This window comes from Budorcas taxicolor, chromosome 1 (assembly GCF_023091745.1).
Source record: "Budorcas taxicolor isolate Tak-1 chromosome 1, Takin1.1, whole genome shotgun sequence".
Taxonomy (NCBI): Eukaryota; Metazoa; Chordata; class Mammalia; order Artiodactyla; family Bovidae; genus Budorcas; species Budorcas taxicolor.
Genome location: NC_068910.1, coordinates 206,776,140 through 206,905,713, shown reverse-complemented (window position 1 = coordinate 206,905,713; position 129,574 = coordinate 206,776,140). Strand labels below are relative to the sequence as shown.

The following is a 129,574-nucleotide window of genomic DNA, read 5'->3' as shown; positions in this document are numbered from 1 at the left end:
TGAAGGCAGGAGGAGAAGGGGACAACAGAGGACGAGATGATTGGATCGCCTCACTGACTTGATGGACATGAGTTTGAGCAAGCTCTGGGAGATGATGAAGGACAGGGAAGCCTGGTGTGCCACAGTCCATGGGGTCGCAAAGAGTTGGAAATGACTGAACGACTGAACAAGAGCAAAGACATGGTTCCCCAAATTTCTTTTCTTTCTAAAACATAAGACCAGCAAAATATGGGTCCTGTCCAGGGCTCATTAGATGCTTCATTTGCAAGTGACAGAATCTCAACTCGAATATAAGCAAAGGTGTTGCTTTAATCATAAATAAAACTTCCGGGGGCTGTTATGGCATTAGAGGCACCCGTGGATCCAGGGTCTCCACCCACGTCTGTCTGTCTGTCTCTGCCAATCCCCTTCTCCAGTGGCCTTTTCCCATGTGGCTGGTGTTGTGGTTGCCTGGCAGCCAAGAGCTCATATCCTACCAGTCCTGTCACCCACGTAGAACGAGATCTTGGTGGGAAATGAGCTGGAGAGAGAACCCCATGGGGCCACCCTGGGTCCATCATGAGTCATTTCAGCAGGAGCCGGGTGCTTTGACTGCGGTACCCTGGTCGCTTCACAACATCTATGAGTCACAGGCTTAATATGCTCATTATATGTTCTTAAATAAAATTTTACTTTAGATCTGTTTTAGATTTACAGAGAGATGACAGGCGTAGTACACAGAGTTCTTATGGACCCAGCACTGATTTCCCCTGTGATCAACATCCTACATTAGTGGGTTCAGTTCAGCTCAGTTCAGTTGTTCAGTCGCATCTGACTCTTTGTGACCCCTTGAATTGCAGCACACCAGGCCTCCCTGTTCATCACCAACTCCCAGAGTTCACTCAAACTCACGTCCATCGAGTCGGTGATGCCATCCAGCCATCTCATCCTCTGTCGTCCCCTTCTCCTCCTGCCCCCAATCCCTCCCAGCATCAGTCTTTTCCAATGAGTCAACTCTTTGCATGAGGTGGCCAAAGTACTGGAGTTTCAGCTTTAGCATTAGTCCTTCCAAAGAACACCCAGGACTGATCTCCCTTAGGATGGACTGGTTGGATCTCCTTGCAGTCCACGGGACGGGTTACACTTGTCACAATTAACGAACAGATATGAGCACATTCTTCTTTTTAAAAAAATTTTTATTGAAGTGTAGTTCATTTACAATGTTGCGTTTAATGTCCCCTATGCAGCAAAGTGACTCAATTATCCATATATATACATTCTTTCTCATATTCTTTTCCATTATGATTTATCACAGGATTTTGAATACACTTCCCTGGGCTATACAGTAGGATCTGGTTGCTTATCCACCCTATGTATAATAGTTTGCTTCTGCTAACCCTAAACTCACAATCCTTTCCTCCCCTCTACCCTTGGCAACTACACGTCTATTCCCTCACTATGTCTGTGGCTCTGCATTTCATAGATCTGTCCCTTTGTGTCGTATTGTGTTGTATCCCGTATCACGTATAAGTGATATCATATGGTATTTGTCTTTTCCTTTCTGACTTACTTTGCTTAGTATGACAATCTCTAGACCTACCTGTGTTGCTGCAAATGGCGTTACTTCATTCTTTTTTATGGCTGAGTACTATTCCATTGTACAAATGTACCACGTCTTCGTTATTTGTTCCTCTGCCAATGGAGAGGAACGGAATCTAAGTTGCTTCCATGTCTTGGCTATTGTAAATAGCGCTGCAATGAACATAGGGGTGTATATATCTTTTCAAATTGCAGTTTTGTCTGGGTATATGCTCAGGAGTGGGATTGCTGGGTCATATGGTAGTTCTGGGGCTACCCAGGTGGTGCTAGTGGTAAAGAACTTGCCTGCCAATACAGGAGAAATAAGACATGAGGTATGATCCCTGGGTTGAGAGGATCCCCTGGAGGAGGCCAGGGCAACCCACTCCAGTATGCTTGCCTGGAGAATCCCATGGACAGAGGAGCCAGGTGGGCTACAGTCCATAGGGTTGCAAAGAGTCAGACACTACTGAAGTGACTTAGCACAGCACAAGGCAGTTCTAGCTTTAGTTTTTTGAGGAACCTCCAGACGGTTTTCCATAGTGACTGTGCCGATTGACACCCCCACCAGTAGGTATTGATACATATTCTCACCAAAAGATCATACTTTATTCCGATTTTCATGTTTTCTTTTTTCCCCTTTGAAGATCCCAACCAGGAAACCGCATAACGCCAGTCATCCTGTCTCCTGGGGATCCTTTTGCTGTGAGAGCTTCTCAGACTTTCCCGGGTTTTGATGCCCTTGAGAGTTTCGGGGAGGACTGGTCAGCTATTTTGCAGGATATCCCCCGCTTGGGGTCTGTGTGATGTGTTTCTCATAATTGGACTGGGCGTGCATTCCGGGAGGGAGACCACAGAGGTGAAAGGCCGTGTGCATCACCTCCTACCCGGCATCCACGCATCCACTTAGTGCGTCACTGCGGGTATTGACTGTGACCCTGGTGGAGGTGGGTCTGTGGGGTGCCTCCGCTGAGTGTATGCGTATGGATATGTATGCGTGTGTGATCAGTCATGTCTGACTCTTTGTGACCCCATGGATTGTAGCCTGCTGGGCTCCTCTGTCCATGGGGATTCTCCAAGCAAAAATACTGGAGTGGGCTGCCGTTTCCTCCTCCAGGGGATCTTGCTGACTCAGGGATCAAGCCTATGTCTCTTGTGCCTCCTGCATTGGCAGGCAGATTCTTTACCGCTGCGCTACCTGGGAAGTTACTCTGTTTCCTCCTCCCCGCACTGTCGTCTTCTGGAGGATGTGGCCGTGCACAGCCCGTCCCTGAGGAGAGGGGAGGTGGGCTCCTTCCTCCGGGCAGAGGATCCGCATAAATCCTTCTGAGTTCTGCTGCAGGGAAATCTTCTTATCCTGGGTATGTGTTCATTCAGCCATTTATTTCTACCTGTACGGACTCATGGATATTTATTTTAGTCTTTGGGTTATAGTCCAATACTCCCCCCTCTTTTTTTTTTTGCTCTAAGTGTTCCCACTTTCACCATTGAGAGCTCCTTCAGTGAGCTCCTGTGTGCCTTCCATGTTCCTCCGTGTGCTTTTCTTTCTTTCTTTTAAGCGCTTCTTTACTTTCTGAAGCCAGAAGGTGCTCCAGCTCACCTCGTGTATTTCTCACTCTGTTCCTAATCAGCCGTCTCTCCTAGGGGCCCTGGTTCCTTTTACAGGAGAATGGTATTAAGAACCTGTATCTGGTACTGAGTGTGCTCATTGCTAGTGGGGGCGTGGCTTCTAGGCCCTCCTTGAAGCTGACCAAGTGAGGAAGTACACGTGATATACTGGCTCCTATATGTTGTTGTTCAGTCACTAAGCTGAGTCCGACTCTTTGCGACACCATGGACTGCAGCACACCAGGCTGCTCTGTCCCCCACTATTTCCCAGAGTTTGCTTAGATTCACGTCCATTGAGTCGGTGATGAACCATGTATGTACAGATATCTGTAAATATTTCATACAGTCTTGGTATCCTTGTGAAGGCTCATGTGTCCATGTTTATATCTCCAGCTCTGGTCCTTTCCGCTTGGACCCTTCCTGCCTCTTGCTTGTCTGTTACCTTTTACTCCCCCAGTGAGAAACCCACCACCCACCACCCACTGCTTGCTCCACTCCAGAATCCATGTGTACCCTGTTTGGAGGGTCGATCAGGGTTGGGGGGCGGCTCTCAGAGCCTAGCTATCTGGATGCAGAGGTGAGGAAGGGCCAGAGGGGGCTTCCAGCTGGGCAGTTTGGCTGGGCCACCAGTAGACTCTGTGAGCCACCCATTCCAGGACTGCGGCTGCCGAGCAATCCAGGCTCCCCAACCTGGAGGCTGAGGCCCAGCAATGTTGGAGGAGTTTATTGTCTGCTGTGGATTCACAGACGATGGAGCTGCTTCTCTGCAGAGAGCTTGATAAGAGACCTGGACAGATGCTCATTTCTTCCTCCTGCCCAAGCAGAATGCGGTGGCTGCCGAAAAAGCGAAGTGATAAGAAGAAAGTTTTGATGAGACGTTGCGTGCGGAGGCAGGAGGCATGCACAGCTTGGCAAACCATCCAAGGCTGGAGAGAGTAAATAAAGATGCAGGAAGGGACCTGTATCAGACCAGCCGGAGACCATCTTAAACCAGGGAGGATGTATAAGGAATAAAGAGTCTCAGAAAAAAAGGCCTACCGTATAGCATGTGGAACTATAGTCAATGCTTTGTGAAACCCTGTAAGGGGAAAGATTCTGAGAAAGAATAGATTTATATGTACCTATAAGTGAATCACTGTGCTGCAAACTTGAAACTAACGTGACGTTGTGAACCAACCATGCTTCAAAACATAAAAATAAATTTAAAAAAGACTGTCCACGTGCTAGAAGAGGAAGGAGTTAATTCCAGACTAAGCACTGAATCTCTTGATGAGAAGCCTGAGGTTGAAACAGTGACTGAAAAATGTTGAAAGGTAGCCCTTGTCTTGATCTTCATCCAAAGCGACTTCCCCTTTGACAAGTCCCCCAGCCAGACCCTGGTAGCGTGGGCAGGGCCCCCAGGACCCTAGCTAATAAGACCAGTGGCTTCTTACGTGTTCAGCCTGGAATCTGCCCCTGGTACAGGGCTCCTGGTAGCCAGGGTTGAAGCCCTCTTGTCACTTTGCCCTTCCTGGAGGGAATCTGAGTTTGGGGCAGGCTACCTGCTGGCTTTGGTCATCCCACACTACAGCCACGAGCCCCTGCGTCTGTGTTTTGTGGATCAGCAGAGCTGGCTTGACTATTTTGCTCAAGAATAGCTCAACATTCAGGTCTTCCTGGTGGTCCAGTGGTTAAGACTCTGCACTTCCACTGTAGGGGCCATGGGTTTGATCCCTGGTCAGGGAACTAAGATCCTGCCAGCTATGCAGCATGGCCAAAAAAAAAAAAAAAAAAAAAGGGAGAACGAGATGTTGGGTATATGGGAATTTCTGTATTAACTTGAAGTAATTCTGTGGATTTAAGACTGTTCTAAAATTAAAATTTATTAAAACAAAATTTTTACAGTAGTTCAACACTGGTAGTAGACACAAGAAGTTCCCTATAACCCGGCCCCCATGGGTTTTGTATGGACACTTGTGGGTTTCCAAGAAAATGAAGAAGATTCCATCTTCTGTGTCCCCCTACCCCAGCCCAGATGTAGCCAGGACCTTGCATCACTTCAGTTTCACGTGTTCCTCTCTCCATCTCTGAGACGTTGCCTCTCCTCAGAATTTGCCAGCGAGGTCACAGAGCTCAGAGCTTGCTGGCTGCGGGAAGCAGGTGTGGGCTGCCAGAGGCAGCTTTCCTCGGGTGTGTGTATGTCTGCCTGGGTGTGTGCGCGTATGCTCTGTAAAATCCTATTCCAGCCATTAAGCACCAGTGCGAAGTCCACACAAATCCCTCTCAGGTGTGTGCTGGTTAACCTAACCCTCCCACAAGACACAAACAGCCTCCAAGGCCAGTTCCATGAAACCCTTTTCATAGCAGCCAATGAAAATACACTATCTTTCAATTTTCTAGAAATAATCATTTTTCTAATGCTGCAGTCCGGATGGATTCCCTGAAGAGATGCTGTTCTCAGGCAGGTGGCTTTGATGTAATTGTGTTCGTGGTATAAAAAAAAAAACAACAAAAAAAAAACCCGACTCCAGACCAGGAGCTTCTCAAATGCTGTAATCCTCCTTGTCAGTAGGCTTTCCTTTCCATACTGGCCTTCCACCCACTCTCTAGCTTTAAAAAGAGAACAGAAAATGGTGTACAAAATGGCAGAAAAATGGAAAAGGTAGACCTCTTTGGGCTCCTCAGCTGAGCCACGGTGTCTGCTGGGGCTTCTTGCATTTGCCTTGTGGAGGAGTTAGTCAGGTTGAGGGTTTATCATGGTGTGGAATAAATATGCAGTTATCTGAGTTCATGTAAACCCCTCCCATGACTAATCTGATGTTCTGTGACAGAGCTTTAATGAATCATTGCTACATGTGTTTAGCTGCCTCACAGAGAAAGGAAAAGCACTGTCTTTGAGTAAACAAATCCAGGGTTCTCCGCATTCCATTCTTTGCTGTAAATGGGTAGCAAATAAGAAATATGGCTGCAGTCAGTCAGGGTTCCCTGCCCACCCTGATGGTTGTGAAAATGTCCCCCCTGGGAGCCTCCATCTGTGTGACCGCTCCTCTGCGTTAGCGAGGAGGTGAGCTATGGCGGCCTTCTAGCAAGCAGCGCTCCCTCCAGCCGTGGCATTTACATCTCAGAGTCGCTGTGTGTGTTTCCACACATAATCTCGGGGAAAAGAAACCCGGGGGCGGGGGTGGGAATTTAAGATGAGGTGACTGTCCTAAGTCACAGGCACTGGATGGAGAGAGATTGGTGCTGAAAGGGATAGGAGAACATGTCTTAAATGGATGAATGGGCAGATGGATGCTCGGACGTATGTGTGAATCACAGCTGTTTGGATGAATGCATGAAGGGGATGGATGGGTGCATGGATGGATGGGTGCATGGATGGATGGTGGGATATAGGTACGAATGGGTGTGTGAATGATGCATGCATGCACAGATGCTTAGATGAATGTGTACATGGATGGATAGATGGATGACTGAATGGGTGCGTGAGAGCTTATATATATATATGCATATATATAAATACTATATACATAAGCATATATACAGATGGATGCATGCATGGATGCGTGCATGAATGAATGCTTAGACGAATGTGTATGTGCATGGATGGTAGATAATGGATGAGTGGATGCTTAGATGTATGTATATATGGTGAATGGCTGATGGGATGGATGACTGGAAGCTTAGATGTATGTACATATGGACGGGTGGATACATGCATGTTTAGATGCATGTATTTATGGATGGATGGATGGATTGATGCCTGTCTATATGCATGGATGCTTAGATGTATGTATATATGGTGGATGACTGATTGGATGGACACATGGAAGCTTAGAAGTATGTATGGATGAATTAACAAAAGAAAGATGTTTGATTTGGGCTGAGCAAATGTCATTCACTCTCAAGTCTAGCAGGCAGGTAGACACACATTCATTGAGCACTTGTTTTGTGACAGACGCTGCTCCGGATGTTGAAAGTGAAAGTAAAGTGAAGACGCTCAGTCGTGTCCGACCCTTAGCGACCCCATGGACAGCAGCCCATCAGGCTCCTACGTCCATGGGATTCTCCAGGCAAGAGTACTGGAGTGGGTTGCCATTTCCTTCTCCAGTGCATGAAAGTGAAAAGTGAAAGTGAAGTCACTCAGTCATGTCTGACTCTTAGCGACCCCATGGACTGCAGCCTACCAGGCTCCTCCGTCCGTGGGATTTTCCAGGCAAGAGTACTGGAGTGGGGTGCCATTGACAAAACTGGAACGGCTTCAATGCAGAAACCAAGGGGTTTCCAATGCCCATGGATAAAGATTTGGGTGTTTGGGAGCACACAGTTCCTGCCTGCAAGTGGCTTACCTTCTAGGGAGTAGCGTCCACTGGGCTCTTAGAGACTTAGCAAGGCTTCGGAGAAAGTGGCTCTGACCTGGGCCCGAATGAGGAGGGGCCAGCCCTGAGCAGGTGGGGCCGGCCTTCCAGCACCGGGACCAGCCTGATGACTGTGAAGGGCATTACACGGGCCTGCGGGGCTGCAGCAGGCTGCAGCCATGTGCTTTGGGGCCCACCCCTGCAGGGCCCCTCAGTCCTTCTCTTCGCCTGTCCTGGGGCTGACCCACATGGACACACCACCAGGCCCCTGTCTTCTGGCTTCTGGTTGGGTTTGGCCAACGGGGAGCCCTGGCAGAAGCTTGGGGGAGAGGGAGACAGCCTCTGGCCACTGTCTCCCTTCATTGGAGGTAACCTCTCTTCTCACGGCGGCCTGCTGTTTGTGGGTTTCTTTCAGTTTCCTGGTAAGGGGTCACCCCCCAACCCCACGGTCCGATGGGAACTGCTCCACCATGATGACCTACAGACCTCCATCTCTGAGGCTTCCCTGTGCCCTGCCTACACCTTTACAAACAGCCCCCCAACCCTGACCAATAAGGTAGTTAGCACAAGGAGGGACCCAGGAAGCAGATCTTCAGAGGCTGGGGTTGGGTTGGTCATAGATTCAAGGTAACCCCCTGGAGGGGGAAGCAGGACACAGGTAAACATGGGCGTGGTGGCGCCTCGATGATCCCCATAATTACAGGGCAGCGGTGGGTGGGCAGGCAGGCAAGGCACTGCAGGTGGTTATGGTTTCCTAGTGGTGACTGAAGACAGTTTAATCTCTAGGCTTCCTCTCACTTACACAGAAAACAAGGGACATTGAGATTACTGGTCAAGCAGTGAAGACCCAGAGGGACAGCTGTGAAGGAGCCTCGTGGCTCCTGAAGTCTTAGGACCAGGACTTGGCGTCTGGCTTTGAGGCCAGCAAGTGAGTGTTCTTGAGCGTGGCCGGGTCTCTGAAGCCGAGCCTGCGTCCTCAGCCGGGGCCAGTTCACCCCCAGGGACAGTGGACACAGTCCAGGGATAGTCGGGTTTGTCACAGCAAGAAGGGTATTGCTGGATTCTGGAGGGTGAAGACCAGGGAAGCAGTGCCGGACAGCTCCCCAGCAAAGAATGATCTGGCCCCTGGAGGTAAAGAGAGGGCTTCTGAGACAAGGCCTGGGGCTAAGTGAGCAGAGCATTCTGAACTTCCAGGTTCCCTGAGCCTCCTCCACCTGCAGAGAGGTCTCCGGCCCTGATTTTTTCCCAGACGCAGGGTGTAGAGGGGGATGAACGTGCTGAACAACAGGCTGAACACACACTGAAATAATGAGCCAAACCCCACAGCGCACGCAGGAGAAAGCAGTGGAGACCAGGCAGAGGTTGGGGCATGCCCAGGTAATTCACCTGTTGAGCAGGTGCAGGTGTCCAAAGGATCCCAGTGCATGACAGTGGATTTTCACAAACGTGATCAGTGGTCCAGAGGTTGTATCCTTACTGGTGGGGGTCAGTGTAAGCCCCGGCAACAGTTACGTGGCCATTGCCTGGAGAAAGCCTCTTCTCCATCCTGAACAGGAAGGAGCAGCATAAGCTGTCTACTCGTACAAGTGGAGGGTCTGCACGTTTAACCACGTGGTCTTCCTTCCACTAAAGCCAGCCTGGCTCTCCCACTGCTGAGTGCAGTCCTGGACCAATGCTACGTCACCCGTTGTCCCCCAGTGGGACAGGCTGACTTCCTGATGGCTGGTGAATAACACTAGTCCTGTCGCTCTCGGCGCAGAAGAATTTATGCTTTTGAACTGTGATGTTGGAGCAGACTCTTGAGAGTCCCTTGGATGGCAAAGGGGATCAAACCAGTCAATCCTAAAGGAAATCAACCCTGAATATTCATTGCAAGGACTGATGCTGAAGTTGAAGCTCCAATAGTTTGGCCACCTGATGCGAAGAGCTGACTGAATGGAAAAGACCCTGATGCTGGGAAAGATTGAAGGTGGGAGGAGAAGGGGCGACAGAGGATGAGATGGTTGGATGGCATCATCAGCTCAATGGACATGAGTTTGAGTATGCTCGGGGAGTTGGTGATGGACAGGGAAGCCCGGTATGCGGCAGTCTATTGGGTCTCAAAGAGTCAGACATGACTGAGTGACTGAACAGACTGACTGTCCTTCTCAGAGGCACAGCTTGCTGTCCTCGTGTGGACAACAGGTTTCCCTTCCTGCCCTCGGTTTGTGGCCAGCACCATCCTCTTGGACTTGCAGGATCTTCATCATCACAGTCTTCACACTGCATCATCCCCAAAAGCAAGGACATTTCATAACAAGAAGTGCCACCGCTCCTGAAAGAGGTCACCAGGACCACGTGGCCCCAACCATGAAACTGAAGATTTGCAGTGGAATCCCATGGCAGATGGAAGTTCTCATAGAACAACCAGGCCGGAGCAGCCTGGAGGGCACCAGAAACCCTCCTGAGTGGGGAACAGGGACCCTTCAGGCCTGTCTGCTCCGTCTGCATCTCCCCTACCCCCAGCACGCCTGTGAGCAATTAATGGTGAAGAGAAGGGTCTCGCTATTTGCTGCCAGCTGGGAGTCCCAGTAGGTGGGCTGTCTTCACAGTATGGCCCGGGAGACACTGATGAAGGGACCCTGCGGGGGTGTGGGGTAGGGGGGCAGGACTCTGCGAGGTGCAGCTGGTCCTCATCCACTTCCTGAGAGTGCAGCTGACTGAGGAGCTGATCTTAGGTGATTCGCGGTGGGAGGCAAGTTCAGTTCAGTTCAGTCCTTCAGTCGTGTCCGACTTCTTGCGACCCCATGAATCGCAGCACGCCAGGCCTCCCTGTCCATCACCATCTCCCGGAGTTCACTCAGACTCACATCCACCGAGTCCGTGATGCCATCCAGCCATCTCATCCTCAGTCGACCCCTTCTCCTCCTGCACCCAAACCCTCCCAGCATCAGAGTCTTTTCCAATGAGTCAACTCTTCGCATGAGGTGGCCAAAGTACTGGAGTTTCAGCGCTAGCATCATTCCTTCCAAAGAAATCCCAGGGCTGATCTCCTTCAGAATGGACTGGTTGGATCTCCTTGCAGTCCAAGGGACTCTCAAGAGTCTTCTCCAACACCACAGTTCAAAAGCATCAATTCTTTGGCGCTCAGCCTTCTTCACAGTCCAGCTCTCACATCCATACATGACCACAGGAAAAACCATAGCCTTCACTAGATGGACCTTAGTCGGCAAAGTAATGTCTCTGATTTTGAATATGCTATCTAGGTTGGTCATAACTTTTCTTCCAAGGAGTAAGCGTCTTTTAATTTCATGGCTGCAATCACCATCTGCAGTGATTTTGGAGCCCCCAAAAATAAAGTCTGACACTGTCTCCACTGTCTCCCCATCTATTTCCCATGAAGTGATGGGACCAGATGCCATGATCTTTGTTTTCTGAATGTTGAGCTTTAAGCCAACTTTTTCGCTTTCCTCTTTCACTTTCATCAAGAGGCTTTTTAGCTCCTCTTCGCTTTCTGCCATAAGAGTGGTGTCATCTGCATATCTGAGGTTATTGATATTTCTCCCGGCAATCTTGATTCCAGCTTGTGCTTCCTCCAGCCCAGCATTTCTCATGATGTACTCTGCATAGAAGTTAAATAAGCAGGGTGACAATATACAGCCTTGATGTACTCCTTTTCCTATTTGGAACCAGTCTGTTGTTCCATGTCCAGTTCTAACTGTTGCTTCCTGACCTGCATACAGATTTCTCAAGAGGCAGGTCAGGTGGTCTGGTATTCCCATCTCTTTCAGAATTTTCCACAGTTTATTGTGATCCACACAGTCAAAGGCTTTGGGTTAGCCTTTCGGCCAGAGACATGGAAGGAGCACGGATGGAGACCTGGTGGCCAGGTGGGTCGTAGGGAGGCATTAGTGGATCTCGTGGCTGGGCACATGGGAACATGTTTGTGGCCCCTGTCCATACCCACTGGGGCTGTGGGGGTGTCTGCATATTTCAAGGCACCTAGGGCAGCCCATCTTACTCATACCAGCCTGTTAATTCCATTAGCCCAGTGTCTGCTCGCTGGAGCCATATAGAAGAAGCAACATTTCTAAAAATCAAAATTAAATTTTAAAAAACGCACCATCAACAAAATATCAAAATTTAAAATGAAAACCAGTACAGAACCAAATCTAATTGAGTCTAGGGAAAAGTGAGGCCTTGGTTTGCCAAGTGTCCTGGGTTATTGTAACAAATGACCACAAACTGCGGGGCGGGGGGGGGGGGGGGGTGCGGGGGAGGAGGGGACAGTGCTTAGAACAAGAGAAAGCGTTTGTCTCCTGGTCTGAAGGGCAGAAAACTGAAGTCAAGGTGTACGCAGGGCTGGTCCTTCTGCAGGCTCTCTCAGCAGGGGGTCTGTCTGTGTCTCTTCCAGCTTTCAGCCAGCGGCTGGCAGTTCTTGGCATCCTCAGCTCAGTGTTCAGAATCACTCGGGTCTCTGTCTCCGTGTTCACATCATCTTCCCTTGAGTGTCTCCTCCTGCCCTGGTGTTTTATAAGGACACTTATCATTGGATTCAGGGCTCACCCTAGTCCTAGTCCCCATACTAAGCTCCTTATGTTACATCTCCAGAGGCGCTTAGTCCAAACAGGGTCACATTTGTGGATTCCAGATGGACATGCCTTTTGGGTGAGTGGCGGCACCATGCAACACGCTTCACCTGGAGGCAGACTTATCAATAGTATTTTCAAAATCTACTTGTTTGCTAATCTTATCTTTTTAGGTGTATTATTCTTTTATGCCTGTTTTTTAAAAAAATATTTATTTATTTTATTGGAGTGTAATTGCCTTACAACATCGTGTTAGTTTCTGCTATACAACAATGTGCATACACACACTATGTGTATGCTATGTGCATACACACACTCTCTCCCTCTTGGACCTCATCCCCATGCCATCCCGCCGCTCTGGGTCATCACAGAGCAGCGGGCTGAGCCCCTCCACTCTACAGCGGCTTCCTGCCAGCTTGCTGTCTTGCACACGGAAGTATATGTATGTCAGTGCCACACTCTCAGTTCATCACACCCTCTCCTTCCGGCTCGGTGTCCACAAGTCTCCTCGCTACCTCTGCGTCTCCACTCCTGCCCTGCAAATAGGTACATCAATACCATTTTTCTATATTCCATATAGATGTGTTGTTCAATTGCCAAGTCGTGTCCAACTCTTTTCAACCCCACGGAGTGCAGCATGCCAGGCTTTCCTGTCCATCACCATCTCCCAGAGCTTGCTCAAATTCACATGCATCGAATCAGTGATGCCATCCAACCATCTCATCCTCTGTTGCCCCCTTCTCTTCTTGCCCTCAATCTTTCCCAGCATCACAGTCTTTTCCAATGAGTTGGCTCTTTGCATGAGGTGGCCAAAGTATTGGAGCTTCAGCTTCAGCATCAGTCCTTCCAGTGACTATTCAGGACTGATTTCCTTTAGGAGTGACTGGTTGGATCTCCTTGCAGTCCAAGGGACTCTCAAGAATCTTCTCCAGCACCACAATTCAAAAGCATCAGTTCTGGTGCTCAGCCTTCTTTATAGTCCAACTCTCACATATGTACATGAGTACTGGAAAAACCATAGCTTTGACTACATATATGTTAACATACAATATCTGTATGTCTCTTTCTGACAACTTCACTCTGTATGACAGATTCTAGGTCCATCCGCATCTCTACAAATGACGCTGTTTCGTTCTTCTTTATGGCTGAGAAATATTCCATTGTATAAGTGTACCACATCTTCATCTGTGGATGGACATTTAGGTGGCTTCCATGTCTTGGCTGTTGTAAATAGTGCTGCAGTGAACACTGGGGTGCATGTATCTTTTGTATTATGGTTTTCTCAGATGTTATTGTCATTAAGACAGTTTTTCTAGAGAAGTTTAACGTTCATAGCAAAATTGAGGGACAAGAGATTTCACACATCCCCCACTCCTACACAAGCACAGCCCCCTCCCTTCATTAACGACACCCCCTGCCTGAGTGGTCCACGTGTCACACTTAAGTCTGTAATTTACCCCACAGCTCATTTTTGGTGTGGCCCATTCTCTGGTTCAGACTATTCTTTTTTCTACTTGAGATTTTCCATGTTTGACAACTTTTCTTACCCAAGTAATTATCTTCAATAATTCTAAATGAACTAAATTGAAGTAAAAAATTATGAGTAATTCTGTTTTGCTATGCTATAAATAAAATAGTGTTGTGAGTTTTAATACATCGACTTTTGACTTTTTGTCTTTGCAACTATTTTAATGCTTTAGCAAAAAAGAAAAAAAGACCATATGATACTACATAAAACATGTGAATTGGGGTGCATGTTTTTCCTTTTGTCTCAGGCTCCACTTTGGTTGGTGCAACACTGCTCAGCTATCAAAATGCAGGTGGGGCAGCAGAAAGTCAGGCTGGCCCCCTACCTCCGATGGATGCCCTGAGGGGGCAAAGGGAGATGGTGTTGGAGGACAAAGGGGAGGAAAAATGCCCACTCTACTGAGAAGGCATCTTAAGATGAAAAATGAGGCAGGCAGCTCCATCTAATCAGTGGATCAGTTTATTATTAGGTAATTTACTGGCAGGGTGAAGGACTCTTGAGAATCCCTGGGACACAAAGGAGATCAAATTACAGTCAATCCCTAAAGGAAATCAACTCAGGATATTCATTGGAAGGACTGATGCTGAAGCTGAAGCTCCAGTACTTTGGCCACCTGATGCAAAGAGCTGGCTCATTGGAAAAGCCCCTGATGCTGGGAAAGACTGAAGGCAAAAGGAGAAGGGGGTGGCAGAGGATCAGATGGTTGGATGGCATCACCGACTCAAGGGACATGAATTTGAACAAACCTGGGGAGACAGTTTGCTCAACTAGGACAGGGAAGCCTGGCGTGCTGCAGTCCATGGGGCCCCGAAGAGTCGGACACCACTTAGTGACGGAACAAAAGCAACTGGCAGGGTGGGATCAGGCAGACGATGAGCAGAAACATTCTGCTGTATTCTGCCCCCGAGGGGTCTGTGACAATTTTACAGTTAACTCAAGGTGTGGGATACATGCTTGGAAATAGGGTGTGCTTTCCTAAGTTACGATGCTTGGTCACTAGTCTCATGGAGCCAGGAAGACACCAGCAAAGGTCTTTATCAAACCATATATGTTCACTTCAGAGTCTTTTTTTTAAACCTATTTTTATTTGTTAATTTGTTTGGCTGTGCTGGGTCTTCATTGTGGCATGTGAGATCTAGTTCCCTGATGCAAGGACTAAACCCTTGCAGTTTGGAGCACTGAGTCTTAGCCACTGAATCACCAGAAAAGTCCCAACCCCAGAGCCTTTGATGGCAGAGAGGTATTTATCGCACAGTGCAGTCCTGAGTAGGGTGGGCAGAAGGATAGGAGGGTCTGAATGGACCCAAGATGGTGTCAGTTATGCCAACAGCCGGATGGGTAGACTGGCATGGAACACATCTGTCCGTGACCCCAGAGCTGCACTTAGATGAGAGCTTCCACCCCTGCTGCCTTTGTGCAGGCACCTCACCGTGCTGGCAGCTACACTGCAGTGGGGGCAGCTGATAGACTCCCAGCTCAAACATGGAGATGGAGTCAGGCCCTTAACACAGCCCAGGGCTTCCAGGGCTGTAGGAACAGGGGCAGTCACCTGACGGATGCCCTGTGGGGTCGGGCAGATCCCACACTGAACACACGGTGAGGCCCAGCTGTGCTCCCAGACAGATGAGGGCCAGGGCTCCTTGGGCACAGGTCATAGAGCATCACACAGATGAGGGAGCTCCACACGGTCCTCGGTGGGGAAGGAGCATGGGGAATTCTACACAAAGACATGCCAGGGTGATGACATCTGAACAGTTTTCAACTCTGAGCTGCCTCTCTGCTGGACTTGTGAAGGCTGGGTGAGCCTCTGTTCTGACTTTAGAAACTGGGCCCCAGGTGTCAGCATGAAAAGATGCTGGAACATGCAATTGTGCAGGTGGGGCTGGGGACCCCACCTCTGAGGCTCCCTGACTCTGGAGAAGGCTAGATTTCTGGTGGACTTATGTCCCCTGCAAGCTCACCCCTTCCCTGGGAGAGTGGGATTCAAGGGCAGGTTCAGTTCTGCGAGCTGAATGGAACAGGAAGGTGGCCTCAGCTGGCCCAGCCATGCTCTGTGCTTGGCCATCCTGAGGACTGGAGATAAAGTGTGTGATTCACGGGGCCCCAGGAAGAAGCACGTGGTGGGCTGGAGTGGGGTGGGGGCTTAGTGTGGAGTGAGCAATGGTGGGGGCAGGGTGTCAGGGGCAGAGGAACAGAGGGCAGCCAGATACTGTTGAGTGCAAGCTGGGCAGCTCCACGTGGAGCTGAGGCAGGAAGGGGTGGATGAGGAGGCAGCAGAGAGATGGACAGAGTTGACTTCCTGAGTTCCCAGTCTCTAAGGTTAAGAGTCCCTTGCAAAGCCCCGCTCCAGGCCAGAAGGAACTTCACAAAGCTCTGTGGTTAGAGCAGACTCGCAACTTACAACTGTTGTAGATGGCTGGCTTCTGTCTGCGTTCTTCCCTCTTGTGTTAAATGTGAGAGTTTTGGCACTCTCAAGGTTGGCTTTGGTACAGAAAACACAACTCAGAAACTGGCTTTGGTTTTAAAAAATAATCTTCATATTATAATAGTTGAGAACCTGAATAGCTAGTTCTTCCTTGTATAAGAGGTCTTACTTATAAGTTTGGTAACTGGAAGCAGTTCCTTTTAATAGACTTTGATCAATAGAAGGAAATGTCAAACCCTTTGGGATATTTTAAACTGGGTGTAAATTTAGCAAAATTAATTTTCTTGGTAAGGGCTTCAGTTTTTCAGTTAACAAACCAAACTTTGCCATTGATCTCATCACCAAAGAAATTAACTTGCTAAACATGGTTCAATTTTGATAATAAATTTAGTCAAATTTCTATTTAATCTCCCAAGTCCCAATAAATTACTCCTGTATTAATTGAAAGAAAAAACCAGGCAGGACTTTTATTGCAATGGACCAAATTATGAATAGATAAAACTTCAACTGTCCATTAATCCCTTAATTTGAAAACATTTAGGTTATGAGTTTGATTTTCTTAAAATTTTTGTGTGCTGCGCTTAGTTGCTCAGTTGTGCCTGACTCTTTGCAATTCCATGGACTGCACTCCACCAGGCTCGTTTTTCCACGGGGATTCTCCAGGCAAGAATAGTGGAGCGGGTTGCCATTCCCTCCTCCAGGGGATCTTCCCAACCCAGGATCAAACCGAGGTCTCCTGCATTGCAGGCAGATTCTTTACCAACTGAGCTACCAGGGAAGCCCTAAAATTTTGGTATGTAATTTCAAATATTTCTGATGTTGAAAAGTCGTAAAATGTTGGCTGATAAAGGTCACCATGGAAACAGTGGTTTGTCCCCCAAACACCCGGGAGAGTAGAGTCTTATCCTGTTGCACTTATGTGCCACTGTCTACACTGGCCAGGACTCCAAGTGAATTCATTTTGATAGCACATTTGGACATGTAGAACCCTACTTAGTCTATAGAGGGGGTGGTTCTGTAACAGAAATTCTTCTTTTAAATCTTGTCTTCACGCCCCAAAGATTGAAACTGTGTATGACCCAAGTTTTCTGTCCATTTACAGAATGGTCAATTTCACCATGGCTGTTGGACCCCCTCCAGGTTTCAGAGGGACTTGCCTCTGTTTGGTGCTCAGGATATTATAATTTTGAAAATTTCCAAATATGCACAAAGTAGAGAGAACAATGAACCTCCTGTCTCCATCTTTAATTCCTATTCATTTAAGCCATGAAATTAAAAGGAAGGAAAGCTATGACAAACCTACACGGTGTATTAAAAAGCAGACACATCATTTTGCTAACAAAGGTCTGTCTAGTCAAAGCTATGATTTTTATAGTAGTCATGTACAGATGTGAGAGTTGGACCATAAAAAAGACTGAGTGCCAAAGAATTGTTTCTTTTGAGCTGTGGTGCTGGAGAAGACTCTCTTGGACTTCTAGGAGATCAAACCAATCAATCCTAAAAGAAATCAACCTTGAATATTCATTGGAAGGAGTGATGCTGAAGCTAAAGCTCCAATACTTTGACCACCTGATGTGAAGAACTGACTCATTGGAAAAGACCCTGATGTTGGGAAAGATTGAGGGCAGGAGGAGAAGGGAGTGGCAGAGAATGATAGCAACACTCACTCAATGGATATGAATCTGAGCAAACACTGAGAGGTCGTGGGCTCCCTTGATGACTCAGATGGTAAAGGACCCGCCTGCAATTTGGGAGACCCGGTTTGATCCCTGGGTTGGGAAGATCCCCTGGAGGAGAGCATGGCAACCCACTCCAGTTTTCTTGCCTGGAGAATACCCTTGGGCAGGGGAGCCTGGTGGGCTACAGGCCATGGGGTCACAAAGAGTCAGATGCACCTGGGTGTCTAAGCACACACACCGAGTGATAGTGGAGGACAGAGGAGCTTGGTGTGCTGCAGCTCATCTGGTTGCAGAGTCAGACATGACTTATCGACTGAACAACAACAAAGCTATTTAAACATTTTTCCTCTATTTCCACTGACCTTTACCATTATAGAATCCTGCAGTTTTTCACAATCTTTCTTTTTTCTCTCTTAAAGAGATTATGAGTCAATTCTGGTTTTCCCTCCTGTTTTTTTCCTTTCCTATTTGATTACAATTCCAACAATGAGAGGAGGAAATGCTCACAGAAAATACTTTCAAAATCCTAAAGAAGATAATAAAGGAGATGAAATGGTATACAAATAGTGGACACATGGAAAACAAATAGTGAGATGGTTGTCACAAGGCCAGATAAATTAGAATTTATTGAATTAGTTGAAAAAAAAAATGTCTAAAAACTTAGGAAAAAAGATACCTCCTATGAGCATGATGAAAATGTAAAGAGAGTTTCTGTTTCCTGCTCCCAGGCAGCCTGCCCCTCAGCTTCAGGTAGGTCCTTCCTCTTTGCAAACTGGGGAGGGCGGGAAGGGGAGCATCCGTTCCCCTCAGATGCCAGCCTGGACCAGACTCAGCTGGGGGATGCCCGAGTAAGGCAGACACAGCGTGGCTCCACGTACCAGTGGGGCAGATGTGGGGCGTGGAGCCCTTTGCTTGGAGTCTTAGGAAGAGAAGAGCATCAGTGCGGAAAATGTGTCTACACGCCTATTCTTCCTGCTGACACCTGTCTGATCACGTGGCACTGAAGATGAGCCAGGAGAGCTGGAAAGAGCCGGGCTCATATCTGTGATCAGCTTCAGGGGAAAGCTAGAGGGGGCTAAGTGAGGACTCCTCGCTGACCCTCCCCCCGAGGCCATGGCAGTGGATGTCCTCCAACCCACTCATGGGGGCCTGATAGGGACCCTTTTTCCCATGTCTCCTTTTTGGAAGAAGTCTTGGGTTTCATAGATTCTCAGCAACACCTGCTTCTAGACCTCGGCTTTCAAGGCTCACATTTTATTGCAGGGACCTTTTAAATAAGGTGAGAAAGTTGACTGTCAGTCTTTCAGGAAGACAAGAGGTAGGCCTGCCGCCTACATAAAGATAAAGTCACTCACTTTTGATCAAACCCTGTAGACACTGAGAGCTGAAGAATTGATGCTTTGAACTGTGGTGCTGGAGAAGACTCTTGAGAGTCCCTTGGATTGCAAGGAGATCAAACCAGTCAATCCTAAAGGAAATCAACATTGTAAGGACTGATGCTGAAGCTGAAGCCCCAATACTTTGGCCACATGGTTTGAAGAGCCAAAACTCATTAGAAAAGATCCTGATGCTGGGAAAGATTGAAGGCAGGAATAGAACAGGATGACAGAGGATGAGATGGTTGCATGGCATCACTGACTCAGTGGACATGAGTTTGAGCAGGCTCCAGGAGATAGTGGCGAATAGAGGAGCCTGGCGTGCTGCTGTCCATGGGTTCACAAAGAGCTGGGCGTGACTGAGTGGCTGAACAACAACTGCAGAGGCTGAAAAGTTCTCTTTCGGAAGACCGTCCTCTGCTGCTGGTTGCCCTGCATCTCTTCCACGTGAACCGTCAGACCCCAGGTTCTGAGCAGAGTCTCGTCAGCCTCCGTTGCTACTGGATGCTGGTCTCTAAACAGCGTCTTCTCAGGGCGTGCGGGACAGGCTTGGGGCATGGTCACACTGCCCGGAATCCGGGTGGGGTGGCCGGACATGTCAGGGTTCTCTGGAGAACCAGGTGCCTGAACATTTATTCTAAGGAGCTGGCTTCTATGGTGAGGGAGGCTGAGAAGTCCCAGGATCTGCTGTTTTGCAAACCAGAGGCCCAGGATGGCTGGCAGGCACTCCTGTCTGAACTCTAAGGTTTGAGAACTGGAGAAGCCGATGGTGCAAACCCCAGCCCAGGGGCAGGAGGAGACCAAGGCCCCAGCTCCGCAGTCAGGCTGAGTCCCCACCTCTCATTCTATTCTATAGGCTCAGCTTCAATCCACAGAGGTCAAGGGGGACTTCACCGTGTCCTGGGGAGAGAGGGTGGGAGGAGGAGCTCCTGGCTGACTTGCCCAGAGATTAGCCCGGTTTTAGCCCCACTCGGCCATCTGGCGGCACCGCGGTGGGGGGTACAACCTCCTTGGTCTATAGGGCAGATCTAGCTGTGTTCGTGTGGACGAGGGGAGTGTGAGTGGGTTGGGGAGGCTCCCGGAGTGTGTTGTGTGAAGCAGGAGCTTGAGGAGGCACGTCTGGAAGATGAAGGCATTATGGAGTCCCCTCCGCTGCTTGTAAGATGGGAAAGCTTCGACCATGAAGGGAAGAGGTCGGGCTGTCAGCACCCCAATAACTGTCCGAGAGCACAAAGCAGGGCCAGAGGGGACAGAAGCTGTGTCTGGTGTCAGGACGGTGGCAGCCCACCCGCGGGATGGCGGCAACAGCACTGTCCACCCTCTTCCTTCCAGGCCAAGTGCTCTGATGGTGTCAACATGTTAGTCACTCAGTCGCGTCCAACTCTTTGTGACCCCGTGGACTGTAGCCCACCAGGCTCCTCTGTCCGTGGGATTCTCCAGGCAAGAATACTAGAGTGGGTTGCCATTTCCTTTCTCCAGGGAATCTTCCCCACCCAGGGATCAAACCCGTGTCTCCTGCATTGCAGGCGGATTCTTTATCCTCTGAGCCACCAGGGAAGCCCCAAGTTCTGTCTGGGGAGGCTGACGGGGAAGGGAGGTATGGGTGGTCTTGGGTGGTTGGGAGCACTGGGTGTCTGTGCTGGGGACCTGTCCATAGGCCACGTGGTTGGGTTCTCCCTTCTCTCTGGGTCAGTCTGTGATCACCACCACGATGGACACGAAGGCTGATCATCATACATGAACAGCATCAGCCAATGAAAGGACAGAAACAAATAGTTCGGGGCTCGGGGAAGCCTTTTCTGGGGACATAAGAGAATATCGCAGTCTTAGCACCAAAAGTGGCCCTACCGGCAGCCTCCGCAACCTTCCAGGTTGAAGACACAGCAGAGCTCAGCTCCCAGCTCCTTTCCTCTTGAAGGCCCCACAGCATATGTGTTTAGAAGGTGGAAACATCACAGCGCTTTCTTTGCTGTGTGGCTGAGGCCATGTTGGCCTGTATCTTGCCTCCTTGTAGAACCGGGAGGCCTGATCCCTGGACCAGATGTTGGTAGGGTCTGTGGGAGCTTAGAGCACAGTGGGGACAAACCAGAACCTTCTGATGTGGCAGGGGTCATGGAGGGCAGGTCTGACCATGACCATGTACTCAACTCTGGCTCCAGGGAAGAGTATAGTTTCAGGCTAATCTTATAACTGGAATGGGTGTCTGTTGGGCTTCCCAGGTGGCACTAGTGGTAAAGAACTCACCTGCCAATGCAGGAGATGTAATAGACTCGGCTCGATCCCTGGGTGGGGAAGATCCCCTGGAGGAGGGCATGGCAACCCACTCCAGTATTCTTGCCTGGAGAATCCCATGGACAGAGGAGCCTGGCAGGCTCTGGTCCATAGGGTTGCAAACAGCTGGACATGACTGAAGTGACTTAACACACACATATGGGTTTCTGTCTCCTGCAAAATTTCACCTTGTAAATTGGTAGATGAGAAGAACAGATATTTTACTCTATAGTTTTGGAAAAGAAATAATAGCTTCTCATGTGAAATAGGCCGAAGTCATCCCAGAATTTCCGAAGTCACTATTTTAATTCAAACAAAGATGTTTTGCGGGAGGTGCTCCCGGGCTGGTACAAGCTGAGTCCAGGAGAAAGAAGACCCTCTGTTAGGGCTTTGAGTCCTCAGTGTAGAGAAGTTCTTTCTGCAGAGTGGGGTTCTCAACTCTAGATGTCTCCTGGAGAGTTTTAAAAATGCTGATGCCTGACTCCACTCCCCCAAGACCATAGGAATCAGAATCTCTGAGGGGAGGCCTGGCACATGTATCTCTAAAACAGCACCTGGGTGGGTGCTGGGAAGCCTTATGTAGCTTCCTGACTGCTGCAAAGTCAAAATCCAACTGTTTTGGTGCCAGGAGTTTTGTGGTGGGGGCTGGGTGGGCATGACTGGTGAGGAAATGTGGGTCAGCCTCCTAGCCTGGCTCAGTGGGAAGCCCCCATCCTCTTTGCCTGGTGACTGGGGTTCCCTGGGGGGCTGAGCACCCTGAAAGGTCGTGTGATGAGTGAACAGGGAGTTGTGAGAGGGCAGCGCTCCCATCTTGACCGCTCCTCTAACAGACCAGCCTTCCTCAGCTCCTCTTCTGCATGAGTCACGCATCTCCACGTGTACCGCAGGGAAGCAGAGACTGACAGCCTCTCCCGAAATGGAAATGCAGGTGACAGACACTCTATCAAAATAGAAGAGGCAGCGCTTTTAAGACCCCCTACGCTGAGGCAGGGCTGGCACTGGGGATGCCGTTGACGTGGACTTGAGTCAGTGAGTTGAGCCGGGGGGACGTGACTCAGCGGGGCCAAGGGGGTGGCTTGGAGCTTTGGGACTTCTCTCGGCAGTGTGCCTGACTGATCATGTCCCACCCCCAGTGGACTGCGCACTCCCCCAGGGCCAGGAGGATGTCTTATTCACCTCGGTCATCTCCATGGCAGCCAGTGTGATGTCAGACACACAATGGGAATATTTCTCTTTTTATTTTTTTGAGAAATGAGTGGATAAAAGCAGTGATGTCTGGGAGGTAGAAGATGAAACCAGCCTCCACAAGGTGATGGGAGGCCTATCTTACTGGGGACTGGGGCTCCTGTTGCCTCAGGATGGACAGGGAGACAGACAGATGCCCCCTGGTGTTTCCAGCAGGGTGGTGACCCATCCCGCTCTGAGCCCAGGTGTTGGAGGGCTACAGGAGAGCATGTGGAAGGGAGTCAGTTCTTTAAGTTCATCAGGAGCAGGCGCATCCTGGTGACTGAATCCTGCAGCTGAGACATCTGTGCAACACCCTCATGAAGGCTGATGGCAAACAGGCCAGGGCACCATCTGTGCACCCATGCCTTCATCGTCCAGCATTGTTTTGAGCATCAGGATGTTCTGGGTGCTGAGCTGGACCCCAGTGACCCAGGCTGAGGGGCCACAACTTGCCCTCATAGAGTCACCATCCAGTGTGGAGACAGATCTGCCACGAGCAATTCTAATTCCATTCAGGGGATGGAGACTGTCGGTGGGGACCACAGGCGCTCTGGGGCCCCTGCAACAGGCACACCCACATCCTGCTGCACTTTTGATCCAGAGGAGCTGGGGCAAAGATCGAGAGGGCTTTCTGCTCTCTAGCTTTCTGACTACTTAACATTCCGGGCTAATGGTCATGGTTTTATGACAGTGGGAAGCAGGCCTGGGGTGATGTGTGTGTGTGTGTGTGTGTGTGTGTGTGTGTGTGTGTGTGTGTGAAGCTTTAGAGCATCTATGCAGAACCCTGACTCAAAGAATTGTCAAATGAGAGTGCTGGACTCTGAGTTTATGAAGAAGTAGGATAAATGTGTACCTTTCAGAATGCCCTAAGTCACTCATCTTCGGTGACAAGAACAAGTGGGCTTTCCTAGTTCCTGACGGTCAAGTGTAGAGAAAGCTAGGGATGTTTAGTGGGTCTTTCACAACCAGTTTAGTCATCTCTGCTTCCTAACCTATGTCTTGTTTACATGAAGCTCCCAATAAATTGCTGGAGAGCAATAAATATGTGAGCTTAATACCCACCACCTGCCCACCCTGCACATGGACTGACGCATCTCCTTTTTAAATGTCTTTGTGTCTTCATGGTAGATGTCTTCCTATTTTTAGCTTTTAATTGCATTCATCGCGATGCTGATACAAAAGAGCTGGTTTACATTTCTGGACGTGTTTTCACTCCACCATCTGGAAGATGGTGTGCTTCAGGGCAGATGTTTACATTCATGCCTGAGCTCTGCTGTTTGTACCCGCTCTCTGCTGCCAGAACCGGTGCCTCATAATCTTTCTGAAGTAGGGATGGAGATCTGATTTTTCATTAGGGTTACATAGAACATGAAAGTCTTGGAATGAGAAATGAGGGTTTGGCTCACAGGGCCCAGATGTGCGCTAGGGCGCCATTTCCTGGGAGGTTGTGAATTAACTCTTGTTAACTCAAGTTGGCAGTTACTCCAGTGAGCATGGCATAGTCCATCCTCACCTTTAGGCACCTGTGGACAAAGGTGGGGGCTTTCTGGAATACCAGCTTTGCATGAATCCCACTCACGTTGGGCATTTCCACCATAGGTGCCCCGGGACAAGTTAAGTCTCAGCAGGGATGCTAAGAGAGCAGTGGACGGAGTATCCTGCTGGTGTGGGGACCAGGCAGGGTCACTCCTTGTGACCAGGACCAGGACTTTCCAGTTTCAGACTCTGAGAGAGAAAATGGACCTATTCAAGATTTCTGCCTCTGTGCCTGTCTGAGCTCTCCACAAGGTCCTGTCTGGGTACATGGTCTTGCTGTTTGAAGGCAACCACTTAAAATAACCCAAAGTGTTTCTTTTTATGGACCCACCGTGACAAGGAGGGGACTGAATACACGAGGAGGTTGCTGTCAGATGCGCAGGACACCCGGGTCCGTGCAGGAGGGGTCGGCGGCTCAGGGACCCTGCAGAGACACTCAAGGGGTGAAACCCACCTAAATTAGCCACCAAGTCCTTAAGCCTCCTTCGTGAAAGGTTTTCAAGAGGTAATGCCCATGGCGAAGATGCAAGCCTCAGCCCCAGACAGCGGGTGGGGAACTGCAGTGGGTCAGGAGCAGAGTGATGGTTTCCGGGTAGAAAGCAGTTTGGGAGGTGGTCTGAGCCTCACCTTTAAACAGACAGTGGCAGCTTCCCTTCTTCTGATGAAAAAAATAATCCCCCACAAGAAGGCACCCGTGTGACAAAAATCTTTTTAATAAATGCACTGCAGGGTCAAAGATATTGACCAAGGTCTTCTGGTTGGGCTGCAGCCTGAAAAGAAAGAAAGAGCCAGTCACTTCAGGACGTCAGCAAGAGCACTGTGGTTGTAAAGGGTGTGTGCCATCGGGGAATATGCCTGGGGTTGCAATGGTGGCTACCAGCCTGGATTCTTGCTTTGAAACAATAGAAACCAACCCTCCCTGAATAACCAACATGCACAGAATCTAAGAGAAGCTGGAAAAACGGTGTGGAAGGGGGCGGGCACCCTGCAGCCCGATGGTGTACTCCCTGCGGAGAGTCTGTTATGACACCGCTGCCTTCAGACATGGGCCATGACGGCACAGCTGCCCCTGGACACCCCTCTCTCCCCTTCAATGTCCGGGTATAGGTCACTGGCTCCGTGGAGCCAGCCAGAGCCATCCTTGAGGTCACTGTACTCTTGCCAGGCTGTCTGCTGTGTGTGTCTGTTGACCAAACTGGACACAGGAGAACTCAAGATACCCCCAAGGGATCAGATGGGGGCCAGACACAGGCTTGCGTGGCAGCAGCCCCATAGCCCCTGGCGCTCAGGGTCCGTTACCCTGACCACATGGCGACGCGTTCCTCTGCCCATTGGTCTGTTGCCACCTGGCCTGTTCTTCCAGGACCTTCTTTCCTATGATAGCCAGGGAGCCTGGGGCTGAAAGCCCAACTCACCATCCACCCCTCCAATAGAGGCCAGCCACTGCTCACCCTGAGTATCTCTCGGGTACATTTTTAGGATACCTAGAAAAAAATCACCAACAGCTATGGCAAAGCTTATCAGTGATTGCAATGGCTGCTGCTGCTAAGTCGCTTCAGTCATGTCCGACTCTGTGTGACCCCATAGACGGCAGCCCACCAGGCTCCCCCATCCCTGGGATTCTCCAGGCAAGAACACTGGAGTGGGTTGCCATTTCCTTCTCCAATGCATGAAAGTGAAAAGTGAAAGTGAAGTCTCTCAGTAGTGTCCGACTCTTAATGACCCCATGGACTGCAGCCCACCAGGCTCCTCCATCCATGGATTGCAATGGAGTTAATGTCAAAAGCTTTGCAGATCAGCAGACAAGCTGTACAGAGAGGGTTAGGGCAGGAAGGAGGAATGCACTGAGATATGCAGGCTCTGAGGGACATGTAAAGATACCTTCCCCCTTATGTGTCCCATCCTTTACCTATCAGACACTCAAGGATTAAGGAGAAGTCGGGGGACTTCCCTGATGGTCTAGTGGCTAAAACTCTTTACTCCTAATGCAGGGAGCTGGGGTTCAATCCCTGGTCAGGGAACTAAATCCCAGATGCTGTAACTAAAGATCCTGCGTGCCACAACTAAGACCTGATGCAGCCAAATAAATCTTTTTTTTAAAAAAAAGATGTTGGCGTGTGGCTTGGAAGGCTTCAGATCTGTCTCTCCCAGCCGCAGTTCTGAGTTGTCCCTCTGTTACTGCAACTGCATCATCAGGGGAGCTTTGCTGCTTCGCGTTCACAAACATCTTACCTGTGCAGTCACGATGCGTGGCGACCAGGATTTCACCCCCTGTTACGCTGCTGACTGGGATGTCATACCTGGGAGGTGCAAGACGATGTTCCTGGTCAGAATGACACCTGTTGGTGGAGCTAGAGAGACCTTTACTGACCAGGGCAAAGCTGGACTTGGCCAAGGACTGAGTGTGCACACACAGGAGTGTGTGTATCCGTGTGTCCGTGAGGGAGATCCGGGCCACCTTGGGATGGCAAGGCGACCGTGGGGGCTGGAGGGGAGACAGGAATGGGTAGAAGGAAGTCCTTGGGGTCCTGGGCAAATCAGCATCCTTGGGATCCTGGGAAGATCATTTAAGCATCTGTATCTGAAGCCCTTAAAATCCTCTTCAGTTCAGGTCTTAGGTTCTGTGACCCTCAGGGATGGGTCAGTGCTGGGACAAGCTTTGCTATGGAAGGGCTGATACATACAGAGCCGGGGTACCTACAGAGCCTGCCCCCTTGTGGGACCCTGTAGCTCATGCTGGCCAGGCAGACCTCAGACGAGGCCCAGGCCTGAGGCCATGCCCATCAGGAAACGCAGGAACGGTCACTGGGATTATGGCCTCTGTCCACAAGACATTGTCCTCTCCCCTGGAGTTTGGCAGGTTGTATTAAAGAACCACACCGTCAGGGAGTAAACTGCCCAGACCTGCAGTGGGTCATGGGTGTCAAATGTCCTTTCATTCCTGAGAAGCCCAGAGAGGTCCCTCTAGGGAAAAAAAATTTCAAAGTTTTGTGGTCCAAAAATAGCCCCTTGGTGAAGTGGTTTTCTACCACAGGCAGTTTGATCAGACCCCCATAGACCATGAGAACGGGGTTTGCAGAGAAATGCACACAGTGTCATACAGCCGTTGGTGGAGGCCTGGGGCGGCCGTGAGCGGCAGGGATGACCTTCAGGTAGCCTCACTCCTTCACCTGTATATGGGAAAGGCCAAGTTGATATGCAGGGTGGGGGACCAAGCTTGGCCAACAGACCAAGGGCTATAAAACTCTCTGGTCCTCCAATGACCTTCCACTGGCTCACAGCATGGGCTCCTCTTGTGGCTTCAAAAAAACTAGGAAGGTTTTCTGTTTCTAGAAAAATTGAGCACAACCGAACTGTCCGTTAAAGTAAAGCACAGGCAACTGAGACCTGCCAGGAACAGAAGCTTGACTTTGATTTGTTTTTAAACTGATAATAAAAGCAAAAACCAAACAAAAAAAATAGAGCAACAACACTGTAGCATGTAAACCAAATTTGATTCAGTCAAGACACAAACCTAAAAAATGTGACTGTAAATAATCCCAGCCTGATGGATGCCCTGGTTTATTAGGACAAGAAGGTCTAGAAGCCTCGGGGCTGGCCCTGCCCTCTCCCCTCCCCCGTCTGTCACTCGTCCTCTTGATACAACACAGACACCTTTCTGCCCGGAGCCACTGAAAAAATACTGAGACCTGGAACTTTGAGAGATCCTAGGGTTCAGAACAGGAGGGAGAGAAAGAGCTGGAGAAGCAGGACCTAATTAAGGGAATGAAATAGTTACAGTGGGCTTCCTCAGTGGCTCAGCAGTAAAGAATCTGCCTGCAAGGCAGGAGATGCAAGGGATGCAAGTTCAGTCCCCGTCTGGAAGATCCTCTGGAGGAGGGCATGGCAACTCGCTCCAGTACTCTTGCCTGCAGAATCCCATGGACAGAGAAGCCTGGCGGGCTGCAATCCAGCAGTCACAAAGTCTATCGAGGGAAGCAACTCTGCAGGCAGGCACACACACGAGTTACCGTGGAGGCGCCTCGGAGATGGTCTCTCCCATTGTGCCCTCCCCCCCGGGATTCCTTCACCAAATTTCTCCGCAAGCGTTCTTTCCGCTCTGTTACTGCCGCTCCCCGAAATGATAAAGCTGCCTGTTTCAACAGGTGCCTCTTTAAAAACATGAAATTAGTCTGAGCAGATTCCTCCCTCCGTCAGCTATGAGCTGAGATGGCCTACAGAGGAGGAGTTTGAGGGACAACGATGAGATGAGGTGGGAGCATGGAGCAGGTTGGGTGGGTGACAGGGTGGGTGAGGTTCTCCAGTGGGCAGAGGACCCCAGGAAGGCAGCAAGGTGATGGGGACCCAGGAAGGTACTGGGCACTGGGCACCCAGGAAGACAGAGGGCATTGGGCAAGTGGGAAGGTACAGGGCACTTGGGACCCAGGGAGACGCAGGATACTGGGACCCAGGAGATGTGGGGCACTGGGGCCCCTGGGAAGACGTAGGGCACTGGGGCCCCGGGAAGACACAGGGTGCTTGGAAGTGGAGTGCTCAGAATATGGAGAAGCTCTGCATTAAACATGTTCTCCTGGGCCCTCCTCGTGCTCGGCAGAGGGATGGAGTCCTGTCTCCGCCTCCTGTCATTTTCCTCCCATCCCCACCTCTGAGCCTGTGACACAGAATTCACGTGGGCTCAGTGGCTCATCCATCCCCATGACAGGGCTCTTGTGGGTGGGCTGTCCTTGTGGGAACACGCTCTCTGACCTCTAGACAACCCACTGACAGACGAGTTTGAAAAGCAACCTATTCAGGGTTCTGGGTCAGCTTGTACTCAGGCTTCTGAACTTTGCAGAAAGTTTGACTGTGTTTTTTCCCATTTGTATTCAGAATATAGAATGACGAAGTCAGGCTGCCAAAGTGAGCTCGTTTGAAGCTTTGATCTCTTGGTGTCAAAAGAATGAATTGCTAAATCTACGGTGAGACCAGCATAAAGACTTCTGCTTCCAGTAAGAGTGACCTAAGCAATTTGAATCAACCCTCCTTCTGAGGACAAGATACATTTTAACAAAATATCTGAAAAAAAGTGTTCTTAAATACTGATCCACAAGGCCAACAAAGAGAGATCAAAATTTGGGAAGATGAGCCCAGCATCTGGGGCAACAGTTCCACTAAGAGAGCTTGCTGATCACTGAAGAGGCCGCTGAGAGGCCTTTGCCATCTCAGCACGGAAGTGCCTTTGCCATCCCACAGCAAAAGGGGACAACATCTGGAGATCAAGAGCCTCCAAGTTTGGGGGTCTTAGCAAGCCTTCTTCCTTGGGTTAGGACCCCAAAGTGTTGCATCTAAGGAAATGTGATCCTATGAACTGTAGCCCACCAAGCCCTTTTGCCTGCCCATGGAGTTCTCTAGATAAAAATATTGGAATGGGTTGCCATGCCCTCCTCCAGGGGGCTCTTCCCAACCCAGGTTTCCCACGTTGCAGGTGGATTCTTCACCATCTGAGCCACCAGGGAAGCCCCCAAGGAAAAAAGTGAACTGAAAATAAAGAAACCATCATAAAAATTTCACTCCAGTTTTCAGACATTATGATGTCTCAGAGAATCTCAATTTATACAATTAGCTGAAAATGATTCCAGCTTGCTAATATAGCCAGCCAGGTGCCTGGCAGTCACAAAAATTCTCAGAGAAAAACGTTAGCATCAGTTATTTCTACAAAATATTCTCCCCAGGTGCAGTGTCTAGCACACCATCTAAAACAACTGAACTCTCTAAGAGAAAGGACAGTGTTAATAAGAACCAGCAGAAACAAAGGGCAATAAAATCAGACAGACCCTCAGGAACTCTAGACACTGGAATGAGCCAGGCAAAATGCTAAAATCAGTGAGAATTAAAAACTATAAAAACCACATAACACAAATGAAAATATCCACATACAAATTTGAGAATTACAATACACAATTATTGAAATGAAAACTCAGTGGATTAGTTTAACAGAATGTGAGATTAGCTGATGAGAAAAAGAATGAATTTGAAACAGGTTCAAAGCAAACACCCAGAATAAAGCACAGACTGAACATACAAAATAGGGCATAAATACACAAAGGTTACTGTGAGAAGATTTCATAAATAATTATAGGAGTCTGAAAAGGAAAAGGGAACAAAAGACTTGGCAGGAGCAATATTTGAAAAAAATTGGCAAAGAATTCTTTTCATTGAAGAAAAGCATTTAAGACCCAAGATGTTTCTCTAGACACAGCTTTGTTGCATCCCACAGTATCGGAAAGGTATTTCCCAACTGGATCAATGGTAAAGAATCTGCCTACCAATCTTAGAGACCCAGGATCAATCCTTGGGTTGGGAAGATCCTCTGGAGAAGGAAATGGCAATCCACTTTGGTATCCTTGCCTGGGAAAGCCCATAGACGGAGGAACCTGGCGGGCTACAGTCAATTTCGTCACAAAAGAGTCAGACATGACTTAGCGACTAAATAACAAAGGATAAAAATGGCTTAAAATAAAATAATGGAAAAAGAAAACATGCCATGCAAATACTCACAGAAAGGAAACCTAGTGTACATATACTAACTGACAAAATTGACTTCAAGCTTCAAATTACTAGAAGCACATTTATTAATGAGAAAGAGGGATACTTTGATTCACCAGGAATGTTAGTTGCTCAGTCATGTCCGACTCTTTGTGTCCCCACTGATTGCAGCTGGCCAGACTCCTCTGTCCATGGGATTCTCCAGGCAAGAATACTGGAGAGGATTGCCATTTGGTGCCATGATGCACCAGGAAGTTATAACAATTCTAAATTCATATGCACTTAATAACATAATTGTTGTCACTCAATCACTCAGTCATGCCTGACTCTTTGTGACCCCGTGGATTGCAGCACGTCAGGCTTCCCTGTCCTTCACCATCTCTTGGAGTTTGTTCAAACTTGTGTTCATTGAGTCGATGATATCACCCAACCATCTCATCCTCTGTCTCCCTCTTCTCCTCCTGCCCTCAGTCTTTCCCAGCATCAGGTAACATAATCCCAAAACATATTTTTTTTAAAAATGGAATGAAAATAAGTAGAAAGGTCTACAAATACAATGGGATACCTTGGTGGGCGATGTAACATAGCTTGCTGGAATGGATGAACCATGTAAGCTCCAAACCCACGAGATGGCTCTATTGCATGGGAAGTGCTTCAGGTCTTGCTGTTGACCAAAAGCACATGAAATGCAGTGATGAGGTGAGCACTTCAGGAAGTCAGTGGCGGCCTCATCTCTGGACAAGACTCACTGTAAGAGGGGCTACAGAAACCAGGATCATCGAGAGCAACAGAGACAAAGACATAAAAACCACAGGGGCCGGTGTGGGTGCAGACCAGTCAGAACGCATGCAGACAGTGTTTCATCGCAGCTGTCCTTTGCAGCATTTCTTTGCAGCATTTCCTTTCTCACTGCGGCGAACAGAAAGGTCAGTGTGGCAACTTGCAGGGCTCCATGGTTAAGACAGCGTAGCATCCTCAGGAGCAAAATGTACCTGCAGCCGACAAGGATGCAGATCATGAGACGGAAGCAAGGATGGACATCTGAAGGGTGAAGACAGCTGCCCCATTCGAGAGTCACAACGCTTTGTCCTCTTTCTGGATCTGAGAAGCCTGGGTCCCCTGGAGAACTGAACGTGCCACACGTGAGCTTCTTACAATGACTTGAGCCACTCCCTTGGGTGGTGATACACTGCGGGAGGATCCAAACATTTTAATGATCACCAGACATAAGCAATGTAGGAGAGTCAGGTCCGATCCCTGGGTTGGGAAGAGCCTCTGGGGAAGGGAATGGCTGCCCTCTCCAGTATTAGTGCCTGGAAAATCCCATGGACAGAGGAGCCTAGTGGGCTCCAGTCCATGATGTCACAAAGAGTCAGACATGACTGAGCGGCTAACGCTTTCATCTTTACTTTCAGATATAAGTTATGAGTTGATGTTGGCAACTGAGGATCCCAAGCTTCATGGCAGCCCCCTCTTGAGGTGGGTGTAGATACAGCCAGGTAGTCTTCCAGGTCGTTGTAGCCAAGGACTGGCTTACAGTAGGTACACTGGGACCCTGACCCGCTATGGTCATGTCCCCAGACCCCAGATTATAATTAGGAGAGATAAACTTGATGCAATCTGGCTTTGGGTCTTCAGTCTGTGGGGTAGGAACAAATGGGACATGACAGTCTTTGGAAATGCCCCCAACCCTGGTCAAGACAGTACATTTAAAAAAAAAACACCACTCTTCCACCCCAGATGGGGGTGGGGCTGGGATTAGTTCTACACCCAAGGATCTGAGGGACGCAGGGGTGGAGGGCTCCATCCCAGCTGCCTGTAACTTACATTTGATTGGCCAATCTGTCCCCTGCAGAAGCAGGAGAATCCTGAAGTGACCAGGAAGCAGCCTCAGTGGCAGCTTCCCTCCAGGTGTGGCTCTTTGCCAAAGAGGTGAGCACAGCCTCAGGTATGTGGTTACCCCCGAAGTTGGCTTTTCTTTGCTGGTGAGGAAACAGTCTGAGGTCTGTGTCCCTGTCACTTCATGCCCTCTATGTCCCAAGAGATCCAGGTGACTGGACATCCCAAAGGACATCACCTTGCTCTACTACACTGATGACGTCATGCTACCTGGGTGATAAGCAACAAGAAGAGGTTCGCACCCTGGGAGTCTCGGGGAGGTACTTGAGCTCCGGTAGGTGGAAGAGAAACTCTAAGAAGACTCAGAACCACCACAGCAATACAATTCTTGTTACTGTTGGTTAGTTGCTAAGTCTTGCTTGACTCTTTGCAATTCCACGGACTAGAGCCCACAAGGCTCCTATGTCCATGGGATTCTCCAGGCAAGAATACTGGAGTGGGTTGCCATTTATTCCTTCTGGGGATCTTCCCGACCCAGGGATCGAACTTGAGTCTCCTGCATTGGCAGATGGATTCTTAACAGCTGAGCCAACAGGGAAGCCCGAATACAATTCTAATCCTGGTTAGGGGCCCCTAAGCAGGAACTGACCTGGACCTCCCACCAGTTCCTGCATCTTGCATCAGCCCCCAGACGATGCCTGGCCAGGCCCCTGTGGACTCTGGAGGCAGCATGTTCCACCCCTGGGAAGACAGCACCAGCTGCGAGTCAGCCCAGAGCAGGAAAGGGCTCTGCAGCCCGGCTGGGCTGAGAGCAAGCAGCCCTGAGACTCCAGCCATACAGCCAGGCCCACTGTGTGCCATCAGAGAAGTCACCGGTGGGACAATGCTACGTGGCCTTTGCGGCCAGCCTTCATGGCAGAGCCACAGCTCCGGTCCCAGAGACTCTGGAGGAAAGATGCGCCATCTGCAGCAAAGGACCCTGTGCCTTTGAGACACAAATGCTGATGTGCTAAGAGGGCCGGCGGAGATGGGATATCTCGCCACTCATCCGGGGTGAGCTGGGCTCTCTCACCCCCACAAATCATAAGGTTGTGGGGCTCAGAAATCACCCATCTCAGATGGAAACGAGCATCTGAGACCAGCAGAACTGGGCAGAGGGCCTGCAGGTGGCGCTTCACCCAGCACCCCTAGGCCCAGCTTACACCCTCAGCTGTAGGGAGGTTCCCTCTCTATGGGCCCATGCAGGAGGGGAAGGCCTTTCTGGTTCAGGGATGGGTTCATTCCAGCCCAGATGGCACAGCCACAACCCTACAGCCTCACTCAGGTTGCTTTAAGAGAGTGAGGAAGGGGATTTCCCTGGTGGTCCAGTGTTTAAAACACTGCACTTCCATTGCAGAGGTCGCAGGTTTGATTCTTGGTCAGGGAACTAAGATCTCCCATTCCACATGTGGCCGAAAAACAGAAAAAGTAAAAATAAAAAATAAAGAGAGTGAAGAGGGAAAATTCTCCCCATGGTAGAGCTTTGAACCCACCTGGTCCTCTGTTCTGTGTGGACGGAGAAGCACCCTCAAGGTGAGCAGGGGCTGGAGTTTATGGGTGATGGGGAAGGAATGGGCCAGCTGAGCAGAGCTAAGGCAGGGAGCAGAGGACCTGAGACGCGGGAACAAGGAAAAGTAAGTGGAGGCATCGGTGGGCAGACGGGCATGAGAAGGAGGCCCTCTGGGCAGCAAGGAACATCCCCAGGAGAGGCAGCTGGCAGTCCAGCCAGGAGGACAAGCCTGGCCCCTGGGACCTTGGGCGGTTCTTGCTCAGACCTCTGCCTGGGGACCAAGGCTGTGGTCTGGTCTTTACGGCGGCTCCTCACCTCCCTCCCTCTGCCATGTCCTTTTCCAGCCCTCCTTTCCACGGCCGTCCGTTCCAGGGGGACTCCTAACAGATGTCCCGCCTGCTCAGCTCTGTCTTAGGGTCTGCTCCCTGGAATCTGCCTGGACACTGACCACATCCAGACTGGAGAGGAACAAGGTGCTTTCGAGCATCACTGGTGCCAACATGTCCGCCTGCTCCCTTGGGTTCGCTCTCCTCACATTTGGAATACTCCTCCCCCCCTCCCCACCCCCCTTTCCCAGTCATTCCTAGACTGAGCTCTCTGGCTCTCTGGGTGGTATGTGTGTGTGTGGGGCTTCTGCATCAGGGGTGATGCCCAGGGGTCCCCATCATATCAGGAACTGAAGACTGATGAAAAGACACATTATCCCCCCATATTTACTGTCAGATGTTGGAACCGGGTAGGACGACAGTGATCCATGTGCCCATTAGAAAGGGGCAGGAGGGTGGGCAGGCGGGAATCATGGGTCTGTGCCACCCTGGTGCCCCAGTGGGGCAGGAAGGGCCCTGTCCACCGAGCTCTGGCCATAGCCCTGCCTTTCGGGGGTCTTCCCTTTGCTGGCCCTCTCCTCAGCCACGTCTGAACGGGAACCAGGGGAGCGACCCTCCAGCTCTTCTCCCGGCCTGTCTGCTCCACAAGAACATGGCCAATGGGTACGTTTGAGTTCTCAAACAGCCCCAACTACCGCTGTGCCTTGTTATTTGTGAATTCTGTGTTTTTAAATTCACCTACCCGAGAAAATTTATTTGTAACCTCAAATCATCACCCAAGAAACCTAAGACGTCTTTCTCAGACATGCACCGGGGAGGGGCCTGGGAAGGACAGAGAATCTGAGGGCCTGGACATGCCCCCAGCTGAGGGCAAAAGGATGACTCCGCCTTCTTGTTTCAGCCCGTGCGGCAAACCAACCTCCTATCCTGGCCTGTTTAGTGCCAGTTTTCCTACATTTTTGTGCTTTTTGCTGGTGATTTTGTTGGCCCTGAGCACAGTGGGCTTCCCTGGTGGCTCAGATGGTTTAGAATCTGCCCACAATGCAGGAGACCCAGGTTTGATCCCTTGGTTGGGAAGATCCCCTGGAGAAGGGAATGGCTACCCACTCCAGCATTCTTGCCTGGAGAATCCCACGGACAGAGGAGCCTGGTGGGCTACATTCCACAGGGTCACCAAGAGTCAAACATGACTGAGTAGCTAACACCTCCACACTTTTACACAGTGGGAGTGCTGTCTCATGTCCCAGATGCAGGAGGCTGGGCTGTGCCCTCTGGCGAAAGCACGGGCGTCAGAGGAGCTTGGTTACAGGAGTGAGCTATGGAGCTGCTGGCAGGAGCTCAGGGTTAGTGAATCAACAACATGTATGGAATTAGCTGTCTTTGCACAGAAACACACTCCAAACAAGCTCAAACAAGCTCTTTGACTGATGAAATCGTTGTGACCAGAGGCTTGCAGGATCCCATGTTTCCTGGAAGCCATGGCTTGGACTTCACTAATTCAGAGGGACTTCACGCAGTGTAGCCACTGGTAGTTTTCTTCCCGGTTTGTAGTTTCTTTGGTGGACGGTCCTCTTACCTCCACAATGATATGGCTGTGGTCCCCAAGCTTGTGAACTGACCTGGGAGACACGGCCTCTTCTCTTCCCATGTGTCCACCTGCAGTGACTCTCCGGGAGTCGCCTTGATCCACTGACCTCACCCTGATCTCATCCTCGGTCGTGGCTGAGGTTCCTGCGGCTGCTGCTCCGGGCATTCCTCAGTTTCATCACTCTGCTGTTGGAGTTTGAGAATCAGTGGTGATGGTCCAGTCACTAAGTCATGTCTGACTCTTTGCGACCCCATGGACTGTAGCCCACCAGGCTCCTCTGTCCATGGAGTTTCCCAGGCAAGAATACTGGAGTGGTTTTCATTTCCTCCTCCCGGGGATCTTCCCCACCCAGGGACTGAACCCACGTAGATTCTTTACCACTGTGCCACCCAGGAGGCCAGAAACTTCTTTTTAATCCTGTGAGTTCCTGAGTTTGACTCTCTGTCTCTTTCATCCCCACTTACAAACCAGAGAATTATTTTCTGAGCTTGTCTTTCTGTATAACATCTTTTCAACGAATCCAACAGTGACCAATCCCCACACACTAAAATATAGTTTCCAGCTGTGTCCCCAAGAGCAATGGTGTCCTTAGGTGGAAGACCTGCCTGCCTGGGTCACAGGTGGCAGTTTTACTAAATGACCAAACAAGCCCACCAAGAAGGACCCTCTTCCTTCCTCTGATGATCTTCTCTTGACCCTCCTGCCAGCCCCTCGGTTGTGTAGGTTTCATTGTGGGGACCCCTGGAGCCATCAGGGGCTCTGCTCACATCTAAGCCAGGTTCACAAAGCAGCCACATCTCAACATCATCAGCCACCGTGGCAGAGGGAAAAGTGTTCTGGAGGGTCTGCTGCTGCTGGAGGGTCACACCCGGGCAATTCAATTCTCCAGCTGGGAAGGGACACACGTCACCCCCCCTCACAACACGTTGGCTGAACAGGCAGGGAGCTGGTGGTGCAACAGCTGTGTGTACTTGGAAGTGTGTGCAGTGTGCGCTATTGCTCAGTTGCGTCTGACACTATGTGACCCTGTGGACTGTAGCCCACCAGGCTACTCTGGCCATGGGATTCTCCAGGTCAGAATACTGGAGTGGGTTGTTGTCATTTCCTCATCCAGGGGATCTTCCTGACCCAGAAATCGAACCTAGGTCTCCTGCATTGCAAGCAGGTTCTCTGCCATCCAAGCCGGATTTTCTTGGTGCTTAGAAGGGGCAAAATATCTGGTAGAAAACTCAAATCACTGCTGCAGCGGACTAAAGAGATAGGAGGACTTTTAGGGACTCCAGGGGAGCAGATGGATCACAAAGCCAAGTGATGTAGCCTCAGGGCTGGGAGGGTGGGCCTCGAAGAGTGGGCTTGTTGAGGTGCTTGAGCTCAGCACTCAGTGTTATGGTCCAGCTCTGGCTTGTGCTGTCCATACACAGGACAGTGTCTGAGAGGTGGTGACTCAGCTCTTGGGGTTGAGTAACCCCTGGCACAACCCTGGTCACACACTTGAAAGCCCTTTGGGGGTCCCTGTTTGAGTGCTGGCCCAGGGAACAGGCCTGGACTTCTGTTCCCACTTGATTTGGGGGCCCCAGAAGTACTGAGCTCCACACTGTGTTGGCTTTGGATGAGAGCTGACCTATCCTTGAGAGTGTCATTAGCACCATCAGTTTGTCACTGAGTCAAAAGCCCTCTAGTGGGTTCCCGTTCTATCAAATCCCGCCCCCGGGCATCTCTGAGTCATGGGCACTTGGACGGTTTCCTTGCATTTCCTGTGATTTGGAGGCATCGTTTATCATTTCCCCTTACTTGGTATTCTGGAGACACTCATTTTTCATTTCATGCTACAGTTTCTAAAAATGAACTTAGTGGTAACTTGAGTTTCTTACTCATTTCTCTTTCTTTTCAACACCAGGCGATAGGATTTGTGAAATCCTGCAGCTGAGGAGGTGAGTGGAAGACCAAGTTACCCAGAACTCGTGTGGTCAGCCTCCTGCTTTGCTTCAGCTGGGATCACCTGCAGAAGTGAAACCACTTCAGGGCGGGGTGGGGGTGGCTCGCCCCTTGCCCTCGGGGCCAGGTCTCAAGCAGGACCTGCATCCCCAGGGCTCCCAGCTCTGATCCTTGGGGTGTGTACTTGTGTTCTCAGTCACTAAATCACGCCTGACTCTGCAACCTCATGGCCTGTAGCCCGCCAGCCTCCTCCTCCATCCATGGGATTCTCCAGGCAAGAATACCAGAGTGGGTTGCCCTGCCCTCCCCTAGAGGATCTTTCTCACTCCGGGATTGAACCCAGGTCTCTTGCATCTCCTGCATCGGCAGGCGGGTTCACCACTAGTGCCATATCCTTGTCACTCTGGCTCTCTTGGTGGCAGAGACTTGTCTGGAAGATGGAGACCAGTGTCTGATCTTTGCTCCTACAGAAGAGAGCTGAGCAAGCCGCTGGTGGAGGCAGTGAAGGTGTTTGTGTCACGGACATGATTCTAAAATTTGCCTAAAGATACATAACATTGTTAGAGGGAAATAGAAATGCAGCGGCAGAGGGGAAATGTAAAGTGATACTTGAGGCCAGGGGATGGGTGCGTGGAACTTACTATATCAATTTCATGCAAGCATGAAAATTCCCTACTAAGAAGTATTAAAAGAAAAAAAAAAGGTCTTTGTTGGTTATCCATTTTAAATACAACAGTGTGTGCGTCAGTTCACTTCAGTTCAGTCGCTCAGTTGTGTCCGACTCTTTGCGACCCCATGAATCGCAGCACACCAGGCCTCCCTGTCCATCACCAACTCCCGGAGTTCACTCAGACTCACGTCCATCGAGTCAGTGATGCCATGCAGCCATCTCATCCTCAGTCGTCCCCTTCTCCTCCTGCCCCCAATCCCTCCCAGCATCAGAGTCTTTTCCAATCACCTTCCCCAAATCCCTAGCACATGGAACTCTGCTGAATGTTATGTGCCACCTGGTTGGGGAGTGTGGGGGAGAATGGATACCTGTGTGCCAATGGCTGATTCTCTTTGCTGTTCACCTGAAACTACCACAACACTGTTAACTGGCTATACCCCAGTACAAAATGCTTTTGGTGTTAGAAAATAGGAGAGCAGAAATTTAAAAAGGCCCATAAAACAAAATCACAAGGAAGCCTGGGTTTCTCTGGCCTGCCTGGAGAAGGGGAGACGGACAGTGAGCTTTGGTCAGACACGTGGATGCTAACTCTGGCTCAGGGGCTCAGGGAGCTTGAGCAGGTGACTGCCTGGACCTCAGCCCCTTTGCTATTTCTTTAAATGGAGGGGAAGACGGGGGCTCACAAGTGTTGGGAGCAGGGGTGGTGACTGAGTGTGATGGAACGTCACCCCACTGCAGGGTGGAGCTGAGCTTCATAAAGGTCGGGGCCTCCTTGACCCCCCCCCCAAACCTGGCTGAGCTTCACAAAGGTCGGGGTCTCCTAGGCCCCCCATCAGCCCGCCTGGCTGCACAGGGCTCACCCTCCCCTCTGCCCCCAGGCCCTCCCATCCCCTTGCCAGTCTGGCCACCTGATACACGGCGCTGGCTCTTTGGTTCAAAAAGGGACCTTTTGACAACCCAGCCAGTGAGGGCAGCTCGGGGGTTGGCTGGGGCCCCAGGGAGCCTCTGCAGATGAGCGCCGCCCCCCTGCAACCCCAGGGACATGGCCATCCTTCCCCAGGCCCCTCTGTGACTCAGCACGGGGAGGCCCTCTAGTGGTAGCAAAGGTTTTTGGCTTCTGTTAACAGAGAACTGAAGAAAACAAAACAGAGGTCTTGCCTCTCAGACCTGCAGGTTTTCAGGTCCCAATAGCTCCCCAGTCCCTTAGCTGTGGGGGAGTCCCTGGTTGTCCATCAGTGACCAGAACCGCTGGAACATGGCTGGTCCCCTGGGTGTGGAGGCATGAGGCACGGTGGCTGGAACGATTGCCATAGAGACCAGGGCATGTCCAGGGTGCTCAGTGACCGGAGGTCGCCTAGATTCGGCATTTACAGGGGACGGTGGGCAGGGATGGTGGCCAGCACACCTGGGTGGGTCTCCTCTGAGCCTCTCCTTGGCCCTCAGTGTCTTCTACTGTCAAGTGACCTCTGGCAGCTCTGAGCTTGTGATTTTGTGGCCAAAATCAAGCCTTCACCCAGGTCCGCTTTCCTCTGACCCTTCCATCTCTAATTCATCCTGGATGGCTAACCAGTAACTTCCCAACTTCACCCTTCCCCCACCACATCTGTCCCTGTTTCCATGGTCACCCTCAGCCTCGTATAAGCACCATCTCCTGAGTCTTTGCGCCAAGGCCCACTGACCCCCAGACCACCTACCACCGTTCCTCCAGCAGGTCCCCAGTCCCTAGGACCTCCCATGTCATCCCCGCCACCCACCCCTTCACCTACCGAGGGTCCTGTCCCCTATCCCCACTTCCCCTGACACCTCCATCCTGCCTCCCTGGCCCGGCCCATCCTGGTTAAAATGGCAGCCCTCTGTGGCCGGTGCCCACTGACCATCCCGCCCTCTCCGCAGGTCCTTGGATGGTTCGCTCCATCCTGTCACTGAGTCTGCTCAATGATCCCTTCCCCAGAGACCGTCACCTGATGTAAGGTAACCCCTGCCTGTCCTGTCCCCTCCCACGGGTTTAGTTTCTTCCTGGAACTGCCCCAGCCCCGCCAGGACACTGCTGGTCTGTCTGCTGTCTCAGTTCGTGGCCCCACGGAATCGGCCCCACGAAGCAGAGGGTGTGCTCCTCCTGAGAGTCACTACCTTTCTCCACACTCGGCCACGTGCGTGCTGGAGGAAAGAAGGACACCAGCCTGCCGATAGGTTTGAAGTTACGACTCCAGGCGGCCCAGATATGTCTCCACGGGTGTGGCTCCCGGGCTGGGGGTTCTGAAGGCAGAGCTCGTGCAGGTGGTGATGCTGAGGTCCCTGAGGGTGTGGCAGGGCCCCGGGCTCCACAGCCCTGCTTCTGCTGCAGCTCTTGGGAAAACACGCTGAAACATAACCCTGCAAGAGTGGACTCTCTTTCTAGCGTTACCCCTGCTTTCAAAATTACCACTTGTGCTGACTATAAAAATAAGACACATCCCCTTCAAACAAACATGTAGACAATAGAGGAAGGTATTGTACAGGTGAGGGTTCTAACAGAAACAGAACCGGTAGGGGATTAGGTGTGCATTCCCCACCTCCTCCCTGCCAGATACACATATATACCAAACACACACACCGTACACACATATGCAAACATGGACATATAAACCACACACAGATGCACACAGGCACACAAATACATACTTGCACACAGACACATGAGACAGCTCGTGGGAAGCCGCTGTAGGGCACAGGGAGCTCAGCTCAGTGCTCGGTGATGGCCTGGAGGGGGGGGGTGGGGGCGGGTGGGAGGCAGGACCAACAGGAAGGGATTCACAAGCTGATTCACTTCACTGTACAGCAGAAACCAGCACGTTGTAAAGCAATTACTCTCCAATTAAGAAAAAACATATATACATATGTATGTATGCGTATATGTATATAAAGGGCTTCCCAGGTGGCAGGAGTGGTAAAGAACCTGCTTATCAATGCCAGAGACACAGGAGATGTGGGTTTGATCCTTGGATCAGGAAGAGCCCTTGGAGGAGAGCATGGCAACCCACTCCAGTATTCTTGCCTGGAGAATCCCATGGACAGAGGAGCCTGGCAGGCTACAGTCCATAGAGCTGTAAAGAGTTGGACACGACTGAAGTGACTTAGCATGCACACATGTATGTGTGTGTGTGTGTGTGTGTGTGTGTGTGTATATATATATATATATATATATATATATATATATATATATAAGGATGGCATCACAGACTCAATGGACATGCGTTTGAGCAAACTCTGGGAGATGGTTGAAGGACAGGGAGGCCTGGCGTGCTGCAGCTCATAAGGCTGCAAAGAGTCGGACATGACTTGACTACTGAATAACAACAACAACAAACCACGTCCGTCAAGGCCCCTGGCAGCACCTGAGTCAGTGACTGATAAATAAGTGGGCACTGGCAACCAGCCAATGGAAAACCAGCCACCAGAGACATGAACCCACTGCAGAAGTCCTCTGCAAATCAGAAAGAAAAGGCCAGCATTCCAACGAGACAATGGACAGCAGTTCCTAAGAGGCTTGTACAAGAGCCCAGAGGCACTGGCACACGACAGGACACTCACCCTCGCTCACTGCCGTACAGGAAAACCAGGGAGGCCAGAACAGCGCTGGCTTTTGAGGGCAGGGAGGCCCCAGGCTCTTTCCGGGGTGGGGTGACATTCTACCTTCTGCCCTGGATACCGGCTACATGACTGTGGAGTGACAATCATTGATTGGTTGTACTTGAAGGGGTGAGGGGCTCCCCCCCGGGCTGGGCTGGTTCTGGGTACTGGGGTGGAGGCAAGGCAGAGCTGCTCTCGGCCTTTGGGGTCTGGCGCAGGTGTGGAGTGACCGCTGTAGTGCTTGCCTTCTGGAGCAAGCTGCCTGCTTCTCCTACAGGTTTCCTAGCCAAATGCAACCCACATGGGGACCCCAGTCACATCAACTTCGAGGCAAGAGACATCTTTTGGCCAGAGTTATCTGCTTTAGGTTGTAAGTTTAGATTGACTCAAAGCAGTAAAAATAACCTAAATTGATCTATTTTAAACGCTGGTAGATCTGTGAACACTTTCACATACGTGCAATGTGTCCTGGCCAGACGTGAGCCATTTGGTGCTATTGGGAAATAAATAGCAGTAGGTAAAGCTGATGGGAAGAGGCAAGGAAACAATGTTTAGGACACAGGTTCTGAGACCTCTGGACAGGAGAGGAGTCTGAACCTGTAAACACTGGCAAATCCCTCGCAGCCTGCCCTTCTACTTTCCAAGCTGCGGGACTCGCCCTGCTCTCCCCGCAGGGTCCCACCTGCGATGGCTTAGCAGGGACCCAACACTCTGTCAAGACATCACCAGGTCCTCAGCTGAGGTCCTCCCAGTGAGTTTGGAGGTGATGCTCCTGTCCTGTCATGGGAGCATCTTAGTTGGGCCGGCGACTCACCAGTTTCAGGGTTGGGCTTTGTGTGGGTGCAGGGCGCCAGCTCCTGAGCTGTACCTGGGGTGGGGAGTCAGGCTCTTTTCGGTGGGGAACTCGCTCCCCGTGAAGGTGCCACTGCCCTGGGGCCTCGCTGCCAGGACCTCGGTAAAGCACCCCAGTCAGTCAGCACCCTCGGGTGTGGCGGGCTGGAGACAGGCTGGGGATACACATTTACCCACGCTTCTTTAGAAGAACATCAGAAGGTCTGCGCCTTCAGGGGCAGCGACACCAGGCGACCCGTGAAAGGGCAGCTTAAAAGGGACTGCCTGACTGGAGTTGGCGAGCCAGACCTTCCCGGCTCGTGGAGCATGAGCCCAAACCTGCATCCTGGCGGTAGGGACATCTCAGACACCCTGGAGGAGGACGCCTGAAGGGGCTGCATGACTGACGTGCAGGGCAGCTCGGGGTTGCAGGGACATGCCAGCCCCCTCAGCCGACTCTGATCCCGGTCCTTAGGAACAGCCAGCCCTCCCTCAGGCCTGAAGGCCCTGTCTTAGCCCGGGGTAAGGAGTGGCTTCATGGGATGTGATCACTGTAGTCGTCGGGCCATGCCCTTGGGTTGATGGCTCCGTGCGTGTTGTGTGGAGTCCTGGAGGGTGTTCTTTTGGGGTTCATGGTTTATAGCAAAGCTGGTTGTGACAGTGATGTGGGGCTGGGGGCCGGACCCTTGGCTGCCCCATGACCCTGCCTCCCACTGCCCCTTCCCCGGGAAGATTCTAGTACCTTGAACAGCACTTGTTTCTGACTTTGAACAAGGGCTCTGGTTTGAAGAAACGGAAGCCTGCTGCCGGGCCAGTCCACAGAGGCATTGTTGGCACTTCCCAGAGTGCTGGGGTGCCCTGGAAGCCAGGCTGCTGAGGCTCCGTGGGGACACTTCACGTTGCACCCTGTGTGAGCCACTCACAGCAGCTCTGGCACGACCACGGCCAGACGGCAAGCCCTCCACCCTGCCACCCCACCCCTGGGGCGAAGCCATACCACGCCGCAGAACCCTCACCGGCAAGTTCATCTCCTATCCGAGGTGTGGCTGGTGGGCCACTGGTTACAGTTCAGGATAAGAGAAGCCCAGACTTCAAAAACAAACTTATGGTTACCAAAGGGGAAACATGTGATGAAGAGAGGGATAAATTAGGAGTTTAGGATTAACATACACACACTGAGTTGTGGCATGCGTGCTCAATTGTGTCCAGCTCTTTGCAACCCCATGGACTGTAGCCCGCCAGGCTCCTCTGTCCATGGGATTCTCCAGGCAAGAATACTGGAGTGGGTTCCCACGCCCTCCTCCAGGGGATCTTTCTGACCCAGGGATTGAACTTGCGTCTCCTGCATTGGCAGGTGGATTCTTTACTGCTGGGCCATCGGGGAAGCCTGCACACACTGCTGCTGCTGCTAAGTCACTTCAGTCGTGTCCGACTCCACCAAATTTAAAGTGATTGGAAGCTTCCCTCGTGGTCTGGTGGTTATGCGGGGGGTGTGGGTTCAGTCCCTGCAGCTAAGATCCCATATGCCTCATGACCAAAAAAACAAAACATAAAACAGAAACTATATTGTAAAAACTTCAACAAAGACTTTAAAAATGATCTACATAGAAAAAGTCTTTTAAAAAATAATCAACAGGAACCTATTGTATAGCACAGGGAACTCTACTCAGTATTCTGTAATGACCTATATGGGAAAATAATCTGAATAAGACAGAATATATGTATAACTGGATCACTTTACTGGACACCTGAAACTAACACATTAAAATCAACTATACACCAATGAAATTAAAAAAAAAAAAGCTAAACAGAGACAGGAGTAAAGCATTCACAAACTTCCACAGCAATTTGGCAGAGTGGTTTTATGTGTACTGAATCTAACGATAAAAAGTTATGACTTATATTTTTTTCCTAGCTCATTTTTTTCCTGGTAATTTATTTCTACTAGATTTTATAAGCTGGCAATTGGAGGGGATTCTGGTTTTATGATCTGGGGGGCTATTTATTATGGCGAATTTCTGAGAGCAGTCTTTCTCTCCTTTGTGATTGAAGGACTGTAGCCTTGCCTTCTCTGGCTCCTTCCCTGCCCCTCTCACAAGCTTGCATTTCAATATGGGGTATTTTTTGTGGATTTGAATAGGAAAATCTCACTGACATAGATATTCATGAAAGGCAGTCTTATTTCCATATGAATGCAAGCAGGCAGGCACCTGGGGCAGGCTGTTTGCAGAAGGATACTATTTCAGCTACTGCTCCAGGTGAAATGATGATGCATTTTCTTATTGAAATCATATACTTTTTTCCTTAAAGGTCAGGACGAACTGTTCCATTCACAGGTAGAGGATGGCTCAGCTAAACTGCTTTAAGAAATAGTGTGTGTACATGTCCTTCTATAAAGGGGCCGTCAAGGGCACTGTCTTCTGTCCCCCGGCAGGCTCAGGAGGCCGCCCTCCTTCCTTCGTGGGTCATGGAAGATTTTCTTCTAACACCTTAGTCTCCCGAGTTGGAAAAACAGTGACCGAGTCCTCAAAACTTCCTGTTGCTGAACCGTAGCAGAGGATGGCTATTTTTCGGGGAAGGTGCAGAAATGAATTGGGTCAACTCGAGACCTCATCTGGCTGTCTGACCAGCTCAGGCCCCAGAGAGAACTGTGCTCTGAGGTGAGGGCAGTGGGTTCCAGATTTTATTAGAAGAGAATTCCCTGGGCATCACTTAACGGCATGATTATATCAGTCTCATCCCGCCCTTGTTTATGCAATTTAGTGTCTAAAGAAGGACAGGGGCTGTGTGGCAGCAAGGGGGCCTGCAGTCTGCAGGGCGCAGAAAACTCAGGCAGCTGCGATTCCTGGAGACCAGTCAGGAGGGGAGGGTGTTTATAGCCCAGGCCAGGGAGGGAGGACAAGAAGGCTATGCCCTGGGCTTGCGGGCCAGAGGCAGAGGAGGAGACGGGATGGGAAGAGCGGAGGAGAGAAGGATGTGTGGAGTGAACTGTGCACAGAACTGTATGGAATCCACTTTTTGTTGCTGTTCAGTCGCCCAGTTGTGTCCGACTCTTTACCATGCCACGGACTGCAGCATACCAGGCTACCCATCCTTCAGTCTCCCGGAGTTGCCTCAAATTCATATCCATTGCGTCTGTGAGGCCATCCAACCGTCTCATCCTCTGTCATCCCCTTCTGCTCCTGCCTTCAGTCTTTCTCAGCAGCATTGTCTTTCCCAATGAATCAGCTGTTTGCATTAGGTGGCCAAAGTATTGGAGTTTCAGCTTCAGCATCAGTCCTTCCAGTGAACACTCAGGACTGATTTCCTTTAGGATTGACTGGTTTGATCACCTTACAGCCCAAGGGACTCTCAAGAGTCTTCTAACATTTTAACAAATGGGAATTTTATCTTTCCTAGAAGGAAACTTTCCAAGTGTGTAAATTTTGTTAATAAAATAGCAAACCTTCTTGTGAGGTTTTGATAATAAAACAATAATAATAAATATTGATAATAAAATAGCAAACCTCTGCATTCAGAAGAGCCCTCACCTTGCCTGCCCTTTCCTGGAGAGTGGGTCCATGTGTAGACTGGGGGCTGACCCTGAGCAAGGTTGATACTGACCAGGGTTCTTGGCCTCCCATGATCAATACAAATTGACTAGAGGCCAGACAAGAAACTCAGGCAAGGCTTTCTTGGAGCCCCTGCTTCAGCAGTGGGAAGTGAGAACAGTAATGTTACCTGCTTGCTTGCTGCTTTCTTATTTGGGGGGAGGGGAGGGGGGAGGGGTGTGTCCAGGGCTCAGGCTGGAGGGGTGGCTTAGGTGGCTTGCTCACCCCTTAGGTGGTGTTGAGTGCGGGGCGGGGAGGGGGGATGCTCAATCCTCCTTTTGCTCCCTGCTCTTCAGAAGTGGCAGCTGGGTTTTTTGGCCCCAGCTGTCACGCACACAGTTACTTTTAGTCCCTTGCAGTTTCTCTGTGTTGTTGCCGGAGAAGAGGCTCGCCCAGGTGCAAGCTCTGCAGCAAAGGGTCCCAGGTCCCAGCCTGCCTCGGGGTGACCCCTTCTCAGTCTCCGCTTCCAGCTGCAAAACCACAGACTGAAGCCAACCCTGAGAAAACCAAGGGCACGCGCTCTCCCAGGAAGTTTTCTGTTTTGAATATGATGGTGATGTGAGCAGAAATAACCAACATTCTGCCTGAGTTTTTTTTTTTTTTAAACATTTTATTTCAAAGGGCAACAACTGAGGAAACAAGTGGCCAGAGAACAACCAGAGATTGTCTTAATAAATAACAAGGCGCCACTTGCGTCTCCTAAGCTTCTATAACACCTCACACATTTCAATAAATAAATCCGCTCCAGTGCTGAGTCTCCGAGGACAGGCCCAGGTCTGCAGTGTTGGGGGTGCACAGAGGGCTGGGCGGAGGGATTAGCCAATCCCAGCCCCAGGCCTGGCCTCACTGTCCTCCTGGCAATCACTCATGGGGCCAGTGACGTCATGGCCCTTGGGGTTCCAGTGACAGGAACCTCCGGGGTTCCGTGGTGGCCCTCCAGCCTGTCCGAAGGCTCTGATGGTTTCACCACAGTCCACCCTGGACCGTTTTCGGGTGGGCGAAGAGCAGGAAGAAGCGCTGGGGACATTCTTGGTCTGAGCTCTGCGCTGCTGTGAACGCAGGTGTCAGCTCTGTCCTTGCAGAGGCCTCTCCCACCACCTGCAGCGTCCTTAGTGTTCCCCGGTGCGTTCCTGTCATCAGAGCTCCACCTGCTCCGACATCAGTGCTGTAATACCTGAGAGAGACCAGGGCTGGCCTGGGTGCCACACCAGTCCTGGCCACCATCATTCTGGATGTGGAGCGGCTGCCCAGCACCCGGGAGGTGTCTGCTTGAGGGGCTCAGTGGGTGGCAGCCAGCACTGCCCATGGGCTCCCCTCCCGTGGCCCGAGCCCCACGGCCTGGCTGACAAGGTACCAGGAATTCTCAAGGTGGCTTGTGTGTCTTTTCCAGGTGAATGTGCAAAAGGCAAGGGTAAAATCATTCTTTTCAACACAGGATCCTTTATTTGAACTTTTTCTTGAAAAACAGTTTGTGAAGGATGGGCCCAGCCCTCCTTCATGGGACTCCAGGGCTCAGTGCTCCTTAAACCTGGAAGAGGAGGAAGAAAAAGCCGCTGGTCACCTGGCCCGCGGCACTCAATTCACAGCCAAAGAGCAGAGCCCAGGTGCCCGCTTCTCCCCCTCTGCCGGGGAGTCCTGAGGCCTTTCCCCTGGCCTTGGGGAGCGGGGAGGGGACAGGACATAGGAAGGGGGCAGAGCCACACAGAGCCCGGGAGCTGCTGTTTGTCCCAAAGCTGCAGCCCAAAGAGAAGAACTGAATCAACTCCCCATACATTTTTTCACTCTATTTTGAGAAAAGATTTACCTGGATCGCATCCCCACCAGGTATTCATTAGGAAAGGAGAAATGAGAGTGAGTGTGGTGTAGAGTGCCAGGGACCACGGGTGAGGTGTGGCCTCTCAGGAGAAGCCGGGGTGGCAGTGGACAGTAAGTGATGGGCATGGGTGGGGCAAGGGGGGAGACACTTACGGAACCTGGTTTCCTGTCGCCGACCCTGGGCAGCTCAGCTCCTTGTGTATGAGGCGAATCAGAAACTGCAAGTGCCCAGAGCAAAGAGAAGACCACATTATTGCTGGGAGACCCTGGGCGGGTGTCCTGCTGTCACTGGGGAGGGGCTGGCACAGCCATTCCCCACTCTGCCAGTTCCCCTGCCCAACAAGCTCGGCATTCGAGTTTCAGTTCGTCATTCTGTGATTCCCCGTGTCACAAGATGAGGGCGGGGGGCTGCCTCGTGCCTCTGAATGTAAAATTCTAAAGCAGAGCAGCGGGCACCCCCGACCCCCACCTCAGGCACAACTGCCTGCAGGCCTGGTCTCAGGGCAGGGCTGCTGGGCTGCTGGGCTGCTGGGCTGCTGGTCACATAGTCCCGTGCCTCACAGTGGAGGCCGTGCTCCTGGGAATAAGGCCCTTAGGCCAGATTTCAGCCAGAAGGACATCTGTTTTAACGAAACTAGATTAGTCATAAAATATCCAAGGGAAAAAAGGGAGCTAGTCTTTCCTAAGCGCTGCGCACCCCCACCCCCCGGGAGGAACCCCCACCCCCCGGGAGGAACCCCCACCCCCCGGGAGGAACCCCCACGATGTGAGTTGCTCAGGGCTGCGAGAGGGGCTCCTGAGGAAGTCCTGGCTCTTGTGGCCCCTCCTCTAGGGAAGCCACAGGTGCTCTGGGCCCAGGAGGCCCCAGCAGTTGGGGATGCTGGAGGCGCTTTCGAGGGGCTCCTTCAATAAAACGCGAGCTGCCAAGTACCAAGTCTACTGGCAGACTCTGGGAGCAGAAATGCTTGTTTTCTTGGACGCAGAAGATTCAGGAAGGAGCTTAAGTCATGCCTCGTATGGTGGCCGTGCAGGTTGAAGACAACAGGTGTCTCTCCTCGAGGACCAACCTACACGCGGGGCTCCTGGGATCTCGGTGGCTGAGCCAGAGGGTGGGGATTTGACAGATGCTCAGAGCAGGGTGGGTGGCTACGTCACACTCCGGCTAAAGACACCGATCCTGTGAACTTGAACCTCTAGACCCCACGGTCTAGCATTGCCTTGCTGAGTTTGAGCTGGAGTCTCCTCAATACGAATTCCATGTCCAATATGTGCAAAACTGTATCAGGGAGGGCCCATGACCACAGAAACCAAATCCTTAAGAGGAAGGAGATGAGGAAGGACCCTTGAGTGTTTTCTCTGGGGCGGGGTGCCCTGTGAGCCACAGCGACAATTCTGAAGGGCAAACACCAGCTTCTCGGGACAAAAGTGGCCTCTGTGTGCAATGCCCGCAGTGAGTGGACCTGCCAGGCCCAGAGCCCACCTGGGTGGCCTCAGCCCCATGGGACCAAAGTTGGAGAGTGAGGAGCAGGCCCGAGGCTTGGGGAGCACAGCCCCCAGGTGTGAGTGCAGCTGGACAGTCCTCAGGGCCCCAGGATGACACTGCGGCCCAGCCTCAGACCTGCAAGGAGGGGAAACTGGCCTGTGGACCCGCAAAGAGAGGAGGTGCATCTGGTCTTTAAGGCTGAAGACTTGTCCTCAGTGAGCTGCCCAGCCGCCTGCTGAAGCCCTCTTTCTCTCCTGCAGTGACTTGGCTTTAGTTTCTCATCTAACCTGGCTGGTCCCGCAGCCTCAAAGTTATTATTTGCCTTTCGTGTGTGTGAGTCCTCCCTTTCGTCCTCTCTGTGTTTTGACTTTTCAGGTCTGTCCCTTGTAAACTGGGGTCCGAATTTCCACGCCTGTCTTCCATCTGCAGGTAGGGGTGCATCAGCCAGCCTGCACTTCCGCTTGGATCCTCCCCCAACGCCCCTTGCATTCACCCCATGTCTGCACTTCGTCGCAGGGGCTGCTGCTTCTGTTCTTGGCTCTTTTCAGAGAGTTCTGGTCTCTGCAGTCTCTTCCTTTAGAGCTCCTCCTGGGCAGCACAGGGCCCCCAGTCTCTGCTCTCCAATATTTTCCATCTCTTTCTGGGCTGCATTCTGGATGATCTCCTTACACCTGCATCTCACCAGCTCTGTTTTTTTTAGCCCTTGTTCTTTTCTCGTGAATTTGGTTTCTTCTTTGCCATCTTTAGTAATGTTTTCTTGTTTTTTTTTTTTTTTTCATCTTTTAAAAATTGAGGTATGATCCCTGGGTTGGGAAGATCCCCAGGAGGAGGGCATGGCAACTCACTCCAGTATTCTTGCCTGGACCATCCCGTGGACAGAGGAGCCTGGAGGGCTAAAGTCGGACACGACTGACGCGACTGAGCACGTGCGTATACAGCTGATTTACAATGTTGTGCTGGTCTCTGATGTGCAGTACTGTTTATACACATATATTCTTTTTTTATATTCTTCTCCATTATGGTTTATCCCAGAAGACTGAATACAGTTCCCTGTACTATACGGTAGGACCTTGTTGTTTATCTGTCTTCTACATAATAGGTTGCCTCTGCTAATCCCAAACTCCCCATCCTTGAATCCCACCACTCCTCCCGGGCAAACACATGTCTGTAGTCTGTTTCTGTTTCAGAGATAGGTCATTTGTGTTGCATTTTAGATTCCACATATATGTGACATCATATGGTATCTGTCTTTCTCTTTCTCTTTCCTTCACTTAGTATGATAATCTTGGTGACTTAGTCGCTAAGTCGTGTCCGACTCTTTGCGACCCCATGGCCTGTAACCCACCAGGCTTCTCTATCCATGGGATTTCCCAGGCAAGAATACCAGAGTGGGTTGAACCTAGGTCTCCTGCATTGCAGGCAGATTCTTTGCCAACTGAGCCACCAGGGAAATGCTAAATATGTTTATTTTTAGTTTGTCTGGTAACCCTTCTACCTGTGTTTTTTTTGGGGGAGGTCTGTCTGTTGTGCCTGTCACCCCATCACAGCAGACCATTTCCTACTGTTTCCTGATTTGGGGTATGAGCATGTCTGCAGTGGGGTGACAGCTGTGGGACTCCATGCCACTGGGGTGAGGTTTGTCCCTTTCAGTTGATTTGGGACCAGTTTTACTCACTTTTTGTAATATTCACTTTTTGAGTATTTTAATACTCATTTTTTACTCATTTTTTGTAATATTACATTCTCGTTGTGTAATACTGGGCTTCCCTGGTGGCTCAGACAGTAAAGCGTCTGCCTGCAATGTGGGAGACCTGGGTTCAATTCCTGGATTGGGAAGATCCCCTGGAGAAGGAAATGGCAACACACTCCAGCACCCTTGCCTGGAAAATCCCATGGATGGAGGAGCCTGATAGGCTACAGTCCATGGGGTTGCAAAGAGTTGGACAGGACTGAGCGACTTCACTTATTGTGTAATATTTACACAATATAAGTTAAAAAGTTGAAGGTTACTGTAGCCTTCAACTAAAGGTTAACTTTCAGCCTCCAGGAAGATTTCTGCCCAGTTTGGTGGGCAGGCTACGAGGCCGCAGATCCTGGTTCTCTCCTGCACCAGTGTGCGTGTTTATGCTTTCACTGCACCCAGAGCTCCCTGAGGGCCCGGGCTTGAGGAGGGAGTCTGCACTTCCAGCTCCCTGTCCCGGGCTGGCCCTGCACCTGGGGCTGGGGACAGTGGTGGGGGAGGTATAACCGCCCAGCATCAGTTTGGGTACAAATTTCATGTAGCCTCTACATCGCTGGGTCCTGGGGATGTCCCTTCCTTTCTTGCGAGTATTATTGTGCAGTAAAAGGAAGTTTAATGGATATATACACGTTATTTCTGAAATAGAAGAATATTCTGTCTTTAAATAGCCATAATTATGAAAGTTTCACTGCTACCTGGCAGAAATGATCTGGGCGGTGGGGGGGGGGGGGTGGGAATCAATAACTGAGGAACTGCGTGGGGGAAAGGTCAGGGCACAGGGTGGGACTCGGCGCACCGTCCCCTTTAATCCCCACAACAACACAGTAACCCTGTTCCTGGTGTCCCCATGCTGCCCACTTCACAGGTGGACGCTTTGGAGCAGAGGGGCTCAGGAACCACCCAAGTCATACACGATCCCAGCCACTCACAGCTGACGGGCTCAGGATCCGAGGCCAGGGAGCCCCTGCTTGTGACCTCTCGCCCATCCTGCTGGAAACTACCTGCTACTGCTCCGGACACATCAAAGCCAGAGGGAGAAAGAGCCCTGGCCCAGGAGCCTGAGGGATCCATCACCGGCCCAGAGTTCCCTGGGAGCGGCGGGAGTCCGCAGGAAAAAGCGTCCCCAGTGTTCGACCATAACAACCACAGAGACACTTGTGAAAGCCTTGGAGGAAAGGCGAGGCGACTCACCAGTAAGGCACAGGCGTCTGCGAACATGAGCATGTAGAACACGTTGTTCCATCCTGATGGGGAGATGAGCCCTGCCAGCAGCGGGCCCAGTGCTGCTCCTGGAATGAGGAAATGGACATACATGGTATATGCAGAGGACCCTGGACCGCAACCACCCAAATACCCAGGTCCAGTAAACATAAGGGAGTCCTCAACACCTTATTCATAATTAAAACACACACACACACGTTAAGGGGACTTCCCTGTGGTCCACTGGTTAAGACTCTGTGCTTCCATTGCAGGGGCACAGGTTCCATCCCTGGTTGGAGAACTAAGATCCTTCACACCGCCCCCTCCCTCACAACAGCAGGAATGCTGGGGCACACCCCCATGGGTACTGGGGGTCTCCTCCTCCAGACCCCACTCAGACCCCATAGACCAACAGTTTATACACTCCCCCATGCCTGCTGTGCAGAAAAGCCTTTTAATGAGTGATTAAGCTCTGTCTTAAACATCAACATGTTTAAGAGGGGACAGTCAAGGTTCACTCGTATCAGAGGAAAGCCTCGACCTGAAAGAAAACAATCTGGTTCAAGGGGAACCTGGAGGAAATAAACCAGGGAGAAAAACATTCCTAGGAAAGCGTGTTACACCCACAAGAACCACAGAGAATGAAGTTGAAATGTGTGAAACCTCCGCTTCTATGTCTGAAAACCCCCAGCACCAGAAACTGCCCAGGATTCAATATCATAGCACTGCATCCAAGAAGAAAGAACAGGTGGGATTAAAAGGGCAGAATGACACCAACAAATAGAACTCCGTGATGGTGAAAATAAAAAGTTGAGTGCAGAAGTGTGAAAGGAAAGCCAAGAGCATCTCTGAGAAGATGGAGGAAAAGAACAAAGACACAGGCAGACAAAGAGAAGAGAGAACTGAAGGATGACTGCAGAAAGCTAAACACTGACCGGTAAGTTTTCCAGGAAGACAAACAGTGGAGGAAACTCATCAAAGAGAAAACACAGCCCAGTTTCCCAGGGATCAAGGGCATCCGTTTCCAGGCTGGGTGGGTCCTGGGTGCCCAGGGCACAGGGGTGGGAGCAGGGATGCAGAGAGGCTGCAGAGATACAGGGAGCTGGGGACCTCTGAGGGGGGAAGACCAGAGGTCAGAGGTGGAGTTCTTGCTAAGGGTGACAAGAGGCTTTCCTCTGGTGATGTCAGAGCTAGAAGACACTGACTCTGGAGAAAATTCTGGAGGGGGGTGTGGGCAGGGGACTATCATTTTGCATTTAGTACAGTTCCTAAGTTTAGATATTTTCTTAGAGAGTTTCTAAGTTTAGACTTAGGATGGTTTCTAAGGCTATCTGGCTTCTCAAGTGACATCATGTGTTACTTCGAGAAAACAAAAATGAACCTAAAGAACGTCAGGGCTCTAAAGAATTGCACAAACATATAGAAACAACCAGCTTGCAGCCCCTGGGGTGCAGCGCTCAGCACTGTGAACACATCACACACATCAGCTGGAGTCCCTGGAACCTTCGGCTCCGGTGAACTGCAAGAAGGCGTTCCGCTCATTAGGCTTCCCCGACGGCTCAGCGGGTAAAGAGACCGCCAGTGATGCAGGTGATACAGTGGACCCGGGTTCGATCCCTGGGCCGGGAATGTCTCCTGGAGGAGGTGTTCCAGGAAACCCACTCCAGTATTCTTGCCTGGAAAATTCCATGAACAGAGGAGCCTGGTGGCTATAGTCCATAGGGCCGCAAAGAGTCGGACATGACTGGGCAGGCTAGCACTTTCGGCTCATTTATAATCAGTCAAACTCTGCCTCCAAAGGAACCAACATTTACGACATTTAACAAACATATCGGGGCATATGCCCTTGAGAATCGGAATTTTGCTGAAACTGTGTGTTCCCACTTGAGCCTTGCTCGGCTTTGGTGTCCTTGGGCAGCACTTAAGCAGAGAAACAACGAGACACACGCAGCAGCGGACAAGCCTGCACGCCATTTCCATGGCGACCACCTCCAGGTCCTCATGCACTGGGGCTGGCACAGCCCGGGGGAGTTCAAGTCCAGCCAGATCCTGACGCATGGGTGGGAGTGATGACTCTGGATGGTCAGCACTGAACACAGAGAAGCCTAGAGGTCGAGAAGGTCTGTCGAGAAGGTCTGAGTCACCCCCTGCCGTCCTTCCGTGGGGGTGGGAGGAGTTCACAGTTTCTCCTGTGGCTCAGAGCTGCCCTCAGGCATAGATGCTGAGCCTCCACCCTGGGCCAAGGACTTCTTCTTCTCTCTTGTTTTGGGAAGGAAATCAAGAAATAGGTGGCCTTCCAGCTGCTTCATCATTTCCTCTTTTTCAACCCCTCATCTTCTGCTTTAAAATCAGACAGCACTGCCAGCTGAGCTCTGTTTGCTTTCAGAAAAGGGTGTCACAGTGGTAGCCAGGGATGGACTCAGACAGAGGGCTCTGCAGACAGGAGGTGGGAGGATGCTGCTGGGTTGCTCAGCCCCCGAGAACCGCGCTCGGCCCAGGAGTCTCCCGATGACCTCACATCTTCCAGGCTGCAGAAGCTTTTCATGTTCTGCGACAGCCGGGATAGCAGGCTGGTGGACTACGGACATCCGTCACATGACGCGACCCTGCCCCCACAGCCCTTTCCCCAGACTTGTCCCAAAGGCTGCAAGAGGAGCCCAAAGGGAATGGTCTCCCCGCAGACACCAGAGTGGTGACCACTGTCATATGTGGCAGGAGCAGGAGCTGGGGGGCCCTATCCCCATGAGCCGTGAGGGCTGAGGGGGGCCCCAGCCCCTGTCCCGTGAGCCCTCCCTTGCAAACCCAGTAGCCTAGATGGGAGACCTTCTCTGCACCGCCCCCCCCCCCCCCCAAGTCCTATCTCTGATCTCCTGCCTTAGAGCCACCCAGCAATGCCCTCCTTGCCCACTCACTGAGCACCCGCTCCATCCTGGGCACCGCCGGGGGCGTTGAGAACACAGCAGAAAATAAAACCAACTCCTTTCCTGGGCTTCCCAGCAGGAGCATGGAGAGGACAGTACAGAGCAGAGAGTGGACGGGGCCCCGGAGGAGGGTAGGCCAGGAGAGAGGCCCTGAGTCTGGGTGGGGAGGGGTCTGCAGGCCCCAGACAAGGTGGGCCGAGGAGAGGCCAGTGTTTGGCGGAACTATGCCCACAGAGCCACCTTCATCCAGCAAACGCTTGGTCTACCGCTAGAAGGTGTTCCAGGCCCCCAGGGCGTGCCCCGCCTGGCCTGCCCTCTCTCTCACTGCCCCCCTAGCATCAGGCACCTGTGGTGGGAAGCAACATGCCAGGATGCAACCTGAGACCTCCCGGAGAAGCCATGAGGGCCACACCAGCCCACCTCCCGCCTCCAGTTCCAGGGTCTACAGAGCACAGGTGGCTTCGGGGTCTCGGCAGGAGTGGCCCCAGAGCGTGAGCTCCCCAGCTGAGCCTCAGGAAAGTTCAAGGACATCCCTGTCAGCCTCCTGACTCAGATCAGGACAGGCTTGCTGTCACCAAGTCCCATGCGCCCAGCTCACAGGGGCCAGGGGCTTGTTTTGCCTCCTTTCTTTCCTCAGAACACGCTGCTGTGTTCTCTCCAAGACCCCTGACAGGGCTGGTGACACTCGTCTCATGAGCTTTGGGACCCACAGCTCACCTGTCATTTACCTTTCAGTAAGATTCTATCTGAAGTTGGCTTAAAGCTCAACATTCAGAAAACTAAAATCACAGCATCTGGTCCCATCACTTCACGGGAAATTGATGGGGAAAAAGTTTGGGCTCCAAAATCATTGCAGATGGTGATTGCAGCCATGAAATTAAAAGACGCTTACTCCTTGGAAGGAAAGTTATGACCAACCTAGACAGCATATTAAAAAGCGGAGACATTACTTTGCCAACAAAGGTCCGTCTAGTCAAGGCTATGGTTTTTCCAGTGGTCATGTATGGGTGTGAGAGTTGGACTGTGAAGAAAGCTGAGTGCCGAAGAATTGATGCTTTTGAACTGTGGTGCTGGAGAAGACTCTTGAGAGTCCCTTGGACTGCAAGGAGATCCAGTCCATTCTAAAGGAGATCAGTCCTGGGTGTTCATTGGAGGGACTGATGCTGAAGCTGAAGCTCCAATACTTTGGCCACCTCATGGAAAGAGTTGACTCATTGGAAAAGACTTTGATGTTGGGAGGGATTGGGGGCAGGAGGAGAAGGGGACGACAGAGGATGAGATGGCTAGATGGCATCACCGACTCGTTGGATGTGAGTCTGAGTAAACTCCAGGAGTTGGTGATGGATAGCGAGGCCTGGCGTGCTGTGATTCATGGGGTTGCAAAGAGTCGGACACGACTGAGTGACTGAACTGAACTGAGCTGAAGATTCTATCCGAGCTTCCCAAGTGGCGCTACTGGTAAAGAATCTGCTTGTCAATGCAGGAGATGTAAAAGAGAAACACAGGCTCGAATCCTGGGTTGAGAAGATCCCCTAGAGGAGGGCAGGCTACCCAATCCAGTATTCTTGCCTGGAGAATCCCCATGGACAGAGAAGCCTGGCGGGCTATAGTCCATAGGGTCGCAAAGAGTCGGACACAACTGAAGTGACTTAGCCCACATGCACTCATGCAAGAGTTCTATCTCCCTTGAAATGACAGTGATAAACAGTCAGCAGACCAGAGGCCTGTGGGCCAGTTTTCCCACTGCTGGCTTGGAGGAAAACCTGGAGCAATATCCTCTCACATTGAAGAAACCTTGACCCGCCAGCCACACACCACGTCTCCTCTGGGAGCCTCCCATCAAAGACGGTTGGCAGGGCCAGCTGCTCACTTTCCAGGGCTTGCATGTGCTTTGGATCTGCTCACGTTTTAAGGAGGACTGAGACTTTCCTGGTGGTCCAGTGGTTAAAACTCCACACTCCCAATGCAGAGGGCCCAAGTTCAATTCCTGGTCAGGGAACTAGATGCCACAACCAGATGCTGTAACTAAAGACCCTGCATGCCACAACTAACACCTGGCACAGCCAAACAAATAAATATTAAAAAAATAAATAAATGAAGAAGGCCAGCTGATCCTGATAACACAAAAGCAGTTGGAATCCTGAGCATCTGCTAGCTAGATGTGATGTCATGGTTTCCCCCTGGACCATGATTGAACCTCCTTGGGCTAAAACATCCATGTACCTACAGATCCGGTTCCGTCGATGATGGCGGTCACGGTGGCCAGGGCATGGGAGTTTCCCTTCAGGCTTTTGTGTGTCCCCTGGAGAGGAAGGAACATCAGTGTGAAGCATGCCCCAGCAATGGCAGAGTGAGAAATAAACCTATACTTCCTGCACGACAATCCACCCAAACCACTGTGCAAAGCAAAACGTGGCGTCTTTCCATTAGGAGATTGAAGCTCTACTCCATCCCAGACTCATCTTGGAAAAGCATGCAAAGCTTCAAATGTTTTTAGTAGTAAAAAAATCATCAGAGATAATAATACTTGTCCAAGTGCATTCTGGTTTCCCTGGTAGCTCAGACAGTAAAGAATCTGTCTAATACAGGAGACCCGGGTTTGACCCCTGGTTCATGAAGATCCCTGGTTCATGGAGGAGGGATGGGCAACCCACTCCAGTATTCTTGCCTGGAGGATCCCGTGGACAGAGGGGCCTGGTGGGCTACAGTCAATGGGGTCACAAAGAGTTGGACACGACTGACAGACTAACACTTTCAGATGTATTCTAGTTAAAAGAACTCTTAGAATTCTCTCCAATAAACAAGCCTTTCCTTGGCACCATCACTGAGGCACCGTATTATCCAGCATGGAAAATGAAAAGACGAATGGTGCTTGTCCTGTCCCCAAGCTGAGTGCTGGAGCCGGCAGAAAGGATTGAGGGCGCTTGGGAGCTTGTGTGGGGAAGGCATGCTGGACAGACGGCTGAGAAGCCTGGCCTCCTCCCACAAGTCTGTACACCACGTGTGGGGAACTGCTCGTGGTTTTCAATAAGCTTTTAATTTAGAACAATCTTAGATTCATGGAAAATGCACACAGAGAGGACAGCTGTTACAAGCCCTGCACTCACTTTGCCCTGTGTTAACATCTTGCACTGTTGGGCTACATTTGTCATGATGAATGACCCAATATTGATGCCTCATCATGAAAATCCATGATTTTTTCAGACCCCTGGCTTTTTATCTAGTGTCTAACTGAATCTGTGTCCCAGGAGCCCACCCAGGACATTTAGTCCATGTGACTCCTGGGGCTCCTCTTGGCTGTGACAGTTTTGCAGATGTTGCTTCTGGGACTTTCCTTGTTTCCCGTGACTGGATGGGTGTCGGTTCTAGGAGGGAGATCACGGAGGTGAAGGACCGTGGGCATCACCTCTCACCCTGCATCCATGCATCAGCTTGATGCCTCCCTGCTGGTGCTGACTGTGACCTCGGTGGAGGTGGGTGCTGTTGGCTTTCTCCCCTGAGAAGTTACTCGATCCCCCCTCCCCACGCCGTCGTCTGTGCTCAGCCCGCCCCTGAGGACAGGGGACTTGGGCTCCCTGCCCCGGGCAGAGGACCTGCCTACGCCCTTCTGTACAGGACACTGCCTCTCCTCTCCCAGTTCTTTATGGACACTACTTCCTATCAGGGGACTTTGTACTTCAGCGCAGTGCATGTATCCTGCCGATGTCCACACGTGGCTCCCGTGTGACATGTCTCGTCTTTCTTGTCGGGTAGATGAGACGGCCCTGCCGCCTCCAGGTCCAAAGAGCCTGGAGTCAAAGGCCACCTGTCAGCAGTGCTTCCTCCTGGAAGAACTGGGCAGGAGCCCCCGTGGATCCCCAGGCCTGCATGGAATTCACCACCCTGTGCAATAAACATTTCTTTACCACACTGGACTCTGACTTGGAGCATGTCCTCCCAGGGCCAGGACCCCGCCTGGCTTGTCCCTGCAGTCCCCAAGACTGGCAGAGGGCTGGGCACAGAGTGGGACACCCACGGTGGGCTGGACTCTGCTGAGGCCCTATGGGTGGGCTCCAGGGGTCACAGCCTCTGGCTTCCAGGGCTGCCAGAGTGGCTCAGAGGAGCAAGCCAGACACTGGCATCAGGCCTTGGGCCACTGGTTTACAGGACAGGGCAGCCATGTCCCCTTATCTGCTTCAGAAGACTCTTAGCATCCTTACTGGCCGTCTGCACAAGTGTGTTCATCGAAACAGACCATTTCACTATCAGAGACCACCCATCACAACAGTTGTGATGGAAGAGGTGGCCGCCCTGCCAGCATCTGGCCCTGGCTCTGTGATGAGCTTCACGTACTCACCAGGTCGGCGGACACGGCAGTTGTGATGAGCGCGTACGGCCCGCTGACCAGGGCCCCGCTGAGGAGCAGCATGGCTGCAGGAGACAGAAGCCCAGAGGGGGGTCAGCCAGCAGGACAGGCCCCCGGGGGAGCCTCTGCCATCTAAGCTTCTCCCTGTTGATCATCCTGGCATTGCACGCTGGCCCTGCCCTGAGCTGGACATGGGCCGGTCCTGGAAATATGCCCACACCACCAGGAGTGGCCACAGCTGGAGCAAGCGTCATAAACATCTTCCATTAAACTTGCCCTGAGATGGTTGTAGGGCTAATCACACTTTCCCAAAGACTCAAGCCAAGTTCAGAGAACCTGGCCCCTCTTTCCTTGAACCTGGAGAGCAGAAGCCACGCTGAGAGGAAGTGAGAACCTGGACGTCCGAGCCCAGACGTGACCACAGACGTGACCACAGGCGTGATGTGTGTGAGCACCGGATGCAGCCACCACCACAGCCTCATCTGAAGCGGACAGGACTTCCTCTCTTTGCCCACAGCCACTGATGGCCACCCCCAGGAGACCTGGGGCCCCAGCACAGCCCAGTCCCCGATGGGCGGGACCACCATGCCCATTCCCAAAATGCAGTCTCCTAACCTGACCCCGGGTTCACTTTCCCGAACCACCCTCTGGGTCACATTGCTCTGTGTGGAAGCTCCTGGACTAATGGGTCACTTCATGGGCCCCTTGCATCCGGAATTTGCCCTCTGGGTAGCTTTTAATGGGATCCCTACCAATCCCCTCTGCTGGGTTGTGAGACCAAAAGAAGCATTTACTCAACATCAGAGCCTTGATTTGATAGAGCTGCTTGTGCAAAGTTAAAAATAGAGGCTGTGCCCAGAGTGGCAGTTGACGGAGTAGCTCAGAGGGCAGGCCGCCCCCGGGCTTCTGATGCTGGTGCAGGACCTGGGGACCACAGCTCCGCCTGCTGCCTTCCAGGGGATGTGGCTTCTCTGAGGGGCTCCTGCACTGGGCGCCCAGGGCTTCTCACAGGCCAGCCCCGGGGCCTGAACTCTCCCACACTGGCCCTTAAACCTATGGCCTCAGTTCTGCAGACAGGATCCCCGTGGGCCCCTCTGAAAGTTCCCCCTCCAAGGAGGAACACAAGGATGATTTTAGCCACAGTGTGCAAGCCGCATCTTTGCTTCTTTGCTGATTTTTCAGTTCATCTCACAAAGCTGTGTGGACCAAAAAATGGCTGAAGGAAAGAAAGACCTCATGGACTCACCTATGGTGGCTTCCAGCCCCATTCTGCTGATGGAGGAGAACGCGTAGAGCTGTGAACGGTGTCAAAACAGGAGAGGAACAAAGGTTTACTATGAGCAGCTGAGAGATTTCCCAGGAATGTGCATTTCTGAAAAGTGACTCTTGGGCAGCAGCCAGACAGTGGAAGGAAGGCCATGGTGCCCTGGCAGGCTGTCCAAAGACAGGTGTCCAAATGCTTGCAAACTGTCCCCAGGCTGGACGCAGACATGTAGGGTCTGCTGAGCTGGAAACCTGGGAGCGCCCCACCCTGAGCTCCTGGGGGAGGACCCTGGGTTTGGCGCAGCTCTCCCTGAGCCCCGTGTCCCCTCCTGGGCCATCAGCCCTGAATGCCAGGGCCCGGGTGGTGAGGGGACCCCCGTCATTGCTTGTGCATCAAGGTTCTCGGAGTGTTTGTGCTGGGCAATGTCCAGGGCCCCAGGATAACTGAAGACTGGGTTTTGTTCAGGCCAGTGGAGCGGCAGATGGGCAAAGCAGTCAGTGCAAGTTGATGAGCAATAATACTACGTATGATGTTGAGGAAACAGTGATGGTATAACCATGTTCCCCTTGACCCTCGCCTTCACCCTGTGAGGTGGTGCTGCCGGCATCCTCATTTTTCAGATGAGGAAACTGGGGCTCAGAGGGAGAGTAACCTGCCCACTAAACACTTGAAAAGCAATGGAACCTGGGTTATGAGGGGAGGGGTGGTGCTCCCCAGGGAAGCGGGTAGGGCAGCCACAGTGGGGGTGCTCCAAATGAGCAGGAGCCTGCGGGGGGGGAGGCGAGAGGGGGGAAGGGCACCCCAAAGAGAACAGCCCACACATGCACACGTGAAGGCAGGGAGGAGAGAGGAGCCGCGCTGGTGCGCAGTGTGCAGGGAGCAGGGGGCTGGGGGAGGGGAGGCCTGAGTGGGGGGCCCTGAGCGGAGCGGAGGTGACACCAGGTCCCAGAAACCAGAGCCCTGAGAGGAGCTGCGCCGGCAGCTGCAGGTGTGCGGGTGGGAGGACAGGGGGGCTGTTCTGGAGGTGTGGGGGCCGAGACGAGGCGGAGGGGCTGCCGGGCCTACCGTTGGGGCCGCGAGCAGCAGCATCAGGCCGCAGGTGGAGGCCCTTTTCTCCAGGCGATCAGAGATCACACCTGCCAGGATCCCACCTGCAAGGCAGACGGAGGATCCTGAGGGGTGTACGTGCCCGGCAGGGCCCGCACTGCCACAGCAGCAAGGAGAGGAGGACCTCTTCCCTGGGTCCTTTCCACCCCTTGAGCAGGCTGGCCCCAAAGCCCCTTTGCCTGTGAGCATCCTAGCACCACCAGTCTCTCGCCCACCAGGTATCCTGGTCCTCAGGGAGCCCAGGATGGGGCGTGACCTGCTATCAGAGGCCAGGCACTGGGGGCCTCCCAGTAGGGAGCCAAGTCAAACAGTGTCCAGGCGGAGGGTGTCCATGCACCACCTCAGTGGTGAACGCTTTTGTCAAAGTAGGACAAGAGGAAACGAACTCACCGAAGATCCCGCCCACGTCAAACAAGGTGGAGAGCTCCCCCGCCTTCTTGACATCAAGGTGATCTGTTAGGATGACAGCAGAGTGTTTAAAGTGATAACCAAGAAGGACCTATTGTACAGTACAGGAAACTCTGCTCAATGCCATGTGACAGCCTGGATAGCAGGGGACTTCGGGGGAGAATGGATACATATATATGTATGGCAGAGTCCCTTGGCTGCTCACCTGTAACTATCACAACATTGTTCATTGGCTACACCCCAATACAAAATTAAAAGTTAAAAAAAAATGATGGCAGAATGTCACTGTGAGAAGGCCGCAGCAGTGTACAAGCCACACACAATGTTCTTTTGTTTCACCAGCATGATTTAAACCAAACAGCAATTATGATATCCATGATCAGATTAGCAGAGAAGGCAATGGCAACCCACTCCAGTACTCATGACTGGAAAATCCCATGGACAGAGGAGCCTGGTAGGCTACCGTCCGTGGTATCGCACAGAGTTGGACATGACTGAGCAACTTCACTTTCACTTTTCACTTTTGTGCATTGGAGAAGGAAATGGCAACCCACTCCAGTGTTCTTGCCTGGAGAATCTCAGGGATGGGGGAGCCTGGTGGGCTGCCGTCTATGGGGTCGCACAGAGTCAGACAGGACTGAAGCGACTTAGCAGTAGCAGCAGATCAGATTAGCATTAAAATAGTAATTATCAGAGTATATGGGAAAAAAAGGAGTGTGCTTTGTGGGCAGACACACAGAAAGTGTGAAAAATGAACACTCCTAACCGAAAGGTGAGGTTTCACCTGGCTCTGTCTAGGCATCACCCCGCCTTTGCTCTGTGTCCCCTCAGGGCAGCTGTGACGTCCTGGGGAAGGGCTGGCCCGTGGGAGCCCCTCAACATAGACCATATGACCCCCCCACTTTCAGACCTGGGAGGGGGTGAAACCTCCTCCCCCAGAGAAGGAGGCTGAGGTCTCAGGATGCTCAGCGCAGGACTCTGTGTCTCCCAACCCCCGCCTAGACTGACGGGTGACGCTGGATGGTCCCCTCACTGCCTCCGACTCCCATCCCGAGAAACTCTGCCATGCTGCCTCGGGCTCACGCCCCTCTCTGCTGGTCCTTAAAATACTGCTAGTGAAACGGAGCAGGACCTTATGGTCCCTCCCCCAGCCCGTGTCCTCCACCTGCCTTCTGTCTGTGGAAAAGCTTTAGCCAAAGAGTGAGTTTAATCAGAGCAGTGAGAAAATGCAGAAACAAAAGAACACAGTCAAATGAGACTACACAATAATAATGTAGCTATTAAGCAAAGCCAAGGACCTCCTCAAGGACTATAGATAATATTTGGGGCCATCTCCTGTGAGCTGTCTTACAGACACCAAAACCCCTACCGGGTGAAATGATGGTTAATGCAGGTTAATGATGACCAGATTGTAGTTGTGACATAAGCTGCCACAGTTCCAAGAACTGGCCTCAAGGAAATGGAAACAAACCAATCCTGGAACTGAAGATTCAGTTCAGTTCAGTTCAGTCGCTCAGTCGTGTCCGACTCTTTGTGACCCCATGAACCACGGCACGCCAGGCTTTCCTGTCCATCACCAACTTCCGGAGTTCACCCAAACCCATGTCCATTGAGTCAGTGATGCCATCCAGCCATCTATCTCATCCTCTGTCATTCCCTTCTCCTCCTGCCCTCAATCTTTCCCAGCATCAGGGTCTTTTCCAATGAGTCAGCTCTTCGCATCAGGTGGCCAAAGTATTGGAGTTTCAGCTTCAACATCAGTCCTTCCAATGAACACCCAGGACTGATCTCCTTTAGGATGGACTGGTTGGATCTCCTTGCAGTCCAAGGGACTCTCAAGAGTCTTCTCCAACACCACAGTTCAAAAGCATCAATTCTTCGGTGTTCAGCTTTCTTTATAATACAACTCTCACATCCACACATGACTAGTGGAAAACCATAGCCTTGACTAGACGGACCTTTAACTGAAGATTAACTGCACTGAAAACAAGATGACCCTGGTCAGACCACCAGTGACCAGTATCCAGATGACTGTCAGAGCTGACTGTGCTGTTTCTGCATGTAGCCCCTCCCTCCATGTATAAAAGCTCTTGCCCACTGGCTGGCCATCAGTGAAGGGAAGTTGGCCTTTGGACATGCAACCCCTCCCCCACTCCTGTTGTCAGCATCCAACATAGAACAAACTTTCCTTTCCACCAACCTTGCCTCTTTATTAGCTTTTGAGCAGTGAGCAGCCCCACCCTGCCTTCAGTTACACTGGGGACACGTGGTCTGTGCTCTGGAGCCCCCATGCCCCACATTTCTCCTCTTTTCACATTCACTAGGGCACGCACCTCCCAGGGACCCTGGTTCCTTTGCTTTGTCCTCGAAATCCCTAACTCGGGGGCCCAGAGGCCCTGCTGACTGTCTGGGTCCCTGTTCAGTTGTGGCTGCAGCCCCTACACAGGAACCTCTGCTCAGAGAACTGCTGGTCCTTCCCGTCTTCCCCTGTGGTCACGCCCAGGACATGGGGTATATGTTACTACAAACTGGTCTGCTGTGTAGTAACATACAGCTTTGGCCCCTGCTGGACTTCTGAAATGCAGGACAAGCTGTCTGCTGCCCCGGAGTTAGAGCTCAGCTCCAGGAAGCGATTTCCAGGTCAGTCATGAAGGCTGTATTATCTGAGATCCCCAGGGCCTCTCTCCCTGTTCACCAGCTGCTGTGACCAAGTCAGATGCAGCCTAAATTTAAAAGCAGGCTGCCCCAGATAGGAAGCCCCTTGGGGAACCGGTAGCCACAGCTGGGGAACACCAGATCAGCCCTTTAAACTCCATCTAGGTTCTCATCATGGCAATAAAACATTCCTATCTGGATTCTCTTTGTCTGTTGTTGTTCAGTTGCTGAGTTGTGTCTGACTCTTCGTGGCCCCGTGGACTGCAGCATGCCAGGCTCCTCTGTCCTCTGCTTTCTCTCAGTTTGCTCGGATTCTTGTCCACTGAGTTGGTGATGCCATCTAACCATCTCATTGTCTCCACATCTACCTCTTTGTCTACACGTTTCTACTAACCATGCTATGTGATTCAAGAGCATCATGCATCTCTCTCCTTCCCAAGTTTAGAGACACCAGCAGATAAAAGGGAGTCCTGATCACAGCCCTTGAACAGAACTCCCCAGCTGTGCTGCTAGCAAAGGTACTCACCTACATTTGTGATGTAGAGTGGAAGCCAGAAAAGGAATGTGTAGCTGACCAGTTTCGCAAACAGCAGACACAGAGAGAACTCTATCACGCCCTGAAAGAGAGGGAAGGACAGAAGACAGACCTTGGCCCATGATCCCGTAGAAATGGAGCAATGTTCTGACGAGTGAGGATTTGTAAGCAGCTTTTGGCAGGGAGGAGCTCTCTGCAGGAGGCCCCTTTTGTCTCGTCTCTTTAGCAAAGCTATAACATGTTGTTATTGCTGGTGTTCAGTCCTAAGTCATGTCCAACTCTTTGGACGGTAAACTACCAGGCTTCCCTGTCCTTCACTATCTCCCAGAGTTTGCTCAAACTCATGTCCACTGAGTCGGTGATGCCATCCAACCCTCTCATCCTCTGCCGCCCCCTCCTCCTGCCCTCAGCCTTTCCCAGCATCAAAATCTTTCCAATGAGACTGCTCTTCACATCAGGCGGCCAAAGGATTGGAGCTTCAGCTTCAGCTTCAGCATCAGTCCTTCCAATGAGTATTTAGGACTGATTTCCTTTAGGGTAGACTGGTCCTTGCAGTCCAAGGGACTCTCAAGAGTCTTCTCCAACACCACAATTCAAAAGCATCAGTTCTTTGGCGCGCAGACTTCTTTATGGTCCAACTCTCACATTCACACATGACTACCGGGAAAACCTTAGCTTTGACTATATGGACCTTTGTCAGCAAAGCAATGCATCAGCTTTTTTAATATGCTGTCTAGGTTTGCCATAGCTTTTCTTCCAAGGAGCAAGCATCTTTTAATTTCACGGCTGCAGTCACTGTCCACTACATTTTAACTAAACTTAAACCAGTCACTCATATACGCTACTCATTCCTGGCCAGGGCCACATCTCTCAAATCTGTTGCTCACACAATACTTTGCCTAACTGGTCAGTTCTTCCCTAGATCAAAGAAGTAAAAATGAAAAATAAATAATTAACAGATGACCAGATCTCCTCCTTGGCTTCCCCTTCAGTAATCTCACAAGCGAACTGTGTGAACAACACGGCATCTGGAGGAAGATCACAAAGAGTCGCCAAGCCTGCAGGCAGCGGGGTGATGATGGCCCTGATCCTCCATCTCAGTGATTAACCGAGATTACTTTTTCTTTTTAAAAACTTTTGTGTCCTCTTCGGAGTTGGTTTTGGGGGACACAAGTCCTCCTCCCTGACTGCTGGCTACTCTGGTTAAAGCAACTTTCCTTTCTATCAGCATTTGCTTCTCAAGTGTTGCATTCCAGCAGCGAGCAGCTGGACCTGAGTTCAGTGATACCCAGAAGAGACATGTAGATTCTGATAAGGAAACTGAGGTGAGGGGTCTCGCGGCTATTGAGAAATGCTTATATGTTCCACTTTGTGTCTACATTTAGAAAGAGGTGGCCCTTGTGAGATAGTAAGTCCAGGTATCACTTGGGAAATGAGCATGAGAAATCGGGTAACACTAAGGAACCAACTCCTCGGTTGCTTCTCCCAGGCTATCACAGTGCATAGCTATGAACACCCTTCAAATCCAAGCAGAGGTCACGATATGCAATTCATGTCAATGCTCTGGAAATTAAACAACGTTTTCACAGTCACACCCAGTATGGGAGGTGTGTTTAATGTACTTCATGCTTACCAAGTGCGTGCCATTGTGCCTGTTGTGTAGTTAATGATCTCATTTGATGCCGAGAACAGCACTAACTAGTTGTACAGCCACCGAGGCTGCCCTACAGTGAGGAAACAGGCCTAGAGTGGTTACCACCTGTGCCGGGCACACCCAGCCCGCCTGTGGCAGGGCCAGGTCAGGCCAGGCCAGGGGTCTGAAGCCTGTTCTTGCTTCCACCCAACTTCTGTTTATGGTGGGCACCTTAATTTTAGCAACAGTATTTGACCCAGCTACACAATAAAGGAACAACAGAAAAGTTACTACTTGTTATTAACAAATTTAAAAAATAACTGTTATTTGGAACTAGCATCTCCTGCAGGCCAAACCCCCAGAGATCTTTGTTAGGGACCCTGGAGAGTCCAGGCCGGACCTTCAGTGGTTTCTTCTGGCAGGAGAGCAGCTCCTGGGTCCTCAGCAGCCCAGTTTCATCTGGGAGCTGGCAGGACTTTCTGTTTAAAGCAGCAGTTCTCAGTTCCTTCATTGGGTGCCGTGATGCTGAGGGTCTGCGTGCACTGTTGGGTTTCTAGCTCAGCACAGTTGCCGTGGAGCCTCTGAGTTCCCTCTTCCAATTCTCCCCGAGGCCAGCATGAGGGAAGCGCCCTTGCTTGCATCTGTTCCCCTGAACAGGCACCCAAGGGCAGGAGCCAGGTGTTCTAGAGTGTGGCCCCCAGGGGCCAGTGTGCTCTCCCCCTCCTCCCATCTCTGCTCTTGGCTCCCTGCCTTTGTCCCCCTCCACAGCTCCACGTCAGAGGAACACAGTTGCTCACAGGCCTTTGCACAGCTCCCAGCATGCTCTGCTCTGGGAGCTCTTGGATTTCACATCCATAATATACATACATAATATATATTATAACTATTAACAGGTGAACAAAACACTGCAGCCTTATTCAGCCCTGAGCTGATCTGCTTGCAATTCTGGTTCATGCTATGGATTTCTACGAGCTTCCCAGGTGGCTCAGTGGTATAGAACCTGCCTACCAATGCAGGAGGCACAGTTTCGATCCCTGAGTCAGGAAGATCCCCTGGGGGAGGAAATAGCAACCCGCTCCAGTATGCTTGCCTGGAGAATCCCATGGACAGAGGAGCCTAGTGGGCTACATTTCATGGGGTCACAAAGAGTTGAACGAAACTGAGCCACTAAGGACAGCACTTGGATTTCCAATGTGTAGATAATATGATCATGGATTTCTCTTTCTAAACTTATCAACAGCTCAGTGTCTATTCACAGCATTATGTGTAATTTGCAGTAAACAGACACTGTTCACAAATGCCCCCTCTCGAGAGGGTCGTGTACTCACGGGAATCTTCAGGGCCCCTGTGAAGCTGATGGCTGCCATGCCGCCCCCGCCGTCTGCCGGGAGGATGACCACGTGGTTCTGGTGGCCAGAGTGTTTCCCATCTGACAGCAGTAGACGCTGCATCTCTGGGTCCTGGAGACGAACCCGCAGAAAAAGAGAAAGAGAAGAAAATGTGTTATCAGGCCGTCGACTTGGGAGGTGGGTATGCCCTGGACAGCATCCTCACATGGCCATTGCTTTTACAGCCATCAGCATCCACGTGGTTTTGGGAAACACTAATCAAAGACATGCAGAATCTTTTGACTCAACTCTAGGACTCTGTTTGCGAAAAATACTTTTCGATGTGGAAAAATACTTATATGATAAGATTAATGTCACGCCATTATTGAGAAAAATTGCTAAAGTACATCCACATAACCGACATATCCTGCAGCTGTAAAAAAAAAAAGGTTGTGAGATTTGAAGAAATGAGAAAGTGCTTATGATACATTAAGCAATAAAACATCATTCAAAAGCATTTTCATTATGATCTCATTGAATGTTTAAATATAAACCTATTTAAGTAGGTTAACTATTGGATTATTTACAGGGAAAAAGAAGCTAAATTCTAAACCGACAATGGTTATCACTCAGTGGTAGAATTATGTGTGAAAGTGAAAGTTGCTCAGTCATGTCCAACTTCTTTGCGAGGCCATGGACTCTACAGTCCATGGAATTCTCCAGGCCGGAATACTGGAGTGGGTAGCCTTTCCCTTCTCCAGGGGATCTTCCCAACCCAGGTCTCCTGCATTGTAGGTAGATTGTTTACTGAGCCACAAGGGAAGCCCAAGAGTACTGGAGAGGGTAACCTATCCCTTGTCCAGCGGATCTTCCTGGCCCACGAATCAAACTGGGGTGTCCTGCATTGCAGGTGGATTCTTTACCAACTGAGCTATCATGGAAGCCCCAGAATTATGTGTAATTTGTATGAAATGTCAGTTAAGCAGTTCACAAAGGACACACATGATCACAAACAATATTATTTTAAACTTCATAAACTAATTCCAATATTTCACAAATTTTGATTCTGGACATCCCTAAAGTTTATCATCATTAAAGCAAAGAACAGTGGTCCCCAACTCAGGGTGGGACATCAAGTCAGAGAAATGATGATTTAAAAATGTCCTCATAAAGGCACTATGGAGGTCGAAGATTTAAAAAGAGATGTTTCTATGTATTCCAGACTTTCCACAAAATCAAACAGGTTTTATTGATTTCTCTCACCCACTCCAATATTCCTGCCTGGAGAATTCCATGGACAAAGGAGCCTGCCAGGCTACAGTCCACTGGGTCAGAAAGAGTCAGACATGACTGAGTGATTATCACTCACTCACACTATATAAACTATGCAAGCGGTATTCAAAATGCAGTTAAATTGAAAAAAAAAAAGAAAACGACAAAGCATTGCCACATCTGTTTCTTGATATCAGAATTCTCTTCTGGTGAAGAACAGAAATTTGGAAAACAGGGTGGCAGGCTGCAGCACGGGCAGCCCCTCGGGCACTGAGCACCCAGCATGGCTCAGACATCGAGAGCTGGCCTCTGGTGAGCATGGCCACAGTTAACTACGTTCTCTGATGCTCCAGGATGCCGATGACAAGCCCCCGCTTGGAACCAGAGCATCCTCCTAAAGACAATGCCACAGAGGTATGTGAATACAGAGACCCTCTATTTGAGTCTGGAGATAAACTTCTCTCTGGAGAATTACACAGCTGTCCTGTGTGTGTAAGTCACTTCAGTCGTGTCTGACTCTTTGAGACCCTATGGACCATACCCACCAGGCTCCTCTGTCCTTGGGATTCTCCAGGCAAGAGTGCTGGGGTGGGTTGCCATTCCCTCCTCCAGGGATCTTCCCAACCCAGGGATTGAACCCACATTTCTTACATCTCCTGCATTAGCAGGTGGGTTCTTTACCACTAGCACCAGCTGTCCTGTGTAGAAAATGAAATCAATTATTCTCAACCCTGGCATCTCCTGGGCACTCTGAGAGACTCCCAGGCTGTACCCTGGACCCAATATAGCAATCTTGGGAGCAGGCCTCCAGAAAGTCGTTTGTGTCATTAGGCTGAGAACCGCAGGATAGACTTTTTTTTAACACTAAATGTTCTGACAGGTGAACCATGAAATGCAGCCAGATAATGAAAAAAAAGGAAGAGAAAAGACTGCTCAGCCAGGAGGGTAGTAATCACAGGTCCAGCACAGAAACCCACCTGGTCACAGCCCAGGGTTGGCACTGACCCTTCCTTGTTCAGAACACTGGGTACAGTATTCTGTATACTGGGTTCAAAGCCTCAGTCCAGCCCCTCTGCCCTAAGCCATGAGGAGCCCCTCAGGCCAGTCGGGAAGCCCTGTCTTCATTTCAGACAGGCCTCCTGCCCACACCTGCTCATCCTCTGTGCACAACCTGGGGGAGTGAGGAGGGGGTGGTTCCAGTCTCCTAAGGCCAGTATTTTGCAGCATCTGGAGGAGGGATCTGTGAGGTCGGGGTGGGGGCGGGGGGGCCGCGGTTGGTTTCCAAAGCGAACCAGGAGAGCAAGGCTGCCTCCTTCTGGGAACCAACAGAGACCCGCTGGGGGAACTGGGTACGGGAAGCGGTATGCCTAGAGCCCCCAGGGCATCTGCTGGGACAGAGAGACCTCAGTGGGCTGAGAGCTCGTTCAGCCTAGGGCCCGCACTCTGAGGTTTACACATTCACAGAGCAAAAAGGCTCCGCGTGATGAAAGCAAGCACACACGGGAGTTTGCATGAGAGACGGCTCAGCCCAGCCTCAACCTGTGCTGACACCACGTGGAGCTGTCAGATGGAGTAACCTTTATTTCTGTTTTTTATTAAAGAATTTCTTATTGGAGTATAAATGCTTTACAATGTTGTGCTAGTTTCTTCTGTATAACAAAGTGAATCCATTGTATGTTTATGTATATACATCCCTTCCCACTTGGACCTCCTTCCCTCCCCACCCCTCAATCCCTTAGATCTAGGTCATTAACCTTTAGCATCTAAACATCCGCTCAGCACCCTTTAAGTGGTTGCTGAGCCACACCCATCAGAAAGACCCTCAGGGGTGTAGGAGAGAGTAGGACTGGGAGTTTGGGATGAGCACATAGAAACTGGAATACATAGAATGGATAAACAAGGTCCTACTATACAGCACAGGGAATTATATCCAATATCCTGTGATAAACCATAATGGAAAAGAATATGAAAAAGAATGTGTTAACATATGTGTGTATAACTGAGTCACTTTGCTGTACAGCAGGCAATTAACGCAACATTGAAATTCAACTATACTTCAATAAAAACAAAATTTAAAAAGATAAAAAACAAGAAGTGGAAAGAATTATTAAACAAAAGACCCTTAGAGAAGCCAAAGATGACAAAAAAGACGTATAGCTATAAGGAGGACAAATGTCAACCATCCCCAACATGACATCACGAAAACCCGCAAGGTTGGACGCAGGTCACCACATGGGAAGTGACCCCAGAGCCTCTTTCTCTGTTCATGTTCTTGTCCTCGCCCTACCCGCCTCTTTATGATTTTTTTTCCATGAAGTCATTAGGAACCATGCCTGGGGCAGAAAAAGATTAAGCAGTCCCAGCTGAAAAGCCACTGTGGTCAGGGGCCTGGGTAAGGCTCAACTCTGAGCTGGTCACTCTGTGAAAGGGGACACCAGGGTGTGCTGTCAAACAGGTGACGCATCCTGCCTGCTGGCCCGGGGGCCACCTCCGGTACATGAGCTCCTCCTATGACAGAAGGGAGGGGACCAAGCCTGAATAGTGCGCCGGGGCTAGCTGAAAGGAAACGCCCTTCCACCCCGGCCGACGCCTGCCTGGTCACATCCACATCAAGGTCAGCCTGAAACAGGACCTCCTGGGGCCTCGGAATATGTCACTGTCTCTTTGGTGACATGTTGATAAATAGACTTTCGTAGAAGAAAAGAAAAAGGAAGAGGAAGTCACATTTATAAGACAGGGCTAGCTTTCCTGGCCAGTAACCACATTAGAGAGCCTTCCCAGGTGCCTCTAGTGGTAAAGAATCTGCCTGCCAACGCAAAAGATGCAGGTTTGATCCCTAGGCGGGGAAGATCCCCGGGAGGAGGGCGCAGCAACCCACTGCAGTACTCTTGCCTGGAGACAGACAGTCTTGCTTGGCTATAGTCCATGGTGTCCTAAAGAGTCAGACACAACTGAGCACACACACACACACACACAACTACATTAGAATACAGGGCCTGGCTCTCACCTCTGGAAAAAGGTAAGTCTTCAGCAACAAATGGAGAGGAATTAGAGCCATCTGGACACTGATTAAGGGCTTCCCTGGCAGCTCAGATGGTAAAGCGTCTGTCTGCAATGCGGGAGACCTGGGTTCGATCCCTGAGTTGGGAAGATCCCCTGGAGAAAGCAATGGCAACCCACTCCAGTATCCTTGCCTGGAAAATCTCATGGACAGAGGAACCTGGTAGGCTATAGTCCATGGAGTCGCAAAGAGTCGGACACAACGGACATTGATTAAGACCCAATGCTTTATACCGGTATTTCTGTTCCCCCCAAATGTATATGTTGAACTCCTGTCTCTAACATGATGGAATTAGGAGGTGGGGCCTCCTAGAGGTGATTAGGCCACAAAGGTGGAGCTGGGTGAGGAGGTTAGTGCCCATATAGGAAGAGACAGCAGAGAGCTGGCTTCTCTCCCTGCTCCACCAAGTGAGGGTTCCTGGGGAAGGGAGCTGCCCACCAGCCGGGAAGCAGGCTCCCTCCAGATGTCGGAACTGCTGGAGCCTTGATGTGGGACTTCCCAGCCTCCAAAAATACATGTTTAAAATGCGAGAAATAAATGTTTATTGTTTTAGCCACCCAGTCTATGATATTTTTGTTCCATCAGCCCAATATGAGATACCCGATTTTGATGGAAACTCAGAAATGAGTAGAGATTTGAAAACATTTCAGTTGAATTTCACTAAATCCAAGAACCAAACTGTATGAGATACTATTTTTCCTTTTTCCATTATTTCAACCACCTGAAATAGTTCCCTTGGGCAATAAAGAAAAAAAAAATGTAGGAAGTCTGTTTAGAACACTTATCCTTTAAGCTAACTGACTTGAGAATACCGTACACTTTCCAGGATTATAACCAAATATAAAGTGGCCCTGCAGCTGGGTGTGGTCAGCCAGACAGAAGCGATGCAAGGCATTTCTTGGGAGCACAGCCCTCCCTTGGTACCCGGGATCGGTAGGGGACTGGTATCAGGATTCCCCTTAGAGACTCAAATCCTCAGATACTCGAATCCTTTGCATATGATGGCTAAGAACAGTCGGCCCCCATATGGGCAGGTTTCACAGCCCTCTGGACACAAAGGGCTGACTGCATCCTAAGAGGAGAGGTTCAGGTGAGGTCCAGGCCAGGGAAGAGCCCTGGACTGCTAACCTCTTCATTTCTGAGGCAAACCTGGCAGGGAGCTCAGCCCATCTGTGCCTCAACTTCCTCTTCTGTATAATGGACAGGCAGTGAAGGGGCTGGAAGCTGACTTTCTATGTTGTTTCTGGATCCTCCTCTTTTTCCCAGCCCACCTTATGCTCTCCCCACATGAAACCCCCTTGGGTCAGTATGTGCAGACTCAGCCCTCCTAGACAACTCTGTCCAAGGCCACTGGCTCAGGGAAGCTCCCAAGACCAGGCCTGAACTAGCGCCTGCTCAGTCCTCCCTGGGCAGCTCTGTCTGGTTGGTTTTCTCTCTGCATCCCACACCTGCCCTCTTCCCCCAAGGATGTGAGGTCCACAGGGGTGACGGATGTTGGGTGAGGAGTGAGGGGATGATGCCCTGGCACAGTCTCACCTGGAGAGGGGCTGCAACCCCAAATGCTGCAGATGGCTGTCCAATGAGTGAATCGCTCACAAATCTGAGTCACAAACTTAAAGGAAGCGCAGCTCACCATCCAAACAAAGTGAACAAATGTGAACTGAAGAAACACAACACCCTGGGTGTCAGCAACAGGGGTCACTGAGGCAGGACCCAACTGCCTGCCTGCGGAACTCACCGGAGGCTTGCTCCTCTCCTCGGCTGGGACCGGCTTATGTGGCCAGAACCTGTGTGCACCATTCTCGTAGCCTCTCAGATGCTGAGGGAATAAAGTTAATTAGAGCAATTACTGAATCAATGACCAGAAATGACAGCTATGCTCACTGCCGCAAGCATACTGTCTTCATGAAAATGCTACCCAGGGAAAATAAGGCAAATGTTTAAAACAAAACAAAGGCTGCTCAGTTTATTCTCAAGACTCCAGACCCTCAGAAAAACAGAGGGTAAAAGTGAAATCCTTTCCTGAAGAATCATCCAAGACTGAAGAACATTGCTGTTGTTCAATTGCAAACTCATGTCCAACCCTTTGCGACCCCATGGACTGCAGCCAGCCAGGCTCCTCTGTCCGTAGGATTTCCCAGGCAAGAATACTGGAGTGGGGTGCCATTCCCTTCTCCAGGGGATCTTCCTGGCAAGGGAGTGAATCCCCATTTCCTGCACTGGCAGGTCAATTCTTTACCACTGCACCACTTTGGAGGCCCCTAATCAGCTATACTCCAACTGTTTCTGTTCAGTCACTCAGTTTTGTCTGACTCTTTGCAGCCTCACAGACTGCAGCACGCCAGGCTCCTCTGTCCTTCACTATCTCCCAGAGTCTGTTCAAATTCATGTCCATTGAGTTGGTGATGCCATCCAACCATCTCACTCTCTGCTGCCCCCTTCTCCTCCTGTCCTCAATCTTTCCCAGCATTACGATCTTTTCCAATGAGCTGGCTCTTCACATCAGGTGGCCAAAGTATTCGAGCTTCAGCATCAGTCTTTCCAATGAATATTCAGGGTTGATTTCCTTTAGGATTGACTGGCTTGATCTCCACGCAGTCCAAGTGACTCTCAAGAGTCTTCTGAAGCATCATAATTTGAAAACCACAGTTCTTTGGCTCTCAGCCTTCTTTATGGTCCAGTTCTCACATCCATACACGACTACTGGAAAAACCATAGCTTTGATTATTCGGACCTTTGTTGGCAAAGTGATAAGACCGAAGAATAAAAAAACGTAAAAATGCTGGTTAAGGCAACTTAACTTTTATGAATGGCTTTGACATTTTTAAGACTGAAAGGCCTTCAGAAATAATATAGGTCAATGTTTTTCTCTAACAAGTGAAAAAAAAAAAAGAGACCTTCTTACACCAGCAGATTCAGAAGGAAGAAAACACTCTCCACATAGGCTTGTTGGACAAGATACAGCTCAGCCACTGGGGTTATGGTGTGTAAGTGTGTGTGTGTGTGTGTGTGTGTGTGTGTGTATACAGTAAATATGTTTTAATTTCTCTTGGTTCCCAGGTGGCATCAGTGGTAAAGAATCCACCTGCAATGCAGGAGACCTGGGTTCTGTCCCTGGATTGGGAAGATCCTCTGGAGAAGAGCGTGGCAACCCACTCCAGTATTCTTGCCTGGAAAATTCCACAGACAGAGGAGCCTGGTGGGCTACAGTTCACGGGGTCACAAAGAGTCAGTCACAACTGGGGGCACATGTGCCACAGCGCACTTAATTTCTGTTAGCTGCACCCGGGAGTGAAATTGCTGGGTCATCTGGTAACTCTATGCTTAACGTTTTGAGGAACTGCCAGACTGTTTTCCAACGTGGTTGCACCATTTTAATATCCTCACCAGCAGTGTATGAGTATTCCAATCTGTTATTATCTTCTTGATTCAGCCAGTGCAATGAGTATGAAGTGGTATCTCATTATGGTTTGGATTACATTTCCTTGATGACTCACGACATTAAACAGCTTTTCATGTGTTTATTCGCCATTTATTTATCTTCTTTGGAGAAACACCTCTTCAGATTCTTTTAGCCCTTTTAAACTAGGTTGTCTTTCCTATTACTGAGTTCTAAGTGTTCTTTATATACTTCAGTTCAGTTCAGTTCAGTTCAGTCACTCAGTCGTGTCCAACTCTTTGTGACCCCATGGACTGTAGCATTCCAGGCTTCCCTGTCCATCACTAACTACCAGAGCTTGCTCAAACTCATGTCCATCGAGTCAGTGATACCATCCAACCATCTCATCCTCTGTCGTCCCCCTCTCCTTCCACCTTCAATCTTTCCCAGCATCAGGGTCTTTTCCAACAAGTCAGTTCTTTCCATCAGGTGGCCAAAGTATTGGAGTTTCAGCATCAGTCCTTCCAATGAACATTCTGGATTGATTTCCTTTAGGATGGTTCCTGAAGAACTATGGACAGAGGTTCGTGACATTGTATAGGAGGCAGTGATTAAGACCATCCCAAAGAAAAGGAAATGCAAAAACGCAAAATGGTTGTCTGAGGAGGCCTTACAAACAGCTGAGAAAAGAAGAGCTAAAGGCAAAGGAGAAACAGAACGATACACTCTTCTGAATGCAGAGTTCTTTACATAATCTAGATACAAGTCTATGATCAGATACATGATTCGTGCATGTTTTCTACCATTCTTTGGGTTGTATTTTCACTTTCTTAATGGTATCCCTTGAAACCTAGAAGTTTTAAATTCAGTGAAGTCCAGTTTATCTGTTTTTACCTCCATGCTTTGTGGTTTTGGTGTCATATCCAAGGAGGCTGGCTTAATCCAAGATCTTGAAGATTTCCTCCTGTATTTTCTTCTAAGAGTTTTATAGTTTTCACTCTCACCTTTAGGTCTTTGGGGCTTCCCTGATAGCTCAGTTGGTAAAGAATCCGCCTGCAAGGCAGGAGACCCTGGTTCAATTCCTGGGTCGGGAAGATCCCCTGGAGAAAGGAAAGGCTACCCTCTCCAGTACTTCTGGATTTCCCTTGTGGCTCAGCTGGTAAAGAATCTGCCTGCAATGTGGGAGGCCTGGGTTCGATCCCTGGGTTAGGAAGATCCCCTGGAGACGGGAAAGGCTACCCATTCCAGTATTCTGGCCTGGAGAATTCCATGGACTGGATAGTCCATGGGTTCCCAAAGAGTTGGATACGACTGAGTGACTTTCACTTTAGGTCTTTAATCCATTTTAATTTTGTGTATGGTATGAAGAAGTGTTCCAAATTCTTTCTTTGAATGTGGCTATCCAGCTGTCTCAGCACCATGTGTTAAAAAGACTATCTTTTTCCCATTGAATGGTCTTGGCGCCTTTGTCAAAAAACAATTGACCATACACATGAGGGTTTGTTTCTGGACTCAGTTCTCGTCTATCGATCTATATGTTTAACCTTATAATAGTAACATAGACAGAGCCTTAATTAGAGCAGCTTTGTAGTAAGTTTTGAAATCGGGATGTGTGAGTCCAGCTTCGTTCTTTTTCAGGATTCTTTTGGCTATTCTAGATTCCTTGAATTTTCATAAGAAATCAAGGATAAATTTATCATTTTTTTCCAAGAAGCCAGCTGGGGTTTTGATATAGATTACACACAATCAGTAGGTCCATCTAGGGAAATACTGCCATCTTGACAATATTCACTGAGTCTTCCTGGCCGTGAATACAGGATGTATTTTCATTTCTTAGGCCTTCAACTTCTTTCAACAATGTTTTGTAGTTTTCAATGGATATCAGTCTTGTCCTTCCTTGGTTAAATTTATTTCTGAGTATTTCATTCCTTTTGCTGTTGCTGTCAATAAAATTGCCTTCTTAATTTCATTTTTGGATTGTTCATTGCTACTGTATAGAAATACAACTGACTTTTATATGCTGATTTTGTATCTTGCAATCTTGCTAATTTTTTAATTAGTTTGAATAGGTTTTTGGTGGATTCCTTGGGATTTCCTATAGACAAGATCACATCGTCTACAAAGAGGCACTTTTGACTTATTCTTGTCCAATCTGCGGGCCTCGAATTTCATTTTCTTGTTCAGATGCTCTGGCTAGAACTTCTGTATGTTAACTAGAAATGGTGAGAGCAGTCATCCTTGTTCTGTTCCTGACGTTACAGGGAAAGCATCCCATCGTTCATCATGAAGTGCGATGTTAGCTGCGGGTTTTCATCGATGCCCTTCATCTGGTTGAGGCAAGTCTCTTCTACGTCTAGTCTGCTGAGTGTTTCATCATTAAGGGATGCTGGATTTTGTTGAAGGCTTTCTCTGCTTCTATTGAAATGACCCCAGAGTTTCTGGTCCTTTATTCTATTGAGGTAAGTATTACATTAATTGATGTTCAGGTGTTAAACCAGGTGTGAGGAGATCAACCCTGGGATTTCTTTGGAAGGAATGATGCTAAAGCTGAAGCTCCAGTACTTTGGCCACCTCATGTGAAGAGTTGACTCATTGGAAAAGACTCTGATGCTGGGAGGGATTGAGGGCAGGAGGAGAAGGGGACGACCGAGGATGAGACAGCTGGATGGCATCACTGACTTGATGGACACGTGTCTGAGTGAACTCCGGGAGTTGGTGATGGACAGGGAGGCCTGGCATGCTGCGATTCATGGGGTCACAAAGAGTCGGACACGACTGAGCGACTGAACTGAACTGAACTGATACTGGAATAAATCCCACTGAATCATGATGCTTAAACCTTTTCATATGCTGCTGGATTAATATTCTGTTAAGTTTTGCATCTACACTCATGAGAGAACTTGGTCTGCAGTTTTCTGTTCTTGTGATGTCTTGTTTTCTTATATTATAGGATAATATAGAATAAGCGGGGAGTGTTCTCTTTTATTTCTTTGGAAGAGTTTGTGAATAGCTGGTATTAATTCTCTGAATGTTTGTCGGAATTCACCAGTGAAGTCCTCTAGTCCTGGGGTTTTCTTTGTATTAACATTAAAACTTTTCATTAATAATTCAGTTTCTTTCCTTGTTATATGTCTATTCAGATTCTCTCTCGAGTCAGTTCTGGCAATTTATATTTTTCTAGGAATTTTCCCATTTATTCTAAGCTATCTAACTTGTTAGTATACAGTTGTCCATAGAATTCCTTTATGCTTCTTTCTATAAAGTTGGTAGTAACATCCCCTCTCTCATTCCAGATTTTGGTGATGTGAATCTTCTGTCTTTTTCCTGATCAGTCTAAAGGAATCTCCATTTTATAGATCTTTTCAAAGAACCAACTTTTGACTTATGGTCACAAAATGTTGCCTCCCAGTTTCAGTAAACAAAGAATGTTGCTGCCACCAAGCCATCAGCCACTACAGCCCCCTTCTAAGGTGTGCCCTGAGGGGTTTCAGGAAGATGAAAAAGGATCTTAGCCATAGATAGCTAGGATATCTAGGATGCTTATCTAAGGAACAATTTCAATGAGCCCAGCCTCCTGCATCTTACCATACAGACACAGGCAATAAAGTCATTTACTTGAGATGTCTGGTTTTTTGTGATTAGCAATAATCTTTTGAAGTATGTTGCTTTTATTTTATTTTATTTTTTTAGCAAAAGCTCCTATCCATCCTGGCCCCTCCCTTACCTCTTTGGAACACTTCCTCAGAGCCACTGACAGGCTTCAGTCCTCAGTGAGTTCTCTGAATAAAACATCACTCACAACTTACAGGTTGTGTGTTTTTTCTGTTGACAAGTTTAATTGATTTCCCCTATTGTTTTTCTATTCTTTTCTCTTGTTGTTTGTTTGTTTTTAATAAAAGAGTCCTTATGGGACTTCCCTGGTGGTCCAGTGGTTAAGAGTCTGCTTTGCAATGCAGGGGACATGAGTTCAATCCCTGGTGGGGGAACTAAGACCCCACATGACAAAAAGCAACTAAGCCTGCAAGCCACAACTTCTGAGATCACATGACTCAAGAAGATTCTGGAATCTGCAACTAAAACTCAGAGCAGCCAAATAAACAAATTTTTAAAAATTTAAAATAAATTTAAGAAAAGAGTCCTTATATTTTATAAACACACACTGAAATAGTCAGAGACAAAATGTTATAATATGGTGACCAATATTTGCATACAAAATAAACTCTGAGGAGAAGGGGGGCGGTCTTAGAAGGGGTACTGATACCATGAGATGAGCGGGTAAAGGGTACATGCACATTCATTACACTATTCTTTCTACTTTCTCACGTTTTAAAATTTCTGTAACAAAATCTTTAAAGAACTGGACAAATAAAAACTGCATGCTGAAAAGAAGAACTTCGGATGGGAAATTCCCAGGACGGGGCTGTGCCCGGAAGTCAGCACCTGTGAAAGGCCTTGCACGTGCAGCTTGCACAGAGCTCTGCTCATGATGAGGGGCAGGTGCAAACGGGCAGAGCAGATGGGGAAGAAGCCCAGCCCAGCCCCAGCCCTGGCTTCTGCGGGCCCTCGGGAAGCCCTCTCTTCCCCCCGCCCCATGGGTCTCCCCAGGGCCCTACAAGAAGTGAGCACAATTCCTGTGGGAAAGAGAACTTTGGGACTGTTGTAGAATCTGAAGAAACGTCTCCAGAAATCAGTCCAGTCTCTCCCTCTGACCGAATCCCTTTGAGAGTTGGAAAGAGGAAGGGGAGCCCCGATTCCCCATGAGACCTGGAGAAGCTGGCACCCCAGGGGCTCCTCGAGCTGTCAGGGGGACTGAGCAAGGGAAATGACTCAGCTTCAGCCCAGGTCACACACACAAGTGCAGGAATGCCTCCGGCACAGGGATGCTCTTCCATATGTCTGAGCTGTGCACAAGGCCGATTACACACGAGGACAGCGATGCTCACTGCCATTATAAGTAATCTTTTCCTAAAACTGCCAATATTTTGAGGGTGGGACTGGTGCACACATTTGTTACCCACTGACAAGACAGACAGGGTCAGGCTGGTGACAGTGACCAGACACGGCCCTGGAAGGCACGAGAAGCAGAGAGCGTGTCCTTACCGTGGCCGGGGAGGACGAGCAGGCGATGTCCTTCGGATCTGAAACACCAAACAGGAACAGTGTGAATCAGGGCTGGGTGCTTCCTCCAACACAAGAAATTAAACCAGAACAAGGCATCATTTGACACTTTTACTAAATAAACAACCATTAAAAAAAAAAAAAAAATGCGAGAGGCAGCCTGTCTGGTGGGGTGAGGGCAGAGGTTGGCTATCCCTGCACAAACCCACATGTACACACCCCTTCCCTCACTCAGGCCCCGAGACTGCCTGATCCCTGCGCACTGAAGCTGGGAGAACAGGCAACCAGTGCCAGCAAACGCAGGTCATCATGAATCTGAAGCCCACTTTGCAGAACAGAAAATAGTTTACAAACAGAAACAAGCAGAGCATACGTGTACTGTGGAGACCAGCCTTGTCAGACATATTTAAAGGATAAGTGTCAGAAGGAAACAAAACATGACCAGGAGATCTGAGCAGTGGGACTCTGATAACATTTAGGATGAGTCATTTAATGTTATGGGATGAATAAGAAGGAAAGATTAGTGGGCACAAAACACCTATCTTGAAATAGAAAAAAATGCCTTTTACTGAAATGCAAGGAGGTGTGAAATAAGTCATATTTTATAGCAAGCAAAGAAAAATCTAAACATGAAGATTCATCTCTGCCCTTTGGAGACCTCTCCTCCTCACTGTGAATTCTGTATCTGGATTAGGCACGGACCAGACTTGCCCATCGCGGCTTCCCTAGTGGCTCTGCCGGTAAAGAATCTGCCTGCAACGCAGGAGACCGGGCTTCGATCCCTGGGTCGGGAAGATCCCCTGGAGAAGGGCATGGCAACCCACTCCAGTATTCTTGCCTGGAGAATCCCATGGACAGAGGAGCCTGGTGGGCTATAGTCCATGGGTTCACAAAGAGTCGGACATGTCTGAGCAACTGACACTTTCACTTTTCAAACCTCCCCATTGGCAGGAACACCCGCTCATCCAGGAAGAGCAAAGTTCTCCCAGCATCCACAGATCAACAGTCCTTAAAGACCACATCCCTTCTGGGTCTGGGCATGGGTCACAGGACCCACCGCAACGCCGCTCAGACCTGGACTTGTAATCTGTCAATAACACGACATTTGATGTAGTCTTCTGTCTCAAAAAAATCTGATCTGTGTCCTGACTTCTAACTGGTGGAACAGTTCTCAGAGCATTCTAAGACATGCTTCCCAGATAATAGCAACCCTCAAACTTGGCTCAAATAAAACTTTCCAATTCTTTCTTAAATCTACTGTTTAATTTTTCATTGATGGAGGGAAAGACATGAAAAGGAACAAATCCAGAAGCTAGGCTTTTTTCACTTTCCTAATTAAGACCATGTCCATGTGATCTGGGAACAAGAGCTGACCTTATTGCCCTGAGTAGCCTTGGGAAGCAAACCCTACTTCTTGAGAATCCAGAAAGCTACCTTTCAACAGCTCTGCTCCCCCACCACCACCCAGAACCTGGGTCTTTTTATAAAAAGATGGTGAGACAGTTTCACTGCCTTGAAACACAAACTGAGCCACAGGACTTTAAACTTCCCACAGCGGAGTTCCCTCCTGCAAGACACAGAGGGGTACATAGTATAGGGGTTCCTGGACCACATGCGATCCTGGGCTGCAGGCTCCTCTTGGCTCACCCTCTGCTGAGGGTAGGCTCAGGGAGCTCTGGTGGGCCTGCTGGCTCTGGGGATATGCACTGACATTAGCTCCTCTCAACCCCTAGCTTTCCCGCGCCCATAATGCGAGCCCCTGGGGCAGTCCCAATGGCTCATCCCTGTGGGCATGGCCAGTCCCCAGGATGCGTTTTTCCTGGGCTTTCACCTGTAGGACACTGGCACATGTGACCCTTGGTTGGGATATGTCTGAGGGCACCTTCCCAGGCAGCCCTAGTGGGACCAGAGGACAGGGTGCCCACGGAGCCCTTGGGCCCAGCCCTGGGCAGGAAGGACGAGCAGGGACGGCCTGTCCCTTACTGCTGGCCGCAAGAAAGGGCACAGCTGCAGCTTTGCCAGCCAGCCCTGAGTCAGGGATCAGGGACGATGAGGGGGCAGAAATAAATCACCAAGATGCACGAGGACCTGATCTTTCCTCTCTGCAGCTGGTCTGCCCTCGGACACAGGATGTGCCTACAGCTGCCTCCTGTCATTCATACAAACGCCACGTCCTTGTTACGGGGAAGAATACAGTACCAATCCCTTTGACAGAAAGCAGCCCGTGGTCTTCTGTTCTGCTGCAGAGGACAACCAGCAGCCTGTTAGAGTGACAGTGTTGACAGTGGACTCGGCTCACAGGTGACAGCGGGACCAGGAGGAAAGACTCATTCATGAGCACCTGGCTCGGGTCGAGCCTGCCCACCTGTTTCCCTCTTTGTTGGGACTCGTGGACGTGGGGCCCTGGAGCCTGGGTCCCAGCACTGGGGGCGGGGGCATGGTCAGGGGCCCACAGAAATGCCTCCTCCCACGAGGCTGGCTACGGGGGCGGTCCCAGGGGGAGGTGTCAGGCGCACAACCAACTGGCATCCTGTCAAAGCCGCGTGCAGAGCAGCGGCTCTAGAGCTCAATCCCAAGAGGAAGACGGTCAGTGGGAAGGTGGAGAAACACCACGTCCAGCAGGTGTGCACAACCCCCTGAGCTAGGCCCTGGGGACCTTGGCGGAGGCCAGGCGAGGACAGAGGGAGCAGCGAGCGTGGTCTCTAGTGGTCTTTAGACAAGCACGGCCAGTCCTGCGGAGAGAGGAGCTGCCCGAGGCAGAGAGGGCAGGACCGGGTGACTGAGTGATGCTCGAGGGGAGGGGGGGACCAGCGTGTGCAGAGACCCCTGCCCCAGCTGGGAGGAGTGCAGGGGAGGGGGCAGGTGTGGGGCCGAGGAGGAGGAGCAGTGAGAGGACATTTCTAGGGGCCTTGTGAAGAACGGGGATCAGGAACTCAATGGATGGCCTTGCACAACCTTGAACAAATTTACCGGTAACGGTGAAAGGCTAAGACTGCATGTAAGGAGACCCAGCATCAACCAGATGAATGTGATGAAAGGAGGGGAGGGGGCCTCTGTGGCTGGGACTTCAGCCCCACAGCACCTCCCCCCAGCCTGCAGCACCCCAGAACCCCTGTTAGTCTTCAGGGCCCACTGAGGGCCACCTCCCCCTAGACCAAAGAGGGGGGACATGAGTGCTCAGCGTGCCCCAAGTCAGTGCACATACCTCTCCCAGCAACACCTTAGGGCCTTGGGGGACCTGGGCAGGTGCATTTTATCCCAGAGTGAGCCAGGGGTGGGGGGGGCAGGAAGGGGTGCAAAGCCCCTGGGTCACCATAGAAACAGGAGAGGGGGTGAGAGGATGGTGCATAGGTAGGAAAGTACCTCTGGGAGAACCCCTCCCCCAATCACTGCCACACAGACCCTCTCAGCATCTCCCAGCCCCTCACAAACCACAGAAGCTGCGGCTCTGGGGAGGATGCTCAAAGACGAAATCAGGACTTCCTTGTTCCTGGAAAACCTGTCCCACTCTCGATGACTGAGCCCCAGCCAGGCCAGCGAACAAGCTCCCATCCACTGCCACACACTCCGTCCCTCACCACCTCGCCTCTTTCCCCCAGAACCGCCCCTTTGTCAGTTAAGGAGGAGAATAAAAGCCACTGCGGACTCTGGACGCTGGGCAGAGTGACTCATGGGGGCCTGTGAGTCACTGTCCAGGTGACGGCGTGGAAGGAGCCCCGGCAGAGTCCAGGTGACCCGGCACCAGGTGCTGGGGAGACAGCCTGGAGGAAAACAGGCGATGTGGTGGCCTTTCCTGGAACTTCGGTGACATGTAAGCTACAGCTGACTTCACAGGTCTGCAAGGAAGCTCCCCCGCCCATAAGCTGTTTAATGATTCACTTGTTCGGGCAATTTCAAGATGCTGCTAAAAGCTTACTCAGCCCCTTGAGAAAACAGTGAAACTGGGAGGTGAGCAGCACCCCCACTGTTTGCATGGGGTTGGGGAGCAGCTAGGGTTGGGTGTGGCAGGGCGGTAATTCCTCATCTAACTTTCTGTCCTCACTGACAGGACAACATTGGCCTGAGAGCCTCCTGTGTGCTTCACTAAAAGGGTAGTTATTTTAAAAATGCAAAGCTTACCATTAGAAACAAGAAAAAAGAAGTGAGAAACTTCATATGCCTTAATCTTCTGGACAATGAAACTGCTCTGAATGCAAAGCTGAGGCTGCAATTAATGTTCCACAGGGATGAAGTCATTTGACTCCAGAGCATCTCTACCTGGGGGCTGACAGTGGGGCACTGTCTAGTACCATATGATTTTATTTAGCTTTAAACCAAATTAAAGATGTAAACGCCAAATATAACTCATCAGAATAGCTTGTGGGATTAGAACACCCTGACATAAAGAGCTAAAGCAGCCCCTGCTTCTTTACGGTTAGTGTAACTGTTAGGATCCTTGTCCTGCCAATCATGATTTTAAAAATTACTTTCAAATGCAGTTAAAACAGAAGTCTGGTATTGAGTCCAGGATGGAACAAAGGATTGGATTTTCTGGTAGAACATTCTTGTCTAATAAAGATATACGAGCTTAAGTCATGCCGTGGTTTTAAAACATTGTCAAGGATATATCTTATCGGAGAGCAAACAACTGGGAAGGCACGTTTCAGTTTGTGGCAGCAAGACTGGGGTGAGCGGGTACAGCCACATGGGCTGGGCAGTGAGCAATGCGGCCAGCAGAGGTAGACCACGTACGCCTGATGCTGCAGAGCTGGGGACAAGGCGGGAGGAGTTTCAGCATCAGTTTACTCCAGAAATCAGGAAACAACAGAAAATCCAACCAGACCAGGAGAACAACAGCTCATCAGGGAAGCCTGTACCTAAGAAGGAAGTCTGCCTGGCCTGGGAGAGCTGGGCAACTGCATGCCTGCCTGGGACGAAGCCACAACAGTCTCTTCTAAACTCATCCCCCAGAAGCCACCACCCACCCTGGGGAGGGGTCATCATCCATGGTACTTACGTTCGATGAGAAACAGAAAGCACAGGATGCCCATGGCAGCCACGATGGCCCCGGGCACGATGAAGGACAGGCCCCAGCACGTGGACACCCAGTAGCCAGCAATCAAGGAGCCCAGGATGTTGCCCACGGACGTGTGAGAGTTCCAGACTCCCATAATCAAACCTCGCCTGCAACACAGCAAGAAATGGCATGTGAGGTCTCAGGGATTCAGGGATTCAGTGGGTCAGCATGTGACCTCACAACAGTGCCTGCACCATGCATGAGCTGATGTAGAAATACTTGGGGCTTCCCAGGTGGCACAGTGGTAAAGAGTCCACCTGCCAATGCAGGAGATGCGGGTTTGATTTCTGGGCCAGAAAAATCCCCTGGAGAAGGGAATGGCAACCCATTCCAGTATTCTCGCCTGGGAAATCCCATGGATAGAGGAGCCTGGAAGGCTACTGTCTACGAGGTCACAAAGAGTCAGACATGACTTAGCAACTGAGCACTCACCCAGAAATAAACAGGTGGTGCACACACCATCTCTGCAAGGCTCGGGACTGGCTGTTTATGAGACGGCTGTATCGCCACTTACTCTGGCTGTATAATTACATGTCTCTCAGCTTATTCATTTTATGATTAAAAGAGGAAAGCGGCCTTTTCCTGAAATTCTTGGAAAGCCTGAAATTTAAATTTGTGCCTTTGCAATTTAAATACAGGGCTTCTCTTGTGGCTCAGCTGGTAAAGAATCCACCTGCAATGTGGGAGACCTGGGTTAGGAAGATCCCCTAGAGAAGAGAAAGGCTACCCACTCCAGTGTTCTGGCTTGGAGAATTCCATGAACTGTATAGCCCATGGGATTGCAAAGAGTTGGACACGACTGAGCAGTTTTTACTTCATTTCACTTTACTTCCCCTGTGGTGCTAGTGGTAAAGAACTCGCTTGCAATGCAGGAGACATAAAGAAGTGGGTTAGATCTCTGCATGCCGAAGGCCCCCTGGAATAGGGCGTGACAACCCACTCCAGTGTTCTTGCATGGAGAATCCCCATGGACAGAGGAGCCCCAAGGGCTACAGTCCATAAAGTCACAAAGCATTGGACACGACTGAGCAACTTAGCAAGCGTGCAATCTGAATACAATCATCTGATGAAACATCTTGTTAACAAAAGTCCATGCTGATGAACCCACCAGATGAACATGGCTAAATAAAGCTGGATGAGTGGGTTTCCTGTTTTAGCTTCCCTATGTTGTCCAGCATCTCCAATCACTTTCTAATCGTGGTCCTGGCTGTGCTGTGTGTCACACGAACATTAGGATGGCCTCTGACTTCAGTCAGGTCCGGAAATGAATACGGCTCTGCTACCAGGTGCTGCGTGACCTTGACAGGACCTGCCAATACTTCCCTGTACCTTCCAGTCTGTGAATATGTAGCTTCTGCTTCCAAAGGCCTGGGGCAAGGCCCTGACTGATTTCTTCCAGGTTCCCGGGAGGCCAGGTAAAGCCCAGGCTGCTGGTGGGCTTGTGAGGGTGACTCAAACTCCTCCTTGCCCACAATGGGGGGCATCTCCTGGGACCAAGGCCCATCTGAATTTCAGACCCCCAAGTCCCAGAGGTTTCAAGCATCTTATCTCATAGAGTAGACTAAGGTGATTTTTCTGTAATCAATCTGAAGAAAAACTAAACATAAAGTGGTCTAGTTTTCATCAGAAGAATGAAAGCTGCTGGAAACAGGCTGCCTTCCTCACCTGCCTTTTCCAAACCAGTTCCCAAGGCAGGTGACAACGCTGGGCCAGCCGGTGGTCTGCACAAGTCCATTGATGATCTGCAACAGAGAGCAAAGGAGAGGACCACTGAGGGGGACATGCACACGGAGGGAGCCCATGCTCAGGGCTTGGGTGCACAGCCCGGACCTCACAGGAAGAAGGGGCAGAAACCCATTCAACGGGAGCTTCAATAGCCAAACCTGTATTTTAACTATATATGTGTATATGTGTGCTCAGTTGCTCAATCATGTCCGACTGTTTGCAACCTCATGGACTGTAGCCTGCCAGGCTCCTCTGTTCATGGGATTTCCCAGGCAAGAATACTGGAGTGGGTTGCCATTTCCTACTCCAGGGGGTCTTCCCAACCTAGGAAATGAACTCAGGTCTCCTGCATTCCAGGCACATTCTTTACCAGGGAAGCCCTATATATATGTATATATATATTGGAGAAGGAAATGACAACCCACTCCAGTATTCTTGCCTGGATAAGCCCATGGACAGAGGAGCCTGGTGGGCTACAGTCCATAGGGTTGCAAAGGGTCAGACACGACTGAGCTACTGAGCACACATGTATATACCTTATTATGAGAGTAATGTGTGCCTACTATGAAAATTTTAGAATAAGCAGAGAGAAGAAAGAAAAGAAAATCTCTTGCTGAGAGATGAACAGCTTGGGGCCAAGCTGTCCCATGTCTTTCCAACCTAAAACTTTATAAAAAGAGAAAAACCTTCTCTGTTTTATAGAACTGTGATGAAACCACAAATGTAGCTTAGAAATTGCACATTTTTCCTCCTTCCACCATCAAGAAGGTATGGATGCTAAGACTCCACTGAAATGAGCATAACCTTGACCTGGCAGCTGGAGAAACATTCTCCACTTGCCAAGAGCGCCCTGAGCTTTCGTTGGAAGAAGGGACTTAGAAAGTGTATCGGCAATTGGCTTTGCTTTCATCTCAGCGGCCTCAGGGGGCAGCTTTAGGGGACAACACAAAGCAAGGACCAACCTCCAGTCTCCTCCAACCTCCGCAGGGAAGGACTGGCCTCCGGGAGGCGGCCTGGGAGCCGCTGGTCTGGTCTCGGGGGCCAATAGGCTCAGCCTTCCCTCCAGGAACGTGCTGCGACTCTGGGGAATTCTAATTTTCTGTATTACTATACAGTGTATATCACTTTGGTAACAAAAACAGCCAAACTCTTTGAAGTCCTGTGGTGAAAGTTGTAAGAGCAAATTACATATAATTTGCCCCATGATCTTAGAACATCCTCCTGGGTTCTCTGGAGAGCCTCAGAAGTTGAGCATCATTGCTTTGAGTCCTTTCCATGTCCAGTCAGTATTATCCACAGGGCTGCTGGCAGGGGCAGAGCCGAGTGTTCCAGGCAGCACTGGGCCTGCTAGAAGGGGCCGGCCGCATCCCCACTGACTGCCCCCAAGGCCCCTCAACCCTCTCCTCCCCTTGTCACACCCACATCCCCCAACTCTGGAGCAGTCAAATCTGTGACAGGACAGAGCATCTCAAATGCATTCAAATGAAGGCAGAAGGACTCATAGGGCTTCATGCTCCATTCCCCCTGCTGGGGTAAAATCAAATAGGATTCTTTAAGTGGCAACTCCTGACATCAAGAAACACTTCGTGGCTGCTGGCATCTCAGAGCAGAGGAGAGAGAAGGGGCCGTGTGGTCCAGTGCTGACCTTGACTTCAGACAGGACACAGCTCTGCCGCCTCTCCCATGCTCCGCAGTCTTCTCTCTTGGCAGAGGTGACATGAACACCCCATCCAGCTCATGGTGGAAACCCAATATGTGGTGAGCCATGGACCAGACCTCACCTGAGTTATCACGTAGAACCCGAAACTGTGGATGTTGTAGAAGTACCCTACGCCAAACAGGGCAGTGAAGGCGCCACTGGCCAGCATCCCAAAGGTTAGGTAACACCGGATGGGGAGGCGCTCCCCTATTATGCCACTGAGGACGAGAAAAAAGAAAGACAAACAGGAGCAAATGAACACGCCCATAACGTAAATGACCCGGCCATTCTTTCCGGATGCTTTCATGCTGTCCTCTGAGCTTTTAGAACTTGAAAGCACTTCAATTTCCAGGAAGTTTTAATGACAATTATTTCTCAATGGAGCATTTATTCTCCAGAAATCAGAGACATCCTTTAAGACTTTCTATTTAGAGTAGAAGTCACTGTCAAATAATAAAATTGAAACACTCTGACAGAAAGGATGACTGCCAGTGGAAGAAACCAAAAAACTTGTCCTGCTGGCTTAATCCTGTTTGATATAAAAAGAATAGCCAGGGAATATATAGTGTTTTAAAGTTGCAACTGTTGGATTGTAGACAGGTGGCAAGAAAAGGGACCACCTGGGACCTTGAGCAGGTTTCTCCACCCTCTGGCTGGCAGCAAGCCTGTGGATGAGCAGCGAAAGGGACTCTGCTGACGACCCTCCTGCCTCAACCACTGTGATCTGGTTTAAAGACCGACAGAGCCTTTTCTTTAAGGCAAAGCCTGAAACACGGGGGCAGAGCCTCTATCTTCCTTCTAAACAACAGGGTGACTCAATAAAGAACTAATCTTTCGGGAGAACTGCTTCCTAGAGCTGCCTAGGTTCTCAGACAAGTAAATTTGGTTAAGCACCTGGCAGGTGGTGGGTGTGCAATAAAATAGCTCTGGTGCTTCTGGGGAGGGTGAAAGTTTCATACTAGGGCATATATATTTAACAGGTTTTTACCACCATCACACCACGCTGCCCAGTGCCATACTAAACACTCTTTATTACTGTCCTGTAGGAAATGTCACCATGGAACAGCCTGATGTTGTCACTTATTAACTGAATAAAAAAGCTGGAGGGCAATCATTAACGATTATGAGCCTTTTCCACTCAACCCTATGGGTCTCATTTTCCTCCATGCAATCATTCTAGGAGTCAGATAAATATGAAACGTAATGAAGAATGACACCTGCCTCCCCTGGGAACAAACTCCAAAATTCTGGTCTTTCATCTCAAGAACCAATACCCTAGAGAGCTTTTCCTTTTGAATTGAGCAAAAAAAAAAAAAAAGAAGAAAGAAAGAAAATCTACCCAGTATCATGTAAGTGACCTTTTAAACATGAAAAAAGAGGAAGTGATTTAAAATTATAAACAGCATTCAGGTCATTTTTCAAGCTGAGTAGAAACCTGATCACGTACAAACTCGAGAGCACCCTAGAGCTAAAGAAATTATCTACTTCATCTTGCTCACTTCAGAGAAGAGGAGCCATGTCCCTGGGGGGGCTGGCTGAGGTGTCCAAGGTCACAGACCAACTGCAGAGTCAGATGGGCCTCCAGAGAGTTGCTGCTATTGCTGGGCTTTCAAAAGTCCTCCAGCCTTGCTAGACAATACTGAGCCTCAATTTGGTCTCTGTTCAAAAGTATTTAAAGAAAAGACCTAACAGAAGGGGTAGCATTCCACATTTTATCAGGCTCCTACAGGTAATGAAAGCCACACCACCCCTGATGGAAGCTGCCAGCATCGAGCTGGGTCAATGCAGGTGTCACTGGGTCTGATTTATCTATTAAACCAGCACCGTCCACATCACTAGGTCACTGAAAGGCCACGCAAGGAAGCAGGCAAACCCTCGAGTCACGAGTCTACTGTGAATTTCAAGTTAGGTCATTATGAAATAAATAACAGTATTTCATAATAAAGTAATATTATTTCATAATAGCCTTTGTTGGCGAAGTGCATGAAGAACTATCTTTGCCAATAAATAAGCAATGATAAAACCACTTTATTCAAACCAGGCTTCTAAGCCTCAGCATCCCTGGCACCTTGGGTGGATAATTCTTTGTGGTGAGGGGCTGTCCTGGGTCCTGTCCCACACTTAGCAGCACCCGGGTCTCTGCCCACTCGATGCCAGCAGTGCCCTCCTTCTCCAGCTGAGAAAACCAGCAGTGGCTCCAGTCTCTCCCAGCTGAGAACCACATTTAAACACTGTTTTCCAGTAACAGAAAAACACACTCAACCTTTGGGTCTTTTTACATGATTGATTATTGGTGTCTAGGAAAACTGTAGTCTATAGGTCATAAACATTCGACCCCAGGGTAGAATATGGCTGGTTGGCTGGTTACAGTCAAGTCCCTCGGGAACCTGAGGCTTACCCTGTCCTTCTCCGAGGCTGGGCTCGCATTCTGTCCTGCGTCTGCTATTATTTGAGCTGCGCTCAGACAAGCCCTGCTGCTCTACAGATGTATAAGTTCAACAAGGCATTTCAGCAGAAACTGCCTGTCTGGGCACCAGCCACCCAGCCACCCACAGGTCCTGAGCTGGGGGGTGGGGCCCAGGGCTGGATAATAACACAGTCCGGGTGGGTCTCAGCAAAGAAGGTAAACATTTATAGGGAAACCAGAGATCCTCAAAGCTCTAAAATCTCTCTATCTGAACAAAAGTCTCTTTGGACTAAAGGCCTTGGTCCCTATAAGCCTTTTCTTTTTTTTGTTAAACCTGGTTAGAAAGACACAATAGCCATTTTTAACTGACCAATCACACGTCCTATACCTGCTAACATTTACCACCCTCTCAGGCCACTTCAGAACTGGATCAAGAACGAGGTAATGACGATCATATGTAACAGATGCTGGGACCACAGATGGGCCCTCTTCTGAGCATCCTACATATACTAACTTATTTAACTCTCATCACACAGAGTCGGACACGACTGAAGTGACCCAGCAGCAGCAGTAGCAGCACACCTCTGTGAGTTAAGAACTACTGGTTCCCCAGTTTTGTAAAGGGGAAACTGAGGCCCAAGGAGGTGCAGTGACTTGTCCAAAGCCACCTGAGTCAAAGCCAGGATCAAATTCCAGCAACGTGTCCCTGGAGTCCACACCCCCAACTGCCCAGCAGGATGGCCTCTGGCAGGCAGGGGAGGCGCTGGTCCAGCTGAGCTGGGCATCCAGTGGACATGCCAAGCACACCCCGTGTGAACTGCTCTGATGCCAGGCAGGTTAGTAAACAGACAACAGTCCCTGAAACCAGAGGAGAGGGTGCTCTGCTGGGCTTGCTGAGTGGGGAGCTGCCGGTACCCTGCTCCAGAGTGACCAGGTCCCTGCAGGGTTCACCGTGCATCTAACCCCGGGCCAGGATAAGCCATCTGAGGACAGTCTGCCTGGTCAGCAGGACACCTGGGGCGTGCTCTGGCTCCCATCTCACCTCATCTCTGAGAAGAGACGAGAGGACCACTGCCTGTGGACCGGGATGGATCTTCAGCATGCCTGAGCCTTGCTCTGCACCCAGCGGACCAGCTGGGTCTCGTGATCCCAGTCAGACCTACCTCAGGTACATGCCGATGGCGTACGCGCACAGGAAGGAGTAGTCCAGGGCTCCGAGCAGCTGTTGATAGTTGTCCTGATCTACACGGGTTGAGAAGCAATGGGAGAGCCAGAGTGTTGCTTAGCCTTCACTAAATGTCAGCGTACGTCCAGGAGAGGGGCAGTGGAATCCTGACTTCTGCTCGCTAGGGCTGGGTGGTGTCCTCAGGTGGTAACACAGAAAACGCAGCAATGGGAAATAAAGTTGCCACGTTGCAAATTATCACTACATAAATATCCTCCCATCAGGTCAAATCCCAATCGCTGGGGTGAGCCTGTAGTTTACTCGTTCTGTTTCACGTTACCCTGGCTTTGCTTCAGCACCATCACCCCCCACTCCTGCCCCGGCCAGCACCCCAGCAAAGCTTTCTTGTGTCCGCCCACAGCTTATACCCTGTCAGTCCTGACTTCCAGCTTGGACAAGTGCAACCTGCAAATGACCTTCAGTAGGGCATGCATGCTAAGTTGCTTCAGTTGTGTCCGACTCTTGGCGACCCTATGGACCCTATGGACTGCCAGGCTTCTCTGTCCATGGGATTCTCCAGGCAAGAACGAATACTGGAGTGGGTAGCCAAGCCCTCCTCCAGGGGATCTTCCCAACCCAGGGATCGAATTCATATCTCATTATGTCTCCTGGTTTGCAGGAAGGTTCTTTACACTAGCGCCACCTGGCAAGCCCGACCTTCAGTAGATCTAATCACTAACCCAGTGTTCCCCAACCTTTTGGGTACCTGGGACTGGTTTCATGGAAGATAATTTTCCCATGGACCAGGATAGGGGAATGGTTTCAGGATGATTCAACTGCATTACATTTATTGTGCCCTTTGTCTCTATTATTATTTTATCAGCTCCACCTCTGATCACCAGGCAGCAGATCCTGGAGGCTGGGAACCCCTGCACTAAGGGGCAACCCTGCACACGGGCACTGGGGACGCAGCAGCAGCTGAAGGCGGGACGCTGGTTTGCTGGGAGGAGGGACCAGTTTGCAACTGGAGGCGTGGCTGCATCTATCCAAGGGCATCGTTACCGCTGCTAAGATCATCTGGGCCAGGGGAGCCAGGCCAGCCAGCCAGCTCTGGGGTCTCCACCTGTGGAGGAAGCCTTTGGGGTGAGCACGGGGGTGGGGGTGGGGGCTGGGGAACAGACGGAGAACTCACCGAACGGGGCCCAGCCGCAGTCGGTCCCGTTGTCTGGGAGCTGGTGAGCAGGGGCAGCTCTGGCTTTTTGGCTCTGGCTGCTGAATCCGACTTTCCCATCATTTGAAGCCGTGCAGTAGCTGTGCAATTCACCCTGGGACACCCGTGGGGTGGACAGAAGCCAGAGAGAGAGAGAGAGAACTCAGTGGGGTTCAGGGGTGCAGCATGGGGCAGCCATCCTAGGGTGACTGCATTCTCAGGGGATAAGGCACCCCTGGGCCAGTGTCTCTGCAGGATCCACTGCATGTCTGCTGATGAGGACCTTTCCCGAGCTCCCTAGCGCCCAGCCCCTCCTGAGCAGAGACACAGCCAGCATAGCCCGTACGGCCACCCAGAGACCACTGCTCAGAGCAGCCAGGCCACACCCAGGATCACGTGCCCAAAACAGATGCATGGATCCATCTTGCTGTATTTATATCATTGAAACAAGCTTCAGGTCCACACGAGGCTGAATCTCGAAATAAGCCTTACACAGGGGAGCACACATGGGAGGACTCTTCTCATGAGCTCAGGAGGAGGGAGAAGAATCCAGGTGACATTGAGAGGATCGTGGTCACCTAGAGACAGTGGGGTAATGACGGGGGCCAGGCACAGGGAGCCCTCGAAAGCTGGACAGGGGCCAGACCTCAAATATTTGCCAGGCCAGACCCTGAGGTCTGTGGACTTTACTTTGTGCAAATTGTATCTCAAAAACACGCCTAAAACTAGCTCAGGGTGCTCCTTAGGGAGGACACGCACGTTCGAAAAGTGCCATATGGCAGCCCGGGCCATCGTGGTTTGGGGACCTGAAACAGGTGACTTGTTCCTTGAAACACAAGGAGTGGCAGACAGGACTCCATGCATCTGCCAGGCAGCCTGGGGGTCACGCAGTGTCGCTCCCCAGACGGCCCCCGGCTCCCACTTCTTTCCTGCTGGGGGCTTTCTGGGGTTTTCGCTACACGTGGCTCAGATGAACCAATCAGTATGAGTGACAGTAGAAGGGAGGTGTCCTCAAGGCCAGGGAGGTGGCCCTCAGGGGGAACAGTGGCCTGAGGGGCCAGGCCTGGGCAGATGTCAGGAAGGGGGCCCCGGCAGGGGCGTCTACCCCGGGGTCAAGACACACAGCAACAGGACCGCAGTGGGCTGGACCCCTGTCCGCCAGGTTTGGGCAGCCAGGAGGCCCGTCCACCACCTGCGCTTCGTGGACACCCTGTCTCTTCAGAAGGGAGTCACCAAAGAGGCTGGTGTCCTTTAAGAGGCTGCCTGGCCAGGGCCGTGGTTAGCCAGAGCGGACACCTCCTGATTTTACACGGACACACACCCCTGAGACCTGGCCTGGCACACAGGATGCAGCGACTCTGGCCACACGGCTTTGTCGTCATCACTGGGCTCTCTTGCTATAATATAAACATGGCCGTAAAACTAGCCAAGGCTCTGCTTTCCAAACTGAAGGTAACACTCAGCAAAGAGCTTCCCTTAGCTGAGCTCATCCGCCCGGTAGTGGGGTGGGCAGCACCACCTCAGTGCCCTCGGGCCCCCTCGGGCCACTTGAGGGACAGGACCTGGGGAGCCTGAAGCCCTGCCCTTCTCCGTGAAGCTGGATTCCAGCACCTCCCCGGCCACCCGATGCAAGCTTCTCCTGTCTTTGCCCTCAGGAGCGGGTGTGTTTGCCCACCTTCCCCTGATGCTTCTCTCGGAAGCCGTCAGGGCCAGGCCCAAGGTGCCACCGAAGCTGTCTATTCACCTTTCACTGAAGGAGCCCCAGGCAGGATGCGAGGATCCTGCAGGCGGTGTGCAAGGGAGGGACCTGTGAGCAAGGCTGATGTGGGGTTCCTAACACCTGCCTCTCATGGAAATCTGCAAAGAGGACCATTGTAGATGCAGCTCCCACGGCAGGTCCACACCCTCTTTCACCATCCACAGGGGATGGAAAGGATTAGAAAGCACCCATTTTTGTCTCATCAACAAGCAGGAGAGGGTTCCTGTTTTGGTTTGGTGTTGCTGGTCAGGGGCACAGCCTCTGAGCCAGGATCTGGGTGCCGCTGTTCCAGCTTCCAGCCTGGGCCGAGTCACGGGAGCTGAGCTCCCACCACCCGTTACGGAGCCAGCACAGTGCAGCCCACTCCAGCGCTGCTGTAAAGGTGAGCAGGTGGAGGTGTGTGTGGAGAGCTCCTCCTCCAGTGCTTGTCCTCAGAAGCACCCAGAAACTGGCTAAGCTGTGAGTTGGGGGTCCACCCACACTGAGGCAGCCTGATGCCTCCAGCTGCCCCTCCTCTCATTCAGCCCCTTCTCCCCCGGCTCTTTCACATGAGAAATGCAATCTCCACCCCACCCCATGGAAAGGCTGCAGCAAAAGCAACAAAAGGTTGAAGATTACTTGAGTATAATGAGTTCTGAGGATATTCCTGAAACTTGGCGCTTGCAGGAAGATAAGGATTAATAAAACTAAGATTATCTTAGTTTGTAAAAACAAAACAAACTCACCAGGTGAACTGATTCTTATATCATAAAATCATTTGCGGGGGAGGGGGGCGGCTAGCCTTCCGTTTTCATAAAGGCAGTCTCATTTGCAAATTTTTTACACAGGAAATTAATCAAAACACAGCAGGCAGTTATTAAAAGTCAATCAATCAGAAGACAATGTGGCAGCTGAGAAATAAGAGTTGTGAGACACCAGGGGAGGAGGAGCAGAATGGAACGTTCTTGGTACTTGGGGCTCATGACAGTTTAATAAATGTCCATGTGATACGTAATGGAACGGGAACAGCAAAATAAACCACAAAACAAAATGAACTGCCACAGTGATTGGCAGGTGGGGGGGGGGTGGGGAGCAAGAGAAGACAGGTTATCAACTTGAAGGAAGGAGGCAGAGAACAGCCATGACGTCACGAAGCCCTGTGTGCGGGGGAGGGGCAGGGACAAGCGTGGCTGCACATGCACTTGCCCATCAGCCATTTAGGCATAATCGTCTTTTATGTTAATGTACATTAATGAAGACCCTATGCTCCAAACTCTGAACCTGAACAACTACACCCTGAGAAACTATTTGCTCATTCATTCCAAAAACACGGGTTTTCTCTTGGGTTCTCTGGCCAAGGCCTCCTTGAAGCTGCTCATTCTAACGGAGGAGATAACCCAGGGGGAATCAGGAAGGGGTCCAGAAGATGCTGACAGCTGACAATGGGGTGGGGGGGCAGGAATCACTCAGGGGACTCGGGCGTCATCAGGAGGATGGGGTTGTGTCAGCTTCATTCCACCTTTGGATCACACGTGGAGTTTAGTATGTGTGTGTACACAGATGCACGCATGTGTGCATACAAGTGTGTACATCATCTATACCAAGTGCATATGTTTAGAAAACTTTCTAGAGCTCGTTAGGTTGTGTGGGTCCATTTATTCTAACTAGTCTTTCACGCTCCTTTTATAAAGCTCTGAGTTAAGAGAACTCTTGGAAGCAATATGCCGAAGCAGTCCTAGAAGAGAAGTGAAAGTTCTGGTGCCCGCTCTGCTCTGAGTACTGGTGTCCCACCAAATTCATATGTTGAAACCTAACCCGCTGAGGTGATGGTGTTAGGAGGGGAGGCCTGTAGGAGCTGATTAGGTCATGAGGGTAGAGCCCTCATAAATGGGGTTATAGATAGTGAAATCGCTCAGTCGTGTCCGACTCTTTGCGACCCCATGGACTGTAGCCTACCAGGCTCCTCTGTCCATGGGATTTTCCAGGCAATAGTACTGGAGTGGATTGCCATTTCCTTCTCCAGGGGATCTTCCCAACCCAGCAATCAAACCCAGGTCTCCTGCATTGTAGACAGACGCTTTACCATCTGAGCCACCAGGGAAGTCCATAAATGGGGTTAGTGCCCTTTTAAAGGGACCCCCATGCTACTCTAGCATGGAAACATATACATTACCCTACGTAAAGTAGACAACCAGTGGGAATTTGCTGTATGACTCATGGAGCTCAAACCAGTGCTCTGTGACAACCTGGAGGGGTGGGATATCGGAGGTGGGAGGGAGGTTCAAGAGGGAGGGAACATATGTTTGATTCATGTTGATACAGGCAGAAACCAACAAAATATTGTAAAGCAGTTATCTTTCAATTAAAAATAAATAAGATTTTTAAAAAATGACCCCAGAGAGCTCCTCAACCTTCTAGCATATGAAGATACAAGGTGGCTGTCTGCAGGCTGGAAGAAACCTATGATGCTGGCACCATGACTGGGGAAGACCAGACTCCAGGACCACAAGCAAGAAATGTCTGCTCTTTACAGCCATCCAGTCTGTGGGGTTTTGTTACAGTGGAAAGAGTGGATGAGATAGTGCTCAGAGCAGGGGGAAGAGACAAGCGGTGCCCCACTTACAGCAGCCCCTGGTGGTGGTCAGCTCGTCTGCGTCACGGGTGCCACATGAAGACACACACCTGCATATGCAGACACACACCCACTTACACAGGTGTTCAGAAACACACAGGGAGGCCTCGGGGTCACTGTCTATTTCTTAATGGGATCATTCTACATGGACTTATGTACACTTTCACTATTCTTACTCAAAAATACCTCCGAGGAATTTTTCTGCATCAACTGATTTTGCTCTAATTCATTTTTAAAGTAGTTGTACATATCAGAATATGAATTTACTATAATTTATTCAAACTTTCACCTGCTGATTAAGTTCACATAATAGCCCGGGTTTTTCCTCCCCCCTTTGCCCCCTTTTTTTTTTTATTGCCAATAAGGCTGTAATAAAGATGCTTATGCCGATATTCCTAAGTGCTTTTATTTTTATGGACAAAGTTCCCAGAAGCAGGAACTGAAGGACAAGCATTTTTAATGTCAACAGGTGTTACCCAGACACTTTCCCAAAGGTTGCAGACCCTTCGCATGTCACCAGGGCTGTCGCTGTCTTATATGCTTTGCCCATCAGTGGGTATAAAGTGATGCACTGTTACTTGAACTTGCACTTGTAAATATCAGCAAGCTTGCACACAGTTAGTACAGCTCCTGAAATTCAGATCCGTCGCCTGTGAACTGCCTCTTCAACACTTCCGTCCATCATTGCTTTGGGTTTCCCCACTTTACACCCCTAAAATAGATATGATCTTGTTCTTGGATTTGTACTTTTCATTTTTTACATTCAAACCCTTAATTCATCCATCTATTTTATATGACAGAGGTTCAATATTATGCAGCTTCCAGGTGAATCGCCACTTATTAGATGAATTATCCTTTCCCATCACCTCTGTCACCATTCTACCGCATTTCTACAGTATTTTCTATACTATTCTACTGACCTCCTTGTTTGTTTTCATGTAATACCATAATAATTGGATTATAGTGGCTTAAAAATGTTATCTTTTTCACACTTTGGTAATTAATTCCTGGACATTCTTTGCATACTGGAGTGGGCTGCTGTGCCTCCTCCAGGGGGTCCTCTCACCCCAGGGCTTGAACCTGAGTCTCCAGATAGCAAGTTTCCCTCCAAAGCCTCAGTGAGCACTTCCAGTCCCTCGGGCTTTGTTTTCTGTTGGCCTCTGGACTTCAGAGCTTTATCCTCCTGGTCCTGCGTGTGCAGAGAGAGCTGAACATTCACACTCAGATCGGTCTCTGCCCCCCGGAGAACCTGGATCCCAGCAGCCTTCCGGAGAACCCCCTGCTTTCAGACTTTTGTCCTGGCCCAACCCAGGGCAGGGGGTGGCTGGGAAGAGTCCCTCACTGAGTGTGCCTCCAGCCTCTAGGTAGGAGGCGGGGCTAGATCTAGAGCAGCTGAAAAGAGAACGAGGTTGTAACCCCACCTCCTCCCAGACCTGTTTTCATCTTTATCACTTATTTTTCCTTTTTGCTGTCTACTAAAATCACAGAAAATGACAGATATCAGCAGTAAGTCTAAACAGAGTAGCCTCATGCTGACATGACATGTCAGATAGCTATAAATGACATGAAAGGATGTGAATCACTATATAATGCATCGCCCCTGGTGATCAATTCTAGGGAAGCAAATATATTTTTATTTGTTCATAATGTGTTAATAAATACGGGTGAGAGATAATTCCAACTGTCCCATGGGTCAACAGGATCATTATTACTTCTAGGTTTATAAATAAGATGAGGTAATCAGGCATGTGAAAGCCTTGTAAGGCATTACAAAGGAAGGTATCACATGCAGTGGGACATGTCATCCATCTCAGAATGCCAAGAAGCCCCTGGGTTCTGATTAGGCTAATCCACAACCAGGCACACTGAAGGTGCTGAGTCAGACCATATATGTGTTGAGGAAAATCTGGGCGTGATGCTGTGAATGTACTCAGGTACTTAAACCTACCCTAGAGGCCCTGAAATCCTGAATGTTCATTGGAAGGACTGATGCTGAAAGTGAAGCTCCAATACTTTGGCCATCTGATGGGAAGGAGAGACTCATTGGAAAAGACCCTGATGCTGGGAAAGATTGAGAGCAGAAGGAGAAGGGAGCAACAGAGGATGAAATGGTTGGATGGCATCACCCACTCAATAGACACGAGTTTGAGCAAGCTCTGGGAGATGGTGAAGGACAGGGAAGCCTGGCGTGCTGCAGTCCATGGGATCGCAAAAAGTCAGGCAAAACTGAGCAACTGGACAACAGAGACCCTGAGCCAGCAAGGTCAAGAGCAGGGACCCTTAAGTCAGCCAACACCCATGGAATTCACCTGGTGTGGCCCCAGTCTTCATGGAGGAATTAGGCTCCAGAGTCTCAATTTCCTCAAAAGGATGCTCTCAGGACAACTGTGATGATGATATTAAACAAGGGACTCGTGCACCTGGTCAGGTTGGGGGCTCAGCCAGCGGCCCTTACTGTGACTGATGAAAACTCAACTAAGCTGCTCACAGGACTGCCTCATCATTAAGCCCCAAGCCCCCATCAGGGAAGCCGGGAGAGCGGCCCTGGCTAGGTGCGGATGCACGCGACCATCAGAAGGAGACCCTCTGGTGTCCAGCCCACCTGCGGGCTGCCCCAGTCCCAACACAGGCCCTTCACTCGTCAGACTGCTGCTGCAGGGTGACAGCTGCCCTCCACCTAGCATGTCGGGCACTGGTCCCAGGATCCACACCTAGTCTTTTAGGCTGGATCCTGAACCTCAGGAAAGCTCCAGACCTCTCTAGCTCCTTCAGTTCCATAGCACTCACTAAGGCCCCTTCAACCATCTCTCCCATTTTCATAACTTGCCTTTCTTGAGTCATATGTTTATTTCCCTAACCAGGAAGATAGGAAGGAGCTGAATCTAAGTTTCCAGGGGCGGTTGGTCCTTGGTACTGGTTTTAGAGATGCTGGTAGAGTGGATAAAAGCCCACCATCTCTTGCCCTGTCCCTTTCTCTCTTTTGAAAACTACATTTTAAAGTCTGCAAACATTTCCATAGTTATTAAAACCTGGCATATCAAAAAAAGGGAGACTATTAAAAGTGACTTGAAGGGCTGGGGAAATTCCTACTCACTAGAACTCAAGGAGGAATGGCAGGGGTGAATGGACTATGTTTTACATCCAGTGGGAATTGCTAGGGAGCAGGGAGCACAGAACTGTCCAGAGAAGCGCCAGCCTTGGCGCTGCCACTGGCCTGCAGCCCACGAGGGCGGCTGTCCAGCACTCGGGCCCCTGGGGGAGCAGAGGCTGCAGGACCACAAAGGTCAGAGCAATCACAGTCCTGGACCAGTGCCCCGCCAGTGAGGAGAAAGCGGGGGCGGGGGGGGGGGGGGTGCGGGGGGGGGGGGCGGGGCAGAGGGGGCTGTCGAACTGTAAATGAACTATCTGTGGCCCTGGATGAGTCCCTCGTCCTTCTATAATAAAGACTCAAAAGTCATTCAAGGCTGCTGACAGTCTGCAGGCAAAATGATGTCATTCCGATTCCTGCTTTTCCTCTAAGCTATAACTGGCTATTATGTAGGAATGTCTGCTTTAATCTCCTTTTCTTCAAGTCAAGTTAAATGCCTGCTTAATAACTCCTGCCCACCCATCATTCACACAGAAACCCAGTGTTCTAAGAATAATGAAGAAGCAGAACCACTGTCAGACTTAGAATGAAAACCTAATGACCGCAGAAGCAATTTGGGGAGCAATTTTAGGTCAGATATATTTGGAGAGAAAATTCATATAAAAGACAGGATAGATATTTAACTAAGACCTAGAATTCTGGAATGGTCAATGAATATAACTGAAAATAATACTACCCCTGAAATTATAAATCCTAAAACCATTTTAGAGATTTTAGATTCAGGAGAAAGAGAAACCAAAAAGCAGAGCAGCAAAATAGCTTACTTCTCAAACAATCCATTTTCTCCATTTATCTCACGAGTCTCCCCCACACTCCCCTCCCCAACAAGTGGCTCTTAAAGTAACTTGTTCCTTATAGAGATTACAGGCAGGAAATGAACCGAGTGCTTTGAATGGTTTCTTACCTTAACTATGCTGATAGGCTTTCGAGATAAGTGAAAACTTGCATACAGCAAAAATGTCAAAATAAAAATGAAGGCTCTGTACCTGAAACAGAAAACAGTGGCAGGGATGACATAAAATAATATAAGCTGCCACATGACACAGCAGTCCCACTCCTGGGCACATGCCAGGCAAAAACAGTTCACAAAGGCCCGTGCTCCCCTGTGCTCGCAGCAGCACCATTCACAATAACCAAGACGTGGAAACAACGTGCACATCCACCGACAGATGAATGGATAAAGAAGGTGCGGTGTGTGTACACACACACACACGCACGCACGCACGCACGCTCACAGTGGAATATTACTCAACCATTAAAAGGAAGGAAACAAGGCCATTTGCAGCCACACAGACGGACCCAGAGATTTCATACGAAGCAAAATAGGTCAGAAAGAGAAAGGCAAACACACATGGCATCACTTATACGTGGAATCTGACACAAATGAGCTTATCCACAAAATGCAGGCAGACTCACAGACACAGAGAATGGAGCTGGGGATGCCATGGCAGAAACCACAAGGGGGAGAGACAGAGTCGGGGCTTGAGACTGCCAGACACAGACCATCACACACAGAATGGATAAACAGCAACGTCCCACCGTATGGCACAGGGAACTATACTTAATATTCCATGATAAACCACAACGGATAAGAATGTGAAAATGAACATAAATATGTATATCACTCTGCTGTACAGCAAACATTAAATGAAACATTGTAAATCAACTATACTTCAACAAAATAATAAAAGATGCATTAAGAATACATTGCAACTGTATTCTTAAATTTCCTTATGCTGTATGCTATTTATTCAGTCCTATATCAAAGATGAATCCTATATATCATATCACTACAATAGAATATTTAAAACAGGTGCCACTTGTACTTTGTAAATTGAAATTAAACATTCATGGGGAAAACTAATCAAAGAGGAATCTAGGACCCAGATGTACATATGTGTTTAAAGCGTAGAGCAAAAAAAAAAAAGATTATTTAGTTTGTGACAAAATTAACTGCAAGTGACTTACAAGCCTGCTATCCTGGGCATTTAAGATCATATTTATTTTTTTACTGTTTAGCTTCTCTGCAACTTTTTAGAAGGACACAAGAAATAAAGAAATATAAATATTTCACTGACCTCAGTGAGAACAACTCAGTGATGCCAACAAGCTATGAATAAGGTCAATGACATAAAAACTATTGGCCGAAAGCCCTGGTTTATGAGAAAAGCAGTTTGAGAGGAACAGCTGAGCTGTATGGAGCGACAGACAAGATGCTCTAGCAAGAAGATGAAAGTTTATTCTGGTCTGAACGTTTGAACCAGGCTATAGGAAAACAACCCTTCAGGGAAGAAAACAGGTCAGGAGGAAAAAGTCCTTGGCAAGAGATGACAAGGGGCTCCAGCCAGGAAGGCAGGCCCTCTGCATCTTGAGGCCCAGCCCCCAACCCTGAAGAATCCATCCTGTTCTGTTCTGGAAATGCCAATGACCTTCAAACTGCGTGCAGGCTTCACTTGGTCATTAACCAAGGTGAAGGCAGAGGCCACAGAACCCAGAGGGGCCCCCTCTCTCTTTCTCTGCAGGGGAGCCACGACCCCAGGAGGGCGGCTCATTCTAAGGCCCTCAATATGGAAGGACCCCTGGGAGAAATGGGTGGCAGAGGAAGAGATGATTGGATAGCATCATCGACTCAATGGACATGAATCTGAGTAAACTCTGGGAGACTGCCATGCTGCAGTCCATGGGGTCTCAAAAGAGTCAGACATGACTTAGCTACGGAACAACAACTTCCTGCTATCTCTACCCACATTTCTGGTGTTGTGATTTAGTTCTCAAGGCCAGCTTCCTACACTAACATAAAGACTCCTAGGGGTATCTGCCTCTCTGGCCACCAGAAAAGTAAGTAAGTGAAGTCACTCAGTCATGTCTGAGACTTCGCGACCCCATGGACTGTAGCATGCCAGGCTCCTCTGTCCATGGGATTCTCCAGGCAAGAATCCTGGGGTGGGTTGCCATGCCCTCCTCCAGGGGATTTTCCTGACCCAGGGATCAAACCTGGGTCTCCTGCTTTGCAGGCAGACACTTTACCATCTGAACCACCAGAGAAGTCCTAACTCCAGAAAAGGCAGGAGTTGACTATTTCCAGATTAAAAAAAAAAAAGTCATATTTCAGATGGGGGAAAAAAGACCTGGCAGTACAATAGGACTCAAAACTTCAACCTCTGGAACACCTGTGCTCAGTGGGTACGCCACACCGACTTGCCAGCTTTTCAACAAACGCTTATAAAATGAATGCCCCCAGGCTCTATTCTTCAGCAAGGAAATGCTTGCTGATAAGTTTCCTAGGATTCTTTGCTCTTCAAGTCCCTGTCAATAAGCAGACAGGAAAAATGTGCAACTATAACAGAATGACTGTGTCACCTACCTCAAAGAACACAGACTAAAAGTTTGGTGGATTTGTGACCAAAGTCCAGCCTTTGTCCTTGTGTTTCTGAAAGTTGTTATCCTAGTAGGGAGTCAGGGCTCTCACTTCTTTGCTGGTAGCTCTCCATGATCCCACCTACTGCTCCTCTGTGCTAACTTAGGAAGGTTCTGGGCCACTGGAACTTTCAACACTTGACTCTCCAACTCACAGCTAAATCCACTGGTCACTCAGATGACCACTTGCTAGGGCTGGTGTAGGCTGGGGGCAACCCCGGTCAGCCCCCACCTGAAAGCAGAGTTCCCTTTTCTCACCTCCACAAGGAGTAAGAAAACATTCTCAGAGTGAGTCACCTCCAGCCCCTCCCGAACCAATCTGAGAGAAAGATCTGGAGCCCTCAGGGATGCTATGTACCACCAGCTTACAGGTGTGCTACCCACCAGGAGAATCTCATAATAACCTAGCCCAGAAGGATGAGGAGAGAGCGGCTCTACTTAAATGGGCCTTGGGCTCATGTTCACCACTCTCTATGCAGAACTTTCCACTTCTAAACATTCTAGTTTTATTAAGAATGTTTAAAATATTAATATTAATATTAAAATATATTTAATATATCTATTAAATAGAATAAATAAACCCAGAAATAGAGAGTTTGTCTTGTGTCCAGGTCTGAAGAGCCCTGGGGCCATAATACACCTGCATTCATATCTAGGCTGTCTCAGCTGTACAGGTTATTGAAAACTAGCCAGTCATCCCAGGCCCCTGCTTCCTTCTCCAGGGCCCCTGCCTCCTTCTCTGGGGCCCCTGTCTCCTTCTCCTGGGCCCCTGCCTCCTTCTCTAGAGTCCCTGCCTCTTTGCTGGGGCCCCTGCCTCCTTCTCTGGGGCCCCTGCCTCCTTCTCCTGGGCCCCTGCCTCCTTCTCCTGGGCCCTGCCTCCTTCTCTAGAGTCCCTGCCTCTTTGTTGGGGCCCCTGCCTCCTTCCCTCATGGGTGGTTCTGCAAGTGAAGCTCACTTGCACAGAGGCTGCAGGGTGGATGGAGGTCCCAGGACTGCCCCATGCATGGTGATGTGGACCAGAGCATAGTCATCGGGGACTACAGAGTGGCGAACTTGCCTCTGGATGTTTTCAGTTCAGTTCTGTGTAGAAGTGAAACACCCTAATGAATCAGCCCCTCTGGGAAGAGTATAAGCCGTGCCTGCCATGCTAAGTTGCTTCAGTCGTGTCCGACTTTGCAACCCCATGAACTGTAGCCTGACAGGCTCCTCTGTCCATGGGATTCTCCAGGACAGGAGAAGTGGGTTGCCATGCCCTCCCCCAGGGGGTCTTCCTGACCTAAGGATTGAAGCCGGGTCTCTGTTTCCTGCATTAGCAGGTGGGTTCTTTACCACTAGTGCCACTTGGAAAGCCCCAAGAGTACCAGAAAGGGAAAGTGAGAGTCCCTCCATTGTGTCTGACCATTTTCGACCCCATGGACTGTAGTCTGTCAGGCTCCTCTGTCCACGGAATTCTCCAGGCAAGAATACTGGAGTGGGTAGAAGTTCCCTCTTCCAGGCGATCTTCCCAACCCAGGGATCCCAGGTCTCCCGCATTGCAGGCAGTTTCTTTACCACCTGAGGCACCCAATATTGTCTAGGAAGATCAGGGCATGTTTGTAAGCCCGGCTGATAGCACTATCTCTCAGGAGGCCCATCAGACTCTGCCACTTGCTCTGTGACCTTAGCAGGGTACACGGAGGCAACCTGCCCTGCAGAATCAGGGCAAAGGTCAACTTACACTGCACACCAGGCATTTCCTAGAGACGGAATATGTGCCTCCTGAAGAGGAACCCCTATCGTTTATTTAGAAACCATCAGATCGACTCTACTCCGTATCCTTTCTCCCTCTTTCCGCATCTTCTTATGTAGAAACCTGGGGAGATGGGAAAGGCCGGCCACTGGAGGTTGAGTTTTCCCTTCCAGAAGGTCTGAACATGGCCCCACTGATCACTTTTAAATCACAGCAGCCACACTGTGGGGTTGGTACCTTCCTAGTGGCCATGGAAACACTCTTGTCCTGGAAGGCAAGCAGATGTCTCACTTCTGGGGGTTATCCTAGGTTATGGGGATGAAAGGCCTAAATAGCCTTCTGGAAGTTCTTTCCCATTTTGTAATTCTATCCTCACCTACTTTCTTCCTTCATCATTTATGAAGTAAGGACTTTGGATAGTATTTGTTTTATCCATCTTGTAGTGGATTTAATGCTGTTTCCCCAAAACTGAAAGTGAAAGGTGCTCAGTCGTGTCTCACTCTTTGTGACTCCCAAAACTGATGTCCACTATAAATCTTAGAATGTGACCTTATTTTGGAAATCAGGTCTTGCAGAGGTAATTAGCTGAGGTCATACTCAACTCCTATAAAGAAAGTTGAGCACTGAAGAATTGATGCTTATGAACTGTGGTGTTGGAGAAGATTCTTGAGTCCTTTGACTGCAAGAAGATCCAACAAGTCAGTCCTAAAGGAAATCAGTCCTGGATATTCATTGGTAGGACTGATGCTGAAGCTGAAGCTCCAACACTTTGGCCACCTGATGTGAAGAATCGACTCATTGGAAAAGATCCTGATGCTGAGAAAGATTGAAGGTGGGAGGAGAACAGGATGGCAGAGGATGAGATGGATGGACGGCATCACCGACATGATGGACATGAGATTGAGTAGGCTCTGGGAGTTGGTGATGGACAGGGAAGCCTGGTGTGCTGCAGTCCATGGGGTCACAAAGTCGGACACCACTGAGCAACTGAACTGAACTGAATACTCAACTCCAGGTGGCACTAGTGGTAAAGAACATTCCGGCCAATGCAGGAGACCTAAGAGATGCAGGTTCAGTCCCTGGGTTGGGAAGATCCTCTGAAGGAGGAAATGGCAACCCACTACAGTATTCTTGCCTGGGAAATCCCATTGACAGAGGAGCCTAGCCAGCCATGGTCCATGGGGTCATAAAGAGACACGACTGAAGCAACTTAGCACGCATATGACATCATATAACTCACATATAACGTCATATAACTCACATATGATGCCAAATCCACTGAGATCTTAAATCCAGCTATGGGTCCTCATAGAAGGCCATGGGGAGACAGAGATAGACAGGGAGGAAAGGTTACGAGGCAATGAGGGCAGAGCAGGACAGATACTGCCAGGAACAGCCAGCAGCCGCCAGAAATGGGAAGAGGCCAGAAAGTGTCCTTCCCTCAAGCCTTCTGTGAGAGCACAGCCCTGTGACACATGGATCTCAGGCTCCTCCTTCCAGATCTGTGAGAAATTAATTTCTGTTCTCTTAAGCCACCCAGCTTGTGGACTTGTTACAGCACCCCCAGGAAACTAATATAATCCAATACTTTGATTCCTGTTTTGTGTTGCATTTAGGCTTGTGAATGCTAAGCAAATACAATTAAACATGAATAATTTGATCTTTAACTTCATCAGTGTTCCACTTACTTTCTGTAGTTATGTCTGACAATAGGTAGCATTCTTTGTATCTAGCAATACTACAAGACTAGCATTTGGGTTCGGAGAAGGCGATGGCAGCCCACTCCAGTGCTCTCGCCTGGAAAATCCCATGGGCAGAGAAGCCTGGTGGGCTGCAGTCCATGGAGTCGCCTAAGAGTCGGACACGACTGAGCGACTTCACCTTCACTTTTCACTTTCATGCATTGGAGAAGGAAATGGCAACCCACTCCAGTGTTCTTGCCTGGAGAATCCCAGGGATGGGGGAGCCTGATGGGCTGCCTTCTATCGGATCGCACAGAGTCGGACACGACTGAAGTGACTTAGCTGCAGCAGCAGCAGTATTTGGGTTAACCGCAAGTTTCTAGCCATAAAAGCCCCTCCCAGCAATGCTCCTTCGAAGCATCCTCAGAAATGTCCTAGATGCTGCCTGCATTCCCAGATAAATGGCAGCCTGCTCCTAGTTCAGAGACTTAAGGGAGAATACAGCTTCCTTCCTTGAGTCTTATTTATCTAGGTAATAGGCAAATAAGAAGTTAAAAAAAAATGCTTTAGACGAGAATAACTGAACAGTTGACTTCCCTGATGGCTTAGACTGTAAAGAGTCTGCCTACAATGTGGGAGACCCGGGTTCGATCCCTGGGTTAGGAAGATCCCTTGGAGAAGGAAATGGCAACCCACTCCAGTATTCTTGCCTGGAAAATCCCATGGACGGAGGAGCCTGGTTGGCTACTGTCCATGGGGTCACAAAGGGTCGGATACGACTGAGTGACTTCACTATCACTATCACTAATGACCTGGCACAGAAATGAGTAAGAAGACATCTTACTTTAGGAACAAGGAAACCACACATACCGTGATAGGAGTCCCTCCAGAGCACCCTAAAGGGGGCCATGATGTCAGCGATGTTAAGTACTGACCACCTGGTTTGGGGGCTCTCTGCCTCATTGCCCATCAGAGAAGATGCCATTTTCTCTCTACTAATTAATAACCATTTGTGGGAAAACACTCTGAGGTTAGGTAGCTAACCCAGTTGTTCACCCAACTTTCTCCCAATTTTGTGTGTCTACTGATGCTCCTTACCTAAACCAAGCATTCCTGATGGTTTCAGAAGGTGACAATCTAGCTTGGACACTCCTGCTCTGTACTCAGTGGCTGGCATCCCACTGTGGGAAAGCTTTCCCTCCTCCCATTTATGCTTATTCGGTTGTAGGAGCATGGACTCGTTTCAGTCAATGGGCTATAACTCATTACTAGTATTGTTTATTTAAAATGTTATCCCAGGGACTTCCCTGGTGGTCCAGTGGTTAAGAATCTATCTGCCAATGCAGGGAATATGGGTTCAATCTCTGGTCTGGGAACTAAGATGGCACATGTCACGGTGCAACTAAACCCACTCACTGCAACTACTGAAGCCTGTGTGCTCTGGAGCCCCAAACAAGAGAAGCTGCAGCAGTGAGCAGCCTGTGAACCACAACTAGAAAGTAGCCCCCACCCGCTGCAACTAGAGAAAGGCTGCATGTAGCCACGAAGAGCCTGTGGGTTGCAAAGAAGACCCAGCACAGCCAACAAAAAATCTCATCTCATATTCGGCCAGTGGGAGCCACTTCATTTTTAAGCACTGTCTTATTTTTTGACACCAGGTATTCCCAGCTCATCTCACTTTCCCTGGCCCAGTGATGACAGCATCTTAGTCTCCAAGGCTGCCTGCCTGGCTCCTTCGATAGGAAATGGTACACAGAAACCAAGATCTAGCACCAGGGGTGCTCACTGCTGCTGGGATGCTGCTGTTTCCAGGGCCTATCTCCAGCCAAGAGCAGGCATTTTACACACATGCACCCACAACACATACCCACACATCACACACACACACACACACACACACACACATACCTACACATACCCACACATCACACACACACACACACACACACACATCACACACACACACACACACACACACACACACATACCCACACATCACACACATATTTCTCTGCTTACCTGCTCTCCAGCTTTTCTTGATATCTTTAATTTCAACCCAGCACCACACGATTCATCCAGTCCCCTCAGCCCCACCAACATCTGTAACCCCATGACTGTCAGTGAGGAGCTGTCTCCTTTCTGTGTTATATCTGACAAAAATGCGTAAGCTGAATCTAACCATGAGGAAACGACAGACACATTCAAAAGAAAGTGAAAGTCGCTCCGTCGTGTCCGACTCTTTGTGACCCCGTGGACTACATAGTCCATGGAGTTCTCCAGGCCAGAATACTGGAGTGGGTAGCCGTTCCCTTCTCCAGGGGATCTTCCCAACCCAGGGATCGAACCCAGGTCTTCCGCATTTCAGGCAGATTCTTTACCAGCTGAGCCACAAGGAAGTCTATAAAATAAATGCCTTGTACCCTCCCAAAATGACAAGCTTACAGGAGGCAAAGAAAGGCCAAGATATGGTTCCAAATTAAAGGAAACTAAATACACAGGATGACTAAATGCCGAGTGCGACCACACACTAGATCCTGGCCCAGGGAAAAGTCTATAAAAGAAAAAGAAAAATCTATAGAAAGATTTCAAAACTCTATAGAAAAATCTATAAAAGACATTATTGGACATTTGAACATGGACTGTGGATTAGATAACAGCATTGAAAGAAAGTGAAGTGAAAGTGAAGTCGCTCAGTCGTGTCCGACCATTTGTGACCCCATGTACTGTAGCCCACCAGGCTCCTCCGTCCATGGGATTCTCCAGACAAGAATACTGGAGTGGGTTACCATTTCCTTCTCCAGGGGATCTTCCCGACCCAGGGATCGAACCTGGGTGTCCCGCACTGGAGGCAGACGCTTTAACCTCTGAGCCACCAGGGAATGTTAAACTTCCTGATTTTGATCTTTGTGTGCAGTTATATGTGCTATGCTTAGTTGCTAAGTTGTGTCTGACTCTTTGTGACCCCATGGACTCTAGCCCACCAGGCTCCTCTGTCCATGGGGATTCTCCAGGCAAGAATACTGGAGTGGGCTGCCATGCCCTCCTCCAGGGGATCTTTATAACCCAGGGATAGAACCCAGCTCCGCCCCATTGAGGGCGGATTCTTTACCAGCTGAGCTACCAGGGAAGCAGTTACACGAGAATATCTTATTTACAGGAAATACATACTAACGTATTTAGAAAAAAAAGGGTATAATGTCTGCAACTTGCTCTCAAATGGTTCATGAAAAAGTGTGTGTGAGTGTGTGCATGTGTGTGTACATACATTTGCACACACACACAGATGAGAGAAGATGAAAAGAAAGTGAAAGTGAAGTCACTCAGTCATGTCCCACTCTTTGCGACCCCATGGACTGTAGCCTATCAGGCTCCTCTGTCCATTTGCTCTGCCCTAGGCTTACTCTACTCGAGATTCAAAGTCCCAGGACAGAGAGGCTGGTTCGCCCACCTTAGGCCCTCTCCTGCCTCCTGCTGGACCTGGGCTACAGCAGAAGGTCAGCGGGATGGAGCCTCAGGGGTCCATCTCAGGCTTCTGTAAGGGGATAGAAGATCCTGAGACTCCCCTGCTGGTCACAGCTGCACACAAGGGAGGGAAGTCAGCTCCCCAAAGATCAGAGTGCTGCTAAAAATATATAAAAAATGTCCTTCGTAGGAATGTTGACACTGATTCTCTTACAGCCAAGGAAGCTGAGGTCTAGAAAGGTTAAATAACCTTTCAAGGTCAAAGAGCAAGTTTGCGGTAGAGATGGAACAGAAATGAAGACAAATATGCCATCTCTGTGCTACTCAAAGAATGGTCTGTGGACCCACAGTATCACATCACCTGGGAGATGTAGGTTCTCAGGTGCCACCCCAGGTCTACTGAGCCAGGATCAGCATTTTAACAAGTTTTGAATGATTTCCATGCACATTACAGTGTGAGAAGCAATGCTCTATCTCTGAGATTTTAACCTAAAAAAAAAGGGAGGCGGGGGTTGTGATTACAGGAGTTCTGTGTAACATTCTTATCATTTTCTCCTGTGAGTTTGAAAAACTGTATCCAAATAAAGTTATAAAAGAAAACAAAAATAAATACCCACTAAAAAAATGTAAGTGTGGAACCACTTCTGTCTAGACTAGCACTAGATGGGAAATGAATCGACAAGCAAACTGTTCTAGGACGAGCCAGATGTCTGAAGTCACTTCTGAGACCCCGTGGGCACACCAGACACCAGCCTGGGCCAGAGAAGCTGCAAAGGATGTGTAGGCGGCACATGGCCGGGAGATGGAGCCTAGGGGACCCAGAACACACACTGTGGCATAAACATCACCCTGAGCAGAAGGCATTTGAGTTTCTGAAATCTCTCATCTGCCTAAAAACAGAGCCTCCAAAACAACTCAACTGTCATCAGTCCTCCCTGGGAGCAACCGGGAGAGACTTAGTACCAGAGGTGGGAAGCACCCACCTCACACCGAAACAGACTCTGTCACAACTGTATCCTGGCCCCCTGCTAGTCTCCCAAGGGCCCGTTTACCTTTCCAAAAAGTCATCTGCTTTCCCAAATGTGCTCTCCTTCTTCTCTTCCCCTGCTAAGGTGGTATATACACCCCAAATTCTAAGGCCCCCAGGAGTCACCTTTTTCTGTGAACTCCCACATACACGTGGCTAAATCTGTCTTCTCTCTTGGGCATCTGCCTTTTGTCAGTTTAATTCACATGCCCCCAATCATTCAACCTAACAGGGTAGAGGGAAAACACTTCTCTTCCCGACAGAGATCAGCAGGAGAGAGTGTGGCTTAGAGACCAGACAGCCCAGCTCTAGACTCCGCCCTCACCTCCAGCCTCCTCCAAGGAATGGGTGTGGGATTCACAAGTCTCCTAGGAGAAGGACTCTCAGACAGCACACAAGATGCTCTCAGAACAGAAAGCGGTGTTTTGGTCTGTGTTTAACTTGTTCAGATTTCATTTTCTCTTCCAAAGTCCCAGCTCAGTGACGCCACTCATTCAGTTCAGAGTTAATACACTTATTTCACCCACCGCCATTTTACTCATCCTATCAAGATAATATTCAGTGGACTAGAAGCCACTGAGAACCCCAGAGGTTTTCAGTCTGTCTGTCACTGCAGAACCACAGGTGGACAACTCAGCAGCGTTCCTGGTCACCACTTCAACCACGGATAAACCATTCAACAGTTATGGGCAGGGCGGGCATCCACATGTGTCTTATCAGGAAACTGGGGGTGGGGGACCTGCTGGCTGCAGGGTGGCACGGTGCCCCCGACTTACCACTGATCCCTGGAGAACGAGATGATGAAGCGAATGCCAGGGGGAAGCTGGGCCATTGACGCCTCCCTGGATGTGGAGCTTCGGTCATAAAATAAGATGCTTCATAAATAGGTTCTTAATCCCAGGAAGCGAGTAAGGATGCTCGTGGGGACTCGCCTCCTCTCTTCCCTCCAGCAGAGGCTCAGCCGTCTACAAGGAGAAGGAGGGGTGGAAAGGTCAGGCGTCGTCAGAGGCCCTGGCGGAAGTCACTGCACGCAGTGTGGTCACCCAGCCCGGAGCAGAGCCAGGCGCCACAGGGCACTCCCACCATAAAAGCCACCTGGTGGGGGTGGAGCGTCTGCCCTGCGTGGGCAGCTTATTCAACCATCACTGAAAGGAACTTCACATGATGTTCTGAGGGTGCAATGGAGAGAGAACGGCTGAATTTATCTCCATCCGGAAGGCATCCAGAGATTGACCACTCACTCTTCACCACTACACTCCACAGAACTGACGTTCATACTCACGGGAGACCAGCAGGGGCCCAGAGGTCACACCAGGTGCTCAGGCACCAGAGGGCCACCAACCAGCCGGTCCTGATTCCCCCACTGGGGCCCAGGCCACGTCTGAGCTACAGTAACAGAGAGTAACGTAGGCCTGGACCAGGTGGTGGGTCATCAAGCCCATCATTTGACTGTGGCTTTGCAATGGAGTCTAAATATATGTAATGCCATGGGGATGAATACCTCGAATCAGCCTCCTCATTTCTCACTCCTGTGGTCACTGCAGGGGCCTTGGAAAATGGCCCCTTTCTGAGCAAGACAGGAAGAAAGGGGCAGGGAGGCCTGGCTGCCCGTCCCAAAGCCAACCTCGCCACGTGTGCTGTCTTCCAGTTTTTCTCCTATGTTTGCTGGGTGAGGAGGAATCTTGGGGACCCATGCATTACATCACAGAGCACACCATGCACTCGGGAGCAGGTATGGTTCCATCTTAGTGCTTATGGAAAAGTCACAGGTTATATGGTGTTTTTAAAGAAGGCTACTTTTGATGGAACATTGATTTTGATTTAAAGCTTAGAAATAAATTCAATGTCTTTAAACAACTTTCTTGAGATAACAGACAAGTGACAGCCAATAGTTCTAATTTAGAGGATCTAAAATATTCCTAAGGGCCTCAGGATCCCCATGTTCACACCTGCCTTCCCTCTAGAGTGAGATTTCAAAATGCACCTTGGCGAGCCATCACAGAGCTATGAAATTAAAAGATGCTTGCTCCTTAGAAGAAAAGCTATGACAAACCTAGACAGTGTATTAAAAAGCAGAGATATCACTTTGCCAACACAGGTACGTGTAGTCAAAGCTATGGTTTTTTCAGTAGTCATGTACGAATGTGAGAGTTGGACCACAAAGAAGGTTGAATGCTGAGGAATTGATGCTTTTGAACCATGGTGCTGAAGAAGACTCTTGAGACACCCTTGGACTGCACGGAGATCAAACCAGTTAATCCTGAAGGAAATCAGTCCTAAATATTCATTGGAAGGACTGATGCTGAAGCTGAAGCTCCAATACTTTGGCCACCTGATGGGAAGAGCCAACTCGTTGGAAAAGACCCTGATGCTAGGAAAGATAGAGGGCAGGAAAAGGGGGTGACAGAGGATGAGATGGTTGGATGGAATCACCAACTCAACGGACATGAGTTTGAGCAAACTCAGGGAGATAGTGAAGGACAAGGAAGTCTGGTGTGCTGCAGTCCATGGGGTTGCAAAGAGTCAGACATGACTGCGGCAATGCTGAACAACAACAAGCTGTCATACCGTCCCCTGACCCCCATCTCCTCTCAGAGAGGCAATGAGGCCCCTCCTTCTGCTTCAGCCAGGAGAACTACACCTTTGCTCCTACCAGCTCATCATCCTGCCTGGAGTGCCACCTGCCCTTGTGGCTGGCCCTGGGCTGGGTAATCCCAGGCATGTCACAAACTTTCTGTTCCTTCACTTGCCCCAGCTAAAAAACAGGGATGGTGGCATCTACATTTTTTGGGTTGCTATTAAAAATGAGATGTGCGATCTGTGGACAGCCTTGAGCACAGAGCCTGGTGTGGAGGAGATGCCCAATCAGGAGGAGCTGGTTCTGTTCTCAGCAGACATCAAGAGAGGCATCAGGGGACTGCAGGCGACCACTCAGCCCCCATTCCCTGGTCTAGCACAGAGCCAGCATCCAGGAGACGCGTGGAATCAAGCTCCACACGCGTTTCAACACTGTTGTTGCTCATATCTCTAGATTTTAAAAAGATTTTATTAAAATTCTGCTCAAAATGAGTGGGCTCCTACTTGGACCTAAACATACTTTGAGAAGGGGCTTCTTAGGTGGCGCTAGGGGTGAAGAACCCGCCTGCCAGTGCAGGAGATATAAGAGACCAGGGCTCCATCCCTGTGTTGGAAAGGTCCCCTGGAGGAGGGCATGGCAACCCACTCCAGTATTCTTGCCTGGAGAATCCCATGGACAGAGAAGCGGGAGGGCTATGGTGCATAGGGTCGTAAAGAGTTGGACACGACTGAAGTGACCGCACCCATACGTTGAGAAATAATTTTTGGGTGATGACTTTAAAGTAAAGGATTTGGTCTGAATTTTACAGCGCCCAGAAATGGATGGTCAGAAGCAAATGTCCTCCTCTGTCCAGACACTGCTTCTCTAGGTACAGCTTATCTGGAAGTATCCTACTGCATCTATTATACCCACTAAGGTACTGCCCTGGTGGCTCAGAGGTAAAGAATCTGCCTGCAGTGCAGGAGATGCGGGTTCAATCCTTGGGTTGGGAAGATCCCCTGAAGGAAATGGCAACCCACTCCAGTATTCTTGCCTGGAGAATCCCATGGACAGGGGAGCCGATCGGGCTACAGTCCGAAGGGTAGCAAAGAAGTCACATATGACTGAGCGACTAAGCATATACGAACACATCAACTAATCCATCAACCTCAATTCAAGGCTGGTAAAACTTGGAACTTTAAAACAAAATCCAGAAGACATTGGAAAAATCAGCAGGAAAAAAAAAATCTCGATTTCCTTTGAAAACCATGGTTCTTCCTCCTCCTATAAAATGGGTGAACACCAGTGCTATAAATTCTCACCGTCGGTGCAATTAAGATGTGTAAACATAGTGATTTTACATGTTGGACGTTAAGAGCTTGATTTAATTAGGCCCTTTCCTCCAAAGTCTGACCGGTGACCAATGATCATTCCAACGAGGGCTGGTCAAGAGCTCCGAGGACACCGCTGACAACTCTGTGCTCTCCTGCCAGCCCCATGGCTGGCCCAGAGGCTGGCCTGGGGCGCTGGACACCTGGGGCAAATTCAGGTTGGTCCAGTTTCCCTCAATCCCCTCCCCCCTCGCTTCCTCTGGGCAGGTCCCCTCCAAAGAGAGAAAAGCAGAACTGGAGCTAATCACTTGGTTTAAGCCTTGTTTTTGACACATAACCCAAGTACATAAAAAGAACATGCACTTTTAAAAAAAATGGCTCTTAATAGACACCTGGAACTCACACCACCACAGCAGGGAAAAGTGTAAGAATATCCAGTTTCGAAGATAACAACTTCAGAAGCACCCCACCACAGCATCTCTGTTACAATCCACAAAGCACGTTTTTATACCCATCATGTGAAAGAGCCCAGCTTAGTCTATAAACTGTAAAATTATGAAATGGAATGACCTGAAGGCAATATGAATTCTGGAGCTCTGCCTTTGGCCTCACCATTTGGGGAAGAGTCATGTGTACTCACAGGTAAAAAAGAGACTCAAAGGCAAGCAATGAAGAGAAAACACAGAAAGGGTCTTCCCACAACTGAAGCTCTGTTGTCAGTAGTCAAAGCAATATCATGCATACCTTAAATAATCTACCTAAAGGCAAAGCTTTTAAGCTGGGTCTTATTTTAAGGCAAACAAGTTTCATACATTCTTCTTTTATGAGGGAGAGAAAGAGAATGAGTGAGGGAAACTTGCTTTCCAGAGAAAACACTTTCTACGGTCTGTGCTTTAGGCTGTCAGCAATATTAAAGATTAATGACAATAGCCAGTATCTCTTTCCTGGGCTTCAATACAAATGCGAACCCTCCATCTCCATCGCTTTCTCCCACCAACAAGCAGCACCCCAGGTGGTGTGCACAACACAGAACCTGCAAAGGCGCTTCCAAAACCATGTGGTAAGACTCTGGGGGTCTCCAGTCCTGGGTTCTCAAGGTTGATTTTAAAAGGCCTTAAAGAAGGAGCAATGGGGGAAATTTAATCTAGTTACCAACTCAGACATCCTTAGACGATTGAAATTCGAGGGCAGGTGGGCACTCTCCAGGCGGGCAGCTCACGGAGAGGAAAGGAAAGACGGGCTAGAGAAATTCAAACCTGACGGTGGGGCGAGGGGCCTCCAGCACTGGGGTCGCAGTCCCGGGTCGCCAGGTCCCCGGGATCAGCAGGGCGGCTGCGGAGGCTGGGACGGCAGGAGGGTGGGGGTTAGGAGGCAAAATAAGCCAGAAGGTCGTTGCCTCGAGGCCGGGTGACTTTCCGGGGCTCTGAGTCCTGTAAATCACTCCCGGAGGCTCCGGGCTCTGGGGACCAGCCGCTCACAGACAAACAACCCAAAGGCCCCGGGTGCGGGCGCCGGCTCCTCCCCGCGGTCGGTCCCGGAGGAGGACAGGCGGGCACGCCCCCGTCTCCGCCGCGCGACTGCCCCGCGCCCTGCTCCCCGCCCGACCCCCGGCATAGCTGTCACCGCGGCCCGGCGGCCCGGGAGGGGTCCGGGAGGACGGCTCGGCTCGCCCGCGCCCGGAGCTCCGATGGGCGGCTGCCGGCCCGGCACCGGCTCCGCGCCTCCGCCCCCGGGTCCCGGGGCGCCCGGGTGATCCCCGAGACCCACCCCCGCCCGGCTGCATCCGCCGCCCTGGGCCCGGGGGGCGCCCGGCCCGGGACGAGCACAAAGGCGCGCGCCCGGCGCAGGGGCCCCGGCTGTCCGCGCGTCGCCAGCGCTGGCAGGTGTCGCTCGGCCCCGGCGCCCGAGTCCCCAGGCCCGGCCGGCGCGGGCGGTGGGCAGGGGTCCGCGCATCGCAATCCCTCTCGCCGCCCGGTCCGGGTCCCCACGCCTCACCTGCGCCCCCAGGCCCGCGCCCCGCCGCCCGGCCCCGCCGCCGCGGGCGCTTCCTGTCGCGACTTCCTGGGGCGGCGCGGAGGCCCCGGCGGCCCTTTCACTTTCAGCGACCGCGGGGCGCCGGCTCCGGCCCCTCCCCTCCGCCTCATCCTCCTCCGGTCCTCCCCCCGCCCCGGAGCCGCCCGGGGGCCCTGATAGCCCGGGGACGGCGGGCGGGGCGCCCCCACGCGGAGCCCGGGGCATCGCCGCGCAGGAGTCCTCCCCGCGGCCCCAGGTCCGCCAGCACCTGCCTGCGCGCGCCCGGGCTTGAGTTCCCACTGCCGAAGAGGCGTTCCCCAAGGGCGCTTTGTCCTCAAGGCAGGTCCCACCCAGAGCGCGGCTTCCAAGGAAGGATGGCACTAAAGGGGCAGCCTTGCCGCTGCCACCTGCCCCCAACATTATTCCTATTACCTCCTCTCAGGAGTCAGACTCTGACTGACGTTGTATTAAATGAAAATGGGGCCCATGATAGCTGTGTTGACCCATCTTTGATCACACCTGTGTAAGTGTGACACGTGGCTCACCTCACCTGCTCTCAGTCACCTGCTCTAGACCAGCCTCCCCTGTGCAGTCAGACATCCCCTCTCCTAATCCCGACCCTTGGCACCACCCCCTCCCCGCCCAAGCCTGATTATTTTCCTCGGGGACCCACAGAGCACCCAGGGTGGACACATGGCATCCAAACCCAGCCCAGGTGCCTGCTCCCAGGAAAGCAGCTCGCGGGAAGGGCCCCGTGAGACAGAAAAGAAACTCCAGGCAGAAGTGTCCACATGGTTAAACTATGCTTGAAGCTAAAATAAATTCAACGCCTGGCCGTAAATGCCGGAGAGGTCTGTAGGAGACGGAGGGCCCAGGGGCTTGTGGCCTCTGGGCAAGCACCCACCTGAGTCTCGGGAGACCCACCCAGGGTCTCAGGGGCCCTGCTGTGCCTGGGGGACACCGTGCCATTCTTTCCCCCTGGCTGAACTGGGTGTCAAATACCCCAGCTCTGTTGGCTTTTGAGACGCCTCCTCCATGTGGGAAGGAGAACTGCCACTTCACTGAAGCCCGCGCTTCAGCCACAGGAGGGCAGCTGCTCACCCTGCAAGGGAGGCGGCCCATCTCCTGATTCCTGCCTCCCCTTGGTGAGGTCTGTTTTTCCCCAGACCTCTTCTCTCAGACAGTTCTCCTCCCTTCCCTAGCTCTCCATTCCTGCGGATTCAAGCCTGCCCAGCCTGGCTTCCCCGTCCCTCCAAGTCATCCTGCACCCTCACCTGCCCAGGGCTCTGCTCAGGGCTCCTCAGGCTCCGAGCCTCCAAGCAAGCCCTCCCTCTCCAAATCCACTTCTCCAGTACCTCAAACTGCCCTCCCAAAGCAGACTGGACCCTGGTGTTCCTGAGAAAACCCTTTCAAGACCCCCCTTTGGATCAGGAACGAGCCCCAGTCCTTACTAGCTAGAAGGCAAGACCCAAACCCACTTATGACTCCAAGACCAAAGCTCAGACTGTTCTTCAGTTTCCAAGACTTTCTCACACATCAAGTTGCTATTTCTGCCTTGGCCCTCCAGGCCAGCCTTTTCTAGTGAGCTCAAACTTCAAGACCCAGGTCAAGTATTTGTCTGTTTACTGCTTTCCCAGGGCACTACGGAAACCTCTGGGTCCTGACTTATCTATCACAATGAACACTATAGTACTGGTTATTTCTAAACCTGTCTCCTGGCCCCTAGCCTGGGACCAAAGGATTCTCAGGGTCCCGCCCAACTCAGAAGGCCTCATCCGTGTTTGCCAACAGCATGAAACGATGCGGGAGGACTCAGCACAGGGAGCCCCTCCATTTCTACACCATTTCTCACCGAGAAAGCGATGACGCTTGTGTGGCACACGGGGGAAAACCAGAGGCACCTGAGCTGGTCTGTATAATATTTGCCAAAAATATTCATCTATCAATTTTGCTGTTGTTGTTTTAGTCACTCAGTCGTGTCTAACTCTTGTAACTCCATGGACTGTGGCCCACCAGGTTCCTCTGTCCATGGAATTTCCCAGGCAAGAATACGGGAGCTGGTTGCCATTTCCTTCTCTGGGGGATCTTCCAAACCCAGGGATCGAACATGCAACTCTCGCATCTCCTGCATTGGCAGGCGGATTCTTACCACTGAGCCACCAGGGAAGCCCTATTAATTTTACAAAGATCAAAATAGTAATATTTAACAAAATATGGTTTTGACATTAATATTTTGTATGATTGTAAGAAACATTTGAAAAGTATTAGGGAGACAGTAAATTTGTATGAAAGTTCCAAATAAAACCGTTCACACTTTGAAATGACAACATGTAATTGCTCCAGTGGGCACACCGGGTCTTATGCTTGACGTGGCTGCACGTAAGCTCAGGACGGGAGACAAGCTGGGATGTTACCACAGGGCCACTTTCTTGGTTAAAGTAGGTGATCACCTAAAAGTCTTTTTTACAATCACACACATTTCCCCAAAGTTGAAATTATATTTAAGAATCTGACACTCTTCCTTTTCTTTCAACTTGTTATGTTGACATTTCTTATGCAAATCAACAAATAAATTTCCAGCCCAGTTGACATTTCATATCCAGCATTTCAAGCTCGTGACGAAGCATATGGGTCAGCACCGTAGTGCCTGCGGGCTGCCGGTGCCAGAGCTGATGGCCGGGCTTCCAGAGACATGAGCTCAGGGTGCCCAGACCTGGGGCTGCCTCTGAACACACCTGCCTGGGTGGCCCTCGGCTTTTAACCTCAAACTTGCATGTCGAGTTCGAATTTATTTTGATTTTATTTCAGAAAAAGAGAAACAGACCCAGTGAGAGGTACAAACACTCTGATCCAACAGACATGTCTTGGGTGCCTACCGGAGCCAGCCCCGAGCCAGGCACGGGGGCCTCAGTCAACAGGGGCCTTGCTTTCCCAGGATTCATAGAGCAAAGGCGTGTGGCAGGAACAGGCTGTTCCTCTCAGAGAGAAGCTGATGTGAGCATGAGGGAGGACGCAGGTTCATTTCCTGGGGTGACCATAACAAAGGACCTCAAACTGGGTGACTTAAGATAACAGACATTTACGGTCTCTCGGTTCTGGGGGCCAAAAGGCCGAGCTCAAGATGTGGGCAGGGGACTTCCCTGGCGGTCTGGTGGTTAAGAGGTCACCTCCCAGTGCATGCGGTGCAGGCTTGATTCCTGGCCAGGGAGCTAAGATCACACATGCCTCTCAGCCAAAAAAAGAAAAAAACACATAAAAACAAAACCAATATTGCAACAAACTCAACAAAAACTTTAAAAATGGCCCACATTAAGGAAAAAAAAAACTGATAAAAAGAAGAAAGATGTCAGCAGGGCTGTGCTCCCTTCAAAGTCTCCAGGGAAGTTTCTGTTTCACGTCTTTCTGTCAGCTTCTGACGTCACTGGCCATCCCGGGTGTTTTTGACCTTGTCGGGGTGTGTGTGTGTGTGTTAGCTGCTCAGTCGTGTCCAACTCTTTGCAACCCCATGGACTGTAGCCTTCCAGGTTCCTCTCTCCATGGGATTCTCCAGGCAAGATTACTGGAGAGGGCTGCCACTGCCTTCTTGTAGCTACATGGCTCTCATCAGCCTCTGTTTTCACCTTCTCCCGGCTTGTCTGCATTCACATCGTCTTTTCTCCCTCTGTCTGTATCTCTCTTTCCCTCTGCTAAGGACACCAGTTATGCTGGATTTATACTCCCAACTCCAGGAAGACTTCAACTAAACTCATTATATCTGCAGTGATCCTATTTTCACCAAGGCCACATTCAGAGCTTCAAGGAAGAATATGAATTTGTGGGGCGGAGCAGGGGAAAGGGGGAACATTATTTAACACAGAACAAGGCTATAAAGTTCTATATAAGCCTGAACAGTGCTAGGGAGGGCACTCCCAGGTGAGCAGCATCGGGAAGTTGGCACCTGAGGTCCGCGGAAGTCAGGGGAGTGGGCTGTCACTGGGATCCAGGGCGCTGAGGCTGCAGAGAGACTTGTTGGACTGAGAGGGACTTTAGCAGAGGAGTAGCGGGGGAAAGATTCAGGGAATCCACAGCCCCAGCTCCGCTCCGGACCTCCCACTGCCTGACCTGGGAGGGGACGGAGGCCAGGGAGCCCCCTGGACACAGTGCACCATGGGACAGATGTGGTCCTTTCCTTGCCAAGAGCTTCCAGCTAGTGGAGATGTCAGGTCACAACACCGACTCATGTTATAATAAGAGACACTGTTGTTGCTGTTTAGTTGCTAAGTCTTGTCCGACGCTTTGTGACCCCATAGACTGTAGCCCACCAGACTCCTCTGTCCATGGGATTTCCCAGGCGAGAATACTGGAGTGGGTTGCCATTTCCTCCTCCAGGGGATCTTCCTGACCCAGGGATCGAACCTGAGTCTCCTGCATTGGTGGGCAGATTCTTTAACACTGTGCCACTTGGGAAGTCCAACAGGGGACATGGGTGCCAAAGCAGGTTGCCTGACCCAGACTTGGTGATCACAGGAGGTGACATGTCAGGAGCACACTAGGAGCTGGCCTAGAGCTTGGAGAAAAGAAGTCTGTGCAGAGGGAGCACTGCAGGGCAAAAGCCTCCAAGACAGGCTGACTGGGGAGTAGGGATGCGCAGGGCGAGTGAGAGGGGAAGGCTGAGGACTCCGGCAGCAATCTGCGCTGTGATGATGGCTGTCTGGGAGCGCAGATGGAAGGAAGGTCTAAGAGGTGAGAGAAAGGAGGCAAATGAGGAGGAGGAGGGTGACAGCCAACTGTTGGACCCGGGCAGTTACGTGGATGGTGGCGTCTTCACAGAGAGAGGGAACAAACAGAGGACAGACTTGAGGGGCGGAGGTGGGGACAGGGAATTAGTTTACGTTTGTTGAGCGATCGGTTCCTGAAGGACCTTTCAGAGGGGATGTTGACTGGAGTTGGTCATGTGTGTCTCGAGTCTGTGGAAGAACCCTAGGCTGGTGAGCGATGTGGGTGTAGACAACCAGGAGGGAAGAGAGCTTGCCAACACCTATGGGCCAGGCAGGGAGACAGGCTGGAAGCTGAGGATGGAGCAGAGGGAAAAGCCAGAAGACTGTGATGTCCAGGAAGCCCGAGGGTGACACTGGAGCCTGCGAAGAAGTCGGGGTCTACTGACTTCACCTGGATGGGGATAACTGAGGTTTCCATGGGTGTGGGGTGGGGTGGGTGTGGAAGAGGAGACAGCATGGAGCAGAAAACCATTCCAGGAAGGTTGGCTGTACTGAGAAAGGAAAGGCCCAATGCTGGAGAGGGACTTAGGGAGGAGAAGGGATATGTTTTAAATGTGTGGACATTTTCAAGCATAGATGGAGGTAACATAACAAAGCCCCATCAATGAATGGCCAGTTTTGTTTCCTGTCTTGACCCACTTCCTGCCCCAGGATTATTTTGTAGGAAATCCCAGACATTATATTTCACCTGTACAATTTCAGTGTATATTTCTAAAAGACACATTTTTAAGCATAACTACTTTACCATCATGGCTCCCCCAAGCAAGAATAATCCCGTAGCAGCATCCACTGCCCAGACCATGCTTTCACTCCCCTGAGTGTCCTGTAAATGGTCTCATGCTCTGAGTTCACTTTCAGGTGGGGACCTGAACAGCCCACCCGTGTATCGTCTGACATGTCTCTAGGTCTCTCCATCTGGAGACTGCCCTCTGTCTTTGTCCTGAGCCATTTGTTGCTGTCATCATGGAGGCCGGGCCCTTCTTCTTGTGGAGCTTCCTACACCGTGTGCTGTGCTGACTCTCTTTATGACATGATCAAACTCATTCTTTGTGCATTTCCTTTGTATTTCCTGAAACTGGCAATGAGGTCTCCAGGTCTGATCATATTCCAGTTGATTCAAGGCAGAGAGGCACCGAGCATTGGATCATCTTCTGCGGTATTAGACATGCCTCACCTAAATTCTGGAGATGGCAATGGCACCCCACTCCAGTACTCTTGCCTGGAAAATCCCAGGGATGGAGAAGCCTAGTAGGCTGCAGTCCATGGGGTCACGAAGAGTGGGACATGACTGAGTGACTTCACTTTCACTTTTCACTTTCATGCACTGGAGAAGGAAATGGCAACCCACTCCAGTGTTCTTGCCTGGAGAATCCCAGGGACGGGAGAGCCTGGTGGGCTGCCGTCTATGGGGTCACATAGAGTCGGACACGACTGAAGCGACTTAGCAGCAGCAGCAGCAGCACCTAAACTCTTTACTTCATTAGAGATAGAATCCATACTTGTGAGATGCTGACATCAGAATTCCATTGTTTCCTTTTTATTTGCTGGCATACTTCTATAAAAAGAAACACCCCCGCTGGGGTTTCCCTGGTGGCTCAGTGGTAAATAATCTGACTACCAATGCAGGAGACACGGGTTCAATCCCTGGTCTAGGAAGATCCCATATACTGTGGAGCAACTAAGCCCATGTGCCAAGACTACTGAGCCCGCACTCTAGAGCCGGGGAACCACAACTAATGAGCCTGTGGGCCGCAGCTACTGATGCCTGCATGCCCTAGAGCCTGTGCAGTAAGCCCCTGCACTGCAATGAAGAGTAACCCCTGCTCAGCACAGCTGGAGAAAGCCTGGGCAGCAACGAAGACTCAGCACAGTAAACAATACATAAGTAAAATTATATAAATATAATTATATATTATATATATATATATAAAGAGAAATGTCCCCTCATCAATCATTCAATTATTCAGTTAACTCTGAGGCACAGTTCATATAGGAAAGGCAGGATATGGGTGAAATTCCTTATTCATCAGTTGCCCAGATAATGAGCTGATTTTCTAGTATTCTTCAAAAGTGAGCCATGAGTCTTCTGTGCTCTGCGTTTTCATGCTCAGCATTAGTGGGTGGAGCCACAGCCGCTGCGTTTGCATCCACTGCCTTTGTTACTCTCCTCCCTGAATCTCACTGGACCACGTTGGCCAGTCCTTGGCCAGTGGGAGCCTCTTGTAACTGACTCCTGGGTCCTTCTGCTGTGATCCACGCACTTGGTTTCATAGGGTGACACACTGTCCTAGGAAGCTTGTCTCACGCATATCCTGCCCAGACTGGAGTCAGCCCCTCCCCCAGGAGGCCAGGTCCTGGAGCAGCCAGAAGGGAAGGTGGGGGTGGGCAGGAAAGGGAGCTCCAAGCTTGAATGACACAAGTCCCACTCCAGGAAGAAAGACCAGGAATCCAGAGTATGTGAGGAGGAATGAGCCTCGGGCTGGAGAAGGGGTGAAGGAGAAGGGCAGGAGCAGAGCGCAGTTCCTCTGCAGGTGAGAGGGCTTGCGGCGTGGAGTCTTACCCCTGTTCCCTTTGTCACCAAAAGTGAAAGTGAAGAGGGAGGCGTTTGGGGGGCCATCCAGAGAGTTCAGCGAAACCTCTGGGAACCTTGGGGAGGGGATAGCAGGTGCGGCTGGGAAACCAGAAGGAAGGTCATGAGATGAACATCGCTTGGTGCCAGTCTGTGAGGCAGTGCCAATGTGTCCGAGAGTCCAGTGGCACGGAGAGAGGACATAGCAGTGGACAGCTCCACGTGGAAGGCTCGGCTTTCACCACCCTCTATACACAGGGAACATTCACCCCTTTCCCCTGCTCTTAAGAAAGAGGCAATTTCAACCCTGCTGGAAGGTGGGGTCATCCATGTGAGAGAGGCACCAAAAATGAGCACCTACTGTTTACCTGAAGAACTATGGACAGAGGTTCAGGACATTGTACAGGAGGCAGTGATCAAGACCATCCCCAAGAAAAAGAAATGCAAAAAGGCAAAATGGCTGTCTGAAGCGGACTTACAAACAGCTTCCCTTGTAGGGCCTCCCTTGTAGTTCAGTTGGTAAAGAATCTGCCTGCAGTGCAGGAGACCCTGGTTCAATCCCTGGGTCGGAAAGATCCCCTGGAGAAGGAAATGGCAACCCCCTCCAGTATCCTTGCCTGGAAAATCTCATGGACACCGGAGCCTGGTAGGCTGCAGTCCATGGGGTCACAAAGAGTCCGGCAGGACTGAGCGACTGACACTTACTTACTTACAAACAGCTGAGAAAAGAAGAGAAGTGAAAGGCAAAAGAGAAAAGAGAAGATATACCTATCTGAATACAGAGTCCTAAAGAATAGCAAGGAGATATAAGAAAGCCTTCCTCAGTGATCAATGCAAAGAAATAGAGGAAAACAACAGAATGGGAAAGACTAGCAATCTCTTCAAGAAATTACAGATACCAAGGGAACATTTCATGCAAAGATGGGCAAAATAAAGGACAGAAATGATATGGACCTAACAGAAGCAGAAGATATTAAGAAGAGATGGCAAGAATACACAGAAGAGCGATACAAAAATATCTTAATGACCCAGATAACCAATCACCAAGCCAGACATCCTGGAGTCCAAAGTCAGGTGGAACTTAGGAAGTATCACTATGAACAAAGCTAGTGGAGCGATGGAATTCCAGCTGAGCTATTTCAAATCCTAAAAGACTATGCTGTGAGAGTGTCGCACTCATATGCCAGCAAATTTGGAAAACTCAGCAGTGGCCACAGGACTGGAAAAGGGCAGTTTTCATGCCAATCCCAAAGAAAGGCAATGCCAAAGAATGTTCAAACTATTGCACAATTGCACTCATCTCACACTAGCAAAGTAATGCTCAAAATTCTCCAAGCCAGGCTTCAACAGTCCATGAACAGTAAACTTCCAGATGTTCAAGCTGGATTTAGAAAAGGAAGAGGAACCAGAGATCAAATTGCCAACATCTGCTGGATCATTGAAAAAGACAGAGAGTTCCAGAAAAAACATCTACTTCTGCTTTATTGACTATGGCAAAGCCCTTAACTGTGTGGATCACAACAAACTGTGGAAAATTCTGAAAGAGATGGGAATACCAGACCACCTTACCTGCCTCCTGAGAAATCTGTATGCAGGTCAAGAAGCAAAAGTTAGAACTGGACATGGAACAATGGACTGGTTCCAAATTGGGCAAGGAGTATGTCAAGGCTGTATGTTGTCGCCCTGCTTATCTAACTTATATGCAGAGTGTGAAATGTGAAGTTGCTCAGTCGTGTCCGACTCTTTGCGACCCCATGGACCGTAGCCTACCAGGCTCCTCCCTCCATGGGATTCTCCAGGCAAGAGTACTGGAGTGGGTTGCCATTTCCTTCTCCAGGGGATCTTCCCAACCCAGGGATCGAACCCGGGTCTCCAGCATTCCAGGCAGATGCTTTAACCTCTGAGCCACCAGGGAAGCCTGAGTACATCATGTGAAATGCCAGAGTGGATGAAGCACAAGCTGGAATTGAGATTGCCAGGAGAAATGTCAAGAACCTCAGATATGCAGTGACACCACTCTTATGGCAGAAAGCAAAGAGGAGCTGAAGAGCCTCTTGATGAAAGTGAAAGAGGAGAGTGGAAAACTTGGCTTAAAACACAACATTCAGAAAACGAAGGTCATGGCATCCAGTTCCATCACTTCATGGGAAATAGATGGGGAAACAATGGAAACAGTGACAGACTTTATTTTGGGGAGCTCCAAAATCACTGCAGATGGTGACTGCAGCCATGAAATTAAAAGATGTTTACTGCTTGGAAGAAAAGTTATGACCAACCTAGAGAGCATATTAAAAGCAGAGACATTACTTTGCCAACAAAGTCTGTCTAGTCAAAGCTATGGTTTGTACAGTAGTCATGTATGGATGTGAGAGTTGGACCATAAAGAAAGCTGAGCGCTGAAGAACGGATGCTTT

General features: G+C 50.2%; 1 protein-coding gene across 3 annotated transcripts; it reads right to left on the bottom strand.

Annotated features, from left to right (window-relative positions):
• Positions 1 to 47,180: 47,180 nt before the first annotated feature.
• On the bottom strand, positions 47,181 to 119,928 carry SLC37A1 (solute carrier family 37 member 1). Of its 3 annotated transcripts, none has more exons than XM_052637150.1 (20): positions 119,817 to 119,928; positions 114,710 to 114,898; positions 103,521 to 103,602; positions 95,081 to 95,213; positions 93,887 to 93,965; positions 90,399 to 90,534; positions 88,558 to 88,634; positions 86,833 to 86,999; positions 81,819 to 81,856; positions 75,078 to 75,158; positions 69,007 to 69,138; positions 66,037 to 66,127; positions 62,838 to 62,900; positions 62,406 to 62,491; positions 61,323 to 61,371; positions 60,068 to 60,141; positions 57,955 to 58,033; positions 52,802 to 52,899; positions 48,540 to 48,604; positions 47,181 to 48,099 (listed from the first exon to the last, which is right to left on the bottom strand). In XM_052637150.1, the coding sequence occupies exons 2-20, from the start codon at positions 114,763 to 114,765 to the stop codon at positions 48,084 to 48,086; spliced, it is 1,602 nt and encodes a 533-aa protein (XP_052493110.1). In that variant the 5' UTR covers positions 114,766 to 114,898; positions 119,817 to 119,928; the 3' UTR covers positions 47,181 to 48,083. The 3 variants fall into 3 exon arrangements, with proteins under 3 accessions (XP_052493110.1, XP_052493119.1, XP_052493128.1); XM_052637159.1 differs by lacking the exon at positions 119,817 to 119,928 and adding an exon at positions 119,078 to 119,127; XM_052637168.1 differs by lacking the exon at positions 60,068 to 60,141.
• Positions 119,929 to 129,574: the final 9,646 nt, after the last annotated feature.

Coding starts and splice junctions, on each gene's coding strand:
- SLC37A1 (XM_052637150.1), bottom strand. CDS start 114,765: ATGGCCCAGCTTCCCCCTGGCATTCGCTTCATCATCTCGTTCTCCAGG. Junction 90,535..93,886: donor GCCATCGGCATGTACCTGAG/GTAGGTCTGACT, acceptor TCTCGTCCTCAG/TGGCATAATAGGGGAGCGCC. Junction 61,372..62,405: donor TGCTGCTCGCGGCCCCAACG/GTAGGCCCGGCA, acceptor CACCGTTCACAG/CTCTACGCGTTCTCCTCCAT.